General features: G+C 38.5%; 2 protein-coding genes across 4 annotated transcripts; one reads left to right on the top strand and one right to left on the bottom strand.

Moving 5' to 3' along the window:
• Positions 1-37,414: 37,414 nt before the first annotated feature.
• Positions 37,415-53,575, top strand: RNF32 (ring finger protein 32). The gene is made up of 9 exons (XM_049798546.1): positions 37,415-37,507; positions 38,340-38,401; positions 38,930-39,200; positions 43,888-44,030; positions 45,756-45,788; positions 46,238-46,362; positions 46,586-46,694; positions 52,794-52,958; positions 53,336-53,575. The coding sequence occupies exons 2-9, from the start codon at positions 38,378-38,380 to the stop codon at positions 53,573-53,575; spliced, it is 1,110 nt and encodes a 369-aa protein (XP_049654503.1). The 5' UTR covers positions 37,415-37,507; positions 38,340-38,377.
• Positions 53,576-57,188: 3,613 nt separating this feature from the next.
• Positions 57,189-133,748, bottom strand: LMBR1 (limb development membrane protein 1). 3 transcript variants are annotated; one of them, XM_049798271.1, is made up of 17 exons: positions 133,414-133,748; positions 119,330-119,402; positions 116,793-116,832; positions 114,195-114,334; positions 107,847-107,950; positions 86,799-86,925; positions 86,296-86,364; positions 83,754-83,818; positions 82,549-82,621; positions 76,716-76,796; positions 75,617-75,693; positions 75,299-75,376; positions 74,305-74,378; positions 73,981-74,071; positions 72,418-72,484; positions 68,225-68,386; positions 57,189-64,940 (listed from the first exon to the last, which is right to left on the bottom strand). In XM_049798271.1, the coding sequence occupies exons 1-17, from the start codon at positions 133,474-133,476 to the stop codon at positions 64,858-64,860; spliced, it is 1,467 nt and encodes a 488-aa protein (XP_049654228.1). In that variant the 5' UTR covers positions 133,477-133,748; the 3' UTR covers positions 57,189-64,857. The 3 variants fall into 3 exon arrangements, with proteins under 3 accessions (XP_049654228.1, XP_049654230.1, XP_049654229.1); XM_049798273.1 differs by lacking the exon at positions 114,195-114,334 and having other exon boundaries at positions 133,414-133,456; XM_049798272.1 differs by lacking the exons at positions 114,195-114,334; positions 116,793-116,832.
• Between the last annotated feature and the right edge of the window lie 10,431 nt (positions 133,749-144,179).

The raw sequence follows: 144,179 nt of genomic DNA, 5'->3' as shown, positions 1-144,179 counted from the left end.
AATTTATACTATAATGTTTTATTTAATTTCTTTCTGTTCCTTCTTATATATCCAGCTAGGTTATCTTTTTACCACCATTCAATATATCCTTTCTCTGATAAAACATGAGCTCTCACTTTCATTCTTAATCATTGCAAACTCTCCATTCTTTGGCATAATGGAGGAGGTCTTTATTAGTTCAGAATTTACATCATGGGCCAAGAAGAAAATAGGGTAGCTTTCTGTTGAGAGGATATGAGCAAGAAAGGAGAAGGAAAAAGCAGATGAAAACAGCTGATTATCTGCAGACTGACAACCTAGCTTCTGACACTTGGGTATTTAAATCTGGTATCTAGAGAAAGGTACTGTGAACAGCATGTAGACTGGGCAGGGAACAATGCTAAAAGCAATGACAACACTCATAACAATGGCACTACCATGGCCTTGCATGTAGTCCAGTATAGAAAGATGTGCAAGTGATAAACTGACCTCCCATTGTAAGAAACTTCAATTTGTGTTATTGTTTTCCAAGGAGCTGATGCATAATAACGGCTTTTCTCTCAGAATGAGACTATTTGCAAAACAGCCATCTTCATCAAGATTAGTAGATTAAAAATATTGTGGGGAAGCAGACCTAGTATTGCAAGTTCCCTTTTCCAGCAGATGCCATTACTAGTTGCCTGCTGTTTAGCTGGAAACCTCAAATCCAAGGAAGCCAAAGATCTTGGCAAAAGAATCTCAGAAACTGAGTTCTTGTCCTCTCTTACTAACCTTGCAGCTTTTATACACCCTCCCTTGCCCTTTAATCTTCCCTCCCAATTATTTTAAATCATCTTTTATCTAGATCTAGCAATATTAACCTGTGGAGGTTGGTTTTTAAGTCAAAATCTAATTATTCAAAATAATTATTGTTTTATTTTATTTTGCATCATTTGAAGCCTCACTTCAATTCCAGGGAATGTGACGGAGCAAATAATCCTTTGTGCTGGTTTTGGCTGGGATAGAGTCAATTTTCTTCATAGTAGCTAGTATAGGGCTATGTTTTGGATTTGTGCTGAAAACAGCATTAATAACACAAGGATGTTTTTGTTACTGCTTAGCAGTGCTTACACAGAGTCAAGGCCTTTTCTGTTTTCCACACTACCACACCAGCGACTAGGCTGGGGGGCACAAGAAACTGTGAGGAGACACAGCTGGGACAGCTGACCCCAACTGACCAAAGGGATATCCTAGACCATATGACATCATACTCAGCATATAAAGCTGGGGGGGGAAGGAGGAAGCAGAGGGACATTCAGAGTGATGGTGTTTGTCTTCCCAAGTCACCATTAGGTGTGATGCAGCCCTGCTTTCCTGGAGATGGCTGAACACCTGCCTGCTCATGGGAAGTAGTGAATGAATTCCTGGTTTTCTTTGCTTGCACATGTGGCTTTTGCTTTACCCATTAAACTGTCTTTATCTCAGCCCACGAGTTTTCTCGCTTTTACCCTTCTAATTCTCTTCCCCATCCCACTGTGAGGGAGGTGAGTGAGTGGCTGTGTGATGCTTAGTTGTGAACTGGTGTTAAACCACGTCATACTGGAAACCATTTCCGCACATCTGAAGGTTAAGAAAGTGATTGGGATTAGTCAGCATGCATTTATGAAGAAGAAATGCCTGACCAACCTGATAGCCTTCTATCATGAGATGACTGGCTTGGTGGGTGAAAGGACAGCAGTGGAGGAGAGCAGTGGATGATGTTCATTCATCCTGACTCTAATAGGGCTTTCAGTGGCGTCTCGCACAACATTCTCACAGAGAAGCTGATGAAGTACAGGCTAGGTAAGTAAACTGTGAGATTAACTGAAAACTTGCTGAATTCCTGGGCTCAAATGGTTGTGATCACTGGCATAAAGTCCAGCTGGAGGCCAATCACCAGTGGTGTACCCCAGGGATGGATGCTGGGGCCAATACTGTTTATCATCTTCATTAATTAACTGGAAGATGAGACACAGTGCACCCTCAGCAAGCTTACAGATAATACAAAACTGGTAGGAGCGTTTAATAGACCAGATGGTTGTGCTGTCATTTAGAGGGACCTCCACATGCTGGAGAAATGGGCAAAGAGGACTTTCATGGAGTTCAACAGATGGAAGCACAAAGTACTGTCCCTTGGGAGGAACAACCTCATTACAACCTGGCTGACCAGCTGGAAAGCAGCAGAAAAGGACCTGGGGGGTCCTGGTTGACACCAGGTTTAACATAATCCAGCAATGCACCCTTGCAGCAAAGGCCAACAGCATCCTAAATTACACTAGGAAGAGCACAGCTAGCACCTGAGGGAGGTGATTCTTCCCCTCTACTCAGCACTGGTGAGGGCAGATCTGGAGTGCTAGCTGTAGTGCTGGGCTCCCCACTATGAGACATGGACACACTGGAGCAAGTCCAGCAAAGGGCCACAAACATGATTAAGATATTGGACCATCTGTCACACAAAGAGAACTGGGATTGTTCAGCCTGGCAAAAAAGAAGGCTCAGGGAGATCTTATCAATGTATATAAATACCTGATGAGATGGTGTATGCAAGACAGAGCCAGACTCTTTTCAGTGGTATCCAGGGAAAGGACAAAAGACAATGAGCACAAACTGAAATACAAGGAATTCCATTTAAACATAAGAAAAAACTTTATACTGTAAGGGTGACTGAATACTGGAACAGGTTGCCCAGAGAGGTTGTGGAGTCTCCATCCTTGGATATATTCGAAACCCAAATGGACATGGCCCCGAGTAACTTGCTCTAGCTGACCCTGCTTTGAGCAGGAGGGGTTGGACTAGACAAACTCCAGAGGTGCCTTCCAACCTCAATCGTTCTGTGAGTCTGTGACTCCGGAAAGTAAATTGAAAGCTAAACAAGACTCAACTTTTGACCAAATTCTGCTAAACAATAAAAATCTTTAAAAGTTCCTTCAACTAATGAAATTCCTACTTCTCAAAAGTCTGCATCTCCCACTTCCTCCATACTGACAAGCCCCTCTTTAGAAGGATCAAGTCCCTCTGGTTTCTTACATGCCCCTTTATTCGTATCTCACAGATTCTTTTAAATGCAGATCTTGAAGACTATTATATGTAACTGAAGAATTTGACACACCTCACTGCTGAGCTGTGATTAGCTCTCACTATCAGCTTGGAGGTGACCCATCCTCAGTGAATCCCTGCTGGCTGCCAGAGCTGTTCGCTCCTTCCCTGCATAACCCATCCAGTATTGCCAGTGTACGTAGTGTTTGATCAAGGTCACCTTTCCTTGACAGGAAGCATTTCGTTTCCTTCTCTTCCACCAATAAGACTAGAGGTCCCAGTCTAAAACCCACTAGAGTAGACTCCAGATGAATTAAATGGACCCTTAGGTCTCTCACTGGTTGCAATAAAGAAAAGAGACAATTAACACACATAGGAAATAACAAATTTGGGATTCACCTCTTCTAATTTCAGATGAGGCATCTAGTACAAGCTAGGTCTCTAGGCTCCATCTATAGTAAATGGGGCAAAGCAGCACCTTCACAAGAGGATGCAATTCATCTCTAAGACAGGAGGCACAAGTTGCTATCTGAAGAAGCCTCCCCTTCCCCCTTCACTCTATTACTCCTAAACAAGAATTTCAGGCAGCAAGTCAGGTGAACTGAACCCCATGCCATTTCCTATGTTACCTTTGTCCATTTCCACACTGATATTATTGCTCTTCCCCTTTCCTCAGCCAAATGCAAGTCCATTTGAATTTGCTTCCACTATGTCTCCTGACTTAGTAAATCAAATCCATTGTAAGGCACAAAAGCAAAGGCTTTCTTCAAATCCAAATAAATTATGTTCAATGTCTCAGGATTGCCTCCCAATCTGCTAGTGTATATAATGCATTTAAATGAAACGTATGCATATGAATGGTGATTGCTCCTTATTGAAACGCACATCTCTAAACACCCTGTAATCTTGTTCCTTACCAGTGTCTCCCAGAAATTATTCCAGCATAAAAGGCTTTCTTCTTCATCCTCAAACCAGTTTTAAAGCCATACAACACAAACTGTTACTCAGGCTCTTATATTGTCATTGTATTTATTATTTATTCCCTTTGCTCACACACACAGTTTTAAGTGTTTTCCAAATGTATAAAGGAAATTCTTGAGACTGGAATTTGGTCACAGATTAGGAGAACAAGCAATTTATAAAAGACAGAAAAGAAAGAGTCTCCCAAAATTCCTGTCAAAAAAAGAGCAATTATTTAGAGGCCTCATCTGATGCTTATTGCCAAGAGTAGGAGACTTTTTCTTTTTGCAATGATTTTTTTGCATCCTGAATTCTTTTCCCATCAGGCAGGCCCCCAGAACCATCTGATCTCCTAAATGAGCAAAGTAAATGAGTTGCCCTTTCTCTGCCTATGTCTTATGCGTTCTGATGCTGTATCCACTGATTAAAACCCTGATTGACTCAGAGAGGCATTAAATCAGGACACATTGTCTCTGAAAAAATATATAAAGGCTTTCCTAGAAGATTTTGATCATACCTAGGGATATATTTTTACTGAGTCTCAACTGCTGCCAAATCGCAGTTCTTCCAATTTGCCTACTAATATTGTGACTAGAAGTAAATTTCACAAACCTATCAAAATTACTTAAAAACCTAAGCTGTATTTCCCAGTTGAATTAGATACTTTAGACTCAAATCACACTGAAAACCTTCTACCTGCCTAAATCCCTTTGGAAAATTGACTACTTCATAGCCCTTTCCCAAAGAAATCTACACTCTCACTGTTAAGTTACAGGTCTATTTATTTCCTTTCGAGTAAGAAGGTGAAATTTCTTTCAGAAAACAGAGATTTCATCACCAGAAAAAAAAAAACTTCTTGAATGATGACATTTAAAATATGCTAGTTGCAGTATGAATCTTGCATGAATGAGTGATGAAAGAAATGCATTTCTTTCTGCCAAAACTAACAGCTGTATTATTAAAAATATTGATAGGATTGTGCAAAAATCCAGTCAGATTACTATTGTGAAAAAATACCTCATCTGCTGTTTCTTTTTAATACAGTAGCAAATATACTGCCTGGTTTGGCTTCATGCCAAGATTAATTTTAAATTGGACCTCATGAAATATTTATGAGGTCCAATTTAATGGGATTGCTTTCCCTGGTATTAAGCCTGTGTGGATAGCATCTTAAACACCGATGGTTTTAACAGAACCTCAAGACACACACACACAAAAATCCTTGGGTATTAATAGGCTTATTAATAAATTGTTTAACACTATGACAGTATATTTTAGAAGTATTTTGACAGGCCCTTTGTAGTGAATCTTTACTTGCTTTTCTCTAAGCCTGCACTTTGCACCCTGTCAAACAAATGCTGCTTAGCATTTAGCAAAATGGTAAATCATCATTAGTTAGAAACAAGGTGAAGTAAGCATGAGTAAAGAGCTAATCACCCTTAGATAGACTTTGTGAGGAACTGACAGTGCTCAGGAGGCTACAGACACCACTCAGCTCCTCCATGGCTTTTTTGACTCACTGAGACACCATTTACCTTTGGTTTCTAATTACATTTAATAGTTCAATAAAAACACTATACTGAGACACGTATACTTACAAAAAACCTCAGTGTTTTGTACAAAGAAAACATCTTGAATAATTGATAAATCATTTTCCTTCCCTTTTTCAATTAAGAGCATGGGCCTAATCTCTAGAGCCAATTATTTCAACTGCATTTGAACCCATTTCTAAGTAGCTGCTTCACTGCTTCTCCTCCATCAGTGCTCACAGTGGACCTTCAGCAACCAAAAATCACAACTGGAGTATAAGAGTAAAGTCAGTACAGACCACAGCCAAATTTGATCTCAGTCTGTTACTACTAGACACCACCATTGATGTGTGACCCCTGTTAAGTATGAAAACAATACTGCAGATATCAAATGCCACCTAACTTTATGGACCAGCTCTGCAAGTTGCAAAAAGATTGCTTGAGTTCAGAACAGAGTACAGAACCCATCTTTCTCCTACAGACAGCTTCAGGAGGCCTGGCCAAACAGAGATTTGTCTGGAGTGGAGGGCAATCGTATTCTGCACCACCAAATAGAAAATATATTCCTATGTGTTGCCCAGCATGATCCCTTTAGAAAGGCCACAGATAGCTCACATGCCTTTGGAAAAAGCAACTGGTATGAGAGGAGCAGCAAAAAGAGATTGCCCATCTGACCTGCTTGGTACAACAAACCTTTGCAAAAAAAGGATGCCTGCCAGAAGGGTAGAAAGTATCAGGCAAGCAGGAGTACGTAGCATGCAATTCAAAAATGAAAGACTGGGGGGGGGAAATCATGTCAAATGATATGTTTAGATAACTGGAAGAAAATAGCAAAAAGATACACTTTTCCATATGTGTGTCATCTGATTCTAGTACAGCAAATGGCAGTCACAGAGTGTGACGTCACATTGTAAAACATGCCTCAGTTGCTTTTTACTGGAGCTAGAAGTATTCCCACTTAAATCGCATATCTGTATCATTGATACTACATTCAAAGAGGCAGAAAGTTGGCTTCACCATTTGCCTTCTGATGAACCAACATGCGCAATAGTGAAAGCTCTTTAACACAAATAAAGCCACGCTAAGAGTTTGGAACAAAATATAAAGAGCTAATGATCTAAATAATGAGACTACAAGGGAGTTTTAGGAAGGCAGATTGTAATTAGCCAACTGGAATTTAGCCAGGACACCACAGCTAACACCTCTGTGACCTTCAATCAACACTCCTTTAATATGCATGAAGTTGAGTTTCTTTATCATTAACAAACTGAATGAAAATCCAATTGGAGCAAATACTCTGTTGGTTGATTTTCATCATCACAGAGCTGCTGGAATGATGAAATTCATGGGGGAAAAAGTTGTGAATACTCAGTCTTAAATGCTTAGCTAGCTAACAGTCTGTCCCCCTTCTAATATTTCTGATGCTGACAGCTGTTGGATGTGCATAGAAAATGTTTTCACACTCATAGCTAGGATGTATAAGCAATGTGTTCACCCCAGATCTCTTCCTGCCAGAAACCAAACCACCTGAATTCCCACTGTAGTCAGTCGGATGGAAGAAGAATCCACAGAACGACACCTTGAATTCACTTCCACACTCCTACAAGGCCACCTTAGCTCTTGCTATCTTTTCTGAATTGCATGCTGCACCCACCCACTTTATTAAGGCATAAAAGTGCCAGGTCAGAACAGCACAAAGCCTGCTCATTTTGTTGTTCCCACACAGATCAACACCCCCAGCATTAAAGAAAAGCTAAGCACAGGAAAGCCATGATTCACAGGCAGCCATTTCAAATGAAGGAATCCCACCCCACACAAAGCAGCTCTATGGAATAAAACTTTGAACTAGCTACCCCTGTTTAGGAGTGTTGATAGCAAGATTAATTATCCTTCTGTTGAGAGGCAGAAGCTGCCACAATGATGTGTCACCAGCACTTACCAAGCAAGGATGTATTCATCACAAGTGACAAGACTGCAGAGAAGTGAAATTCTTGTTTAATATTTGTCTGTATGCTAATGCAGTTTGAAAAAAAAGTTCTGTAAAGCTGGATGAGAAGAAAAAAGAGAAGAAAAAAGAAAAGGAAGAACAAAAATGCTTTAGCCAAAGTAAACGATGGGAAGAAGTAAAAGATGGGAAGAAGACCTTTTGAGATTTAATCTGCACAGCCATTAGGGATTTAAAGAGGACTGATGTTTAACTTGTTTGCCCATTTGACTTAAGACAAATCCATCTGACAACAACAAAGCACTTTCTTTGTCTTCACCACTACTTAATTTAAAGGGGACATGTTTACTAACAGCTTAATCTGTTTAATACAAATAGTCTTTTACATTCTTTAATCCTGTCCAAAAAAAAACCAAAAAACAACCCTCCAGAAAACATTTGGTCCCTTCCAAAGCCCAAAGCCGGACTTTGGAGCAACCTGATATCAATAAAATATCTTAGCTGTACAAACACACTGCACTGAAGAATTTACATCTTTATAAAAGCAGAAAAAATATGTTATTGCTAAAGTGTCTGTTGAACACTACACTTTTTTGTAACAAAAGCTGTCAATCTGCGGGAATTCTATGGCAAATGCACATATTTATTTCATATAGCAGCACACACAAAATTTCAGTTAGCATTAGTGAGGATTAACGTCAAAGAACATAACCACCACATCATCTCTCAATGTCACACTAGTACTAAAAACTTTACCCTTCTCAGGAGAGTTCAATGGCCTTTATTCAATGCACATATAGCCTTGACTCATGCATGGAATGCCCTTAACTGCATTTTTTTCTCATAGTATATTCTCTTCCATGACCATCAGTGTCTCTTGGTTGTTTAATGCTAATGAAGATGGAAAATGTCGTATTCTGTAAAAGCGTTAACCACCTGCTGGTCAGGTTTACTCTTTTCTAATGATTGCATTTTCTCACCTCTGCTGTTGATGTTATCCATGATCTAGGAAAAGAGTGGAGTAGTGAGAATCAACAGATTCCAATAGTCTTAATGCTGGAACTGTCTGCTGTATGACCTTAAACAAGCAATTCAGCCTCAGAACAGCATAACATGTGAGCATATGCTTAATTTTAAGTTAAAGAACAATCATTCATAATAAAGATGTGCTTTAGTATCTTATTGCATTGGAGCCTCACGTTTCCTCTGTATTTCAATTTCTGAATCTGCAAAATGCACTACTAAGACCTATTCCAGTGAAAGGCATTGTTACTACAAAGTAGTATTCTTGTCACTTTCCCTGAGGACTTTGTTCAGGTAGTGCCAAACTATCCTGTAGGGTGTCCAAGGATAAATTTTTTGTTCTGCAGTTTAAAATGAGTAGTCCACAGGCTTCAGAGCCTTGCAGAGCACTGTTTGTAGATGCACCAACTGTGTTACCATCAGCTCTTTTTGTATTTCAAAAATTCTAGTAACATACATATTTCCCCTTCTTTAAATATGATGGAGAAAATATATGTCTGTAAAATACATTCAGGTCTTAGTATTTGTAATGGAAGACACTATAAAAATTGTGTGTTGCTTTACTTAATATGTCAGTATTGCTTCAAGAATTAGACAGTTATTAAAATGAAGCCTTTTATCTTAAGATTCAAAAAGAAATGGAACTTAAAGACACCTCTGACAAAATACTCATAGTGAATACATTCATGAGTAAACTCAGCCATACAAAAGCTAAGTGATTATTAGTCCCTGGTTAAACAAGGAGCTAGTGGAAGAAATGGGAACAAGCCAATACTAAGCATTTACATAGGCCTTTTCACACAAGAATTTAAAACATTTTACAATGAAAACAATAACTAAAAAAGCAGCACTTGATTCCTGAAACTCAGTCTTCTGCTGTATCTACTACACATCAATCTTCCCCAGAAAATGCTGGCTCTAACATTTACTTTGTTACACATATTTTCAGCCCACCTCTGTACCAGGTATATTGAGTAAACTAAAATTTAACACTGACACACACGCTTTTGAATTCAGGTAAATATTTGAACTTCACTATAGAGGCTTCTATAAAACCCAATTACACCCAATCCTGTAAAATCAAGCCAATCTTTAGCTGCAACAATAAAAATCATATTATAATAATGATATTTTCAAGTTAATGGCACAATAAAGACCTGCTAAAAGACAGTCTTTATCAGCCGAATAACTATACTATTTCTAAAACAGACCATGGCCATAGAATTGGTTAGACTTTCAGAGGTTTATCTGAAAATTTGCCCCTTAAGAGAATATTTAAGATTTTAAATTCTTTTGGAGGGAGGCTATTTATTTCATGTTTGTATAGCAACTGAAGGAAAGAAGACCTCATCCTACATGTCAACATTGTGGGAATGTACGAATCATAGGAATAAAACTAGTAATATTTCCATTAGTATTGTATTAATTCATTGATGAAAATACCTAGCTTGGTCTCAGAAATCTTACAGTTTTAATGAGATACATCTTTCCCCCAAAAAATCCATGCTGCCCCATGGCCTTTGCAAGAGCAAGACTGGGGGACCCGCTTGACTGTACGTGTAAAAAGTGCACCCCAGTTACAGACCTCTTTTGAAAGCCTCGCTGGGCTATTTTTGAAAGCATTGAGATAGTAACTGAGAGGCTGTCTTTTCCTTCAGTTGCAAAGATATGCATGGGGGGTAATTAAATTGCAATTAACTTCTAACCACCTTGTCTCTCAACAAAGTGATTCTCTCTTGTGGGAAAGGAGAAAGCAAATGGGATTTGGAGGTGTGGTGTACTTCCCTCCCTGCTTTCCCAGAGCTGAGGAATGCCTGCTCCAGCTGGAAAAATATCAACAGTTCCAATGAATCACAGAAGTTTGGACATCTTGCTTGGTTACTTAATGCCAGATACCCGATAATGCAGGCCCTCACTAATCCCCCACGTACCTGGAGTTTTTGGAGTAAGACAGAGTATGTATAGTTGGTTAGTGAAGACAGGGACTTTAATTAGCCTTACTTTGTAGGGATTTACAATTTTAGACTATGCAAGTGGTGGCATTTAAATTTTCTGCCTGATCTCTCTTCACATTTTCATGTATATAAACTTAAGAAAAACCTTGAGTGTTCTCCTTTCTCAGCCGAAGGCCAAAAAAAATTCCTTGGAGTCAGCCTCAGTGAAGGAAAATAGAAATGGTAATATAAAGAAAAATACCATGTTAAACTTCAAGAATTCTACAGTACATAACCATCCCAAAGGCATGGGAGCAACTGGGCATTTTCTAAGCACGACCACTGCCAGTGAAGTGCTGAATGTCATGCTGAGAAATAGGACAACCTGAAGAGGAGATATATGTTTTATTGCTTTTTAATTAATAATGATGACTTCAGCTGTGCAGGCAAAAGGATATACCATAGAAGTAAAGGCAGGTGAAAGAAAACAGCTTTTTACTACAAATTTTCTAGTGCAAGGATCTGCTGTGTCTATGCTATCACTGTAATGTCTCACCTTACTTAAAGGCAGTTGAAACTGGGCAGGCCACTGCACTGCAGGGGATGTCACTGTAGGGAAAATCCCTCTTATCAACCAAGATGCCCCAAATCTGTGTTGCATTTTGCTGTATGCTGCTTCAGTTTCATCTGTTGTTTCACATGGGCACCAGTGATACAGCCAGGAGCAGTCTGAGGAGTATCAAGGATTACAGAGCCCTGGAAACGGCAGTAAGGGACTCTGGAGCACAGGTAGTTTTTTCATCAGTCCTGCTGGTCAAAGGGAAGGGGTTTGAAAGGGCCAGTCGAACCTGGCAAATCAAGAGGTGCTTACAGGACTGAAGCCACAGCCAGGGGTTCAGCTAGTTAGACCATGGGACTTACTTTGAGAAACCTGGTCTAGTGGGGGCTGATGGGGTCCATCTGTCAGAGAACAGGCAGAGCATCTTCAGTCATAGGCTTGCCAAGCTGGTGAAGAGGGCTTTAAACTAAAGTTGCTGGGGGAGGGGAACCTCAATCCATCCCACTCCTACCAGTTTGATGCCAGTGCCAGCAATAGATGCCTGGAGAGGGATCACAGGTCAGCAGGAGAGCACCTGAAGAGCAGCACAAAGGAATTCCAGCCACTCCAGCAAGTAAGTCAGCTTCATTGGGGCCCAAATTAAATCCTTCTATGCAAACACACATATAAACAAGAGAAGTTAGAGATGTGCGCACACCTGCAGGGCTATGATCTTACTGGCATCACGGAGACGTGGTGGGATGGCTCCTATGACTGGAGTGTTGCCATGGAAGGATACAGGCTCTTTAGGAAGGACAGGCAGGGCAGACAGAGGAGGGGGTGTTGCCCTCTAAGTCAATGACCAGCTGAAGTGCATGGAGCTCTGCTCTGGGGCTGGACAAGGAGCCAACTGAGAGCTTATGGGCCAGGATTAAAGGGAAGGCAGGGACAGGTGACATTATAGTGGGGGTCTGCTACAGACCACCCAACCAGGAAGACTTGAGAGGATAAGGCCCTCTGTAGACAGATAGGAGCAGCATCATGTTCACAAGCCCTGGTCCTCAGGGGGGACTTCAACCACCCTGGTATCTGTTGGAAGGACAACACAGCATGGCATAAGCAATCCAGGAGGCTCCTGGAATGTGTTGATGACAACTTCCTTCTTCAAGTGATAGAGAAGCCAAGGAGGAGACGTGCTATGCTAGACCTTGTTCTCACCAACAAGGAGGGGCTGGTGGGGAATGTGAAGCTCAAGGTTAGCCTTGGCTGCAGTGACCATGAAATGGTGGAGTTCAAGATCCTTAGGGCAGTGAGGAGAATGCACAGCAAGCTCACTACCCTGGACTTCAGGAGAGCAGACTTTGGCCTTTTCAGGGATCTGCTTGGTAGAGTACCATGGGATAAAGCCTTGGAGGGAAGAGGGGCCCAAGAAAGCTGGTTAATATTCAAGGATCACCTCCTCCAAGCTCAGGAGTGATGCATCCCAACAAAGAGGAAGTCAAGCAAAAATACCAGGAGGCCTGCATGGATAAATAAGGAACTCCTGGACACTCTCAAAGACAAAAAGGAAGCCTACAGAGGGTGGAAGCAAGGACAGGTAGCCTGGGAGCAATACAGAGAAATTGTCCGAACAGCCAGGGATCAGGTTAGGAAAGCTAAGGCCCTGATACAATTAAATCTGGCCAGGGACATCAAGGGCAACAAGAAACACTTCCATAGGTACATCGGTGATAAAAGGAAGACTAGGGAAAATGTGGGCCCTCTCCAGAAGGAAACCGGAGACCCGATTACCCAGAACATGGAGAAGACTGAGGTATTCAGTGACTTTTTTGCCTCAGTCTTCACCGACAAGTGCTCCAGTCACACACCGCCCAAGACGCAGAAGGCAAAGGCAGGGAGTGGAAGAATGAAGAACTGCCCACCACAGGAGATCAGGTTCAAGACCGCCTAAGGAACCTGAAGGTGCACAAGTCCATGGGACCTGAGATGCATCCACATGTCCTGAGGGAACTGGTGGATGAAGTGGCTAAGCTACTATTCATCATATCTGAGAAGTCGTGGCAGTCCAGGGAAGTTCCCACTGGCTGGAAAAGGGGAAACCTAACCACCATTTTTAAAAAGGGGAAAAAAGGAACACCCAGGAACTACAGGCCAGTCTCACCTCTGTGCCCAGCAAGATCATGAAGCAGATCCTCCTGGAGACTATGCTAAGGCACATGGAAAATAAGGAGGTGATTGGTGACAGTGAACATGGCTTCACTAAGGGCAAATCATGCCTGACAAATTTGGTGGGCTTCTATGAGGGGTTTAGAGCACTGCTGGATAAGGTAAGAGCAACTGACGTTATCTACCTAGACTTGTGCAAAGCATTTGACACTGTCCTGCATGACATCCTTGTCTCTAAATTGGAGAGACATGGATTTGATGGATGGACCACTTGGTAGATAAGGAATTGGCTGGATGGTCTCACTCGAAGAGTTGTGGTCAACTCGATGTCTGAGTGAAGACCAGTGATGAGAGTCATTCCTCAGGGGTCAGTATTGGGACTGGCGCTGTTTAACATCTTTGTCAGTAACATGGACAGCAGGATGGACAGCAGGATTGAGTGCACCCTCAGCAAGTTTGCCAGTGACACCAAGCTGTGTGGTGTGGTCGACACACTGGAGGGAAGGGATGCCATCCAGAGGGACCTGGACAGGCTTGAGAGGTGGGCCAGTGCAAACCTCATGAAGTTCAACAGGGCCAAGTGCAAGGTCCTGCACATGGGTCAGGGCAATCCCAAGCACCAATACAGGCTGGGCCATGAGTGGATTGAGAGCAGCCCTGCAGAGAAGGACTTGGGGGTGTTGGCTGGCGAGAAGCTCAACATGACTCTGCAATGTGCGTCTGCAGCCCAGAAAGCCAACCGTATCCTGGGCTGCATCAAGAGAAGCATAACTAGCAGGTCAAGGGAGGTGATTCTGCCCCTCTACCCCGCTCTCACGAGACCTCATCTGGAGTACTGCTTTCAGCTCTGGGGCCCCCAACAGAAGAAGGACATGAACCTGTTGGACCGAGTCCAGAGGAAGGCCACGAAGATGATCAGAAGGCTGGAGCACCTCTCCTATAAAGACAGGCTGAGAGAGTTGGGGTTGTTCAGCCTGAAGACGAGAAGGCCCTGGGGTGACCTTATAGCAGCCTTCCAGTACCTAAAGGGGGCCTAATAAGAAAGCTGGGGAGGGACTTTTTACAAGGGCATGTAGTGATAGAACAAGGGGTAATGGCTTTAAACTGAAAGAGAGTAGATTTAGATTAGATGTAAGGAAGAAGTTCTTCACTGTGAGAGGGTGGTGAGGCACTGGAAGAGGTTGCCCAGAGAGGTTGTGGATGCCCCATCCCTGGCAGTGTTCAAGGCCAGGTTGGATGGGGCTTTGAGCAACCTGGTCTAGTAGAAGGTGTCCCTGCCCATGGCGGTGGGGGTTGGAACTAGATGATCTTCAAGGTCCCTTCCAACACAAACCATTCTATGATTCTATGAAACGGTACACCTGCAAGATGACCAGCAAATCTGTCGTGGGAATGAAAAATGCTGCTTCTCTGGAAAGACCCCCACTTCTTTAATTGTTATAGTGCCTAAAAGTTTTATTGATATATTTTTGGTTGCCTTTGGGCTTTATATTCTTTCTTCATTTAACAGTGAGAGTGAATATGGGCATTTTATAGATCAAAGACTCTTAAGTTGCTCTCTAATATGCCACTGTCAAAAAAAAAAAAACAAAACATGACTCAAACCCTGTGACATGTAATAGAGAATTAGGCATTTGGTGGGATAGTATGGGTCAGAATTTCAAATTTTCCACTTTCAGTGTGCACCTTCTTGTGTCAGAATTCCTTTCATATTGAAAATATCCACACAAAATGTGTCTCACAAATTATTCCTATTTTTAAGCAGCTTTCAATTGCTTTCAAGACCATTGTCAGTACAGTCAGAAACTAGATCAGAATCAAGAGAACACTGATAAGAATTAGAGGAAAGATTATTCATTTATTCATACCCATCGCATCAAGAACCAGGTATCCTCTACAAGGCAAATGCTGTATGTTTAATTTACAACAACTGACCTGAGCATCACACTACAACGAAGCAACGTAAGGTATATTAGAACAAAGTTTCCTCACTGAAAAACAATCGTAAGTCAACAGTACAGCTTGTTATTACAGCAAATAAAAACCAAATCACTCAAGGCTTTTCCTCGTATACTTCTTTTTGCTAAAGAAGTTTGTCAGGACATAGGAAGTGCATTTGCAAGTGCAGTGAACAAAGACCATAAAAATGGATGAGAAAGATAATAAGCTTTGAAGATATCAGGGCTCTCAATCAGACATTCACTGTGAACCTGAGTGTACAAGCCCAGAACAACAGTCACAAAGGTGCTGAGGCCTTTCAGCTCCTGATGATTGTGTCTCTAAAGGAATACTTTGTTCAGGGTGTTGCCTGCAGGAGCACATTTCAATTAATTGTGCTCACTGCAACTATTTATTGATACCAGAAGAAAACTCTACTTTCACATGCTTATTGAAAAATATTATGCCAAGGCATCCAGAATAAGGCATGGAACCCTTTTACAATTTTATAAGTAATTACACACTGATTCCTGGCAGGTCTTGTTTAATTGCAGGAAAAACTGAGAAGATATTGCAGAAAATGTAAATTATTCGTATGAGTTCCTGGGTTTAATACAAAAAAGCAGAAAAGCTCCTGTAAAATCTAGCTATGCAGAATTTTATTTTAATATCTAATTATCTTTTATTCAGGTGAGGAGCTAATCCAATTTTGATGCAAGTGTGTAAATGTGGCACAGTAAAAAACTGGTCTTGGTTGCCATTTTTACCCTCTATTTCACAGCTCAACTTCTCCAACCAGCCTTCAGCTCTCACGATGCACCAACATGGCTCAGTTTTACCTCACTCTTGACAATTCATGGTTCAGGGAAGATAAAGAACAACTGAAGAGTTTGTCTCATTGAGGAAACTGGGAGGAGGAAGTGCAAAAACTAAAACCATTAAAGCCTGCATAAACATCTATTTAATTTTAAAAAGTAAATTTTACAAAGCAAATTCTCTCCTTGTAGCAGAGGAGATAATTTTTAATAGGTTATAATAGTGACAAAATGAATATTTGATAAAATGTAAAAGTAAAATGTGAAGGGTATAATACAAAAGGCATTTCTTTCTCAAATGTGTATAGGATAACTGTCAGCAGCTAACATCAGTAGCCAGCTAAACTCAACCATGTGATTAAGCTAGGTTATATCACTCAAAGTTTAGGGTCAAATAATATTGTAAAGTATGAGAGGTGATGAAGAGATGGACACAGATGAAAAGACACAAACGGTAGGATGTCAGGTACAAGAAATGGAAGGTGCATGAAATTCTAACATGAGACAAAGAGATCAGATGAATGCTGAAAAGAGGCACAGATATTAGGGATATGAAAATACACCACTGGCCTGATTCTCATTTGTGTTATAGAGCCTTTACTCCTTTCTGTTTGTTTAAAGTGGCTTTGAATGAAGAAAAAAAGCAGGTTCCAAGAGTTTTTAAGTGAAACACAGTCAAACCATAACCCCACTGGAATTACTGGCATGACTTCACCTGGTTCAGTGCTGAAAAGAATTTAAATCTTGTTCTTCAATAAAACTAAATTATTTAACCCTAGACCTGGTTAAGTACAGAAAAAAAAAGTATTCATATTGCAAAAACTGTTCAGACTAACTAGGTTTCTAATTTCTTTATTCATCATTCATGCATATTCACCTGAACTCATTTCCATTTGCATGAATGAAGAATGTTTCAAAGATTCATACTTGATGTGAACACCTTGGGGTCTGGGTTGCATTAACAGCTCTATGTAATCTATTCAGAAAGCAAAACCATTATCATGAGTACTAGGTAACCAACCCCAAAATATAGAGTGAAAAACAAAGATACAGCAGTGAATTAGTGCAGAAGAAGCCATAAAATGAAATGAAATTGCCATGAATGATTTGATGAATACTTATGAAAAAGAAATACTTTCACAGAAACTGGAATCAATCTGCCAAATGATTTACAAAGGGAAAAAAAGATTGATTTAATTGGATAATGTTATTGCTACCAATATAATCAACTTCTCTTTAGGAAGGTTTAGTCTGGGTTTTAGTTTGAGCTGCTTGAAACTGGAGTGCTTTAAAACTGCACACAGACAATTGCATCGGTTTTGTCACAAGAATAGGTGTGTTTCAAAGTTGCTTTTAAAAACTAAACCCAAGTGAAAGAATAAACATGTCACTTAATTGAAAATATTAGGTGCAAACAAAGAAATGGTACAAAAAGAATAGAAGGCCTCTCTTCCATACTCATATCTTGCAGTGGTAAATCTGAATACCAGATGTGTTAATACACAAGTCAGTAAGTAGAAATTTGCTGCAGTCATACTACCCTAACCAAAACTCTCTTATAAAGGAGGGAAATGGAAAACTGTTTTCATCCTGACTTCCTCATATGAATCTCACTGTCAACTGAGTATCAACTGCTAATGAAAGGTTCCTTCAGACTCCCTTGTACTTTACTCTGAATCAAAGTATCATGACTGCTTTCACCTGCTCCTACCAGGATAATCATCTGAAAGTTGATCAAACATATCTGAACCAGTACAAGAGCAATAACTGATGGAGACGGATGCTGTCAGCTAGGAAGACGTCTTCACGCGCTATTTGTTCAGCACTTGTCACCTTTGGATCACAGTACCTCTGTGTGCACCTTTCTTTTTTATTATGACAACACTGCAGTCCAGTAGCTTTCATTCCTGAAAGCTTGATGAAAATACGTGATGATTTTTTGAAATATGAGAAGCTGCTGCTTATCTTTGGAAAGATGTTTTCTTTGATGCTGGTGTAAAAATGCATGGAATGCATCTAAACTCAATTAAGGAATATTTGCAGTATCACTTAACCTCTTACAAATGCTTCCTGGCCAATTGTAAAGAGAGCTGACATTTTCTTTGAACAGAAGAAAAAAAGCAGCAGGGAGATCCATATTAAAACATACTCCTTGTGGGAATATAGTCTGGGAAATTTCTTCCCAGAAGAGAAAAGTTTTAGGGCGGCCAATAACATATAACATTATGTAACATCATGTCATTGCTTAAGGGTTGGACGTAGGACACCATTCATTACCCAAGCCAAATCCATCTGAAGGTACTGGACAGATTGCAAAGACATCAAAAATATTTAGGTATTTTATTTAAGAACGTTACTACCTAGAAACACTGTTCCTTAGCTCACTTGTACTGAACAAATTTTCCCACTTCCCAATGAAAACATAACAAAGCATCTTCCCACTCTTGGAGTCTCAGAGTTGGATACTCAAGAAAATTTGCTATGTTTTTCAGAGGTGGCTTCCAATGAATTTAATTCATTTAAGAGTTTCATTATGGCAGATAAACAGGAACATAGTGGCAAAGATCTGAGAAAGAACAGACTATGTTAATAACACATACCTCTAGGATCCCCAAGTCTGAAGGAATACAGACCTTGTCACTTCTAAGCTGGCTATTCCAATCTAAAGTAAGTCACAAGATGCTGCAAGGTACTGTTACTATCTTACTATTCTAGTATTTTACATCCCTAACACCATTAACAAAAAACAGCTCCCTTCCCCTCTGATGACTCACATCAATATCTCTAGGAAACACACTGGTGGTCATACTTCTCAATCAACAGAAACCATCAAATAAGTGATTAGGCTGTGTGAATCATGGATCTCCAGGGTTGCTGGTTTTAACACACAGTCTTGGAGGAAGAGGGAAGGGATAGTACAGTGTAACCCATAGAGTTTGCTTCCCCTGCCTTGTGCCAATATTACTCATTCAGCTGAGACTGAATAACAGACACCAATCTCCAGGAAAGTAATTCTCAAGGGTTCTCCAAGCATTAAATAAAAAGGTAACAGAAGCTGAATTGTTTTGGTTTTTTTAAATGCAGCAGAACAAGGAAAAGTGAACATCAAGATACTCCATGCTTCTGAACTTCAAATCTCAGCTATGTTCTTTCGCTTATATGGATGATACAAATGTGACATCAACAGGCTCTTTAAAGAATGATAGTGGGTAACTACAGACAGAAAAACTCAAATATAAGAAAATCTTCTGACTGTTCTAAAAATGCTTACAAAGGAAGGGTGTACATTTATTCAGCCAGCACTAGGATAAGGTTGAAGGTGACAGATCAGGAATTAAGCAGCAACCTCATAACATCAGCATTATGAAATACTATTCACAATGACAAAGTGTCAGCTGTCAGTGATTAATATTCAAGAATAGTAATGGAATTGCTAGTGTACTGTGGACAATTTTCTCCACCACACTTTTCCACATCAGAGAAAAGTGGTCAGTAATTAAATGAGCAGAGTTTATGCTGGCAAACATGTACTCAAACTTTATGTGCATTGGCACATTATCTACACCACTGTCACTGCCACGCACAAAGCCATACACAAGCTACCCTCAATGAAGTTAGCTCAAATACTCATGCTCAATACCCAAGTATTTGCCAGACTTCCTGGGAGGGGCTTACAACTCATACTCCCAGGACAATATTGTTAGTACTGGCCATTATCTACTTTTTGTACAAAGGGTACAAGCTGTTGACCAAAGACTATTGTATCATGAGATAAATGACTTCCTGGAATTCCCAGGATAAAGGCACTGGGAGATAATGCAATACATAATGACCTCAGGTGGCCTTTAGACTAAGCCTAAGCTTCCAGAAGCAGGAAAAACTGGAATTTCCTACACTGTTTATTGAATAGGGGCATATTTTGGTAGTTCCCAATCAGTCTGCCTTTAGCATCAAGGAAACAGCAGATCAGTGGGATTTGGAATTTTAAGTCCCAGTTCCTTATAAGGCTTTATTGCAAAATAAGTAAGAATCACACTAGCATATGTCTAGCATATACATGCAACGAGTCCTCTTTTGCCTGGTTGCTCCTGACAGAAGCTGGCAAGGTAACTAGTGAACACACTAAACTGTATGAAGAAAAACCTTACAAATGTTTCACCAATTTGTTTTTTCCAATTTGTTTTGTTTCATTTGCAAAGTGTTTATTCATAAAGATTTATCAGATGGTGAGAACACACTTTTCCATTTTCCCAAATGACGCTGTGTTCTGCCCTCTGAACATCCAGGACGCTTGATTTTGTTGTGTTATCTAAGTGACTCAGACTGGAAAGATCTCTCCCCTGCATGTTTTGGATCATCATGCACAAAATATTCTAGGTCACTTTGGTGTTCAAGCCAAAATTCAAATGCATTGATACCTAATAAATACTTCACAGGTATACTTTAGATTTTGTACACTGCCCTGGAAAAAGGATATTACATTGCATTTATACTGTAATGAGGAACAAATAGATTCCTTCCACATGGAGCTCTGACTTCATAAAGTCTGACAGATAAACCATATCTGTGTGGTAGGTCAATAACTAGACTTCTCTGCTTTTTCTTTTCTTCTTTCATTCTTCCAGTTCCTTCATCCATGTAAGTTATTCCTTCTGTAGTGCCTCCTTTTCCCATCCTTCCTGGAAAGAATGTTCAAATGCTTTCAACACAAGAATACACCATAAAAATCTTGAAAATTGGGGATCTTATTTACTGGTAGGCTGAAAAAGAAACAAAATCAGTGGGATGCTATCAGAAATAATTGAGAAACAGAATGGGAAAAACATGACTTGAGCCAGTGTGGATATGATAAACGCTGATATTAAACAGATTTGGATATAATTTCCTGAGATTTAAGAAGGCCTTTTTATACCCTAATCTAAAAGTTAAACATCCCCAGCACTGGGAAGGAGCTGTTTATTGGACTGGGGGGATATCAAAGAAAGAAGGCGCTTGTGAATGGAAAAGTGTAGGGCAAAGGGAAGTGATTAGCAGGTCACCACAAGGATCAATATGAGGACAGTTTCTGTTCGCACTGGATATAACATAAAATAAGAACACATAAAGTGGCAGAAGAGCTTAGCAATAATTAAAGAAAAGGATGGAGCAGTATTAAGTTTGGTGCCAATAATTTTGCAAGTGATCTGAACAAACTAGGAAAGCATATGAGAAAATTGTTGGCTTCCTTATTGCAACCTGCAGAAATGCAGGTTAAAGAGACTTTTACAACAGTAAAATTAATAAAACAAAAAAATTTTCTATGCTACAGAACTTTGCAAGAAAGCTCCTCCTGATGAGTAAGTACAGTTTTATCATAGAATCATAAAATCATTTAGGTTGGAAAAGACCTTCAAGATCATCGAGTCCAACCATCATCCATGCCCACTAAACCATGTTCTGGAGTACCTTGTTTATGCACTTTTTGAATAACTCCAGGAATGGTGACTCAACCACTTCCCTGGGCAGCCTGTTCCAATACCTGACAAACCTGTCAGTAAAGAAATTTTTCCTAATATCCAATCTAAACCTCCCCTGCTGCAACTTGAGGCCATTTCCTCTCATCCTATCTCCAGCCACCTGACAGAAAAGACCAGCACCCACCTCACTACAACCCCCTTTCAGGTAGTTATAGAGAGCAATAAGGTCTCCCCTCAGCCTCCTTTCCTCCAGGCTAAATAATCCCAGTTCCCTCAGCTGCTCCTCAGAAGACTTGTGCTCCAGGCCCCTCACCAACTCAGTTGCCCTTCTCTGGACACGCTGCAACACCTTAATGTCTTTCCTGTAGTCGGGGGGCCAACAACTTAACACAGTACTCAAGGTGTGGCCTCACCAGTGCCAAACACAGGGGAACAATCACCTCCCTGCTCCTGCTGGCCACACTGTTTCTGATGCAGGCCAGGACACCGTTGGCCTTCTTGGCCACCTGGGCATCCTGCTGGCTCATATCCAGCCGGCTGTCAACCAGCACCCCCAGGTCTTTCTCTGCTGGGCAGCTTTCCAGCCGCTCTTCCCCAAGCCTGTAGCACTGCATGGGGTTGTTGTGACCCAAGTGCAGAACCCGGCACTTGGCCTTGTTGTACCTCATATAGCCTCCGCCCATCGATCCAGCCTGTCCAGATCCCTCTGTAGAGCCTTCCTACCCTCAAGCAGATCAACACTCCCTCCCAACTTGGTGTCATCTGCAAACTTGCTGAGGGTGCACTCGATCCCCTTGTCTAGATCATTGATAAAGATATTAAACAGAACCAGCCCCAATACTGAGCCCTGGGGAACACCACTTGTGACCCACCACCAACTGGATTTAACTCCATTCACCACAACCCTCTAGGCTCATCCATCCAGCAAAGAGGCAGTTTATTTTCTCCTGATTGCTTCTGTTTCAGTGCTCAGCAACTCTTAAGGAGAATTATAGCAGTAGTAAAAACACATACATCCTGATATTTACATGCAATGAAGAGTCTTCATCTTCACTTAACCTTCTCAATGGGTATAAGAAAATTGGTCTACAAAATGGTGTTGGTATACAAAAGCAACTTACATGATAACATTGCCTTCACTGGTGCAGGGTCCAGTCCTTTATTTGCAAAAAATTTCATGGGCCATATTAACAAAAAGTTATCACATACCTGAAAATATATAGCTATAGATAACACTTCCTCTTAGACCTACTAACTTAAAAATGGTTTGAGAAGCTAAGGTTTCATTCAGAGGCTTTGGAAACAGAAAAACATATACAATATTTGAATAATAAAATCATTTGGGATGCCTACAAGCTTCAGCTGGGTCATCTCTAAAGATATTACACTGAATAAACTGTCACAGCCCACCATTGAAAGCTCCTAGCAAAGACTATGCAAGCAATATACCTCAGACACTGACCTCCCTAACTCACTCTCATTGCAGGTAACCTGTCATGATGCCACAGGGTCAAATCTGGAAGTGGATCTTGCCTACATTCAGATGTTTAAGTATACGTCAAATGAACAGGCTGGCTCACAGGCTAGAAGTTAAGCACATGCTCAAGCATTTTTTCAGACAAGGTCCTGAGTGACAATGCACTCATTATGTAGGAAATGTCAGTTTTAAGCAAACTAAAATCACAGGCCAGGCCCTAAGAAAGGAAGAGTTTTAGCATAACTAAATCTGGCCACCCTCTCTTCCACAATTGAAGTATAGATACAGACATGATTTGAACTGCTTTGTTTTCCAACTCAAATGATGATGGGCTTGGTCACTGACTGTGTTTTACTAGTCCCTTCAGGATTAACGATCTAATGGGGTAAAAGTAAGAGATTTGCTAGGAAATCTAAGGTTCAATTCTTTCACTTAGTTTTTCTGCATCTGTTTTGTTCTAGTACAGCTCAATCACCACTTAAAGTCCTCTTCCAATTCACTGAATATAAGCAAATAAACAAGAAGTCAAATCTTTTCCTTTAGCACTAGTTTTGAGAAGAGTATTATATCACTTTTCCTATATACCTTCCTAAATACAGAAATTCTTCATTTCTATACTTAAAAGCCATGTCACAGTAATATTATCCTTAACAATAACATCCTTATTCCTTAGTAGCTGGAAAGGAAGACCATCTTCAACAGACCAGTAAGCAAGAATTACATTAACTTGACCTACAAGAAAATTCTATTATTAGAAGCACTAAGAATACAACTGTGAAAATGAGCAATAAGCAAAACTTCCAGTTAAATACATTTGGAAGTGAAGCACACTGATTACAGCGTCAAACAAAAAAGATGGATAGTCTTCAATTTAGAAAGCCAACATTTTTTTATATTATTACAAGCATTTTGGGGGAACTCATCATCTTACACCTGTTCTAGAAGTAGCCTCAAACAATACAGAAGTCACCTTTGGGTTTCAAACTGCTATTTAAAAAAACCCCAAACATAAAAAGGCTTTTGATGATGCCAGAGGAAACCAAATTTGCATGTGGAGCGGAACTAACAAGGACTGGAGTAAATCAAAATATGTATTCCTAAGGGGGTTAGGAGGCACTACAAAAGTAATGAACAAAACATTCTCATCACCAGAAGATTACAGCTTACAGTAGAAAATGCACTGTCTGCAGAGGGCAGTGCTCTTAAATAAGGCTACCTCAGACTTCCCATTAGACAACCATCTTTCCAGGAGTTCCCAGCTTCCTCAAACTGTAATGGTTTGAGCTGAAAGTTTTGAAAATAGCTCTGACTAAGGCTGAAGTTTTTGAGAAATGTTGACCTAAAACAATTCTGCTCTTTCTCGGGGATTAGAAGATGAATACATTGCTTCCCCCATTCCCCCTGACCCCCCCCTCCTGCTTTTTTTTTTTAAAAAACATCTTTTACAGCTGTTTGACAGACATGTTACAGCTCTCTCCATGACAGATCAGGATTTGGAAACATGGCAGTTGCCATGGTGCCAATATTCTGTTGTTATTGGGAAAATGTCCACAAATTCAGCCAAGTTATGAGCTTCTACAAATCTGCCCACACAGACTGAGAGGAAATTTTGATTGTATAGAAGGTAATAAGCAAGCTCCACCCACTTAAAGCTGTTGGGCCAGCTGGAGCATGTGTACCACATCCTCCCAAATTGCAGGTCCATCCCCTGGCAGAGGTTTGCCTGTGTGCAGCCACCAGGCCCACTGCCTAGGAATGAAAGCAGTAAATTTTCTCCCTCCTGCACTTTTCATTGCCTCCGTCTGTTATCCTTCCCCTCCTTGGTCATGTTAGAAAGGAATATTGCAAATTATCACAGTGGAATGAGAATCACGCAGAAAAGTTTGGGGATGATTCAATAAAGCAGCTTGATTACAAAGTGCACAGCAGAAGCTGGGCCACATAACAAAGAAAAACAAATGGCCCCAGACTGTCTAGCGCATCCAAGGATTTTGGCCTTGCCAGTGTCTCAGGCAATCAGTGTGTTTCTAGGTGCAGCTTTACAACCACCTTCCCAACAATCTTGAAGTTTTCTTCCCTTCCAAAGGATGATATTATAAATATTAAAGCTGGGGGGAGACGGGGGGACGGGACACACCAGAAACCCAGCACTCTGGAATCCCACCATAACTTCACTTCAGCACCTCTGTAGTTTTTAACTATTAGATGTTCATCCACGTGAAGCCATTTCATTCACTGTACCAAGAGGCCAATAGTGTGGGAACCTATCACAGCTATGCAGGAAATGAGACTGCCACCTTTAAGCTCCTCTCTCATTTACAGCAGGAGTTGAAAGACAGGTAGTGCAGGAGGAAAGGAAAAAACATGGTCTTAAGGTTAAAAAATGTCATCCTCAAGTATTGGAGTCTGCTCAGCTTTGACCACTGCCTCTATGATGCTGAAAAGATCACCCTGAACTTTTCACTGCTGAACTCTGGCTGTCTGGCCCTTACTTTCTGAAAATCCAGATTTTCTGGGATCACAGAATCTGATTTATGAAAGGGCTGAGAATTCAGAACTGCAGGACCAGTCAGCTACACATCTGCTTTCGCTACAAGAAGTTCAAAGTATTCTGAAATGTATCAGGTTTAAAGCATCTCAAATTGGATTGATAAAATTAGTGACCACTTTTACCTTGCATTTCACCATTTTTTATGTCCCTGTACGTTAAATAGCAAAAATACATTAAACAGTGATTAATCAAAGGATTAATAAACTACCGCCTTATGGTAGCACTATAGAAAGGTACTTGAGGAAGTCGATAATCATGCATTCAATGCTGGACAGAATGGTGTGCAGCAAATAACTCGGTGGCATACACTGAGCAATTCAGATAAAAAGAAACATTTCATAAAGCTCCTATTCAGTGGTGTCTATTGTATATGTTAAAGGCGCAGACGTCTCATAGAAAAAAGTAGCTATGCAATCATGTAATTTAATATCCCTGTCAGGATGTGGATGAACAATTGGAAAAATTACCAGAATTAAGATTGCCTATGTATTTTGTTTTCCCTACACTTGACTTTACAACCTTAACACTGTTGTAACAAAGCATGGCTTACCAAAAAACATTTTTGCGCTTTTGAGTATTTCCATGTCAGGGATTTGTAAACATCTTTTTGTATTAAAGTCCTACTAATACTAAAAAAAAAAAAAAAAAAAAAAAAAAAACAAAACAGGAACTTTAAAAAGTCACTGAACTTTTTATTCAAAAATATTAGTTTATTATACATTTCCAGTAACTTGGAATACTGAACCTGCCTTTCAAAAGTACATGAAAATGCTATCATTTATCACGTAAGGGTCTAAGACCATTTTTAGTGACCTGTTTAGGAGAGTATAGGGGTAGAGGCCAGGAATCTGAAACTATCCTCTTTAAAATGTCTCCCTTCTTTAACTTGAATCAATTAAGGAAATGGTTTGCCATTAAACTATGGCTCTCCCACACACCATTTAAATACACACTTGACTCCCATTGAAATGGTCAGTTCAACTTAAATTAGATTGAACTGTGCATAAACAAAAGGCTACTGGAGAGCACAAAACTCCCATAGCACCCTCTACTGATAAAGAGGGAATGGGATTAACATTCATACAGAGCAATTCCACAGAACAGGCAAAGTAACAGAGAAAAGTGAAAATGGGTTTTCATTGCAGTTCAGAATTTAAGCTGCTGCTTTATAAAGGGACCCTTTCAAGACATTTACACTCAAAGGCCCAATCCTGTAGTCCTTACTCTGGCAAAATTCCAGCTGAAGTCAATGGGAATATTGCCTGTGTAAGGACTATTCAAAATTAGTCAAACTGTCTGAATATCATTCAATCAGCTCTAATCACTGCATTGAGAATAAAGGCCGTAATTTTGGCATTTTTTGTCACTTTAAATTCTTCAACAAATACTTGCATTATTCTCTGTAAATCATCTTGCCAAGCAGTATTTGTCAAATAATTGGACAATTTTTTTCCATCAACCATTGAATAAATTATGAATAACAAGCACTGATTTAACCATGTGACTCCCATCAGTCAATTCTTAAGTTTCCTATGAAGGGCTTAACTGGGGTTTTATTGGTGGCTTAAACATTAGGGAAAATCTCATTCAACAAGAACTGCTCAGCTACCTTTCCACCAGTATTGAGAGTGTAAAAGCTAAACCTAAATTGTGATTTACTTTTTAATTGTATGGACTACCATAAACGTTAGCATATTTTTCTGACAGAATGTCTGATTTTGTTCATTCTTCCAAATCTGAAGTATAACCTTTAGAAAAAAAAAATATGCAAAGCTCTACTTAGGAGAGATGATATATGTAAAGAGACTTAATAATGTTTGTTAGATTAAGAGATATACTTGGAATAAATATTTATTTTTCTCTCAGGCACATAAGCCTCACACAGGCACAATAGCTACAACACTACCACATTATTAGCAACAGCATTTGTGTCTCCTATACAACAAATCTTTTACTGGTTCTTCCACCTTTGAGATAAACTCTAATTAGAAATATCAGGGTCATTAGGAAATTTTAAAGGGAGGATAAAGATGCAGCTTTACTATCTTTTAACTCTCTTTTAATAAGAAATTAAAATATAAATTAAATAGACATTTAATAGGCATTTAAAATAGAAATTTAAAATTTCTATTAAAAATTAATAGGGAGAAAAATTAATTTAAAATTAGAAATACTAGGGCATCAGAGTCCAACAACCGCCCAGCAACCAGTCTCTAAAATATTAAGTGAATTCTAGTTTAGAAGAAGAAAAAAATCCATTAAAAAGATCTATTATTGTGCAATACAGTGCTAAGAGAAAAATCTTGGTTTTATCTGAACTTGTATAGCAGCCATAGTTACTATTACAATCAACAATCATTTTGGATACTAACAATCTCATCTGAAACTGTTCTCCAGGAATACCTGTCCCCCCAAAATAGGATATACTCTGTCAAGCTGGATATGCACACAGGGCGATGATAGCCATAAACAATGCCAAGCAAATGCATAGCCAGGGTCTTAAGGTATACCTCTCCTTCTCTACTCTCTGAGATGAGCACACCGAGTCCTTGAACAACTTCCCACTCAGGCCAAAACAAAAAGAAAAAAAATAATGTGAGGAGGCAAGGGCAAACGAGAAGATGAGCAAGAAAGACTGTATGAGAGTTTATAAAGCAATCGTGATTGGTAAAACAAATTGAAATCTTACAGGGAAAAAAATATTTATAGAAGGAATTACTACTCTGTGCAGTAGCTTGCCCTACAGAAGCAACGTGGAATCCCTCTCTCTCTCCCCCGTGTGGATGTATCTATATGCATGTTTTCTTGCATCTTATTAGCTCATTAACTTTGTGTTTCCCTCTCATTAATTCACCTTTTATTTCAGGTAGTATCAGGAAGTGCAATTAGCTGCATCAAGCACATCTTCACTATGCAAATTATTTAGCTGGTAACTATGTTTATAATTAAGTGGTTTAACAACACTTTATTACATCTTTTCAGTTGCTTATAACCTTGCCAAACTTCAATTGTTTTCCATGCCAGGTTTCTGTCTCAGGAAGAAAATTTTCTGGAAAGTTTCTGTAAAAACCTTCTATGTGAGTGGAAAAACTGTTTTGTCTACATTCAAAAGCCTGTGCCTTTCACTGATACTGTTGGTGTGACAGTTGCAGAAAAGATAAAATTCGGGTATGTCCTTCTACATATGTCAAAGGAGTCTTGTCAGAGTTGGCAGATTTAAAGCCTCTGTCTACTGCTAACATGCTAACATGTTCCATCCTCCCAGAGCTCTGAAAATAAACCCACATAAGCCATATTTTAACCCCAGCAGTTGACCATTCTCTGTTCTTCTCCTAAAAGTCTACACAGGACTTCTTCTGCAACCAGGGGATACCAGCGTAAGAAGCAGAGGGACTGAGATCAGAAAAGCTATGACTTTTAGTCTTACGCTGCAGCCTAAGATCTGGATACACGTGGATACACGTCTGGGCATTACAACCCAGGCCGTTTAACAACACAACCAAGTCTGCATTAAGCTCAGTGTGAGCCAACCACATAAGTGTTAACTGAGTTTTCCAGAAAGATTTTACAGCTCCTACTAAGCTGTATGTTGCAGAGACTTAGAGGAAGGAGGCGAGTTCCCCACCATAAAGCTAATTTGGGTGTAACGGCAGACGAGCAGGCACATCTTGACAGCAGTGTGGGCATTCAAGCTGCCTTCTGCGCTCTCACTGCTCCCCTTTTTGCTCTTTGGTACCTAGGCAGAATAGTTAAAAAAACCTTGATGCCAGTGGAGTATAAAATAGGAACTGGGAGAAGGTAGGAGAAAGGGCTAGACTGGAACAGACTGGGATAAGACAGGAGAAATCTGTATTCTACAGCAAAAAATAGGAAACAACTTTGCATTGACTGTAAAAACTGATCCTAACCAACACTCAAAAAAGAACACATCTCTGAAGACACACATGGTGTCAATTCTGGCACTCCCTAATCTTTGCGGCCTTCCTTTTGTAATTACGTTGGTCTTTTACTGTAGGTCTCTGGTATAATGGCCCTGGTTTTTCATATTAAAAAGACATTGGGGTAGATTCTCTGCCGGTGTAAACTGGCACAGTGCCACTGATTCTAGTGGAACCATGCCAATTTTCATCAGCTGCAAATCTGGACCATTCTTGTTAATTTACGTGTAAAGAAGCTCCCCACATGCCTCTAATCATTTCTATTTTCCCCCTTGACCCTTCCTGTGTTTGACGTTGGGTTTTTATCTTAGAAACGTAGTGATAAAATGCTTTATTTTGTTTCATCAGCAAATTGGGATGTCATTAGTCACCACTTCTAGCCTCTCCTCCAAACACAGATTCACAATAGGGTGCAGCACAAAAAGCTCTGCAACAGTGCTATCCCAGGCTGCTATACCGCCATGGTTTGGCATGGAGCAGGAAGGGAACACATAGTGCAGCTTGCACAGCATCTCAGGTAGTAAGACCTGCTGCGTCAGAACAAGAGGTGGCACATGCTTTGTCTCGATGGCAATTTAAACACATCCACAATGATCCTTAGACATTCCACTGACTGATTTATTTTTTTGATGAAATACTTTGCTTTCTATCACCAACCTGGTTTTTCCCCACATTGGCTTTATTTGCATCACCTTAACTATCAGGTTCTTTTTTTATGATTAGCTGTGTCACTAGCTACTGTCTAAAAACCTTGTCTAGTAATTTTTGTGGAACTTGCATCTTTTTTGATAAAACTATAGATGTACTTGTATTGCCAACCTTCTCCATGAAATTGTTAACCTTTAAAATATACTATAAAGCTGGAGCAGCAAGATACACTGTTGCAACCGCCATGTTATTTTTCCTTAGAATTATACTCCATCCAGGTTCTTTAGTTATTTGGGGTTTTTTTATCTTTAACAATTTTATCAATTAAGTTTCCTGACACCAAAGAAAGGTTCACCATTCTAATTCCTGGAATCATTCTCAGAACCATTTCCCCCAAAACAGTTTTGTAGGTAAATGGCTACCTTCAGTTTTCCTCCATTGTACCACATTTTGCTGATTAATTACCTAAGTTTTAATAGGAATTCAGTTAGCGATTTGTTAGCTCCTTCAGATTCCTTGGATGAATGCCACATGTTCTGACTTTCACTGTCATTTAATTCCATGGGTTGTTGCAAACCCTGTATATACATCACTGCTTTTGGCAACATTTGCTGTTTGTAAATAGCAAGTGATAAGGCAGGCAGTTTTTTATGATCTGCTCTGCTGAAGTTCTAAGCAACCAAAATACTTTGTTTCTGCATAAGCTCTTTGTCTCTTCAGTTTGCTCCCTTTGTGCCCTGGTGACTCCTCATGCATTTCCAGCACATTATCACTGTAACACTAAACATTCTTCAGATTTCCTCTAACTTATTTGAGATTAATCACACTTGTATTACAGGGATGTGGCTTTGAAATAATAATAAAAACCTATTATTTAAAATACACACCAAAAGTCACATTCCAAGTTTGAGATCTGTTACATACCTTAGGCTTATAAGGTGTTTAAATTGTGTTGTATACCACATTTTGACATAACATCGAATGGTGTCATCTACCTCTATTCACACTCTCTTTAAAATCCCATTGGAGAAGAAAACAGTCTTTGCTTTGGGCTCTTTATTGTCATACTTAACCTATTCAAGGCAGTATTTAGCCCAGATATTCTCTCATGGTCCCATATACTCTTCATTTTTCTTGCCTGAAAAAAACCTATGGGCCTTATAGAACAGCCTCCCACTTCCACATCCTGATCTGTCTTTCCTAGACAGTATACAGAAATGAATTATTGTACCTCATTGATTTTTTTCATAAGCACCATATTTCACAAGTGATAAATTATACCTACATTATCTTGATGGCAACCATTAAGCCCTACCTAGAGTTTCCTTTAAGCTCCTTATATTAGTATTTGCAAGTTTTATTATTTTATTGAAATGTTCCTCTTTAGAGGTGTCTTTTCACCTTTGCTGCACCACAGCTGCAGTTGCTTACCATATCGCCTATTCCTGGGTATATTTTGCAAAGATGAGATGTCTGAGCAGCACATAAGAAACGGGAAATTTTCATCTGAAAATAGCAAGAGGAGAAAAGCAAAATTAGGGAAAAATGCTCTTTCTTGTGAAGAATGTTTTTTTGTTGCATACACTTTTGTTCCATAAGGAAACGTATAGTACTAAGCAAGAATAAGAGATATTTTTGCTTTGTATAAGTTGTTGATGAAACAGAATACGATATTGTTCAGGTGTCTTAATTTTTTTAAGTTGAAAATTTGTATAATGCACAGGATGGAAAAAAGACAGGAAAATATTCTAGGCCTAGGCAAATGTCTCAAGAGTGGTCTGACAAACCCAATCTATTCAGATTAGCAACAAAAAATTGAGGAATGACTTGATGACATTGTTAATGTATCTTTTCAAGGAGAAAATACCAGTTAATAAAGAGCTCTTCAGCCTAGCTGAGAAAGGCATAAAAAGAGCAAATGGCTAGAAGCTGATGCCAGACAAATTCAAATGAGATATACTAAAGAGTAACAGTCATGATAATTAACCACTTGAACAAACAACCTTCCTAAGTAATAAGATTTTTAGATGAAAACTGAATGGCTTTCTGAAAGATATGATTTAAACAAATGGTTTAAGTTTTAAACTTTGCTAACTGCATAAAATTCCTTGCACAATCTTAGAAGGTCAGACTGGATGATCAAATTGTGCCTCAAACCTGAAAGTTTTAACATGTGGCAAGACATAACTTTCAGAATCACACAACCATTCAGAACAACTGCTTGTTTCTTATAATTGTCTTTTTTGCATTCTCTTAAAACAGTAATTTTGTGAAAGGGTTTTCTAACCCTCTGTCTCTCTACACAAAAGGTTAAGTTCCATACAGACAGATCAGGTAAAAAGCAGGTAAACGTTGCATTTTAAAAAAAACATCGCTGTTTCAAATAGCATTTAACATAAAGAGAGAGAGAGGGAGAAAGACACAAAAATGCCAGCACTGGAAGTATTAAAAGCATGCTCTGAAAACCTCTGTGATGACAGTTTGAAGAAAGCAGCTTTTATATGCTACTGAGCCCACCTCTACAATGTCTTTTAAACGCAACTGTTTACCTAGAAAATATAAGCAAGGGCCAGAATCTGGACTAGAAGAGGCACCTTTTGATTGCAGACACTGAACTGAATCCTTAACTAATAAATTGTTCCACACCTTTGTCTGAAATAAGAAAAGCAAAGGTCTGCATTTTCTCACAAGAATGCACAAGCCCCCTCAAAAGCAATATGGTTTTCTACATCTAAGTCTTAGTATTTGTTGACTTAAAGAGTTTGTATGAATGACAATGCACATCACTGGTTTGTTACTTCTGTCATCTGTGCTACTGAGTGTACCTTGACTCAGATCAAAGTTGAAAGCTTCTTAAAAGATACACAAACCACAATGTGACAAATAGCATGCTTTGTTTGACACAGCAAACAAGAAATTACTTTCATCAACCCAGGAAAAGAATCCTGTGTTTTCAGTGCTAATTCTGAAGACCACAGTGATGGAACCAGAGCTTTACTTCATCTTCAAGGAATGAAGACCTCTCCAAAGACAAACAGAGAGGAAGAAACAAATATCAGTGCATTAAATGCTGACAATGGTATGAATTTGAGGCTTGTACTCTACAGTACACATTTGTAGAAAATTCACCCTTTACATAATTAAACGGATTCCCCACAAAGTGGAAAATGTCTCCTCCATTAAGCAAATATTCATCTAACCGGAAATTACAGATCAGAACATACACAGCACTTCACAAATACATCCAAAACTAAACATTCATACCTCTACAGCATTACACAACCTAGTACCATACACACTTAATACACAGGCATCAGAAATATTGAAAACCAGATGTTTTGTTCTTTTTTACAGTAACACTACCTAAGTAATTTCCAGTGCATTCTTATAAAATATTTGAAAGTTTTTACAAACATGAAGCACTTCAGATATATAAATCCTTACTAGTATGTTTATTATTGGAGTGAAAAAATTTTCACTCACATATGCTCAATAAAAATCAATGGTCACGCATGAAATCACATTGGCTTGGAATCTAATTTGTTCTAAAAATGTACACACACAGATTTCCCCTTAAATTAAGCTTTTTCTCCCTGAGAAGGAAATAATATTTACTTAACAGAACAGATTTTTAATCCAACTATAAACCAGTGACAGCTTTTTCAATGACTTGAAGGGGCTTTAAATGGGACCTAATAACACCTCTACTACCCTTACAAACTAAAACTATGCAGCTTTCCTACCGAGTTGGAAGCACATGCCTGAAAGTTAGCAGAAACTGACAGAAAATGCAAACAGTAAACAAATAGCACAACAATGAAAAATACATAGTATGTGTGCATGCATATAGGTATAAACAAATATATATATTTAAGATATATATGAACAAATAGTAAACGAGGTAAAACACTTTCAAACTTCTGAGAAGAAAGAGCAGACACTGTATTTTTATAATTAAGGATGTCTGACTCAGTTCTCTTAAAAAAAAAACTTTAACTGGGCAACTACAAAGCTCTGTGACAGTGTTCCTTGCTGAGTCAAAGGCATGGCTCACATGTGCAGATTTGCCAAAACCTGCCTTCCTCAGCCAGCAGAAGTATTTCAAGGTGGAATTCCTTGTTAATGCATTCAGACTCAGCTCTCATCATTTATGACAGCAGTGCATTTGATTCTTAGAAGAAGCAGTGGCTTGTACACTTTCAGCAGCACAAATGTCCTTATTTCCAGTGGCAGGGTGGGGAAGGGGGGGTGTGGGGGAAAAACTGTATCTCCACACATGCAAAGGTCATTACCCATCCTATTCACTGTCCACACCCTGGAGCTTGGTTTGGAGGCAATAACACAGCCCAACATCACCGTAACAAGAGATAAGCTTACAAAAGGTACAAAACTCACCATTCTTGCCATTTACAACACAGGCTACACTTACTGTGTCAATATACATTTTTAAAACATGTTCTTTTAAAGCCACCATTCAAATGTTGATCAATTTGAAGTAACCTCCGTAAAAGTACTACATTCCTTCCAAACATATTAATATTTGTATTACACTCCTCTAACATGGCGAAGTGTAAAAACATATTACAGACAATATCATGGTATAAAGACCCAGTTTCAGTGAAACCCATTGCAGTTGCTATACTAGAAAGTTTACTTCAAACCTTTGCCCTAGCATTGCTGTTTCTCTGTCAAATTTATTCAGCCCACGCAATTTATTAGCTCTTCCTGAAAAGTTACTCTCTTGCCATTGATAGCAGCAGGCCACCTGCCTCTGCTAATTAGCAGTGCCATGCTCAGTTGCAGCTCTACAAGAAAATGGATTGGCTCTTCAGCTAGTGCATTTTGTTCTAGAAGACCAGAAGCTGCTGAATCTGTGTCTTACTCCTTCAAAAAGGTTTTAAAACTTACTACACTGCATGGTACCTCAGATGAGTGCTGCTAACCTGTGGCTAAAATTCTCATTTTTCCTAAATCTTCTTAAAAAGAATTCTGTAAACCTCAACCATTCTAGACAGATCCATGATTTCAGGATTATTTAAACACACAATTAACATTTTAAAATTATACACATAGATAAAAACAGGTATCATTAGTCACTTATTAGTCACCTTCAAAACAGGCAGCATGTTCATTATGTTAATGTCATTGAAGTGTTTAAAGCAACCTTTTGCATTTGAAGTGGAGGCTCTTGGTAAAAGGTGGCACTTAATAAGAAATGGCAATTACTGACGCATGTTACTCTCCAGAAGACTGCAGTATGAATTTTAATTTCTTCCTGACCATGTATCAGCTAAGGCTAATACAGCCATTTTAGTTTAGAAGCAGTAGGAAGTACAGTAAAAGTGAAAACCAAAATAAGAGACAACACTAATCTCTGAGTTTCAATTAAGGCCCAGCACCTCTGGATTAAAGGCTTATTTTAATGAAACGCCTTAATTAAGCATACATGTGTACAGGATCACCTTAATGAGGTATGACAGAAATAGACGAGACAACAAACATTATTTTAAAAGAAGCTTATTAGCAACATTAAGAAACTCAGTCAAGGATTCCTAAAGAAAAAAAAAGTAATGTAATACTGAAAAGACACAAGAAAGCTCGACCAAGTTCAAGCATAAAACAGTGAAACCAAAATAGGTATGAGAGGTATTTTTCAGTATCTTTGTATTCAAATTAATACATAATGGGTTTATTTTTGCAAATATTACAGCATTTACACTTTCATTTAAGTTTTAGACAGCAGAAAAACAAGTTTTCTACTTTATTTGCAGATTAAAAATCTTTAAAAGTTTATATTGTAAAATATCCCTTTATGGTATTACTGAGTCAGGTCAACTTGAAAGTTCACTTTAAAAACAATTATTTTATCTTTTTATTCCTGTCTGTAGAAACAATCAGTGATTTAATGTAATTTTAAAGATAGCCACTTCAGTTGCTTTTTACATCTTCCCCTACAGTACACAGAGGTATTCTCATTTGCAGATTTGACTTTAAAGTAATTACTTATAATTACAGAGAAGTGCATGCAGTGGATTAATCATTCCATTTATACGCTGCTCGAAGGATTACTCTCAGGACAGCCTCACTGCTTTTGCTTGGAAAATGTCAGTTCCACAAGAAAACAAATCTCTCAAGTCAGGAGCAGCTGAGAAGGGCTCTGACAACTATTTAAACCCAAAAGATTAAAGAAATGGCACACCTGGACTTGAGGCAGCATCTGTACCTGTCCTCCTCTTGGGAAATACAGGGTCTCCAAGTGAGAATAACCAGTAAAATGGCCAGAGGAAGCCTACACTCCTACTAGGGGCTAGAAGCACCTTTGCACAGTTCTGGATCTGAAAGAAACACATCAGTGCTTATTAAAAACAAGGGCAGTGCTTCTGTCTCAGGAAGCCATGCTCTGAAGCCTGGGAATTCCCTGAAGGAGCTGCTACTGTACACTAAACCCGGTCTTACAGTCTCCCCAAGCCATCTGCTTTTTGCCATGGACAAAGGTGGGACACTAGCTGACAAAGATCTTTGGTTTGATCCATATGGATACCGCTCATCTGTTCTCTTCACACAGAACTATTTTTTTAAATGGTGACTCTACAGAGTTGCCAAAAACACAGGTCACCCAGAATGGCAGTGACGTAGCTTCCCTTAAAATTTAAGGTCACTAGTGTGTAACTTAAAATGGGCCACCCTGACTTTGCTAAATGGAGGGGAAAATGTAAACCCCCACCCCACCCAGCCATGCTTAGGAAGAGGTGCAGTCACGACTACCAATATAATCACCTTAAAGGTGTTTTTCACACCAGAGCCACCCATGACTGAACTGATCCCCACTGGATCATAGATCAACAGCCAACTGGCACTAATGCAGCACATATAGTGACTCAGTGTTCACCACTAATCAGGGAGGCTACTGGCAGAAACGGCCGAAGACTGTGCACCCTTGCCACCATCGCTGGCAAGTTTGAGAAGCTGCAGAGCTCTGCTAAAAGGCCACTGCTGAAGGAAGTCCTTCCACATATGATAATTGCAGGGCCTCCCTCTCATCTTACTACCTGCCAGGTTAAAAACAGCCCTGAAATTAAAAATACATATTAAAAATTCAAAAATGCAAAGAAGAGTATTCGGGTCAAAACACGGGGGGGGGGGGGGGGGGGGGGGGGCTCCCCTTAATGCGCACTACCAAACCTCTGCGTTACAACACAGACGCAGGAGCTAAAGGGGAAAACACTAACCAGTGAGGACAAGATACAGGAAAACACGCAGCTTCGGCGTCGGGGTAAAATCAGCAACGAGCTACTCGCAAGAGGGTCCCTACGAGCGGCCATTGAGGCGGGGCCAGGAGAGGCGACAGCCCCCTGAGGCGAGGAAGAGGAAAGGAGAGGAGATGGCCGCCTTCCACACAGCGCCTTCCCGCGCGCCCACCGCGCCTGCGCAGCAGCATCGGCCGCCGCCGCCGCCGCCACGGCGGGGAGCGGCGTTGCCTGGCAACGCGGCCCTCGCCGCGGGAGGCGCGGCGGTGGCAGCGCCCGCGGCCGAGACGGTGGTCAGAGGTCTGTGAGGTAAAAAAACGTGCGAGAGGTAAAAAAGAGCAACAAGGCCACGGGTAGGGGGCCGGAGGAAGGCCAGGAGCAGGGTCGGCCGTGCCGTGAGGTGGCCCGGCCGCGTGGCCCGGCTGGCTGGGCGCGACGCCCTCATCCCACCCGGGGATGGCGGTGCTCCGTGTGAGGGGCGGTGGCGGCGACAGCGGTGCCGCTCCGGGCACCCAGAGGTGGAAGGCAGTCTCCAGCCGTAGCTCGGGGAGCCCACGGTTGGCTGCGGTAGCGGGAGGAACACGCTGAAAGAGAAGGGTGTTGTGTTGTGAGCGGTGGCTCCCGTTTGCCACAGCCAGCGTTAAAGGGTGTCACCTCACCCTCTGCCAGCCGCCTCGCCACCACATGCCGCAGGTGTTGCTGCTGTAGCAGTGAGGATGTCGAGGTGGCAGCGGAGCAGCTTCAGCCCCCCGAGGAGCTGCTAACGTCATCCTTGCTCTATGTATCACAGGCTTCCTCGTCGACAGTAAACTAATCTGGCAGAACAGTTCAGTGGGGTCTATTGCTACGGCTGTATTTTCTCCTCGGTTCAGCTTGAAATCTGTGATTACTGCCATTCATTTTGAAGGTATTCTTTGTACATTATGGGCAGTCCAACAGGCATGAGATGAGGCTGACAGGAGAGGGGCACAGTTGATGGTTTATGGATGGAGAGTTAACTTCCATGCCTGGAATACATGTTCAGCTGTCTCCTGTGGTAGGCCTGGGAGAAAACAAGTGAAACTAGGTTTCTCTTCCACTATTGATGAGGCTGGTTCTGCTTAGAAATATTATTCAAGTTATTGTATGTGTCCGTTTGTAGAGCCACACGTCTGTTGTAAAATCAGCTAAAGATTATCAATGGAGCATCGTGATTTTCGCAAGGTACGATTTCACATCTTTTAAAATAAGGCAGAAGGGTGGGGAGAAATGGAGGAATAGGTAGATAAACCCATTCTCTGTATAAAAATAATATGTTCTTGTTTATATTCAGTGTTCTGGAAGGCAAGGTTAGCCTTTGGGATTGGTTTTAATGATATTGAAGTAAAAATGTGTTTGGGCATGCCAAACTTTTATACTCCATAATGAGTTTATTGCATATAATAATTATGGGCTCAGTAATTAAAACTTTAAAATTACTGCTATTTTATTTAATATAAATGATAAATCAAAGATTTCATTTGGCTTTTTATAAGTTAAAACCCGGATGTGTCAGAAACATCAATCTTAAATTTCATATTATGGTAATTGTATGTTAGGTTTCACGTATGGGAGTTGTATGTCTATAAAAGCCTTTGACAAGTCAAAAACATTGGCTAAGAGCAGAATTTCTTTTAATTTAGTATAATATATAAATGTTTTTAAATAATTTATAACAGTAATTATTCAAGGGTGGGTTTTTTTTCTTTTTAGGGCCGCTCCTCCAAACGAGACACCATAGCAGTTTCTGCAGTTGCTTTACAGGATCATATAATACACAGTCATCAGCTCCAGGATCTTTCATTAGCAGATCCTTTTAAGTCAAGGACAAGGAATACCAAGAACATTTACAAACCCGTGAACAAAGAAATGGTCAGAGCAGTAGTAGATACTGGACTAAGAAAAAAGAGCACTCACCACAAAAACAAGGAAGATGCAGAAAAGGAGTATGTTCTTGATCCCAGTCCTCCACAGCTAACATTAGGTAAACCATTATATTCTGATTTGTGAATTTTTGTTTTTATTTAAAATAAACTGAGGAAGCTAAGCTTCCTGTTGTAAGATAATTTTAATTCTAAACAGCATAAAATCTTGTTTTAACAATTGACAGAATTCAGCAGTTTGGGCCATCAGGTAAACAATGGAATTGCCATCAGTGGCTTGAATGTGTCTTTTCATATCTGAAATGTATTAAAAAATACTATTCTTTTGACAATGAAGGTAAAAAATGAAGAAGCTAGTGCATCTTGATGAAGAAGAATTTTTCATTAAGAGGTGGAAAGTCTTCTATACTTTAATATGTTTTGTATATTGACTGTCACCTTTCTTTACCTTATATTCTCAAGCAAACATCAGTGATTTTGATATTGTATTTATTTGGGGAAATGTTTTAGTATTAAGATTATTTTTGTTTAACTCTGTTTGAAATGGTTTGTCTTATTCCTTATTCACTAAAAAGACATTTACTAGTGCTGCATAAAATGTATTCTTTGATAATATATACCCACGTTTACTCAAAGTTAAAAAGGTTTATTTTTACAATGGTCCTGGGGCTAAACCCGGGAAGAATTAACACCTGTAGTTAAATACCTTTTTCAAATTTAGAAGCAAACATGCAACAAGATAAAAGTCACAGATGTGAGGGCTTGGAATGATGCCTGGTGAGAAAACTCACTTTTAAATAATATTATAATAATACAGTTGTACAGCAGTGACAGACAATATTGCTTAAAAAAAACAAAGCCAGGGAGCATCTTAATAGACCAGGAGTCCAAATGTGCTTCCCACCTATCAGTTTCAGTCTTGTATTTCCCTTTTCTAAAGGTTTCTACAGTATTCTTGCCATGAACATCTTCTCATCTCCATCCTTCCAGTTGTCTTGATTAGGTATTTCTTAAAGGATCTTCTGGCTCCACAATTTGCAGTTTTAAGCATAATAAACTTTCATCTTCATTAATAATTGTTTTATTTATTCTTTTTCATAAAAATGCCCTTAGGCCTCTCTGAAGATCATGTTGCCTTTGCTGTAGTAACTGTCACAGTAGTCCCAGCTCTAAAGAGAACCATGTAAATCAATGAGGCTCCGTACAAGCACAGGCATCTGCCTTTTGGAATCAGCTGAAGGTTAAGAGGGTAACTTAAGATAATACACAACAAGTGTGTGTAACAAGTGATAGGACAAAGGTAGCAAGACATGGTGATTATTACTATGTTTACATGGTTATAGTTCTAAAGATGGGAGGGTTTTTTCTTTGGTTCGTTTTGAAGAGGAATTTGAAAGAAGAGAGGATAGTGGGGGGAAGAAACAGCAGAGGGGTACGGGGGTTAACGCAAATATAAATAATGAATGATTATGGAAGCTAAAGGTTGTGGTGAAAAAATGCAGCCCAAGTGTGAGCATGTTCTCTGCAATTATAAGAAAGGCGAAGTATTTTCTCTTTAAATCACAGCATTGACTGAAATGTCCCATATGAATGCATGTGCAAGTGATTTGAAAGAATGTGCTGAAAGATTTTTAAAAATTGCAATTGTTTCTGGGTTTTGCTTATTAGTATTTTCACCTGTAGACTCGCATTATTTTAAAATGCTTCTGTCAAGCTTTCTCCTCCTAACAAGAATTGTGTGGTTTAAACCTTACAGCTGTGAAACAAGTTTGAAAATGTAATTTAACGCAACTTTTTCTTCTTGAGTTTGTGGGTAATCAAACAAAATCTCACAGGCCTCTGTCATTAAATTTTTCTCAGTAGGGACTTGACTCCTAAAATCAAATAATAATAGTTTAAATGTTAATGTATGTAATCACTTTGCGAACGTGCATTTTAGGATAAATAACTCACTTGGTTGTAAGTGGGTGTGTCACTAAATGGGTTGGGCTTGTAAACTTGATGCATCAGCATGAAAACTCTTGGATGTCTTGAGCTGTGATAAATGTAGCCTTTCATTGCTTGTATTTATTCAAAGTGCTGCTTTGAGAATCTCTTCATACAGCCTTTTGCTTCAACCACATATCCCTTCTTGTGTGTCCTGCTGCCAGTTTTCCTTCATCAACTATGTTGTATGAAAGCTTTCCTACTAAACACCTGTATAACCTGTCCCTCACAAATACCCCATCTGGTTTATATTATTTAGAAGTTAGGTTTTGCCGCCAATCTCTTCCTATTTGGCAGCTTTAATCATCCATTTGTGAAAGTTTTAAATAAGCATTTTTTCTTACCCCGGGGGTATATAAAAGGCTTTCCACAAAGCCATCTCATTGTCTTTCTTAAAACAGTCTCTGACCGCAATGCTTGGAAGAAAATCAAGGGTAGGCATTTTTTATGTTGTGATACTGTCTTTCATGCTGCAACTGGTTTGCTATCTTGTTCACTGCCTGTGTATCCTGATTTTCTCATCATAAAGACCATCACTTGTGTATATTGGACTATCAAAATGGGATCTTGTTTCCTTACTCATTCACTGATACTCTTACATATTACTGTCAGATGAAACTTTATATGTTTTTGCTGAAACTTTTATTGTGCATTTTATAATTTGATTCTTCTTTTGTAGCAGAAAGACTGATCTGTGCAATATATGCTCTTCAAGAGTTGAATGGTCAAGAGGGAAAGCACTCCTGGTTAGGAAAACCTCCTTGTCACTCAGCTACCAATTTCAGCAAATCATGCGTAAGCTTTAAGCAAAATACACGTTCTGAACTAGTTTTTAGACTCTAAAAAGTTTGCAGGATCCTTCATATTTCTCTTAAAGCTCGTACTATTTTTCACCATCAGGAGCACCAGATAAAAGCATTTTGCTGCACCAAAATTGATAGACAAGGCTATTTTATGTTAATACAGTGTATATTTTACATTCTGAAATTACGATGCTGTAAATACATACGTATGCACTTTGCTGCTTGACACGGAGTGTTTTGAATTCTAGCCCATAGCCTGCAGGCAGAGCTGTGAGCTCCTGCACGCATGGAGGTGCTGTATTTGTGTCTGGGTGTCGAGTTGTCCGGGAACTGAAACAGCGTGCCTCTAAGACAATTCATACATGACCACTGATGTAATCTACAGCATTCATTGATTCAAATTATCTTTTGATACTTAGGTTTACATGCATTGCTTACCTTTGACTTGATACCTTTACTAGGGTAACAAAAGTGACAGTGGGGTCTCTGCAAACCAAACCATGTGTAGAGAAAGCACTTTCCACGTTGTTCCAAAAGCAAAAAACTGACCCAGCTTGAAATCTCAAAGCCATCTAAGATATGGAATCAAACTGATTTATGTTTGAAGGATGTCATGACCTCACGAGGAAGTAGGTTAGGCAGATAGTTCAACTAAAGGGAAGAAAGTATTCCTTATAATTCTTTTAGTACCTCACAAAAGTTCTTTAAAAAGATCAAAGACAGTTTTGTGCAAATTTTAAATGATTAATGATATACATCTGTAGATGGATGAGCTCAGGAGCAGAATTTTTGTCTCAAAAATTAACAAATCCTATCCTAGAATAAGGAGATACTCAAGCAAGTGGATCACCAAAACCCTATTCTTTGGTTTGTTAGGATTCCTTTTCTCGTCACAACTAACTGCTATGATGGGTTTGGATACACAAGCTGTCTGATGGGGTTTTGAAAGCTTATACAGAACAAGTAGGGGCTGCTTATCATTGTCTGGTTTATGCAGAGATTTTGGTATGAATGAAAGAGTTGAGCTTTTCCTTCCCATTTAGAACTAAAACTATCATCTAGGTGTCATCAGCTTGCATTCTATTGCGTGTCCCTCTTCCATTACTGTTTTAGCAAATACCATTGAGGCCTCATCATGGACTCGTGTTACTGGCTTATTAAACATACCTTGGACATTCCTGCATTGACTTCAGTCAGTCCACACAAGCTGCTTCCTCTGGTCTTCAAAGATGACAAAGATCTATTCTTTGCCATACCTACTAGCATCTTTCTTTACTACTGAGATACTGACACTGGACTTTTATCTGCCATTTGTGGGGGCATATTATAAGTATTTTCACTGATTCCTTGTTTGAGAAGGCAGAGATTTCACATGGACATAGCAGCAAGGCACCTCACAGCTATCATTTGAGATCAAGAAGCTAAGGTATCACAGTGACACTATCACTGGTAACTTGTGACCATCTCTTTGTTTCTTTATGCTCTTTATTTCTCTTGCATCCGTCACAGTCTTACACTTTAGTATTTTGCACCAGCAACAGTTTTTCATTATATGACCTCATTAATTTTTATTTTTATTTCAAGAATACAAAAATGCAATGTAAAGAAACCTTCACAAATTAATTCTTAGCAGAGATTGTCTTTATGCTGATGATTTGAAATGACACTGTTGTACATTGTTATATTGTCTAGTCAATAATCCCCATGTTACTGGCTGTGAAAAAGTATCAAATTACTTGGCAAATAAAAGTTTACATTTAAAAAAATTTCCTGTATAAATCCTGTATGCAAAAGAGGTTCTGACAATTACTGAATAACTAATTAATAGTAAGAAGTATGCTGCCTGCCAGTGGTTTGTCTGATGATAGATTAATATGAAGTAGCTGCATAAAGAATTTTTAAGTAAGCTTATTATCGATGAATTTCATATGAAGAAAATCCATTGTCTGCATCTGCCAGTGGGTTTTATTCAGTGATTTGTTGTTGTTATTGTCTACAGCTCAGAAATTAGGCCTAGTTGAGCCTCCTTCCTTGCCACTAACTCCTGAAGAATGGGTAAAAATAAAGCAGAGATCCATACAGCATGGAGACTCCGTACAGCCTTGTGCAATATGCAGGGAAGAATTTGCACTTCAACCTCAGGTACATGTGTAACTGTATAATTGTGTGGACTACACAACTGCATTTAAAAAAAATTTTCCGAAGTTACTGTTAAAAATGATTAGCTGGAGGAAGAAAGGGAAGAAAGATTCTACTGTAAGACACCATTTAGCATTTAATAGCTGGACCCAGCTGTCAGTGGCCAACTCTGAAAGTATTTTGGACGTGATGTGGTAGAGAAAGGTTTGTAGTGTTTGTTAGTTCTGAAGTTATGACAGTAGAAGAGAAGGTAATCGGCCTTTGTATCTGTTCCTGCAAAGCAGGTATTGGCTATTTTCTGTTTCATTTAAACTCCTGTTAGATATGATCCTAGCCTTCATTCATCAGAATGGCAAATATTCACAAATTATACAATTTAAGATATATTTTGTTTTCTCACAAGTTTTGTTAATTGCAGTTTACTTCAATTGTTACTTCTATTTGGAAAATGGAAGTAGGTGTACTCTTAATACCAGTTAGTCGCTTCCTTAGGTTATCTGAAGAAATGCTTGCATTTTACCTTGATGACTTTATTCAATGCATGTGTGTAGCATAAGCATAAATACATCATGCTTTATTAGATTCTGTCATCTATCATCTTGAAAATATTAAGCAAAAGGGACAAGTGACTGATTGAAGAGGAGTGCTGCTTCAGAGAGGTGATGATGGTAATTGGAAGAATTATTCCAACTACTTGCAAGTTTCTTTCCACAGTGCATTTTAAGATGGTTTTTTTCCTGCCTGTTTTCCCTTTTAATTTTTCTTGAAGACTTTTTACAGCCAAGTCTGTGATGTGAATCAAGGTCTTTTGATAACCTTAGATACAGAGCTTTGCTTCCTTTTACATCAACATGAACTGGAGGTGTACAATTGTCCACAGGCAGGTGGGATGGATCTGGCAAAAGACCATTCTGCCAATTTCTGGCTACTCTGAAAGTCTAAAGCTTGACAAGAGGGAGCAAAAGACAGCACTCATTAAAAAGGTTACTTTAGATTTGGCACAAAAAGGGAAATGCCTCTGGAATTCTTTTTGTCCTCAGTGTTTCGTTAGCTTTCCTCCCTCAAGGGAAAAAAAGCCACTGTATCTGAAAGCTTTCCCTTCAGCTGGCTGCTAGCCATTAATCCTTTTGTGTTTGCCAGCTCAATAGTGCACACTACTTGTTCTGGTTTTCACTCCTTTCCCAGTTTTTCCTACCCTAAGAGCCAACTGCTTTTTTTGTCCAACTCTGTATCTTTTGTCAGGATGAAGATCACAGCATTTGGTGGGAATTTAGGTCAGATAAAGGTGAAGTTTTCTTGTAGCCTGTGAACATGCTTTCTCTTTTGTTTTTTTTTTTTTTGTATGTGTGAAATGCTGCATTTGATGTATATCACTTCTTGAAATTTAACGTCTCTGTGGGGAAAAGGGAAAAAAATTAATCAGCTTTCATTTTAAGTACTTGTTTTATAATCTTTTCCTCCGGTCAGTAGCAGTTGGCATTTCTTGCTTTCTGCCACTCCATGTGTTGTTAACACAAAGTTCACACATTGGCTTAAGATGTAATATATTAAGTAATTTGTATAGAAGACTAATTTTATTTTTGCTGGAAAGACTGCAGTAGTAACAGAAAGAAACCGATGACCTTTCAGGCAGTCAGAATTTTTCTTGTCAACATTTTTTACTTTTCAGCTTTTAGAATGGTTTAAAGTCAGGTTTGGTTGATGGGGCTTTTTTCCTTTGAAAAACAGGTGCTGCTTTCATGTTCCCATGTATTCCATAAAGTGAGTACATTTTTATATAACTATTCAGGCACATAATACATGAGTATTTTAATTCAACTACTTAAGTGAATATCTTAATGAATTAAATGTAATCATCTTGAGAAGTAATTTTGATTCCAGATTTTTATGATAGGAAATATAATTTAAAACTATTTTATGATGAAGCACTTTATTTAATTTTATTACCTTTTTTAAAACCGTATGGGAAGATATAGTTTGTAACTGAGCTATACATTTGTATACTAAGCAGGAATAGTTTAATTCATGAAATTTCATGTGAATATATGGAGATCTACAAAATTGTCTTAACATTTTAATTATAAAAATGTGCTTCCTGTAGAGTATTCATGGATTGATGAATAAACTGTTTTTACATTTTGTAATCTATCCTGTTTCATCTGTTCCAATGATACGAAATATATTGTAAGTAATTGCAATTATTTTTTCAGGCATGCCTGAAAGCCTTTGAAAAATTTACAGGTAAAAAGTCTTGTCCTATGTGTAGAAAAGAGCAGTATCAGACCAGAGTAATACATGATGGGGCACGCTTGTTTAAGATAAAGTGCGCTATTAGGTAAGCCTTACTTATGCTACAGGTGTTGTCACTGGACAATATTTATCTCTAAATAATGCTCCAAATGTGTTAAAACTTTAATATAAGAAGAAACTAGACAGAATGAGTGAATGCACTACAAAAGTTAAAGTTTTTAAAAAATGCATAAAATTATTTTTTCATGTAAATAGTAAAATTATATAAATTCAAGTTTCCTCTTCTTGAGCAAAATTGTGTCTTGCAGAATTCAGGCTTCCTGGAGGGGATATATTGTTAGAAAATGGTATAAAAATTTGAGAAAAACAGTGCCTCCTAAGGATAGCAAATTAAGAAAGCAATTCTTTGAGAAAAAGGTATGTTGCATTTGCGTCTTTGGTCTGATTCAGCTTCCTTAAATCAAAACTCCTGAATATCAGATCTCTACCTTTTCATTTATTCTTTCTTATTCATATCAAACAGGCAGCACTGGAGGCGCTTGGTTGTTCTGTTAGTCTGTTCATTCCATCCTCTTTACAATGTAGAAGTAAGGAAAATTATTTAAATACTTAATTTTAAGGCCTGCCTTTTGCTTAGGCCAACAATAGCGGGCTTTTTGTGAGGCTCTGTACTTCACTTCTCTTTTTGATAAATCACAGTAATCTGTTTTCCTGTAGAATTATATGAAGGGGGTATAGTAAGGGGAGAAACAAATAAATCCATAAACAATCATAACTTCTTTTCACTGTCTTTGTTCTCTCACTGGGCACTGAAGTGGGTAGTTCCATTTCGTAGCTTTGCCCTTCTCTACCTTCTGCTCAGATGCAAGTCAGACTGTAATAAATTAGGGTCCTAACCCCATACAAATGAGGCCAAATCAGGTGCAAGCATTTTGCAATGACCCTGCTTGCCTTTAAGCACACAGCTGCTGCCGAGGCCCTGTGCAATCCTCAAGTCCTCTTTTGCCAACTTCCAGTCTCCCCCCAGTTTAGTAACAGCCAGCCCAGCTCAGCTTTTCAGGAGCAAAAACTGCTCTGGCACATCCTCAGCAATTACCAAACCGTCCCTCAGGGAGCGAGAGAAGCCATCTTCGGCTCCAGATTACCAAACAGCCTGGTTAATAGAGATTAACAAAGCCATACAAGACAGCCGTTTAAATGTAGCCAGTGCGTGCTGCTAGGAAAATACTCTTACCCAAGTTGCAAGCTAAATCAGTGGCAAGTTTAAACCAATACTTAAATTGGCGGTTTGGGTGGTTTTTTTAAATCACTGCTTTAGTTAAACAGAAGAGTGCTTGCAGAAAAAGGCTTGTTACTGTCACTATTTCTCACGCTTAGTTGGTTGTATCCAGTTCAAGGACAGCTTTGGAGGCAAAGACCCTCCCTTGCTATATTACGCATTTATGTATGATAGTGAGATTGGTACCTTGGAGGTGATCTGGCAGACTCTTGCAACAAAACTGGTACCGCTGTTTTGCTTGTGTGGTAACAGTGGCAGGGGAGAGAGGAAATACTGTTCTCAGCCTTAACACCCAGACAGCTTGCTGGTTGCTATGCTACCTTTGTAATCAATGCAAAGTCCTTCCCTGAAACAGAGAAAATGAATATGGAGATAACTGAAGAAAGCTAATGTTACACTTGAAAGTGCTTAAACACTTAAGTTTGGAAGAAGTGAACCCTTCAGTGGATTGTGACTGTCCTCAAGTAGAACGATGAGAACAGACAACAGAAACACAGATTTTTCTGCATGGAAGACTGGGGAAAAAGTTGTATGCTTCTTTCCCGATACGGCTGTCAATTTTCTGTGGGATCAAGACACCATGCTTAGCTATAAACAGGGTCTCAGTGAAGGAAAGTTGAAGAAAGCTTCTGAATATGCTGAAAGTTGCAGCTGAGTGTCATTTGTTAAAATTTCTCTCACCAAACTTCAGATGGCAGTCTACCAAGCTACCTATAATGGGTTAGCTTTTAGGGTCCCTATCTTAAATACCTGGTTTAGGGAGAAACAGCCTGATAAGACTGCCCACATTTCATCACATGATTATAAGCTATGGGGAGGTCTTCATTTAACATAGTTTCTATATATAGCCCACAGCATTAGGAAATCATTCTCATGTGTAACACTGCAGGATTTTGCAGGCAACAAAATGGGCACTGCTTTTTCACCTTCTATTAAGAATAAATTTTTAAAGTCTCCTCATATGGATTAGCCAGGTTTAAATGAATTTGGTACCAATTGTGATTAAAGGATATATACTTATTTTTCTTAGCGGCTTTCAAGTGGGAATTGTAGATGAGTTTTCCTGCTGTTCATTCTTATACTTTTAAGTGTTGGTTAATGAAAACACTAATATTTTACACAAGGAGCTATCCATTTCCAGATGCTAAAAAGCCTTTCTGAACTAAATTTTGCCTCTCAAACTTGTGCTGTGCTTTTAAAATGTCACTCCCTAAATATTAGCATAATCAAGTGGCATCACAACTGGGGAAAAAAAAATAATCTAATTTTTAATAACCCTACTTCCTCTGGAAGGATCACAAAGGTTAAACATCAAGTTTCATACACTTAAATAAATATCACAGAATAAAAACCAAGGTCTGAAATATTAGTACAAGGAAGGACACATATTGCTTGTTTCAGGGTGCTACAGTAGCCCTAATTACATCTATTATTAAAAATTTTTCTAATCTAGATCAAAGGAGATAAGAAAGGTCACCGAAACCAAAGTAGGCTACTTTTTAGCACTACTATACACAGAAAGCAGGGTGTTGCTTCAGCATGTTAGGTAGTGAATTTCTTTGATCCTACCTATAAATGTCACTTCTGTATGTCATTTAATTGTGGTATAGTCTTTTATTGGTGCAATTAAATCTTTTCAAATGCATTACATTATCTCCATCTTTGCTAAAAATCTTGCCATTGTTTAAGAAGCAAGGTAAGTCATTGTGAAATGATGTAGTTGAGTTTAGTTTCTCCCTACCCCTTCCACATGATTTCTCCCAACGATTTTAATTTAAATCTCACCAAACAGTATAATGGTCCTGGAATTTGTTTAGTCGTTTGACTTCCTTTATCACACGGAGATGGTAAACATTCTGTTGCTAACTTGAAGTGGCTCCAAGCAGCAAAACTAGGAGGATATTAAACCAGTAAAAGCTTATCAACTGATTCATTGATATGCTGTAAATTCCAGCCTTTTCATTTTACTTTTGAGGGTTGCCATAAGTCAACACATTAGTAAGCAATTTGCTGACATTGGATCACTTAAAAAGGCTTCCCTGTGGACAAAGTTCACCTCGGTGCTTTGTTTCATCGTTTTATTTTATCATAGTCTTGTGCTGCTGTACAGATGACTGATGTAGTTTTGCATACCGATAGAGTATTTCAGATATTCAGTTTATGCCATTCTATTCAAGTTTTAAGAAGTCACAGACATAAAATATAGAGGTATGGTGTTTTCAGACATAAATTAATCAGTTTCAGTTGTTCTAGGGAAAAAAGGTTATTCAGTATTATGCACTAAAACACAGCAGGATTTAATATTTAAATCCTAGAACACGTTAACACTAACAAATTATACAAAATGCCTGTTTCCTTTCTGTTCACGTTGATAGTTTGTGCTGATTTGCCAGTTATCAAAAATTGGGGGTTACATTTCAGCTTTTTTTTTTTTCTTCTCAAGCTTAGACTTTATTTGCTGATTGATGGATATGGGTTGGGTCAGGTCATACTGCAGAAAATACAGGAGTAGCTCAAAGCAGATAGTATCTTAGCAGCAGGGGAACTTAATAGATCACTGTCTCAGCCAGGAGAAGAGTTTTCCTTTCTTTATTTTTACAGTTTCTGCTCAAAGAGGCTCATGAGAGGACTTTCAAGATCACTTACTGAAATGGGGAAGAGAAACACAAGTGCAAGCTTGGAGAAGAAATGGAGGGCTTCTCCCTGCAGGGGGAAAAAGGAACAAGCTGCACGGGCACACTGCTTGCTTAATGCAGCCCCCACCCCTCTCCACCCCCTCCTTGCAGCTCTCCTCCTTGGTTAGTTTGCCTCAGCAGCTTGTCTAGTCAGAGTACGGCTCACAAAGGCGGGCCAAGTCCTGCAACTGACCCCATATTGTCTGTGTTGCTCTCACATTCACAGAAATAGATGCTGGGTAAGGGCAGAGTTAAAATGTCGTTGCTTTTTCTCAAATTTTGGGTCCTGAGAAGCTATTAGAAAGTGTCACTCGTGGCTGCTCTAGCTGTCTATTACATCCCCCTAGCTTTCTTATGAAAACAGTTCAGGTCTGTTCAAGTTTGATACCAATATAAATGAAGACCAAGCATAAATCAGGACCAAAAGTGTTTTCAGATGGATCAGCCTCTACTTGATGTTGAACAGAAGCCATGAATTATATAAGGTTCAGGTGTAATCTTACCCTGTTCATCCTGAAGTCAGATTTTGAAATGAAATTAATAAAAGCAGTTAAAATTAAAGTGTGGAGTAGATTCAGGTCTAGAACCTAGGTCACAACAGTTCAGATAAAGGTCGCTAGGACTGTTACTGCTTAATTAAATACATAATCACAGTAAAATATTAAAGACATCACCTGATTAAAGTGTTATGCATTAGTATTTCATGTCTCATTCACAAAGCTCACACTGTCATCGTTTGGGATTGTTTGGAGACCACAAAGTGTAAATATTGAAGGAGGTCTGTGGTGGGATTCTGGGGGTTTTGTTTTTTGTTTCACACATACCACTGAAGGTCAGTGTGCACGTTCGCATGGGATAGAATCAGATTTTTTTCTTTCTTGTCGGTGAACAGTCATGAGGGAAGCACAAGATTACCCATCTGCTCGTTGCTAGACCTAGAATTCTCTCACAGAGTACAGAAGGGGATGCTGCTTCTCCTGTCACATTGTGATGTAAATACATACACTATACAAGGTGTCCGAGAGGATTATTTTTTCTTCCTTTTTTTTTTTTTAAGTTCTGTTGATCCATCAGTATTAACTAACAAGCTAACTAAATCCAATTTGTACAGACAAATGTTGTTGGTACTCACAAATGGATACATCCTTTGAAAATACTGTTGTGTTAGGGATCATTTGGAAATACACTAAGTCAGAATAGGTCTCAGTTAGTAGTGAATCAGACCATAAAATAAAAAGAATATACAGAATCAAATCTAATGTTAAGAAGCTAACAACTTGCCTTATGTGATGGATTTCACCATTTCCCTTACCTGGATGCTTCTAATGTTTGTCTCAAGTCTTTATTGAGAAACATTATGGGTTTTACTGGAGGACACTTTCATACTTGTACATTATATGGACATAATTTTAAAAACATTAACTGATGAGGTTTTTTTCATTGTTTTAGGAGGAAATTTAGGAAATTCAAAGTTTAAGTGAAATCTTAGAATGTTAAGTGAGCTTTTCAGATAGTTTTTCTGGGGTTTTTGTGGGATTTGGGCTCTTGATTCATTTGGGTCTAGAAAAGCTCCTGTTGAGTATTTTGATACACACTATGAAGGGTCACTTTAGCAGTTGTAAGGGAGTACATGTCCTGGTAGAGAAAAGCTACCAAAAAGTGAAGTGAAACAATAGGAAAGTTTCAGGTACCATCAGACTGTCTGACCTTGACAACAACCCTTCTCCCATTTCCCATCCCATCCTCCCTGAAAAGATGGCTCCCTGTTTTCCTGTCAAGTTTTCACTCGCAGGAAATGCATGGCGAGAAAGGCTCACATTGCATGGTCATGGTACAGGTGTTGAAATGTTCCTTAACACTGCTGAAAGCATTTACGAGCAGAGTCACAAAAGACAAGTCTAAGACTTGTGTGACTCCCTACAGAACTTTCAGATATTGTGGGAGCAATGAGAGAAAGTGGCCACAGTGAATTGGGACTGACTAAAGGAGATGATGAAGTTTAAGAAAAGCATTCGTTGCTTTTCGGTATTTATTTTGCTAAGCACTGATGGGAGCATCTTCAGATATGATGACTAGATTGCTTAGGCCTATGTGCAATATGCAGAAACATATTTAAGGCAGTAGGTCATAAAAGTCTGTATCAAGGACACTACCTAAGATGCATCTTCTCGCATTGGTTATCATGCCTTTTACTAACCCCGCAGCAGATGCACTGGTTTCCCATCAAATAACCAATGCTCAGCTAAGTTCTATACTTCTTTCCCTCACACAGCTGTACCCTCTGTGCTGCACCCATATGGGTTAAGAATAGTACATCTGTCTTCGGAAAGTTCAGTGATGAAAATCCTGTGTTTTCTCTGAAGAATAATGGTCCATCAGTGGAGTCTGGGGACCTGATGCTTTTAATCTCTAAATCGGCACTGGACACCAGCTGCAAACTGGAACAAAATTCCATAGATCATGCAGCTAATCAGGCCCGCTTGTCCAATCACTCACAATTCATCCACGTATGAACTACCTATGAGTAACTCCAAGTCTAACAGCAGCCCATTTTCTTTTCAGGTTCAACAGATCAGCAATCGACTGTTGAGTTCTTATAACATCAACCTAGATGATTTTTTTTCTGAGATAGATTCCTCTATAGCAGCAAGTCGAGATGTGTTTCAGCAGTTGGAAGGAAAAGAAATATTAATAAGTGAAACTGACTGGGAGAAGATCCAGATGCAGGTTGATTGGTGCTTTTTTCCTTTTTTTTTTTTTCTTTTTTTTTTTTGTTTTTAAAGTAGTTTTCCATTTTTAAGCTCTTTTATGCTCTTTTGCATGGCAGTCTTTTCAGCACAATTGAGTGTTTTCTGTTTTCTTAAATTTTGGTCCATCTGTTCCAAATCAAAAATATTAACAAGTTTTTACTGTTAAGACATTTACCTCAGCAGCATCTCTCTTCTTCTCAGTTAAAAAGCCCAAAGAGTCTGTAGACAAAATTGAGAACCAAAATGTTAATAGTTTCTCAAAATACATTACAGTCATAAAATTTGAACATTTGAATTAGTGTATTGCTGATATATTTCCATTGTTTCACTACAGGTTGGTTTGTTTTTACTCAGGCATTTCGGCAAGAGATATTTGACTGTCCTATCTGTATCATGCCACTCAGTCCGACCGTTCATCCTGCCTGTCTGTTCTCTGATAACAGCAATCAGTTTTCACAACAGACTGTTCTGCTTTCTTGTTCACATGTGTTTCATCGTACCTGTCTTCAAGCATTTGAAGAGTTTTCCTTGGGAGAGCGATATATTTGTCCTTTATGTCGCTCATGTTATCAAAAGAAAATCCTCAGATGTTGATACAGCTCATAATGAACTACCTCGTAGATCACAGCTGACAACACATGTACTTCTAACTGTGGAGCCTTTTCAGAGCCAGATCTTCCAAGAACAAATGATTTTGTATGGACAGTGGTATTTGCCTTGTATTTAGAGAAATAAAAGTTAGAAGGGTACTGCTGCTTCCCTTTTCTACTTAGTTTCACCTTTGGTCTTCCAGCATTTTTGTTCTTCCTCTGTCACTCCCACCTTCCTCCATTTTCATTTCCCTTCCCCAAAGACAAGCCACAGTTGCTTCAGGCATTGTGTTCATTCAGCAATACCCTGCTATTACCCTCACCTGGTGGTTTTTGTTTTTTTTTTTTTTTTACACCTGATTTGTTGCAGCACAGGTTCCTACTCACATGGACTACCACTACTGCAACTGGTAGTTGTAGCAAGAAACAGGTTTTTTTTTTCCTTTTTCTTCAGCCACATTTACTAACTAGAACCCTGGCTGCAGCTTCTGCTTGAATGACTCTGACCAACTCCGAAGAGCTGCAGGCAGAAAAAAGTGGCCCTCAAAGATGCAGGATCATTTCAGAACTTTAGAGAGCCTGGAACCACAGTAAGTCCTGACCCCTTTCAAGAGAAATAAAAACATGATTATGACGTTTCAGCTTGTCCTGGTTTCAGCTGGAATAAAGTTAATTTTCTTCTTAGTAGCTGGTATAGTGCTGTGTTTTGGATTTAGGATGAGAAGAATGTTGATAACACACTGATGTCACAGTTGTTGCTAAGCAGTGTTTATACCAAGTAAAGGACTTTCCAGCTTTTCATACTGCCCAGCCAGCAGAGGCTGGGCATGCACAAGAAACTGGGAGAGGACACGCCAGGACAGCTGACCTGAATGAGCTAAAGGGGTATTCCATACCATGGGACGTCATGCCCAGTATATAAACTGGGAGGAGTTGGCTGGGGGGCACCGCAGCTCAGGGATTGGCTGGGCATCGGTCAGCAAGTGGTGAGTGATTGTATTGTGCATCACTTGTTTTGTTTTGTATATTCTCTCATTATTATTTTCCCTTCATTTTCTGTCCTATTAAACTGTCTATCTCAACCCATGAGTTTTACTTTTTTTTTTTTCTGCCCAGATTCTCTCCCCCGTCCCACTGCAGGGGGGGGGCAGGGGGGGAGGGAGTGAGCGAGTGGCTGCGCGGTGCTTAATTGCCAGCCAGGGTTAAACCACAACACAGCTACGCATTGCTGAAACTAGAGTCAAGTCATCACAGATAATTTATAAGAGAAGTATGAGCACATAAAGACAAAAGTCAGAAGCTAAAACAAAATGAAATAGCAACATATCAAGGTAACAAGGAAATTCATTTTCATAAAAAGGCAATAACTGATCAGCTACAGAAATGATAGACAGCTTCTGGATAAAACTGACATGATCAAATTGTGATCAAATGCATTAAGTGAGGTGGTCACCACCATACCAGGTGTAGGGGTTTACAGTCTGAAGCTGGGAGTGGGGAAGGCTGTATTAGAGCATCATTCGATAACAAGTGTTTTACAGGTTGGTTGCTGATTGACTCTGCTTCTGGGCAGCCAGAAAGCTGTCTACAGGGCTGTCGGAGACCGTTGTCTCCAAGAACTCGTGGAGAATGTGTGACACTCCGAAGGACTAGGAATTGATAAACCTATCTTGAAACTGGGGAGGAGGGAAGAAATCCTGGGGAAATGCAGATATTACTTTCACTTCATTTCCCAGAAAAAACACTGGTACAAACTACTTAAAAAGAACTAGTATTTGACATGGGATTTGCCAAGAAGAGAATCATATCAAGCCAGTTCAGTTTATTTCTGTAACAGGATACAGTCCTGCAGATGAAGCAGAAAACATAGTGTCATAAAACATTAGAGTGCAAAATATACACTTATGCAGGAATAACCCCATGTATGAGGTGACTCGCATCTGTTATATATATATGTAGCAATGTAGAGACTTTCTGTAGAAAGACATCCAGAAATACAATTGAGGACACAAGTTCACAATGAATGAATGATGTTGCAAAAAAAGACCACCAAAAAAAAACCCCAAACCCAAACAAAAAAGTACTGAAGACATGATGTAGTGTAAGGGCTCAAGCTTGGAGGTTTCTCTGTCCAGTTCTGAGCTCTGCATTTCTAGAAACACACGAGGGTCCCCACTGGCAGCAAAAAAGATGAGGAGAGGCCCAGGTAGAACAGTTGAGGGAATCGGGGGTCACTTCTGTCGTGGTTTAACCCCAGGCGGCAGCTCAGCCTCACACAGCCGCTCGCTCGCTCCCCCGCAGTGCGGGAGAGAATCGGCAAGGTAAAAGCGAGAAAACTCGTGGGCTGAGATAAAGGCAGTTTAACAGGTAAAGCAAAAGCTGCGCACGCAAGCAAGGCAAAACAAGGACTTCACTCACCACTTCCCACGGGCAGGCAGGTGTTCAGCCATCTCCAGGACAGCAGGGCTCCAGCACGCCTGACGGGGACTTGGGAAGACAAACGCCGTCACTCCCAACGTCCCTCCTTCGTCCTTCTTCCCCCAGCTTTATATGCCGAGCATGACACCATATGGTCTGGGGTATCCCTTGGGTCAGTTGGGGTCAGCTGTCCCGGCCGTGTCCCCTCCCAACTCCTTGTGCCCCCCCAGCCTCCTCGCTGGTGGGGTGGGGTGAGAAGCAGAAAAGGCCTTGGCTCTGGGGTAAGCACTGCTCAGCAGTGATGAAAACATCCCTGTGGTATCAAGACTGCTGTCAGCACAGATTCAAAACACAGTCCCATACTAGCTGCTTTGGAGAAAGTTAATTCTACCCCAGCCAAAACCAGCACAACTTCTTATACAGAAGATAAAGGGAAATGTAACCTTCCAGGTGTGGAAAAAGCTGGTGCAAGCAGGAAGACCTGTCTTACTATGGACGTTTGAGAACCAAATTAAAGCTTAAAGGGTGGCAAGGGCCGTTCACATTTGACATTTAGGAAACCTTGGACAATTAAACACTGGACTGTACTGCCTAGAGACAGCACAGAAATCACATCGCAGATAGTCCCTGCCAGGCTGGTTAAATACCAGGAATAACGTAGGTATGTTCGATCCTGTGCACCTGAACGCATCAGACATCCCCAGGTCCCCTCCAGCCACATGATTCCTGAACTTTAAAAACAGCCTAAAATCTCCTGTGAAACAGAAAGGAACATCTGAAGCTCTTTACAATAGTTTAGGAAACATGGTGGTCAGGTTTTTAATATATAAAAATTGCCCTTCAGTCAAACAATTAAGCTATTGAAAATGACTTATGCATGCCATAATCAGCATACTCTTCCATAAACAAACCCCACTCGCCTAAAGTAGAGGGTGCAAATTAATTGTGTGCCTGTCAAACACAGGGCTGTAATGCCTCTGAATATACAGGAATCCCCATCACATACCATACATCACATATTTTAAAAACCTGACTATTTGAGAATCTCAAAAGCATGTTAAATTACGGGGATGAAGGAAGAAAAGAGAGGAATGCAAATATTCACACCAACTACTGACAGGATAATTTAGAATGCCACAGAGATTCTTTTTCTTTTTTTTTTTCATTGCTTAAAACAAAATAAAAAAGCAAAACTCCACTATGAATCACACTTTAACTTTATTGAAAACACAGTAAGAAAAAAAATCATCCTACAAAACATTCAGTGTAACATTTCAAACAAAGGAAAAAAACACATTACCACTGCTTTTCACAAAAAAATTCAACCTGGCTAAGGCGGCAAGTATTTTCATTTAGTTTTGTAACACAGCAAAGTATCCACAACTGAGAACATAATAAAACCTATTTCTGGATGACCTAAAATAATCCAGGAAGGGTTCGGTGGGGAGAAGGTTATGTACACAGAAAATTTTTCCGATTAAAGTAACACTAAAAGCATAATTTTTCAGCTGTATTTTACCTTGGTCCCAGATACATCCACGCGAAAGGAACATCAGTTGCTCAAGACTGCAGAGTTTACAAAGCCCTAAGCTCAAACTGGACAACGAGGGGACCGCTGATTCCATTCAACATCTCTCAGCCTCACATAGTTAAGATTGTGCATAATTTTTTTTTTTTTTAAACTGAAACACTGCAGTGAAAACCTGAAAGTGCATGACAGAAGATACCTGCTGCCATTGTACAGCGCCAGCAGTAGCAACATCCATAGAAACGCTAGTCCAGAACTGTATTTTTATGACTTGTGTCACCCAAGTCCACATGAAGCTGATCCCGTGTGACGAGATGGCCAGCAGCACTCTGAGAATATTCTCAGTCTCCTCAGTAGGAATTGTCCAGACAGAGCTTCGTGAAGACAAGAGCAACGCGTGTTTTCTATTTAGGTAACGCAGGGTTGGGTTCCTAACCCCACAAGAAAGTAAAGGAAATCTAGCCATATTTTTTGTGTACAACACACTTCAAGATTTCAAATCCGTGACCCACATGTATCTTCATTTTCTATCCGTTCGTTTTGAAAGCAATAGAAGTCAGGCCAAATAAGACAAAAATACTTTGAAACCTACCTTTAAAAAATGAAAAGTGGCTCAACTTTGTTTTGTTATATAAAGCCAGGGAGGAGAAAGTTACTCACACGGGTTTTGTGAATCTAAGTATTTTCGCCCAGACTGGGAAAACTTATGGTTAAGAGGAAAACAGAAGTCACGCACCAGTTAATTTTCTCCTTAAGCATTTAAACACATCCATCGTATTCACAATACCGGTACCGCCATCGCGCTGCTTTTCTGAATTATCATTTTACATGGAGAGAGAAGGTCCAAAACACGTTCGTACGCACGAAATGCAAACGGTACAGAAAACACATGAGGAGTCTTACCTTGCCACCGTGCAAAGTTTGACTTTGATCAAAACATGAAAGAGTTACACACTGCCGACGCACCGGAACGACGCGTCTTGATCTCCAATCGATTAAGGCAGCAAGGCACATCAAGAGCTGTAGTCTTACTCTACAAATTACAAGAAGGTAACTGAAGAGCTGTTCCACAGAACATCAGCTACTCCGGAGTAACTGCCCTCAGCACGGGCTCAAATCGGCTGTACCGGCACGTTGCTCGCTCACTGAGAAGTGGGCCGGTTGCCTCACACTACTGAAAGCTAAAAGCATATGTACATGTGCAATGACTAAACCATTTTCATCTCGCTCCTAATTCAAACTCATGTGAGCTCCTGGTAGTTTGTCAGAGGACCCACTCTAATGACAGGATTCTTCTAATGGAATCTAGTGGTAAAAAACAGATCCAAGTACAAATGAATGAATAAATACTAACATTTTCAATAATGGAAGAACAGTTCCAACTAGGGAACGTCTCCAGATAGACAATGTGGGAAAAGAAATGTATCAAAATCAAAGCAAGTGCCATGATACTTCAATAGCTGGAAAGGAGCTTCACCCAGTGATGCCGACTACAAAACTTCATGTAATGGGGTTGGGAGGGTGTAAGCAATAGCAACACTTGAGTTTAGTATACAACAAATATTCAGAAGCAATTTAGAAGCAGTATCCCAAAGTGCTCATGTAGGTACAAATGAATAGTCGGGTACCTAAAGCCTTTAAGAATTGGGATTTCCTAATTTCTATGTTTATGTGAGGCCTTCATACAGATACAGCTTTTAAATAGCTTGGAATTAGATATGTCAGGATTATCAACATTTACAGGATACTTCTGACACGATCCCTTTGACTGTTCGGAGTCACCTTCTATATTTGTTAAAACATTTAATGCTATCTATATAAAAAAGATAAATCTATGAACAATAAATGAAACTGGAAAAGTTACTTAGAAAAATATGGTAATTAATACAGAACTAGCAAGCATCCTCAGGTTTTCTGTTGCCAAGACAGAGCTATCTTCAAAAGTTCACAGGCTTCTATAAATTTAAAGTCAAGGATACTGTTGCACTGTGAATCACAAAACAGATTTTAAGAATTTATGAAGTTCTGTTCAGTGTTAGTGAATTACTGGCATATTTAGGGAACATACAATTAACTTTCATATACTAACGATACATGTGTTTCTTCTTTCTCTTTGAAAGAAGAGGTTTAGGTGCTTCAATTGTGAAACATTTCAAAAACACCTTCCCATTTAAGTTTCCTTCTGTTATGTATTCTTACAGATCATATGATCTATGCAGATTCTTCTCGTTCTGTTATTTCATGTTTTGTCTACATCGAGGAGAGTGTCTGTTCTTAACACCAATGCCACCAAATCAGATACTGAAAGACTTTTTATTAAAAAAAGAAAAGGAAGCCAAGATGTTATATGTCTCCAAGAATTAAGGCCAGATTTAGAAAAAGTTTCATCAGCCCCTGAATTTCATGAACTTAAGGATTTTAAATATATTTTTAGTAATATGGTATTTTAAAGATCGACTAGAAAAAGAATGGAAAACAGACTGCATGCACCAGTGAGCTCCATGTCATTCCCGCCCACCTCCCAATTACTGGGCACGGCGGGGATTCTGGAAGTCACATGTAGTGTTAATTCCCCACAAGACGTGTTCTCCTTCCTCAGATTCTGGCCGATATTTTCGGGCTTTAATTGTTAAATGAAACTTGTAGGACATCCTCTCTGGCTGTGGTCTGGGGGGAGGACACGGTTCTATTCAGAAGCACGCAGCATTCTTGAGACAGCAAGAAGCCGTTCAAGCACGGAACGGCCCACGCAGAAACGTACAACCAGAAAATCCTGAATGACTTCTTGGCCCCAACAAAACAGAGCCGCAAGTGAAAAGCACAAGACCACGCACAGCTATCACCTGGAAACCCCGAGAGTCTGCAATCCCAATCAAGAATAACCCCGTTCAGCAACTAGAACTGCGTCTGGCAGACGGACAAACCACAGGCTGATCTCCTCACGCCTTGACCAGAAAAGGAGCGTCGCGACTTCTTACGACAGTGTCAGAGACCGTTCGCCTGAGGTAAGGGCACTGGGCAAGGTAGAAAAAAGGCGGCAGAGGTTATCACCATCGGGGTGACGGCTGTTGGCTTAGATTGCTCTCCCTGAACGGGACGAATTCAAAAGCAGCGTTTTTGTAAAGTTCAAATCCTGTTAATGCGCCTGAAATAACTTGCCAGTTTACCAAGGCTGAATTCAATACTCAGGAGCTCAAGATTTCAGCTCCTGAAATATACAGGATGGGGAGGGAAGTTAGTGTACATGTGATATTGTCTCAAGTCAGCACTAAAATAGCAACAAAAATATTAATGCTAGGGGGTAAGGGATCTTCTTTCCTTAAAGCATTGAAAGATTCACAGTTCACATCAACACTTTTTTAAAGAAAACTAAACACATTTCTTTAAAAAGAGGTTATTAACATGGCCTTAGTGTGCTGTCTGTGCTTAAATGACTTCACATAGAATTTAAAAATTACTGTTTTAAAAATGAGAGTATATGTAAACCAACAGGATTTAGCTGTCTTCCTGTGTTTGGTATTTCAAAACTGTAGATGCTAGTTCACTAAGCGTAAGGCTCAGCTGCTGTACATACACCACCTGAGCCCATCCCGCTCTGGAAGAGGAGGAAAAGAAAGACAAAGGAAAATAACCTAGAACATTCTTACAAAATTCAAGGAAAGCCACATGCATGAAGAAGCCAACTGCCCCTTGTTTCTACCTTATTCCTTTCTAATTTAGATTGTAAATTACTTAAGAAAAGGGCCATCTTGTCTTCACTACACAGCAGTGGGCACACGTGAGCACCCAAAGTAGCATCAGCGGCTGCAGAGACGTACGGGCGAGCAGGAGAGACCTGGTGGGACAGACGAGGGCCGCAGCCCCCTTCGCGCTCGTCACTCCCGCTGGAATGCTGGAGAAAGCGGCACCCGGCAGCACCCACTCACGTGTCCATCCCACTAAGCACACGGCTGCACCAGCTCCGGCTGGGCAGGCTCGACTGCAGCGCACAGCCGTGCCTCTCTGGTACTTGAGGTGGTACTTCGGAACCAGACAAGGAAAACAACTTGTCAAATCCTTTAATTTCTATGATGCTAAAACAGTCAACGGGGTAAAAGGTACTGGAGGAACAGGGCCACAGATAAACATCACATGACAGACAGTAAACAAAGCTTCCTATGAATGCAAAACCTGTTACTTGTACAGTAACCATTACTATTATTTTTTTAGCTTAAAGTAACAAGTATGTGTGCTTTACGCTTAGAAATCCCACAATATTACGGTTCTGCCACTGCATTTAATATTGTGCTACCAACACAGACTAAAGCCAAGAAACGGCTAACTTAAAACACTTGCTTTACATCTACTTTTTGGTCTTGTGTGGTATTCAGTTGCAGATGGAAGCATTTATGTGCTTTTTGCCTCGTAAGAAGTGAGGCAGATGTTAATGTTACTAAGATCAGCTGTATATACCTTGAAGGTATAGACCACCTGACTCTACATGAGTCAAAATACTAGGAATGTATTGTCAATATCCATTAATGAATTACCAGTTGCTTGTATTTAAGTGACCATATGCTTCTGTGAAAAGTATATCGTGACCTGTATCTTACACGTAGTATATTTGTAGCATTGTATCTGTAAAGAAGTTTTGCATAAGCATGTCATTTTCAAGGTCAAAGGCGTACTTTAATGTGTACAGCATCACAATATAAACAGCTGATTTTAAAACAAAACGGTGTCAGTAGTTGCACAGGGTAGTTCTGAATTTCTCAACCACACAGCATCTTAACCATCCTCCGTATTTCAGTGTAAAATCTTCACTAACGTGGCCTTAACCTGTACATCTCTCTGACTGCAGAATCCAGCAGAAGGGGTGGCAACAAGAAAGGCTGTAACATTTGAGAGTTTTAAAGTCTTGCCCGAAACTTGTGTGCTTATCACCAGGAACTAGCGTTGCTCAGTTTAAGTAATGGCCCAACTCACTTTCAGAAACCACACACACATTATAATCCCATCTTCTTCTGTGTTCTTGGGTCACTGATGCCAGGACAAACATCTCTCCAAAAGCATGAAGAGCAAGACCTACGCTGGTTCGCACTCCCTAGATTTATTCCTTAAATTCATTCCTTCAGTTTCAGAGTGTATTTAAATTAACTGTCTTAAAGTTGTAATAGAAATACTTTAATAAACTAACTAGCCTCACACGCAACAATTCACCAGCCCCATTAAGACATGAGAACAATTTTGGTCATACACTCACTTGCATGGACAAGTGGATACCTTTCAGTTATTTTTAACTATAATGCTAATACATAAGGCTACAAGCTCTGAGAATACCTGAATGATGCCCCTAATAATAAATCTCCCAATATTTTAAATGTAAACACATTTTAAAACAACTTCTAATTACAGCTCCCTGTTCTTGGTTGCAGAACTTTGACTCAGATAAAGATTTCTCACTAAAATGTCAGCATTCAACTCAAACAACAGAAAAGATGCTTGTAAACCTTAGTGAAATTAAGTGATTTTACTTTGTCTTCCACGACTCAGTACAACACATCAATAGTCAGCTTAACAAGCCTTGAATTTGTACTCATGACACATAAAAAAAGTAACTCTCTAGCATCACATTTACTACAGCAATATTTATATTATGCCCCAGTTCAAGACAGAAAAGGCAGCTACAAAAATAACTGAGAAATCCTCATGTATACTGGAGCTTGATTTTTGAAGTGCTCTAGGGGGGCGCGGGGGGAAGACACCAAAACAACTCACATTCACACACACACACAGCACTAAGGTCTACAGCCCAGAGCAGTCATCTCAGGAGAACAGCCAAACTGTTCCTGACACAAGGTTTATCTTGTTTCGGAACCACACTGGAGCGCTAGTTGTCACCGCCTGATCACATAAGACCTCAAACGACAGACAGACGTACTTGTTTTACAAAATGGGAAATAAACAGGAACATTATCTGACTCGCTACATAACAGGCACACACTGAAGTTGTCCCTGTTCCAATCTGAAGATTACTTGTGGCAGAGCAGGACAAAAGTGCAACAGATTTTGCATACTTACTTGGGGTTTGGTTCATGGGTTTTTTTCTTTACTATAAACTGCTTAAAGGATTCCTAAGGCTGCAGTAATGCTAAGAAAAAGGACGTTACCACCCACCAATGCCATCCTGAATCTAAGGCCTCTGAGCAGTTAAACTGTAACACTGCAGAAATTCATACTACCAAGATTGAACACACAAGTTTCATTTACCAAGCCACCTACGTCACCTCTATAAGCTTAGAATTTAATTTACGATATCTACACATATAGGCCTATATACATCTTCATGTATACATTAAAAAACAGGCTAGTGAAAGATACTGAGTTATGCCACTGAACAGAAATCCTGGTAACTATCGTATAAATTCAGAGAAATAATTTACTTCAAATTAAAGAAGATTGTAAAAAACTGCAATTGCAGCCTCCTAGGCCTGTGCTACTTGCATTGATTACAAGTACTGCTTATACACAGTAGTTCATAAAGAATTTTACAGGGATGTACTTGGTAGGGTAAGTGACCTCCATGGCACAATAGCTTACAGAACTGTAAGAGCTGTGACAGGGGGTCTACACAGCTTTTTACAAAGCATACTAGGCTCAGATTTAACACTGAAGTTAATCTTCATCTTGTACTTCACTCTATTCAGTAAGACATTGTCTGACTACCAGTAAAGCAACCTGGCATTTATAGCTAAGAACAGAAAGCTGAAAACGCTGGCCTTCCAAGAACGCTTCGTGACATTAGGCCATGAGCAGCCTGCTGTATCCGGCGTGAAAGGAACCAAGATCTCTACCAGTTACCATCATTTTTAACATGTTCTTAGTGGAACTGTTTGTCTACTGTCAAGGATACCTACTCCAGGTAGTTTACATTGCCAGTAAGGGTCATAATGGGCTTCAAGTGTATCTTTTTTTCTTCTTTTTAACCAAATCCCAAAGTTATTCTTTATAGCTGTGTCTGTTTAACACAGGAGGTACTGTGCATTCAAATGGTAGCAGGTTTATATCTAAAGATGGGAGACCATCAACAAATAAAAAGGAATGCATTATCCTCTTCAGCTTCCAGTCTTCAAGGCACCTCCTGCATTAACTTACTGGGAAATAAACAAGCAGACCAAAAGTTCACTGGAAAGAGAAGAATCTGATATACCTAACTTCCTCAGAAGCACACAGCATCAAAACATGAGACAAGGTTGGACCCAAATTATCAACAAATAAAAGCAATATAAAAATGCTGATGAGATGACAGGAATGCCATGAGGTTGATGTTTTCAGCTCTGTCGATTGCAGGTGATTGTTAATCACAGTGTTTTCTGATGCCCATTTGCAGACGGCTTGGTCTCCGAGTCTCTAGGATTGTTTGACAGATGAAGTTTATCTAATCCTGCAAAACATTACACAATAAGGAAAAACTGAGAATCTCCCATGTTTCATGCATACAGGTAGTCAACAGAATATATACAAACCAAATTCTACTTTGTGATTAAGGACTTCACATTTGCTTAAGTCCAGAACTGACATTCTAGCTCAGGTAAGAATTACTTCTGGGAAACTCCCTCAGCTGTGTGTTAAGTGAGAAAAGTCCATTACAATAGACAAGCATGGAAGTGAGACAAGCCTACCTTCACATTGTTTAAATCACAGACTTAGGTGTTAAGAACCAAGAAAGACTTGCAATCCTTTACTCTGTCAGCCTATGAAGACCGAAATAATTACCCAAAATATTTCTTTTAAACTATAGCATCTTTCTGAAAAGCATCCATTGCTGAGCTTAAGATCATGGGTGATGACCACATCACCTCTCTAAACTGTTTATATGCCTAATAATATTTTTAGGCCTATGTTACTACTAATTTCTTTATCTCCATTTCCAGCCATTTGTTCTTACTGCATAGCTCTCTACTATGAGTGCTAATTAAAGTCTCCCATCCTTCCTCAGGCAAGTAGTTAAACTACTCTTTACTGGGGGGAGGTGGGGAAAGATAGTAAACATAACTGTATTTTATTCATAAGAGGCATGGTGTCAGTCCTTCCTTGCTTGCTACAGTTTCTCTGCAAAGTCTCCTATCAAGTCCCTAAAATTAAGGATCAAAAATGGAAAGAGCTTCTTATTCATTTAGTGTAGGCTATACTGAATGTTTTACTGAAGTGCCATGATGTACCAAGTTAAATTTCTTGCATCATTGGAATTCCAAAATTGATTGCACTACATGTCGTGGTTTCGGCTGGGACAGAGTTAATTTTCTTTCTAGTAACTGGGACAGCATTATGTTTTGGATTTATCAGGACAATAATGTTGATAACACACTGATGTTTTCAGTTGTTGCTAAGTAATGTTTGTACAAAGTCAAGGATTTTTCAGCTTCTCATTCCCAGCCAGCAAGAAGGCTGGAGGGGCACAAGAAGCTGAGAGGGGACACAGCCAGGGCAGCTGACCCAAACTGGGTATTCCAGACCATATGATGTCATGCCCAGTATATAAACTGGGGGGAGTTGGCCTGGGGGGAATCGCTTCTCAGGAACTAACTGGGCATCAGTCAGTGAGTGGCAAGCAATTGCATTGTGCATCACTTGTTTTGTATATTCCAATCCTATTATTTATTATTATTATTATTGTCATTTTATTATTGTTGTTATTATCATTATTAGTTTCTTCCTTTCTGTTCTATTAAACTATTCTTATCTCAACCCACGAGTTTTACCTTTTTCCTTCCGATTTTCTCCCCATCCCAGTGGGTGGAGGGGAATGAGTGAGTGGCTGCGTAGTGCTTATTTGCTGGCTGGGGTTAAACCACAACAACTACTAAAAAAATAAAGTCTACTCAATATTGTATTATTTGCAAGTCCCAGTACTGCATGAATTATTTTGGTCACAGGCCTACAGCAGGAATTTACTTTCCACTAATTACCTATAATGCTCCACCAACCTCTAGTCCTCAGCATCACAGTTTTCAGCATAGGGGAGAAATGAGGACACCAATTTTGGATCTCGTTCTTTGAATTCCATGTGACAGCTTTTAACAGACACTGTTTGTTATGCATAGCGTTGAAACCAAACCCAGTTTGTGTCAGGAACCTGTGCCTTTCAGGATTTATAGCTCCCTGCTTGTGTCAAATGCAAGCCCTTTACTAGTTACTTTGCTCCTCCATTTTGATCACAATATTTACATAAAATCACACAATATGTGATAGCAAGAGGCCAAAAAAATCCCTAAAAAATCCACTAGAATGATGCCATCCAGTGACCACTATCCTGCCACGCCTGCATTTTTGAGTTTCTTAATCTGCTTTCCACATATATAATTCTTTATTAAACACTAAATATTTAATAAAGTGCCATGAATTATCAAGATAACTCTTTTACATCATTTGCTTTAAGACAGAAACTTTAAAGTTTTACCAGACTTGTTGCTATAAGCCCATGATGACTGATGTTAATTTATTGCCTTCAGAGCTCTGCAACATTATACAAAGTAATCCCTTTACGGTCAAAACAGTTGCACAAAATAAATAGGATTATGCAAGTCAACTGAAAGAGATGAATCAAGGTCTTCTCATAAAATGACTTTAACTATAAGCTGGGGGATGATGTCAAATACATCATAATCTCATCATATATCTGTCTTAATCAATAATGGAACTTCTCTGAAAATATTTTCAGCATAAAAATCAATGGACAGATTTACAGATCCCTGGCCCACTATTCCGTTCCCCTGGAGCTTCAAAACTCAACATCAAAAGCCACAGAATGGCTTGTTTTAATCCTACACTATCAGTCACTTTGTATTTCCCTATTTAGTAGGTCTGATTTAAACTTAATTGTCACCAGTAGAGGTGCACTCAGGGAAGTGCTTGGATTTTGTTTACCAGGGTCACAACTCTGGAATGCAGTAATCGGTGAAAACTAACTTAATTACCTTTTAGACACTACAAACAATCCGCAGTTATAAATATACACTGAAGTTTCACCGTTAGTCCTCTCAATTTAAGCAAATACTACTCTAGGGTTCTAATTAGTAGTAATTTATTAATTAGTAAAGATGTATTAATTAGTAAAGATGTATTAACAACACAATTACTAAATATGTACATTTTATCCTCTTAGTATCAGATATGATTCAAGCCTTTCCTCTGTGGCCAAGAAACATGAATGCACAATTTGATCAAAATTTTGATTATATCAAGCACAGGTTTCACTCAGCCAGTTACTAAGATTCTGTATACTCTGTACAAAGATTTTCTGAACATGCAGTGCTCTAAAAAAAGCATCACAACAAAGCAGCTAAGACTTCCACTAAGCTATTTTAAGGAATTAACAACTTGCTTTAAACAAAAAAAAAAAAGCCAACCCACACACAAGTTGAAGTTTTATTTTGGAATAATTGTTCAGTAGCAATGAGAATGTTTCTGTGCTCCCCAAAGGCTGAAAATCTAACTGCAGATCAATAAGTAGACAGACATATCATTAAGATCAACATCGTACCTTAGCTCTCAGCTTTTCAAAAAATAACACAAAGCTATGCATTCTCATTTTAACTCATAGAAACTTCCACTGAAAAAAATAGCCTTCTGTGAGCTGCAACAGAACTTTAACAGTAGCACATCAAACTATCAATGCTGGAGAAAGGAAACATTCAAGTACAAACTCAATTTTCAGTGCTGTATTACCTAATGCCTTCAGGAGCTCTTCTCGCACAGCAGAAGTGAACTTTCTGACGAGACATAATGTTGTCATGATAGCAAAGAGCAAGTTGTAAGATAATACAATATAGAAGTTCCCCAGCCAGTTAAATCTTCCAAAGTCTCCAAGCAGATCAAATCTGGTGATTCCTGTTAAAATTGCATTTAAGATTTATATCAAAATCTTGATTACGTTTTTTAAGAAACACAAAAATTTCACTCTATTACTTTTTACATATGGAAGCAAAATTCTTTCAGACAACATGCTATAAGACACATGGTTAAACACACAAGACAATGTTTTCAAGGTCATTTTCCACTTCACTGACCACTGTAAAACTGTAAGACACACTTCTCAAAACGCTTCTTAAGTGTCCTGCTAAAATGCTTGAATAATATGAGTTGAAGTAAATTGTCTATTCCAGATAGGAATCCTGCTTTTAGAATTTCAGTAGAATATAACTAGGAAAAAATCAGTATTACTATGAAAACTGCTTGAAATCTCAGATTGTATGAAATCCTTATCCCAGAAAAAGATGAAATGCACCATGGGCTTTCTTATTAAAAAATACAGGTAGCAAAAAGCCTTTTCACAAGAGCCACAACATCTTACAGTAAACACTAAGCCTTTGTAAATGTTTTTTCAGAGCCACTGCTTTTAAAACCAAAGTTTAAAGACATCTCTCCAACTGCAGTTTTTCTCCTAGGTCTACCCACCACTATAGCCATAGAGCATTTACACAGAAGGAAAAGAGTTTGGCTGAAAGATAGTGCTGACTGTTGTTCTTCACCTCGTAACACGGACACTTGGGCTTTGTGCTGATGAAAGGCTAGTCGATCGCTAAAGCTAAGTGAGCAAAATTTTTCCAAAACATGGAAGTGTCTACAGGCTATAGGGTGCATCCCAGAAAGCAGAAGAGAAAGAACCATAGATTGATCCTTTGCCAGGTCTACATCAAGGACTGCACTGAATAAAGGGCGGAATAGTGAGATGAAACCCAAATAACAGTTGTCTAGGATTGCTGAGCCGTTATATTCCCAAAAATCTTTTGGCACGGATGCTGTCACAGTGATGTGCGGTCTCACAGTTGAAACCAACAGCGTGAAGGAAGGAAGCTTACCTCGCCCCAGAACTAAAATGGCAGCAGAAAACTAGGCAATCAGAAACTAGCCCTAGCTCTTAAGTTCCTGGAAGCGAGTTCTCTATCATCTTATTTTGAAAGGGTTTGGGGGGCCTTAAGAACTGTGACTTCAGCAGTGATAATAAACGAAGAGAGACAAAATAAAGGGTTGGTTACCTTCCTGTCAGGGGTAAACCTGGCACTTACCAAAATCTCATCGTACCTTAATACCCAAGACTTAATAGCCAGCTATCACAATGTTAAGAGATATGCACGCTTCTTGTAGTCTGCATCAGTCATTTAAATAAAAAATATGGGAATCAAATTTGGCATCTAAGGAAAACATGCCAAAATGAAGAAAATTAAAAGGAGAAGTTTCAAAGGATAAATCAAAGAAATCACTGAAGCTGACCAAAATAACAAGAGAGGCAGGGAGAAATATCAAAAAAGCACAGAAAGTCTAAGCACAAAAAGAAGACTGGCTGACTGAATTAACTGCTAAACAGACGAAGGACAATAAACACATAGTTGCTTTCACACTTGAAGGCAAACAATGTCCTTAACATTTTCAAAGCAGCAGAGTGTTTTAGCCAGAACCTAGAGCTACAAGAAAATTGAGAAAGTCAGGTTTGAACGCATAGGCTTCCAGGTCTTTAAAGGAAAAGAAACAAAACAGGTAGAGCACTGCATAGAGTTCTCAGGAAAAGAAATAATACTCCTTGACACAAAGAGGTTCAGAAGAACAGCTAGCAATAGAGCAGGCATTACAAGGACAAACAAAAATGAAGCCTGACACTTCTGTTAGAGCAGGTGGGAAAAATATTGTCCGTAAATTACATTCATTTTCCTCTTACAAATTAAAAAAAAAGACACTGCTCATCAGAAAAGATCTGACACAGCATCATTTTGTAAATTTGTGGGAGCAAGGGTTAAAAAGCTTTTGATGACTTTCTTACAGAAGTATCTACTCAGCCCACAGAGAAAAAAAACCTCCCAAGACTGCAATTTGAAAAACTACTCAGTAACTGAACAGAAAGCTACATCTCTAGGGGACATAAATATATATCCAAGAAAGTTGGTGACAATTTACTGAATAAACTATTAAAGATTTATTCAGGTTAAAAAAAAAAACCAAACCCCTATGGTTTTAGACTGTACATACCAGTGAGTTTCAAAACATTATTTACTTAAACCATAATGCTCAAGAAGAGAGTTCTAGAAAAACTTTTGTATATTAGAAAATTCAATTTTGTTTGCAATTCTTAGTTTCTGTATTCTTGACTATTAACTGCCCTGTTCCCAATTTGTTTCTCACTGGTTAGCAATATGGTGCTGGTGGGAAACATTTTTGAAGAAGGACTACTAAAAGGCTGAAAAGTTCTGGAAAAAATGAGTTAACTTATTTTAGTAAAATAACTTATTTTAGCAAAAACTTCCTGGAGTTCTAAAAGAATGACAGATTAGAGACATCCACCACCTACATATCTAATGAGAATGCTACAAAACATGTAAAAAATTCTCTTATTTCCATCTTTAAAATTTCAAAAGATCAGTACATGTATTGGATAACTTTTGCTTTTTTACCTTTCCCATAATGATAAAGTCTAGTCTTTTCTGCATAGTCTAGAAACTCGCTTTTTTAATAAAGTGAAAAAGACTATGAATCTGCTTAACATATTTATTTCTTTTCATCTATTCGGTGCCACAGGGCAGTAGCATGTAGTGCAACACATGTTGATATTTCTGCAAAGCACCACATGACTCACTGTACTCTAATACACTCTATTAATCCTGTTTGGACAGCTGTGACTGTGCATTTGTTAGCTGTGTGTTAATTGTTCCATCTTTTTTCTTCTTTTATTTATCTCTATGGCAAACTATTCAGGAATTTCATTTGTTAGTCCTTTTTTTTTTTTTCAAGTGAGTTTTACCATTAATCTGTTTCCTATGAGACAACAATGCACCCAGCATGTATACTTACTTCCACAGAATCCATTTATTATCAGCTGTTAATCTCATAGATCATTAACAATGATTTTTTATTATTTTTTAAACAAGTGATGAATGCAGTAACTTAGTGGATACAATACTAATGTTAAAATTCTGTTCTAAAACACTGATTTTTCAACAAAACATCTTGCTCTAAGTACTGGAACTGTTTTACTTAGATCTTTATCATACTGGCTATATTTTAAAACTGTACTACTTTAAAAACTTGAATTATTCTTTTGCACTTTTGTGACGTTTTACTACAGATTTTTAAAACATGAGCTCTAGAACGTGTATTTTAACATTCAACCCTCCAAAATGCATTACAGGTTGGGTTGTTGGTTACACAAACCATCTAGTAAATCTAAAAAAACTCATCATCTGTAGATATATACAGCATAAAAATATACAGTACAGTTTAGCAGAAAATATTATCTACTCTTGATTTGACAGTATTCTGGCTGAAAAGAAAAACAGCTACAGAACCATTGGGTACACATTACTGGTCTGTGGGCCCGAGCTTAAACTCCTGAACTTGCACTTGAGACTCGTACAGCCCAAGGTATCTAGTATCATTGCTGATAAAAAACTTAACAAATGAAGAGTCATTAACTGTCTTTAAATGACATTTGTACTCAATGTTATCTAGAAGGTTATACCCGAAATCCCCAAATGTAATTTTTCACAAAAACTGAGCACTGTAATCTCACAGTGAACATGAAACTAGCATATATTGCCCTGAACAAGCAGTCTCTGTATCTATTCTTCTCACCATCTCCTGTTTTAAGAAGTTTAAAATTTGACCTACCTTTTAAAAAGAATATATTCTCTAGAAAATGCTTAGTATCTTTTTTTTAGAACGTATGCAGTTCCTGTATGTAGAACTTGTGTTCAACAGCTCATGTTGATGTAGAAAAGAAGGCCACACATACATGCTCTTTCTATTGAAAGTGGTGGCAAACTAAATACATACTATGAAAGTAGTAGCTACAGGCTGTTCTTTTTTCGTGATTTTTTTAAACTCAATTAAACACCCTGTATTACAATGTTTTATACTTCTATTTCACTTACCCAGTGTCCTTGACATCACTGGCAAAGCAGAGCTCAGCACCAAGATTGAGACACAGTTTCCAATGATCTGTTTGAAAATGAAAAAAAGCATTTAAATTATAAATGGGATTGCTAAACAAAACAAACAAACAAAAAAATAAAACCAGTGGTCAAGATGAAAAAGAATTCCCGAAAGTTACGTTCTTCAAACTGAATCTAAAGCAATTTACAATATCACATTGTTAGTCTTGCTTCTGTCACACTCCTCCATATGGTGTTACACAAGATGATGATGATCCAAGAGACAAGTTTAAAAAAAAAAGTAATCATTTGCTTTTAATCAAAGTGTTATGTATGCTTAGATTCAAAATAATGCAAAGCTACCATGTTGCAAAGCATCAACTGTTTACTTAATTCCTGCAAACTTTTATAAAAGAACCATTCCATGGGTTTAGAATAGATGACTGATATATCAGCTTAGGCTTTGTATGTAACTGCTTGCAGGATTAGCATTATTTAAAAAATTACAACAAAGAGCTTCCTTTCAATTGAATGCCTGTTGACTACTTTAAATAGTACGAAAAAATTCACAGCTGTTAGATTTTACTCTAGTTTTTGTGAAGCCTTTATAAAGAGTAATTGAAACTTTCTCTCACAAGGAATCACTTTCTTCAGCTCTAATTCTATCAGAATCCAAAAGAAAACACCAGAAAACTTCTTGAAAGTAGGTAGACATTTGTGCATTCACTATTTATTTCTACACTATTCCTGGTGTACTGTAAATAATCAATAGAAAACATATAGAACATTCCAACTCCCTACTACCTATCTACTATAAACATTCTGTGTTATTATCTACTTTCTCACTTCCAAAAATTTATGGTAAAAATGTCTTTATCTATTACTTTAAAAAAAAAAACAAAAAACAACAAAACCCCCAACCAAACAAACAGCAAACAATGAAGCACATTGAAAAAAATAATTAAATTCAACATCTGTTCCTTGGTTACTGATCACCTCCCCTTGTCAGCTGTGGGAATATTTTGCCAAAAAACCTAAGCATGTTCCTCCGCATTAGGTAACAGCATTTGTTATTCTGAAGCCAGTGCTAAATTGTAGAAAGTCAAATTAGCCTCAGACTGCAAAATATTGCTGAATAGACCTCCTCAGTCTTAGTTTAATTATTCAAATTTGAATTACTTTGTCTATTACTTCTAGCAACCAAGTTCTTCAGATTTCAAACAAGCTCCCTGAAGTACAGTTAGCACAATCAAAGTTACTCATTAGCAATACGTTTCCTTTGAAAAAAGTTCTTTCACTAGCTTTTCTATAGCTAGTTAACAAGCTCTGCTATTCCCAGCTTTTTACAAGTGAATGGATGCCATCCAAACTAAACAGAGCACATCCTTTTTCCCACTCATTCAGCATTTTGAAAATCTTCCAGTTTGTGTTTACGCAGCTTACAAACAAATACTGATCACTGCAAATGAGCCATTCAGGGCAATTACTAACTAAAAGAGTCAGTTTGTCTTGGGTGGCAAGAAAAAGAGGAGGGGACCATCACCATGACAGACTTTACCTTACCTTTGTCATAGTTGTGTCATCCTTCCTGGGAGTGAAATTTTCAAAAAAACGAAGACTGTAGAAGCCGACGACAGAGGATACCATAAGATAGCTGTGAGAATCAAGGAAAAAGGAACCTCCAAGGAATGCAAGTTTCACTCAAGTTCTCAGCAGTCTCCTAAAAGTCTTAAGAACCAAAGAAAAAAAACAAAAACACTTCGAGTGCTTGAGAAGGACTGACCTATCTCTTTCTTCTTTCCAGGCAAGTGTCTTAGTAAATTACCAGTGTCCCAGAAAACTAGACAGAATACTTGTTAACAGACAGAATTCTTAAAGAAAGGATACAAAATCAAAATGATCTCAAGTGCTGCTCCCACAAAACCAAAGGTGGACAGGGAGGCATTTCCTATTCCAGGCCCCTACAAGGAGAAAAATACTTGGCATAATTTAATAAGATACACACAACTGTTCATAAAGTTAACTTCTACCAGGACCAAAAAAACTAACATCTTACATGAAATACAGCCTTTTCTCAATTCAGTATTTAAGGGGCATTCCGATGTTCTAACCTGCAAGTCTCCCATCCTATGCAATTGCATCAGCTAGCTTTCAAACTTGAGTGAAATGTATTTCTAAGACACAAGGTGTAATAATTCACATTTTATGCACACTACATCTACCCACCATTCTGCATTTTTATCCATACTCCATTACTTTAGAAATTAAAATAAGAGGTCTCAAAAGAAGACACTTCTAGTTGTTTGCAATACCACAGAGCGGCCATTACCACTAAACACCTTATATTGCTCTGCAAGCTCATATACAGCTCTACGCAGGGGAAAGCATTCCCAAGTTAATAAAAAACCCCTCATGAATACAGATACTACTACTCAATGTGCTGTTCTTTACCTCCTTGAAGTATTTTTATAATAAAGGAGGAAAAAACGTCATGTTTTCTTAAGAGGAACACAAACCAAGACAGGCTTTTCATATTGGTTTTTAACATAGTTTCTTAAATTAACATTGTTTCTTAAATTGAACATTCCTAGTCTGTATAAAAGTAGGAGACATGAGCAAAATGCAAACTCTAGATTACTGACTGACTTTAGTGAATCACTGTATCTTCATAAAGATTCTGGACTAGTTTTATTAAGAACTCACTATAAAACGTGACACATAATAAATGTTTATGTGTGCACAGGACCAAAACCTAGAAGCAAAGTCAAGGTTGAGGCTCATTAGCTTCAAAGTTATTAAAGCAGAAATTCTCACTTGCACTTTTGTGAGGGCTCCAAAGCTTTATTAAAGTTATAAAAATTGTAAGAGAAGTTTACTTTACCCCTGATCCCTTTGGCATTGCAGTCTCATCAACCAACAGGTAAAGAATGTTGAGAGCAACTAAGAGGACTGAGATGGACTATAAAGAAGTAGAAACAGTCTTGTTATTTAGAAGTATTACACATTTTTAAAATGTATACCTTCATCCTCACCAGATTTCATAATGTTCTTTTAAAATGGTCAAGAAAAGAATATCAAGTTTGTTGCTTAAACACACATCACTCAAAAATTTTAAAACTATTCCCCCAAATGACTAAAGAATTCTTCATACTTTTTGTTGGGGATGAGTGGGACAGGGGGAAAGAGCAAAAATTCTTACTGTCTCAATTAACAGCAATATCATAACAGCTGGATAGACTAAATTCCTTTCCCAAGCAGAAGCTTTCTTCCGGCGCTCTGTTCAGAACAGAAAAACAGAACCTTAATACTGTAGATCACCTTAGAGTAAAACAAGTGAAAATCATTCAGCTATCTATAAGCTCTTGTCATAACTATAGGTAACAAAAGTAATCTTATCTTGAACTGACACCAACCAGTTCATAAAAATATCCACACTGAAGAGCTGTACAAAGCGATGCCAAAAATACAAAGCCTCTTTAAAGAAAGGCTGGGAAGATGGAGAGAAGCAGATTTTTCTTTCTTGTCTACAGACATATTTCACCATAACATTTTTTTCCCTGGCACACAGCAGTTCTGCAAAGTTTAAAATATACTGAATTTAAAAATATGTTGTTTACATGTGTATTTTAGTATGAACTAAAGGGACAGAAAAGAATTTCAAATATTTAAACAGTATTTTCCTCTTATAACATAAGGCAAGAAAGGAAAGACTAACTCACTGGACATCACTAGTACGTCTGTAAAGAAAACCCAACAACTCTTTCTTACCACAGTCTTAGTTTTGCACATAACACACTGATAAATGCAAAATCCTGCAAGCCTTTGAATAAGGAGATTCCTGTTGCAAGGCTGCCATAACCAGAAGTATCGCTTTTCAGTTTTAAAAGACACAAACTCACTTAAGAATTATTTTACTGTTCTTAAACACAATTTGACTTCTGTAGAAATAATTCAAAAACAGAGAGGAAAGTAATGTCTTAGATTATCCCAAATAATCATCAGCATATCATTATATGAACTCCATGCAAGGAAGTCAAGAGCATTACAATTTCTCTAAAATTACGTTAAAAATAAGATCCAAATCAGACTCCCTACTTAAATTTGTTTGTTAGAGGGCTGTAGTAATTCCATATAATGTATTTGTAGAAACTATGAAAATTTGAAAGGACTGCAAATGCACAAATTTGGGTAAGAACAAACTGGAATCAATCAAGTGACTGCTACAAACTAAACACAGCATCTTAAGGTCATTTATTAAACTGCAATCCACATGAAACGGTAGGAAAAAAGTTTATTACCTAGATTCGTTTTCTTGCTTTTTACTTTTTCAAGCTCCCGTTCCAACTCTACTGTCTGGTATTCCACTGTGGAAGATATACCTTTTAAAACAGAAGAAAGTATTTTCTTTTGGATGAGACTAACTATAGTACTGTAAGACACACTATGACAATTCAGATTTAGGAAGCATCACATTAACACTTGTGCCTTTAAATTGCAGGTGTTTCTTTGAGACTCTTCAACTACTTTTCAAAAAACAGAGGCTTAGTCAAGAACCATCTAATTCTGTCTAACCAGAAGAGTTCAACACATCAGAGGTTTCACAGTGCGACCTTCTGTCATAAACCAGTTATGGTTGGGCAGCCTGATGCAGGATGGCTCAGATGCCTCCTTCTTGTATCTCTATATGATTCATATATCAAGATGCAAAGAATCTCTGGATGCCCTTCAAGGGCATTATTATTTAGCAACTTGAAGACAAAGTGGACCTTTGCCTCCAAACTAAGTAAGCTGTTGGCTGAGCCTCCAGCTTCAGCTTCTGCCCCTCTCTCCCTTTCCCCAATCCCTTGTACTCAGCAAACTCAGTTTCCATACTGCTGACCTGCTTGTTGACCTATCTTCTGCTCTTATCAGTTTGCCTGATTTGGTCAGTCTTTTGCTGCAAAGCTCCCTCTGACAACCACAATCAGATCTACCTCACAACCACCCATGAGACCACATTCTTTCTTTCCTTTTTACAGTTTACAGCATATGCATGTCACTTGTGCAACTCCTCAAACTCCCTCCTCTACACCAGCTGAAAACTGACAACTGGAATATTAATTCCTCTCTCCCTTCCTAATTTTGCCTAAAAGTTGCTCAGCAAGTCTTCCTCCTATCCCTACAGGGGCTCTAGGAAACCCAGCCCATTTTCCCTCTCCACCCTTTTTCCCTTCAACCTCCCATTCTCTTCCAGCCACCCAGCTTTTCCAGTGCAAGCACACTGTGGTTTCTCTCCTTGATTCCAGTTCCTCTACAAACAACTGCACCATGTTCAAGCAATGACAGCTCTGAAATGCAGACTAGAGATCTGCTGTTTCAGTCCCAATCTCATAATTTCTACTTTAGCTTTTATTCTTTGCAATCACAAACTGGAAATATTCTTCCCAGGTTAAGTTAGAGACAGTCTCCACTCATCTTTGCCCCACTTTCATCCCTTTTATTTCTGAATGATTGCACTTGAAAATAAGTTAAGAGGGCTTATATTTTCCCTGTCTATTCCAGGCCAATCTCACTCTGCGAAAACACTCTGTGGCAGTGACCATTCAAGGTCTTAATAAACCCTAAATCCTCTCCGGTATCTGCTTTCTTGATTTACATTGACACCCTTCGCCTGTTGGCCATTCCCTACCCTCAGCCTCACCTTTGATTGCAGGCTAACCTGTAATAGCACCATGCTCCAGATACTTTTTTTTAAACACTCTCCAATAAATTTCTATGAGATTAATAGTCTTATCCAGGCTTTTATCTCATATCTTGATCATTTGCCTACAAAAACTAAATAGCACTTAGGTTGCTGGCACACTAACACTACTTTATAGTCCAGTCTCATTATTTCCTTATTTTCTGTTGTCTGCTCATCCATCCAGAAATCTCAGTACAAGATGAGAAGGTGAATTTGTCATCCCATCAGCCCCCACATTCCAGCACAGTGAGGTCCTACCTGAAAACCAAGATATATAAGAGTATTTCTTGGGCTTTTGTTTTAAACTTTTACTATTTTTTATTTCAGAATATTAATACTGATTTTTTCAATGCAGTCAAATTACCAATGAGGCATCCAACTGTTTCGAAAATTAAGTTTTACATGTTTAATCGCATGCTTCTTTCACACACATTTTTGCAAATAACACATAACCTCTGTGCTATGCCTAAACATTTCTCTTTGATATCAGTGACATAATCCATATGCGGTAATACTTACAGGGCTTCAAATATATACATATCTCAAATCCCATGACTAACCAGCAAGACCGACAAATGCTGTTTTGTAACAACTTCTACTCACTTGAAGTACCTGCAGTATGAATGTCAGTTTAATTTCTCAGTGTTTTTAAAATAAGTAATCATAATATGGACGGGTTTAGAAAAAGTTGGTGGGGTGTTTTTTTTACATAAAAACCTTATTATCATCATAAAAATAAGCTTTTGTGCTGATGCGTTCTCTCAAAATAAACCCTCTAAAACATCTGTTTTATGGAATGACTTATCACTATGAGTTAAGAAAAAGGATAACTATAGAGCTCAGTGGAAAAAGTCTCAAGAACTTTAATGGATGCAGTTGAAAAAGTAAGAGAACTCAAGTTAGCATCTGACACTTTCTTCTTCTCCATAATTGATTTAGGGATCTCCGAGGAATAGCTTTATTCAAGATATATGTTGTTCCCCGCCTTCAATATAAAAATCCAGAGCTCAAAACACTGATATTCACAGGACTCTTTCCAACAAAGTCAGCGTGATTGCATTAGGTCCGTAAAAGACACTTCAGTAGAAATTCTGAATCATATTTAAGTGCTGTTGTAGTTCCTCCTTAAAAATAGTATCAAACAACAGGTTGCTGTACAAAAGGATATTTTATGAGAGGGGAAGGCAAAGTTTCAGATCAGTCAAAAGAGTATTTGAAAAGGATGCAGCTAAATTCTTAAAAGCTCTATAACATTAGCTTTATTTCAAACATGCACAAAGTTCAATGTCAGCGCTGTCTAGCCAATAAATCAAATTGGTAGACAAGACTTGTTTGGACTAGCAATGAAAAGTTAGAAGGGATTCTCCAAGAAAGCCACAAAGCAGCTCATTTAAGGTCAATTTAACGGTATTATTCTGTTTTTCTTCCAGCCCCGACATAAGATTTCAGTACCTCAAAGGAAATTGTAAGAGTATCTATTTGCATTCCCCCTAGGTGATTGGCAGTTCAACACCAATTAGTTCAAAATTACACTGTTACTAGCGTGCAATAAAAACAACACCTTTCATCTTTCTTACATAGGTAAGGATACCTTCAGAGCCAATAACTTTGATCAAGTAAGTATTTTTGATCCTACCCCACCCGTCTCTTTGGATTCAGGAAAACTAATAGCTGAAGGCAACTTTTTTCTTTTAATATAAAAAAGTCCCAGCTTTATTCTTCGACTGTAGGAGTGATGTGGGTACTGAAATATAATACACTGGAAACAAACATTTTCCCAAAGCCCAGTATCTCTTCAATAGATAAAAATACTAGGGTAGATAACACAATCAAACTTTCCCCTCCCTCCTCCTCCAATTTTCAGTTATACACTGTAGACATCTGAGAAGGAAGAAAATTAGTTTCCGCAAAGAAGATATGCAGTTTCACAGTTAGATTTGTTTTCAAATATAAAAAGCTTTACAGAATACTCTGTCAATTGCATCACCACCAAGACAGTTGCATCTATATGAATCAAGAATTTGTTTTCAAATATAAAAAGCTTTACAGAATACTCTGTCAATTGCATCACCACCAAGATAGTTGCATCTATATGAATCAAGAATTGCACCAGCTCACACAGCTGAACTTTTTTCCTTCTCTGAAAACACATGCTTTACCCAGCCTATTCAGCAGGAACGGTGATTCATGTTATCCTCTTCCTATGTCCAGACATTGTCTAAGAAATCATTAATTAGGACAGGGCAAATTAGTGCTAGGAGTGTGGTAGCAATTATTCTATCAAAAAAAAACAAAAAAAAAATCAGCACTGACAATCATCAAGTATCACTTAAGCCTGTGCTCTTGTCCTCTCCAGTCTTAATAAAAATTCAACTCTTTGGTTATACGTATAAATGGAGTATATCTTTTAGAACACTTCACTGCAAAACTGTCCAGCAGGGTTACTTAAGCACATGTATGTATTTCCATTACCACAGCTGTGGAAGAGCTGCAACAGCCATGGCACGGGAAGTGCGTAGCCTGATATATCTGCTCCGATACAACAAAAACACTTGCACAATCTGTGTGTTAAGTCACAGATTATGGCGTCTAACATCACAGCACTACATTTACTGATGTAATTAGCACCACACCTGCTTTTGTACACATTTTTTAAACATGCAATATACACGATAAGCACGAGTCTTCATAGTTCTGGCAAAAAAGGTATCTATTTTTCTGGCGTAATTCATACGTATTAGAAAGACTTCTGGCAGAGAAGATGAAGCTTTCCATGCGGCCACATAAATGAGAACCATACTTAAAATTAGCTAAATAATTACTCACAAAAATCTTGCAGAGTGTCTTCTTGTGCATATACCACACTGCCCTCCACCCACATGCTATATCTCAGCTTAGATTTTTATTTACTTTTCGGCTTAAGCCCATTAATTTTCCTCTGTACACCAAACTATGGGGTTTCAAGCATTCCTTCAGACGGTGGTGTCAATACCATTCCCTCAGCATGTGAAACAGGAGAATTCAGTTCCCTCTCCTGTCAAAGGACATTTAAGCCCCACATCTTTCACCTCTCACGAGTAGGCTGGTGAGAGCTCTGTGGAACATGGGTGGGTTGCAGTTCCACTTTACATTGAATACTACCCGATTCACTGAAAGAGAAGCAGTAGCCGAAAGACTGCATTAGGGGAGCCACCTGCACATGTCCCAAATCCAGATCCGATTAGTAGATGCCTACAAACAGACTAGGTCCACCTCAGGACTGACATTACTAAATTCCAATATTAACAATGTTGCATAGACTTCTATGCAGAAAAACAGCAGACAATCCTCACCTAAATAATCTCATTCTCCACTTGAATAGTGGAAACCAACCGCTCTGTCTGCACTACTTCTAATAGATAACTGAATAACTACTGGGTCATTTTTCTGTATCGCTTTTCTTGTACATAAGCACAATCACCATGACAACATCAAATAGTCAGTAACAAATATTTTACAGTTGCTAGCTAACATCAAACACACAGAACAATTATAATTACCCCATAACAGCTTCAAAGACATTCACTGCATGCACCTTTTTGCGTGTCTGTATGTAAATATGTACATATATATATGCACATCAGTATAAAAACCTAAGCTTCCGAAACAGCAAAGGTGAACATTACTTTTAAACTGAAACAATGGCTGATTTTAGCACAAATAAGTCACGACTCCTCCACAAATGTTAAACACTGGAAAAAAGACGAACACCATGATCTACTGTTATCAAAGGTACTTTCCCTGACCAAGCAACTTCGAAAGGAGACTTACTGAGACTTGAAAGAAGAAAAGATTGAGATATATGACAGAAGACTGAAGAATAAGAGAGAAAGGCAGGAAATTAAGAAAATTAAGGCTACAATAAGTCGTAAGACAACACAACAACGGATGTGTCATGACATGAATATTCTCTGGTTTTCCAACCTAAAGCAATTTTATAAATTGTGGATGGATGGCTTATTCATGCAGTTAAAAGCAATTCAGAAGAGAATTGGTACAACATGATTTCCAGGTTTATAGAATCAATACATTTTCCGTAATTGGTGCCTGCCATGCTGCAATACTCCTTCTCGTAGAAGCCAAAGCTTCATACTGTTTTTGACATACTTCAAAACAGAAACACCTTATGAAGAAGTGCAAAATTGTAATACTAAATACAAGAAGTTAAAAACAAAGCAAATCCCACACAAAAGCCAATCTTGAACAACACAGTGAGCAATGAAATGTAAGCCTATAATGTTTGTTACGTACTAAGATGCTGAAATTTTCTATTTTGAGAGAAACAGCTATGTAACAGTGAGATCAATACTCCTGACCAGAACCACTCTACTCTAAATACTGAATTTGAAGCAGTATCAGAACAAGCATACCATTAAGCCTCCTCTGAATTGCTTCTTCCTCTAAAGTGATGATATACATCTGCTCATCTAGGTCTTCAAGGATCTGTATTTGGAAACAGAAACATGAACTGACTCAGTATCAGAGTCACTTGTTTTTCTGACTGCACTAATCTAGTCAGGTTCATTTTGTTCTAGTAACCTATATTTTAAATATATAGTCTACAACTTTACAATACTGATACAAATAGTAACTCCACAGAAGATTATTCTGTTACAGATCTATTTCTTTACTGTAAGCAAACTTTCTGTTAAGTTTTCATTTCAGGTTAAAGCTCTTATGTTCAGTTTCAATCTAAAGAGACTTAGGGAACAGGGGAAGGGACAGTACCTCTGACCTACATTCAAATCATATCAGCCTATCAACCTTCACACTCAGCTTGATTTAAACAAAAGTAACTGCAGATTTTGCAAAAGTATATTAAAAAGTGACTTTTCACATAAGCCAGTATTTCAAGCAAATATACATTGCTGTTGGAAGCTAAAACCACATAAATGAAGCCTGTCTGCCTTACTATCAGGTGCTTTGAGTTTGAAGCTTACAGATAGCAAAACAGTATATATTTTCTTTGTCTTTTCAAGGTTGAACTGACTAATGAAAAGGAAAGCAAGACCTAAGTACACCCAAATTTTAGTAAATACAAACTAGGAGACATGACAGCAAAGTCACTAGAGCACCTGTACATGGAACAAACTTCTCCCTTCCCTCGCAGCACTAAGTACAAAAACAGTATTTATGTATAAGAAGTTCTTACAGATGCCAACTACCTACATTTCACCCATCTAAGTATACCCCCAGGTACCCTTCTTGTTAACCAGCCTTAATTTGGTCTTGTATCGTTTGCTCCTGAACTCAGAACAGGCCCACACCTTTCAGGCATTTGCAAAACAGACATAGTAGGCAATACTGGCAATAAATATTAATGCTAGTAGCTGTTATATAAATTGGAAAATCAGAGGAAGTCTACACAGTTAAAAAAAACTTTTTTCTGTGGAAAAAAAACAGGCTTTTGTGCTATATGAAAAAGTTTAAGCAAGTACACAAATATTGACTATAGAAACTCTCATGAACTGAAGAGAGAATTATGTAGAAGTGCAAGCATTCTAAAAGAAAGTACCCTAATGCAATTCTACCTTATAATAGACAGCACATGAGGACAGATTTGTGTAACACTTACTGTTGGCTTCACGAGCAACTGACCCATTACTGTAAACATCCGTGAAAGTCCCACTGGTGTGCATACTGCAAAGGAAGAAAGATTATGCAAAACAGTGATTTGTAAGTCAAAGAACAATTTTTATTTGGATGTGCAATGTGCTATTCCACATATAACCAAGCATGGTTTTGAAGAGAACTGCAAAGAGCTTCAAACTCCAATATGAATTTTAAAACACATTGCTATCATATGAGTTTTGAAGATGATAAGCACCTCTCCCCTCCCAGAGCACAACTGTGAATTTTTTGTCAACGAGGAACACCATATAATCAGATACCTTAAACTTGCTCAAGTAATTATTATTCAAAGCATGTGGCACCAGAGGCTATGTCTACACTAGCAAATTCAGCAGTGCCAGGATACATTTCTGGGCATTAAGACTTCATTGCCTACACCAGTAAATTGCTAGAACTATCCCTGGCGTGATTTGCCCTGGGCTAGTTAGCACTTTCCCAAACAATCCTCAGGTGCAGTTCTGGAGTTATACAGTCCAGGAACCATTATCATGAGGCAATACATACACAGCCACCTTCCGCAAACTGCAATATCATGGATCGAACGACACTAATTCACCATAGCACTGGAGAACATCTCAGGCACATTTTATCTATTAGCACGGGTGTAGCTGTAAGGTCAAGAAATCAGATGCTTTCCTCTGAAAGTTATGCTGCAACTTCAGTTGATAGTAGGCTCAGCTACCAGATTTTAAGCTACTTTTCTATGAAATAACAATTGGCCCTTTTTGATCATAGCCTGTTATGGTTTCCAGGTATGATACATATAGGCTTGTTGGGAGAAAGGCTCAAACCATGATAATAGAAAATTATTAGTAAAAATCAACAGTTTAGGGAGAACAGCCTTCAAGTACTGAATTGCGTAGGAAATGGAAGGGATTTGTAACAGCATGTATGAGGATATATATTTATAGTTTCCATTACAATAAAAGAATGTTGCCAAAAAAAGGAGAAGCACACAAGATTTTATAGTAAGGATTACATTTATTTTTATTAACTAGTGTTTCGCTATGACTACTATGTATTACAGGAAAAATACAAGAGTATTCAAAAAGGCTAACTTAAGTTAGTCTTCCTTTACTACAGAGGAAGTCTGCAGGAAAAGGAGAACAGGGAAAGGAAGCAATGCTCCAAATCGCCACCATAGTAAGCCTTACTCATACATTGCCTCAGCAATTACACCAGCTGAAGCTCTAAAGAAGCTCTACCCCAGCATCTACCACTTTCCCATTGCTGTATGCTGCCCTTTCAGCTACACAGATATAACAGCTTAGAGGGCCTTAACTCACTTCAGTGATTTGCTTGTGTAAGTTACAAATAACTTCCAAAAACTGGCATTTAATTCCAGTTATTTTGGTGAACTAGTTTACCATAGCCCCAGAACATACACTGTTTTTTCAGCTCTGCTGAAACAAAGTGCAAGGCAGATGCAGGAAGTTTGTAAGCCAACTTCCCCATTAAAACATTCAGTAACTGTTGTGAATCAGACTCTTGAACAGCCTACATGAAACATTCAGAACCACTTTTTTTTTTTTACTTCTCCCCCTCCCTCCATTAAAGTGACTTTTAAGAATCTCCACATACAGAGAACCTAAGGAGACTCACCAAGGTCTCAGTGAGAAAATACCTTTCATAGGTAGATTTGCTTAGTTTTAAGAATATTTCAAACTATCCTTCCCCACCCTTTCTCCACAGTAACAGCCCTGTAAAGTGTTAACTGTAAACGTATAAAGCCTGGAGAAGAGGTGAAACCATGATCATCTAGAAAGAGAGATGTTCTGTACCCCTCTCAGCAATTTTCTAGAAATTATTGGGGGGGGGGAGGGGGGGGGCAGCGCTGAAATTGTAAGTGGGATTTGGAGCCTTCCATCATCTTTCTTATTCCCCTTAACATGGATCACTGAACTCTGACTAGGACCAGTTGGTATAAGATTGGAGTTTTTTACTACATTTGTTTTATATGCAATCATGTAACAGACCTCCAGACTGGCCAGATATCAGTTTTGTGATTATGAAGGCTAATTGCTCTGTGTTCCAACTTCTGTCTATACAGGAACATTTTCAATTAAAAAAGGTAGAAGGATAGCTTACTGAATATAGGACAAACTAAGTGTTCCAACATAACTTTCTCTTCTTCATACTACTGACCTCCTGCAGACATTTCATTTAAAAGCTGTGCTTTTCTTTGCAGAATGGAGTCCCTATTTTTCAAATACCTGCTTTAAAAAGTTAAAAGTTGAAATGATTTGGGGCGAGGTGTGAAGTTCCTCAAAACCTCAAAATGCAACGTAGCATTTGTTCAAACTTCGGAACCCAAACCTAACAAATTTACATGTAAATTTAAACTTAATAATGAAGAAAAAAGAATTCACACTCTTAAATTTCACAATCTTCATTTTCACAATGAAAAAGTTTCCTTTAATCTTAAAAAAAAAAAAAAAAAAAAGGTAAAGTCATTCATCTTTTAGAATAATCAGGAAAATACTTACACAGAAGTAACAAGCATCCCATCAGTGATATACAGGAATATAAATATGGGAGGTAGAATTCCCAGAGGTCTGTAAAGAAAATATGGAGCACAGCCTTAGCTTATTACAAATCCGCTACTTATGTCACAAACACAACTGAATTAACTTCTTAAGCATTCAGGATTGAACAATTGTATTTTCAAGAATAAATTAAGAATTACTCAGTTAATAATCCTGCAGGCAACTAAATTCCCAAGTACTTTAGCTTGAAAAATATCTTCAGCTTTTACTTCCATTCCACTTAAGTCACTTGTTTTTAGCATACATCATGTTCACATGAGCATGAGACTTCTCAGCATGCTAAAAACGGATTTAACAGAAAAAAATGGTATTGACTAAATTAATACAGCTTCTTCACAACCTGTGCAATACTCACATAGCATTTACTAGAAGTACATTTAATTGAGAACATCCATCTCCATAATTAAAATCAAACTAGTGTGGTGGTTTTTTTAATTCCATACCATATAAAGATTCCATACTGGCAGCATCATTGTCTATGAGTGCTGAAGCCACCCATACGATTCCAAGGATAAGCAGTGCAAGAAGAATAAGCATGACAAGGGTTTCCAAAATGCGTGCTCTGATGCCCTGTGGGCAGAAGAGGGGAGAGGAAGAAAAGAACACAGCCAAGAACTTTGAATCAGTTATTTTCAAACATAAGAAAAATACAAATAAATAGCAGTTACTTCTTCCTAAATATATACTCACATTTTATCAGGTAGACAAAAGCATAACATGTAATGCACATTTAAAAGGCAGTGCATAAAAAAAGGAAGTAATTACAGCTTTATAGTGCCCAGACTGCATTTTTCCCCTTAAAACCATAGAAAAATGTTTTAAATTGCATATGCCTTACAGTTCTCATTAATCTCATTATTCTGTAAAGTATTTTTTATACCATATGATTTTGCTCGAGCATTTTTAAAAGATGGATTACTTTTCTAATACTTTCAGCAAAGAAAGTGGATTAGCAAATTTTTATCTATGATTCCAATCAAGGGAATGGAAAGCCAATTATGGCAAGTAGCCAAATGGCCCAGCAAGCATTAAACACTGCGCAAGTACAATGCGCCAATTTAGTTAAAATACATTCTTCAACTGCAATTGCTTCCGCACCATTCCTCACAGTCTTCGGAGCCCTCAAGTGTACAGTCGGAGTACTGCTCACTCCTCGGCTGCCCACACACCGCTGCTGCTGCTGCAGCCGCATCCATCACCTCCCATCTTCGCATGCTCTGCGCTGAATGGAACGTGTACTTCTCCCTCCCAACACACACAAATCACAGCTCTACAAGGTTATATATCATAGCATTTGCTCTTGAGTCTAACAGTGTAACAACGCTCTAATAATCAAGTGTTAGATTTGCAAATATAAATATACAAAATACGTAAAATCATATTTACTTTTTTTTTTACTGGTGTTTTTAACACTAATTTTACTAATTTCAAGCAACAGAGCTATTAGGACACTTTCTTCAACTATCCTTGCCATTAAGTGACCGTCAGATTGCTGCTCATATAACAATTTTACTTTTCTTTTTTCTCCATTTGCCAGTATACACCTCCACAAACAAACCCAATCTCTTGCTTCTCACACAGGTTCACTCCAGCTTGGGCATATTTCACTGAAAAGTCTACTTTAAAGTTAAAAGCAGAAAGTTTGGTTTACTTTATTGTTTATCTACTTTTATCACCTCTTCCCTCACTGCTTAGCACAAGAGAGTTATCTGTACATGACATTTACCCTGAAAATTATGCTCTCTACATAACCACTGCATCCAACCATGAACGAGAACCTCAAACATCCTAACCATGAGCATCGATCTCTTCTAGCACACCAATTCCTCTCTGCCATCAGTCCTCTGCAAAAAGCTACGGCAGGCACAAAGGAAAAACAGACAAAAAAAAGACCTTCACAAAATTGCCCTTAAGGCTTAAGCGGGCAGATTAAGTCCAAATTTTAAATCAAAGGTAGTAGAGGTAGGATATGGATTTACTCCTAGAATGCAGTCTGTGTACAATAAAAGTGGATTTGAGGTTGTTAAAAGCTATCAAAATGTTATTTTTGCAGTGCTCAGAAACTAGCTTTCAGTCTTCCAGGAGTTATTTCAAAGGTGAGCATCTAAGCCAAATACATGTATTTGAAGATTAAATAACCATATGTTGAATATTCAAGTTTTGAACTTGAGCAATAAGTTACAAGGACAAACAGATTAAGGTTTAAGTACCGAGCACTGATACAGAGCCTTCGCCTTATAGAAGAAAGTTACAGGATTAGAAGACCCAAAACATTCAAGGATGCATGCCCAGAGATCTGCTTCAAGCTTTCCAAAAACCTTGCCTCTCCTAGACATAGGAAAATATAAAGCTACCTCCTGGGTTTCTGAAAGCCTTAGCCACAGAAAGTGGATTCCTTACTCCCCCACTATGAGACACACATGCACAAATCTCAGCCTCTCTGGCTTCAAGTTTCACAGCAACAGATTCTTCTGGACAAACCTGGAAAATACTTCGTTTTACATGGCAACCCGAACACCAAATCCTCCTTCCTTGGATAGAGTAGCACAATTGTCAAAACAGATAAACAAGAAATATGCTGTGATGGAGAGAGTCAACTGTAAATAATGTTTTTTCATATTTACTACAAGTGCTCTCTGAAGACAGGTAAGATTAGGATAATACATATAACACTCTCAAAAAAAATAGATGACCACAGCAAGTACCCAGAGGTAACCACTGCTTTTGGCCAAAAGTACCGTTGGCACAAACTCTAGAAAAAGCCAGTGAGCTGCCTAATGAGCCTTCCCCATTTTTTGGTTTCCATGCTCATTTGAATAATCTTTGGTTCTCAGAAAACTGGATCAATCTTCTGTTCTCACTAGCGACACCTGTCTCCGCACCTATGTGATATAGCAACAATACTGCAGTCTCACGTATGTATTGAAAAGCATAGGCACTAATGAATACCTGGTAACAGTCCAGGATTTAGGGGGGGGGAAAAAAAAAAAAAAAAAAAAGATTAAGATGCTTAAAGCATATAGGTAAATAGTTAATCTCAATTAGGCACCCATAAGACTGTGCCCTATTAAAACATTAGTGTTCCAGGCACATTAGTTCATATTTACACACATTAATGTACCTGTCAAATAGCTGCTATTTGCAAGAAATGAAAGGTACAGAATTTCCCCCCATGTGCACACACAGGGGGAAAACTTCTGGAGAACCACAGAATGGCTGAGGTTGGCAGGGACTTCTGGAGGTCATCTGGTCCAACCCCCTCCTCAAGCAGGACTACCCAGAGCCAGCTGCCAGGACTCTGTCCAGGCGGCTTTTGAGCACCTCCAAAGATGGAGATTCCACAACCTGCCTGGGCAACGTGTGCCAGTGCTCAGGGGACCCTCACAGTAAGATAAAGAAGTGAGACATGAGCCTTAGACACCCTTACCATTTCTTATTTTTGCTGAAGGTAGTTTTGTTTGTTCAGGTGAAAAATTTAAAGCTTGAACATTATCATTAGTAACAGCACTAATTTTAGAGCTGGCAAAAATCTATACTCCTGACTTTGAGAACAGAGAGAAGAGACAGGTAAAAACAAGCAACATTCAGTTTTATTTGAGTGAAAGCAAAACTATGCAAATAAACCTTGAAATTCAATGCTGAATATTTTTTTTTCTGAGCAAAAACCTCTTCACTGACATTTTGGTTTTGGCTTAATCTTTGAGTCATTTCACTTCTCTCCCACAGCCCCATTATATTACCCAGATTTCTTAGATGAACCAAATGTCACGGCATACCTTCATGGCACAGAAGATATTGCCACTTCCATTTCACAAAATACTTGTTGCACTTTTTTTAATCCATTTACTCTTCACAGTTTTTTGTGTGAAAGGGAGCAGAGTCTGCCATCTTCAAAAATAGCAACAATCCCATTAAAACTGGAGATTTCCAATCAGCTTGTAAGAGTACATTTATTGTTCATGTTCAGTCTACACCCTCATATCTTCTTGAATACAGAGTTAACAAATGAGTACAATATGAAAAAACATGTCATGTAGGTATGTAGGACTACTTCAAATTAGCATTCTAACAAAGCAAGGAAAAAAAGTCGTACAGCACTAAATCTTAGTGTCAAAAAAAGTGACTGCATCTGAATCAATTGGAAGAGTTCTTTAACTCCTCCTCATCGGTGTGCAACTGGAAACAAAGGCAACCTTTACCATACACATGAAAGAGGTGGCCCATGCAGCAAGTTAACTGTGTGTGTGCACATGCATACATATGTCGATGTAGAAGTGCAGGTAAGGGAAGAAGGGGGGAATAGTCACCTTTTAAATCAGAGTTTTCCAATTGAAGTGTTTAACTAGGAGAAATTGCCTCATGAGCTCCTATGATCACTGCTTAACAGTCCCACAGAAATTAAACTGACTATAAGAAAGAGGACTGGGAAAATACTTTGTATTTTTAGCTTGCTTTATTGTATTTGAGAAGGAAAATTAAGTTGTCCAAGTCTTCATCTAGTCGTCTTTTCCTACTGGCTCTGACAGGTAAGAACAAGTAAAGTAAGCACTATACCACCAACCAGGTCGCATCAGGTTTTTCAGAAAATTGTTCTGGATCTCAACTTTCAAACCTGCATTTGTGTCCTGGTTTCAGCTGGGATAGGGTTAGTTTTCTTCTTAGTAGCTGGAATAGTATTTGGGATTTAGTGTGAGAATAATGTTGATAACACACTGATGTTTTAGTTGTTGCTAAGTAGCACTTATCCCGAGTCAAGGATTTTTCAGTTTCCCATACTCTGCCAGCAAGCAGGTGCACGAGAAGCTGGAAGGGAACATGGCCAGGACAGCTGACCCCAACTAGCCAAAGGGATATTCCGTACTGGAGAACGTCAGGCTCAGTAGATAAGCTGGGGGGGAGTGGGCCAGGACAGGCTGATTGCTGCTCAGGCATCGGTCAGCAGGTGGTGAGTAATTGCATTGTGCATCACTTGCCTTTTCTTGGACTTGTTTTTTTTTTTTATTATTATATTCCTTTTCATTACTATTATTATATTTTTATTGTTAGTATATTTTATTTTACTTTAGTTATTAAATTGTTCTTACCTCAATCCATGAGTTTTATACTCCTCCCTATCCCACTCAGGGGGGGAGTGGAGCAAGTGGCTGCATGGTGCCTCGCTGCCAGCTGGGCTTAAACCACAACAATTTGATAACACAACTACTACTTCATGCTTAAGGTGTCCTTCATTACGAACAGAAAGCATATACCACAATTAATTCACTGTCTTATGAATTATTTTAATGCAATTCTACTTGCAGCTTAACCTGTTTTAAAGGAAGAGGGATTTATTTATTCCCAAACCAAGCTTGGATTGCACAGTAAAGCACCAGAAGGCTATCTCTAGGATATTGACACAGTTAAGGAAAAAAGATTGGTTTGCATCTATCCTGTGTTCTAGTATTTACAGAAGAATTCAAATGTAAGATGCAGACTGAAACAAATTATAAATGCCTATACAGCTTATTAAGTGGGGGTATAAGGCGAACAACCTTGACACCACTATCAATTAAAATATCAAGCTCAGATTTCAGTACACTATTAACTACACAGCCCTAAATAACAGTCCCATGCTGTAGAGCTACAAGATGAACACAGCCATAGCCTTTAGAAATAATTAAAAGTGTTCCCCTCCACCTCAGGCTAAATTGTGTTGTTTTATAAATACAGTAATAAGAAAATTCTAAATGAGAAGACTGAGCTTAGGCAATATACTTGCTTTATTTTCAGTAAGACAAGCTGACCCCTGCAGTACTTCTATTACCATGTCAATTTTAAGGAGGTCATATCCCTTACTTTCTCTTGGCCAATTACTGCTGGTGAAGTTGGAAAGGTAAAAAAAACCAAAACAAAAGAAAACACACACACAAACCACAGCAAGATTTTGGAAAACTTTTCACAGTGCTACAAATACCAGATATCAAAAAGGAAAAAAAAAAAATATCACAAACTACACAAAATGTAATTGAGCTTGAAGTTATAAAATTAAATGGGGAATGGAAATAGATGTTAAGGCGGTAGGTTTTCACACTTTCACTGCTATATACTAAGAACATTGGCAGTCACTTCAGCTTACATTTGTGTGCATGAGGAGAGAGAAGTGGAAAAGAAATAAAGGAAGTTGTAGGAGGACCTAGAAAAAAATATATTCCTTTTAAAAAAACTTGTCTAGAATAAAGCCTGGGATTAGAAAAATTATTTGCCAGTCAGGAAGAATAGAAAAATCTGAATCTGTAACCAGCACATAATCCTCAAAGGAAATGGATGAAGCAATGTAGACCATAGTTACTTCTTCAGACACTCCCTGAAGATCTCAAAACACAAGCAAGACATGAAGAGATTTTTATTTTTTTTTATTATAGAGAAGGGGATCCGAAAGCATCCTCACTTTTGCAGGTGTTGATATTGCTCCTACCACCCAGGGATATGCAGAAAAGAGAGAAGGCTATAGAACACTAAGAAGGAGAAAGAGATGAACTGGAAATGAAACAGAGCAAAAAGGTGGGACAGCAATAACATGAGCTAAAAGAAAGGCAAATCTTGAGAAGGACCTGATCTTTGATCTTCAGTTTGTACACAAATTTCTCTGTAGGTCCAAAAATGGGAGGAATGTTGTTCCCAGGATGGACTCAGTTAGGCCACCCTTTGGGAAGAATGAACCACAGTTTGAAGGAAGGTGGCACTTCTCTTGCTGGACAGTGATTTTAGTTTTAGTAGCCCAATTTTAAAGTCTTCTTCCATGAAGGTATCTAGAACAAAATATCAACTGTCATTGCTTCCAGCACTACAAGCACATAATATGATCTCTGGTAACTGCTAAACAGGAAAACAAAACACATCCAACAGCTTGCAATGCCTTGAAGTGAGTTTCAGATTATCCATAAGGCAAAATGGACTTCTGAAAGTGAATTACCTGCATGGTTCCCTATTGTCAGGGAAGCAGAAGCTTGGCATCCTACAGGCCAACTTGACACATAAAAGGAGTCTCTTGTGGCAGATGAAAAAAAAAGTATGGTCAACAAAAACTTTTGGAAGCTAATTACTATAATTTGATAGAAATTACAATTAACCTGTTTATCAAGAATATCAGGGGAAAAAGAGTGGCAGATTATACCCCCTAACCACCCCCCTCCCCCATTTTAAAAAACAAAACAAAACAAACTAAAAACTTCCAAGTTTCACAGTTTAGACTCAACAGCTCACCTACATTTTTACTCACAGTACATTTTCAAAATCCACCCAGTTCTTTAACATGAGCACTTAAGCAAGTAAAATATTTTTTTGAAGGAAAGATGTTTAACGCACCAATCCCAGCAGCCTGGAACTTGCCAGAAGCCTACTAATATATATCTGTCATCTTCTCTGTACACTAATAAGGCGGGGCGGGGTGGGACAACAACAAAAATAGAAGAGGAACAAAAAGAACACTTGAAGCTCTCAAGGCACGCTTACAAATAAAAGCTGTCCTACAAACACATTCTATGGATCTTGTGGTTTGTACAGCCTTGTAGAATTCTAAGAGTCAGATACCTCTTTCTTTAAAATTCAACTGCTGAGATATTCAGAAGTTTTTATATTGTTTAATCCTGAGCTACTTACGTTGCCTGGAGCATCAAGCCTAAGGGTTCATGTTTCCAGAAAAGCCTAATTTTAGCAAGAAAGGTTTTCATTATTCTAAAAGTGTTCTGACAAACTTTTAGTTGCTACTCTGGAAGATATCATCAAAATCTTAACATGTTTCTTTCCTATTATGATTAAGACAGATAAGTCATCCTGGATGATAAATATCCAAAATGTATTACAAACCAGCACATGGCCAAAAAAGGTAATTCTTAGCTGAAAAGCCCAGTGAAGTACAAATGGCAACAGTCCCGAAGGGATGACGGATGTCATACAAGGAAGTCAAAAAGTATAATTACTACAGAAACCATTTCTCCTCCCCAGTACATTTGTGTTAAGCAGGATGACTATTATGCCAATTGCAACACATTAAGACTTGTCCCACTATGTGTGTTCACACATAACACCTAGAGGCTGGTTGCTACTTTCTCAGAGAACATGTGTTTGTCGACACATTTCTTACAGCTTTTCAGTAAGGAAAAGGGAGATTTCCTGATAACGGAGACATAAGAGGTGTTGGGGTTTTTTTCCTCATTTGAAATTCTATAACTATTGTGAATTATAGATATAACAATACAAAATGCTTTGTTGTTAAGCTAGGATAGGTAACAAGTGGAGACCTTACTCTGCACACTGGTTGTCCACAAGGTTTCGGGTATCTTGTGTAACTAGCACTTAGCACAGGGATCTTTCCTAACTCCAGTGACTCACAAGGACAGTGCATAGGCAAGAAACCTGCTGACTGCTCCTCTCTCCATTAAGAGTCACATGCAAAATCTGGAAAGGCTTTTGCCATTCTTGCAAAGCTGCCATTCTTGCAAAGCTAAGGTAAAACATGCACCTTATATCCACGAAACACACCATGGGAGATACAGTTATCTTCCAAGCAGTGACACACCCCTGGCAGAAGCTCAAAAGTTGTACTTTTTGGGAAAGAATGTTACATAAATGAAAGCAATCGAGCCATTTTTTGCCAATTTTTGTTCTACTAGTTGTGATTAGGAACACAAGTATTATTTTCCAGCAATTCAGGCATAATTTTTAATGCTTTCTAATACTATAAGGATTTCAACATATACATACAGATAGTATTTACCAAGAGTTCTTGTGTTTTAACACAGATGGAGTAGGAAAACTTGCAACATTTTTTTTTTCCCCTTTCCATAAGAAGCAAAACTGATGGTAAAACCAAAGAACTACAGCCCCATCCTTACTTCAATAAAAAGCATTTCTTTGCTGGAACATTACCTGGCTATAGTGACTTTGATGAACACATTATTAGTGCCTATAAGATGGACATTTTTTGGAACTATATCACCAATGTACGACATGGTATGGCTTTTGTTAATTCTAATTAATTCTACATTTTAATTTGGTTGCAAATTGTGCAGAAAAAAGAATAAATCAAAAACTATTATCAATGAAGTAAAAATTACAGCATGTTACACACAAAAACAGAGAGTCCTAACAAAGTTTCTATGGTGCTGAGTATTTGAACACGGTTCTGCTTGGACATCTTGACCTCTTCTTGCAAGGTAGGTAAACATTACTTTTTACACCATGCCCTGACCCATGGGGAAAGCCTGGGAAACATTTCTGCAATCATGGCACATTTAAAGTACACATGAAGCCCATTGTTTTCATGTGACAAAAAGGAGTCTTAGTAACCTTAAGATTTGTTCAGTGAGAGGCTGACTGCAACAAACATGCATGCTAACATCTGCAGAAAATAAATGGAGGCACCAAAAAAGAATGAGAACTACAGCAGGTATGAGGTTGGGGATGTTATATATTAACATCAATTACACTTTTAGCATGCGATATCCCCTCTTCCTCAATTTGTGAGCACCAGTGAAGAGACCAGCTTTAAGCATTCTAACCATTTCTATGGTTAGAAACCACACTTTGAGCAATCTTTGTTCTGACCTATTAAAGGCAGTGCAGAAACAATTTTTTTAATGAGTAAAAGGAGACCCATTTTCCATCAGGTAAAATGGAAACACGTACTCCATTTAGCACACTGATACTTAGTCAAGGGGTCATCACCTTGAGACTACCACAACTTACTGAGTCAAAAACAGAAGCTGTAGTTTTAGGAAAACTCAGCTCATTTAAAAAATGTAGAAGCCAATGACTCGGAACCCTCACAGAGCAAGCTAAAAAATTTTAATCAAGAAATAATATATTCAGGCATCAGATTCAAGCAATCAGAAGAAAAGTTTCCTTGCCCATGCAAGAACCAATTCAGACTGTAACCAGTGCTGACTGTGTCTTCTCTCACACCACCTCTTCCCTCACAGAATCTTTCCAGCCTGTGGGGATTTTAAGATTAAAATGAACACTTCTCATAACAACATTAATGAATATATTTTAAAGTTTATATTTATTTTCCACGCAATACAAATCTTAAAAATTCATAGTCACAAAATGTTCCCAGCAACTTTCAGCTGATTTTTGTGTTAGTACCTTTCTCCAAATGATTTCATGCTGGTTACCATTCAGTCAACGGAGCAAGAGGAGGCAGCTGAAATCATTTAACTGTATAGAATTTAATAGTTATACAGTATAAGTAACAAAATCCAGACATTTCGGAGAGAAACTAGGAACTGAAGAGAGAAAAACAAAATGAAGTTAAAGGAACTTGATGGAAAAAAAAACACGATGAATTCTTTGGGTATTGGCTAAAGACGTGTACTGATTTCCTAAAACGAGGAAAAGCTAGACAGAGTATCAGAGAAAATGCAAACACCTACTAGCTGGAATAAAATAATTACAGCCTACAGCTTTCAGATATATGCGACTACCCTGCTACAGCCTGCCCTTCCCTCCTTTGCAGAAAGAAACTATTGAAAAGAAAAAAAAAAACAACAAAAAAACCCAAACCCAAACAACAAAAAAAAAACGCCACACACCAAAAACCCAGGCTTATGTCTAATCTCTTATTAAAAAGGACAAATGCAGATCTATTGACCCTATAGCAAAAGCATACAACCCAAACCTTTTTGGGAGAAAAGAAGAAATTAAAGGATACACATAGTAAATTGCTGACTGTCCCAATACTACCCCTTTCCCCCATAAGTTTCCTCTGTTGTTCCATTCACTAGGCCAGCCCTCACTAATTAGCTCTTAGATGCTCCATTCCCTCCACCTACCAAGTTTCCCAGACTTTCCAAAGACACCTGCAACAACAACATGGGAGCTGTGGGATTTCTGACACTACGAGTCTCCATCTAATCATCTACTTTTGGATGAGAAAGAAACTTTCCTGCTAGACTGGAGTGATAGGAAGATAAATAGATATTTTCCAACTTCTTTTTAGCTTGGCAGAGGATTAAGATACGTAATGCAAAAGTATAAAGAAATAGTTGGAATTTGTGATTGTGTTTCTGGCAGAAAGAAACAATGAAGACAGTTCCCAAAAGCAAATGACACATAGAAGCACACAGGTCACTACTGAAGTTCTAAAATAAAGAGAAACCTGAAGTTTTTTCTGTATCAAGGTCTATTACTAACCCCCTGCAAGGGTGAATAAAGAAAGAAGAAAGCACACTTCTAGGAACTGGCCAAAGCACCAGACTGCTGGAAGTTCCTTTTAATAAGCTGGGATATCCTTCAAAAAGCTACACCAAAAAAAGTAAAAAAAAAAGAATTTAAATTATAAAAAAAAAAAGAAAGAAAGAAAATGGCCAGGGATAGGAGACAAACTCACTGGTGCTCCTTCCTCCCCCCCATTGTAAATAAAGTTGTTGACTGCCTTATAAAACCTAACTACAGATGCATTAGCTCCTGCCTTACATTGTCCATTTAGAATAAGTAATTCTTAATATAGAGCAATCCTTCATGTGGAGTATGTCTAGTAATACAGACTAAAGGTCTAAATATCACATTGCTGGTTATCAGTATTAACAAAAAAACCCATTGTTTTTAGAGAGGGAATCAGAAGTGGTATTTGCCTAGTAAAGCCTCATTTAATAAAAGGAAGCCTATTAGAAAATTGTTTCATGCCTTTTTATGATTAAGATATTTATATTAAAACTTGCCACTATCAATATAAAATTATCTGGCAATTTTCCTTTCTGTGAATTAAAAGGACATTTCTATTAAATCTGTAAAGTCTTTTTTAAATTTTCTATAAAGCAACAAAAGCCCACAAAGAGACTTAAAATAGATACAATGTATTTGCTTGTCCTGAAAGGTCACTATTTGATGTCAATGAAGACTCAAATGAAGACAAAGACTAATGTGAAAGTATTCAAATATTAATAAAATATTCCTCATGCACAAACCAGCCATTTGTATAAAATAAATCACCATGCTCAAATAAAAACAGCAGCAGATTAATGTTTCTTACCATTTAATAAAAGAAAACCAAATACTGAGATGGAGAGGTGTTCACATTGCCTTCTTGAAGTCCCTAACTCAGACATGACAAATTCTTAGAGGCATCTGCATTTTTCCATTGACTAAAGAGGGGGCTTCTAGATGCCCTGAATCACAGCCATTGTGGGGATCCTGCATGTGTGAATACTCACTTCCTTCCCAAAGGATGGCAAAATTTTCTAGTTTAAATGAAATCGTTATATGAATTTTATTATAAACTGACAATAAAAAAAACCCAAAGAAATACATCTCAGGGTTTTTAGATATACAGCTATCATCTACCACAAACAGAAGGGTCTATAGAGGGCATTAAGAATGTTCCATCCAAACAAAATTTGAAAAGTACTCATTTCTGCCAAAAAAAAAAAAAAGGCATTGGGGGGGGGGGAAGTATTTTAGAACCCAGTGCTTCAGTTTACATCAATGATAAATGAAGAGATTCAAGCTTAGTATTGGTAGCTGTACCATCTGTACACTTTACAAGCAGTACAAGTATTTAGCATGTCTATTTTTACTCATGCAGAACTCTGTAAGTTATCCTAAAAACAAATAAAAATGGTAACACAAAAAAACCCACTCAATTTATTCACTAAGAGAGCAGCAGAGAAAAATATTCACATCTTATTCCATTTGAGGCTTCCAGCTACATATTAAAGCTTTTAGCAAAGAACTATGGAAATTACACAAAACATAAGCACGCTAAATACAGCAGAAATGTATAATTTCAGAACGTAGGAGTGGGGAAAGCACAAAAGTTCAGCAATGCATTTTGCTCCTGGCTCAGATAAGGTGGAATAACTAATGCTCCAGTGCTAGCTTCTAAAATGAATTAGTTTTACAGATGACTACCTACTCATAATGCATCACTCATCTAATACAGTTTCTCACAGCATGCTAGAGAAGTAATGGTCAGAAAACCACAGTTTGAAATAACACTATGCCTGTTTGGGATTTTCTTTGCACAATATTTTTACCCCAATATTACTAACAATCCTTGTTTCACCTTGTTACTCTACTAATTCCCATAGCTCAAAGACATGAAAATATTGCAAGAACACAGACTAACCTGACACATTTTGCTTTTCTATCTATGTTAAAGAATTGGTCAAAAAAAGTAATTATAATCTCAATCCCATAAACTACTGCAGAAAAGCTCAATCATTGCTCAGCTAATGAAGTCGCAGTGAGGCAGGTAGTGCAGAAAAGCTATGCCAAAAACTATACCATTAGCTTATCTCCTGTTAACCTATATTTTTGTAACTTACACTGAGGCCTCTTTAAAAGAGGTACATTCTAATTTATGGAAGCAACCAACTGACATTTAACTACTTCAATGAAACGGAGCACAGATCACATCTCATCACATCTTGATCCAATGTGTGCAACAACCAACATCCACTTAGTTACCCCTCAGCTGTCCCCAGATACAAAACTGTTACATATATTCAACAAACCATAGATCTCCTTATGGTAAAATAAAAAGGACAGATTTTGCATATAATGTCCCCAACTGACTTAAGACATCTTACAAAACCTTACAAAATGTTTTATATATCTACAAAAACAAATTCACATTAAGCCATTATTCCTCGACAGTCACAAGTTTCTCTCTCCTAGCCACTGAGTCTTCAATTTCTTTTTATCTTGCTCTCATTGAAACATGACATGGCCCTAAGTGGAAGAATGCATGCATGTTATTTACCTGTCCCGCACAGCCTTTGATCCTAAATGTCTAAATACAGACAGAAAAAAAAAAAAAAAAAAAAAAGAAAAAAGCACACTGAAATCTAGGCTTTGTAATACAAAAATTAATACAAGCAACATTTCCAACCTCTTCTTGACCTACCTGTAGTAATTTTCATGTTCTTACTGTCTTTAACTTAACTTTGTCTTACAGTCATTGTGAAAGGACAGAAACACAGACATCCCTGCAATACCTTTACAGACAAAGGTATTTTCATCTCATACTAATCTACAGTCTAGTTACATATTCAAGTCACAGGTCCTCAAAAGCAGGCCATACACTCACATAACTCTTTTCAGACTAATTTGCTGAAATATACCTGTAAAATAACAATATTTTTTCCCCTCTGCAGAACTGCAAATAAAGGACCTGGTAGTGTAAAGCTATAATTTTAACATGTTTTCAGAGTTTAGTGTATACACTTGTCAACATGACATGCTAACAAGTATGCTAAATGTTGTCATCTTCCATTTCCTGCCATTTTATAAGCTCTTCTCAAATTAATATTAGATGTGCCTGTCCTCTACATTACAAATTACAAGCACACTATATATTTAGCTGTGTACACACCATTTCTGAGACTTCAGTGGAAGCACGTGAAGTCACAATATGCACCATTCTTAAGGCAAGATTTACCGTTAAATATAGTCCTTAACTATTCACCCTACATCTTACAGATTATGTTATGGGTTTGTATAACTGTCAGTTAAGTATGCTTTTATTTTAACAGGGAGGTGGAAAAACCCTGGTCAAGCTGCTTGCCAAATCAGAATCCCAGAATAATCAGGATCTGCTTCTAAACAACAACAACAAAAGTCTAATAAATTTTAAGTAGTGTCATTTTAAATTACTCCAGTTTAAAGAACTGGACTTCATATCTGAACTTAAGATGTTAGCTTATGTCAAAAATACAAAACCAAACAGCTGCCTTTGATGTGACTGATTAAACAACTTTTGTCTCTGGTATTACTAATGGAATGAGTAAATGGGTTGTAATATAATGTAGAATAATTCAGTTACATACTAGTAAACATTTCATGGAGATCAGAGCACTAAAGTCTCAGTTCATGCTGAATGATTTTATAGACAAATAAATATGAGCTTAAATGCCAAATAAACATACACTGTTAAGAGGGTACCTCAAGACTATTTGGTGAGCCATTACACACAGTGGCCCGTGGGTATTACAGTCAGAGGTACATGCAAGCATAAAACACAAAGTCAGATGCTGTTTCCAAACAAGGTTCAAGGCTCTTGCACTCTCTAAATCACTTTCCCAGAAAAATAAAGACAAATTTAGAAAATTGACTGGTTTTAATTAGAGATAATCTCATATTGAAAAGGATTTCCAAGCTGCTTCCCCCAGTATTTTTTATTATAGGAGCAACTGCTTTGCACAGAATACTGCTTGAGATTAGAAAAAAGTTTCTAAAAGTAAACACTTCAAAACTAACTTTGAACACACTTCCTAGATTAGCTTCATCACATACTGAAAATATATTTTATAGTGCTCTACACCTATAGTTGTACCAGAGTTTTAATGGCACCCACAGCAAAACTGGGGAGTACTAGTTTCTGTATTTTTCCATGTCGAAAAACTGAATTTCCATACCCACCATGAAAGGAAAAAGCAGCAGGTTTACTTTTCACTTATGTTTATAACTACATTTAGTTACCTAGAGTTCACAAATACAACACACTGCAAGATAACACATTAGAAACTTAAGCTTAGTCCAGTTTTATTATACAGTAACATGACTAGGAAAAGTTATTGCTGTTGATAGAGTGTATCAAATCAACTCAAATATTGAAGAGATGGAAGACACACTGTAGCTGCTCAGCTTATCTTTACAGCAAAAAAAAAAAGCAGTTTCAAAAATGCTAGTAAACTGCATTTTTGCAAAGCTTCAACATTTCACTCCCTCCCCAAATCAGTAATTTTATTTAGAAAACACATTTTAAAAAGCCATGCTCCAATGAAAGAGGGGAAAGGAAGAAATCTGCCCTTAACAGCAGAAACCACTGTATTTCACTATTTGGAAGGGAACCTACACACCACATTTTACTTGCATGGGCTAAGCTGCAGCTGCTAACACAAGCAGGACTTTGCAGTCACACCAGCCAAATGAAATCTTTATACAGTAGCAAGCACTATGCAATAAACTGTTCTGAACACTGGCCCATCTCACCTGCCTTAAGTGTATGAATAAACTGCTACATTTTTAAGTGGTGTTTTTATTAAAAAAACTCAATGAGAATTTGGGAAGAGATATCAAGGAAAGGCAAGCAGATGGAGAGACTAGCTGACACATAACAATAGCTGGTGAAATATTACTCTTATTTTCTGTAATAAACACCAAGATCAAAACATTATGCAAGTTAAATTTCCTTGAAAGGTTCCCAGCAGGAGTTTTCCTTTTTGTTTGTGCAGTACGCGATTTCCTCTCACCCACAAAAAACATACCAAGAATGTGCATGTGCCACTAACACTAAGCAGCACTTCCTTAATCACTCATTTCCAACAATTTATGGATGATCAGTGGCAAAAACGAGCAAAAATAATGAAAGCGTGCAATGAAAGCTCATTGAGACAAACCGGCTTGGACTTCCTACTCATTTCTGTGTCTCTTTAAGATGGGGGTCTGATACAAATTAGCCACTGGGAAAAAAGTCATCTGGTCATAAAATACAGTACAGGGTCACTTTTATGTAAGTTTGCCAAAAGGGACATAAACCAGGACAATTTCAAACTGTGACACAGGATAGAAGTATATTAAAAAAATCTTTGTTCCTCCTCCATTGTGCTGTCATGTTGCTCAGCTTTATAGACATTCTGAGCACCAGCTCTGGCCTCTTCGCTTCCACCTGGTCTACCTAATTAATTAAGCAAGGAAGTTACCTCAAATTTTTGTACTATTTGTTTTTATTATCATGCACTTCTTTTGATGTTCCAGGAGTTAACCTCTTAATCCACAGACTCTGTGTGTTGTGTTCCGAACATTTTGGGATGTCTGGATAATTTGGATAATTGGTCAGGATGTTGCTGTCGCTCATGTTAAACTTTATGCCATGACTTCAAGTTCAAAGATCAGTATTAAGGCAAAATACTTCATAAAGCCTTTTTAAAACTCTACTCGTGATTATGCAATACCTAGTTATTCCAGTTTCTCACGGCGGTAAATTGCACTATTTGTATTTTCTTACAAGGAAATTACTCCTAAACATCTCTATCTTTGTCAACTTCAAACAAATACAAATTTCAGTTGAAGTTACATCAAGAGAAAGCATATTTTAAAGGTCAAGAAAAGGTATAGCAATTATCTCCTCAAAAACGCTTGCCTCCTTGACACAGCAGCACACATGTAATTTTCTGTGCAGTCTGTTATCACACATGGAAACATCAGCACTGTGAACTACAGATGCACAACTGCAAATACCACAATTTTCCTTTTTTGGCGAGAATGATAAAGAATTAGGTTAATTCTGACATTAAGAAACATGGTTGACACCTTTGTTTCATAACTGTACTACAGAATTTGGGAAGGCCAGTGACAAAGAACTGAAAGAGTATCTAAACAAAAAATATAACTTTATGCACAGACTCTATAAAGGAAGACAAGAAGAATATAGAAAGATATGAAAAAGTTTAATACCTATGCAGAAGATTAAGGTTACTTCAGGTACTCCAATAGCACTGGCTAAGGTATAATATATCACAATGACCTCCAACTACGTCAATAGTCTTGAAAAACGTAATTCACACATGTGCATGAAATTACATGTGTGCATAAACGCACACATGGCATGTACACATATATACACAAAGATACACATATATTATACACCTCCAATATTGCTTTCATAATTATTTTCCTGATAACAGAAGTCTGCCACTAAATGGAAATAAACTATAGCAAAGAAGAGCACTTAAGCTCTTTAAAAGGGCACGGCCAACCCCCTTAGGCCCAAAATGCCCTTTCTGAATCAACATAGTGGCTTTAATTAAAAACTAGGCAAAGAATCAGTTTGATTTTCAGTACAACACTGCATCCGTCCATGGTGAGTGCCTAATTTCCGTATCTCTCTCCTCTGCATAATATGCAAGTCCTTGGTTGTTTTAAACTGTTGCCCTGGGGAATCGAAAAGAGTCTATAAGAGGGGCCATGTGCCATTTAGAAAGTATACTAGCAACCAAGAAAAAAAAGCAATAGTAAATTGGAAGATGGTTAATCAAATCCATTCTGATTCATGAAACTTTACCAGTTAAGGGGGCAATACTTCCTTACAAGAACATAGAAAGAAAAGCTATACAAAGCTCGTAATAGTAACCTACGAGCTACCTGAAATACCATGGCTTGCAAAAAGTTCACACTACCATGAATACATAAAATCAACTTGTATAGCATAATCTATAATAAACACTCAAACAGATGGCTAAAAACTTCGGGGGTTAGGCCCATATGTGATAATGACTAACATTACTGTTGCAATTTAAGCTGAACAAAGAAATCCATTAAAAAATGAAAAAAATCCATTCAATTTCAGAACTGAACCTCTTTTAATCATTCATTTTCAGAACTTCTATTAAAATCCAGCAAGTAATTCTTACATGCACACCTTCAAACAGACATCTTGACTGTGCACATCTAAATCTCAAGTGACCTGTTTATTCATTATCTAGAAACAACTACTTTCCCTACTCCTCGTATCCAACTCCCAGCTGAAAGATTAAAGATTACATATCCTGTGCCAAACCTCCTTATTGAATGCCTTCACATTTACAGTAGATCGCTCTTCTCTTAAATGCTACAAGTTTTGCCAGATGTATGAAATGTTAATTTAAATTGAAATCACTAAAATCTGATTTTGCCAGTTAACAGTAATAGCATTTGAATGATGTTTTAGCTCTGGCCCATTAGTCTGATGTGATGAATGACAAAATATGACTTTTTTAAAAAAAAACTTGCACAAGTATAATCAAACCCAAAATTTGTTAAAGTACCAGAATTCAACAAAGTAATCAAGGTCTCAAAATATTCTCTGAGAAGAGGCGAGATAAGCAATATGCAAAAATCTAGGGAAAGTAAAAGAGATGGGAAGTACCCTTTACAGATTCTAGAACTGAAAAGCTTACATGTAATCCTGAGCTCAATTAACCATAATTTTTCCCAGATTTTAATCACTCTATTATGTGACATAATTCTTTTAAAAAGTATATACAGTACTTATTGCAAGGAAAACTATGTATCTGCCGGAGAATTTGGACAGAACAGCACAGTCGATTTTAACTATCCACTTAGTCGAGAACTGACATTTGCCACTTACTTTCCAAGAAAAGTGATCAAAGACAAGGTATGTTCATATTAAAATGGACTACAATTCCCACATATTGACCAATAGCTTCAGGGCTCACTCAAAGCTGGTAAAACAATTCAGTATGTCTGCATCCATTTTGGATACTTTTAAATAGAGCAGCTGGGTAGAACAGACATTGGACAAAGGCCTTGAGTACCTGTACTAGAATCATACTTGGCTTTTGGGATGTACCAAAAACATTCAGAAGGAGTCAAAGTAACAAAAAAAATCCCCAAATTGGGTTTCCCCCCCAATAGGTGGGGTTTGATATTAAAATCTGATCTCATTTACCCCATGAAGAAGCAAAACTACTCTAAAGCACCAACAATTGTCTTTTTCCTTACATCTGCATACAGATTATGGTTCTATCTCACCTGGAGTTACAAATGCTTCCAAGTGTAAACATGTATAATAATCCTATTTATCTTGAATGGGATTTATTGATAGCCAGCATCATAAGTTTAAAAGTTACACTATAACTATTAAAGTATTATGTAAAATGCAAGTTTTAAACAGCTGCGATACATAATGCATCTTTTGGAGCCAACAGAAATCTACAAGTCAAGGGGACACACCAGCAGTACCACACATGGTATGCTGATGGAGAGAATTCTTGGTTTTGGTTGGACTGCAGGAGACGCAAACCCCACTAAAATCAGTTAACTTATTTCATTTTTAGAAGGAAAGATACATTAGCTGTGGCTAGATATTTAGAGCCAAAAGGAAAAAGGAGTAGCCTCCACATGAAACCTGGAAGGACAAAAGGAGTTGCTAAAAGTTTCCTTAGCCTTCTGGATATCTGAAGTGAAGGAAGAAGAGAGGAGAGTGTTTTCTAGCCAAGTTGGATATGTAGAGTTAAACATAATAGCCCATCACCAAACTCCTTTGAAGTTGAACTCATTAGCTTGGTCACCATAACTTTTAAGTAACTTGGATACATCTACAGTTCAGTCAATACAAACTAACACTGCAGTAGCATCAAGGAGCACAGAACAAGCTATACCAAACGAGTATTTACACACCATCTGGATTGGGTCCTGCAGGTCCTTTCTGACACAGCTATATTGCTCAAGTTGATGTAATCTCCCAGTAACTTCAGCTTTTGAATAAAATCTTCAGTTTAGTCTCTCCATTAAAATTTCCCCTCAAGCTGTACTTTTAAGTATCTTTTTTTTTTTTTTTGCTGTCCTGTTTTCTCTCTTAAGCATCTACATGAATCCTAAAATCCCAAACTGAATGCAGTACTTCAGCTGAGTTTTCCCCAATTCCACCAAGAATAAAAATGGCAACTTCGTTGCCTCTATGCCAATTCCTGTTGATGCAACCAGGAATTACATTTTCCCTTCCCACCACAATCATCCCCTCATTGATTTATATTACGTGCAATCCACCAATGACTCAGTCTTTTGCATCCATCTTTAATGCGTTTCATTTTCCTGATTTCAGACCACTTTTCAAGATCCTTTGCTTTCAAATAATTGTTATCCAAAGGGCACAGAATTCCCTCAAGTGTAGTATCATTAAAAACAAAAGTGTAACCATTTGGATGACAAAGATTAATGAAAATGTGCTACAGTTGGTCCCCAGATAGTCATTCCAGTTTCATTTATTTGATATTTATGATTTGAAATTCATTTTGCTGTGCCTCCCATTAAAGTAATTTTTCATTATATTTCTTTAGTTCACATATTAATATAATCGTTATCATCTTATCATTCAGAAATTGCTTTGCCAAATTCCATGCTTCACTGAAATACTCAGCCCTCTCAACTTGAGCATATTCCATTAAGTTGAATATTTTTAGTTATTCTCCACCCATTTAAGACACTTTTCTTAACATATTATCATTAATACTAACCGCACTTGAACCTTTTTTGGGATGTTTGTAATCTTTAAAATTCACAAATCAAGCTTGTTTTCTCTGGGTCATCCATTACTTAATCAACCTTCCCATTAGTAAGCAGCCTGTACTTCTTTCCCTTGTTACTTCATTTCTAGTGTATTTATTGAACCTTCCCTCCTTTTAGCAACCCAACAAAATCATTTTCCAAAAATAAAATATTGATTAAAACATTATTATTAAAAAACAGACAAGTTAAGTAATTATCTTCATTTCAGTATGCATGGCTTTTCAAGGACTTGGTTTTTTCCCCTCCTTAAGCTTACTCACAGCCACACACCATACAGCTTCACCTGCTTGCGCAAAAGTGCGCATCTGTATATACACGTTCACATAAGCATACACATGCCACCACCAAACCTTCCCAAATTTCTAATTTCAGTTTCATCAGAAAGAAGGGCTGAAAACGGAATATATGCTGTAAAGCCTCTGTATTTAACGGTATTTTCGTACCTTTTTTAAGCCAGCAAATCCTTCCGATTCCAGGAAGAAAAAGGCAAAGGGCATCAACACAAACAAACATAAATTCGAAAAAAGAGAAGCAAGATTCCATAAACCTGCAACAAACAAGAAAAAAGTTTACATTATGAGTTTCTCAGCATTAAAAGTTAAAGACACTACATTATATATAACAATAATACGCATACAAGTGCTAAGAGAAGCCAGGTTTTTACGGATATAGTTATTTACAGGCTGAAAAATACCCATTTCTCTGCAGAATCATCTTCAAACAAAAACTGGATACCAACTTAAACAGCAACAAATGTCTTAAGTCTTGGAAGACAGACTGCAAACTCAGATGGACTACTTCCACAATATCCCACTGAAGGCTCTTCAGAAAACCACCCTGAAAGTTTTCAGGACAAGAGTATTTTACCACTATCAGTGAATCTCACAAAATTAAGTTCTGTGTACTCACTTCCTTCCATATTTTTTCTTCAAGAGAAACTTAGACAATTCATGGATTTTAACACGAACAATACACAATTGCCATCATCACCTCCAAATTAGAAGAAGGTATCATGGTAACAGCAACAGCAGCCTTCCATGATGAGATGACTGGCTCAGTGGGCAAGAGGAGAGCAATGGATATTGTTTATCTCAACTTTAGTAAGGCTTTCAACATCATCTCCCATAAATCTCCTCATAGTCTAAGTAATGAAGTATGAGCTCGGTAAGTAGACTCTGAGGTAGACTGAAAATTGGCTAAGCTTCTGGGCTCAAAAGGTTGTGACCAGCACTACAAAGTCAGGCTGGAAGCCAGTCACCAGTGGTAGAGCCCTGGTGATATTGGTTTTAACATCTTCATTAATGATGTGGACGACGGGAGAGAGCGCAACCTCAACAAGTTTGCTGAAGGTACAAGGTGGGGAGGAACAGTGGCTTACCACTCAGATGAACCTCACAAGGCTGGACAAATGGGGCAGAGCACACACTGGGGACCGATCATCCCAAAACCAGCTTTGTAGAAAAGGCCTTAGAGGTTCTGTTGCACATCAAGCTGAACGTGAGCCAGCAATGTGCCCTTGCAGCAAAGGCAGCCAACAGCATCCCGGGCTGCATTAGAAGTGTTGCCAGCAGGACAAGGGAGAAGATCCTTCCTCTCTCATCAGCACTGGCAGCACACATTTGGAGCACCACATCCAGTTGTGGGCTCCTCCATACAAGACGGACATGGCCATACTGGAGCGAGTCCAGCAAAGGACTACAAAGATGATTAAAGGACTGGAGCATCCGTCATACAAAGAGAGGCTATGAAAGCTGGAATTGTTTAGCCTTGAGAAGAGAGGACTTGGGGAGATTTTATCATTGTATACAAATATCTGATGAGGGAAGGGGAGAGGAAAACAGTGGGACTATTCACAGTGGTATCCAGTGAATGGAGAAGAGGCAATGAGCATGAATTGAAAAACTGGAAAACCTATTTGAACATTAAGAGGGAGAAAAAAAAACAAAAACAAACACACGACACTTTCCACTGTGAGTGTAATAAAACACTGCAACAGGTTGCCCACAGAGGTTTTGTGATCTCCATCCTTCAACATATTCAAAACACGAGCGGGCACTACCTTCAGCAGTCTGCTTTGAGCAGGGGGTCAGACTAGACTACTTAGAGAGGTCCCTTCCAACCTCATCCATTCTGTGATCGAGGTGAAAAATCAACAACTGACTAACACTAGAACATCTGTGAGACACATGTGACATCTGCAGGAAGGGAAAAGATTTAGAAAACAACCTGAAGTGATAACTGATCTCCATTAAGGGTATCTGTTCTAGTAAGATTTTCTTAAACTGAACACTTTCTTAACAGCCAGTTTCTGGTGCCTAAACACGAACCCATCATCATCCTATCACTGTACAGGATGCAGTGTTTCTTCTTTATGAAAGCAGCAGCTCACCTACAATTTAGTAGCTAACAGGTTTAACAAGTGTCACATGTTCTGCATCCTGAAAACACAGCTTTTACTTTGTGGTTGAGAAAAACAAGCTTAGTCCCCTACCTTCCCCAAAATTCTGCAGGACTATATCATATCACCTGAAATCCAAAAAAGAACATTCCTCATGATAAGAAAATTTGAACTAACAGCTCTATTTATTTTTTTCTTCTCATGTACAGGCTTGTTCATTTTCTTTGAAATTGTCCATTTTGAAAGAATAGGGAAGGAAAGAGACATTTACTGGATGTCTGGGAAATTCACTATCGAGAGAAATTCCTGTATTTAGTTCCAAATGTAAAAGAGTTAGCAGTTATCTTCACCTACACAGCTTTAAAAAAATGCTTTCACCATAAATACTTTTTTCCTTAAATGAAATTATTTAAGTTTCAAGGAAAAATAAAAACAAAGGAGGAGGGAGGCAGGGAGCCAAGAAATCTACTTCTCCAGCAATGGATAGCACCAGGACACCAGGAACCAAACTTAGCCAAATAAGCTACAGAAAACAAAACAAGAAAATTCCAAGAGATGCGTGAAATATAATACTCAATTGCTAAAGAAAACAAACTGCCTAAAGGTGGCTAAACTCCAGTTAACAAAGAGGGGGATTTTTCCTTTTGAATTTGCTTAGCCAGGAAGCTCCTGTTACCATCCAAGAAACATTCACACATAGCAACATCAGCAAGAATGTCATTAACAGCCCTTACTAGGGGTACATTAACTCAAGCACTCTGCATACTTCCCCCACACACACACTTTTTTTCAGAAAATTAAGATACCAGTGTTAGAGTAGAAATACTATTAGATGGGGCTGGGGGTCTTATTTCAGCAGTTTTCTCTAACTGAAGACAATGCATTCAGTTACTGAATTTACACATTTACACATTAGTAGCTGACAGGAACCACATTTACAGAATATTAACCTACAGAGCTATGATATGCATGTAAAGTTATGAGAGGTAAGGACAGTGCTGTACTGCTGCTGACATACATATACACTTTCCTCAAAGTAAGGAACATACACGGCCCTCTTCCTCTACTGTATTTCTTATCTGAATTTGATAGTTCAGGAATCAATTTAAAATAGACCCAAAAAAATAATTATTTTCTATTACGTTGACTGCACCATAAAATTGCATGAGAAACACTTCCAGGTATCAAGATATATAAAAACTTTAAGCAGTCTATTGGAAATATTTTATTTTTTTTGCATTCCTAGTGACCTAAGAATATCCTCCATTAAAAAGTTAATGAAACATAAAAATTAAAAATCTCTCAGTCTTTGGCAGACAGATTAGACCCTTAGCAATTTTTTGTCTTGCTTATTCATGGCAGTTTCATTAACTTTTACCCCCACCTGGTGGCTGTATCCAACAACAGCACAAATGAACATCCAGCTGTCAGAAGTACTTCTGGGTTTAGTTCAACATGCATTAGATAAGAGTGTTTATACTGGATCCAGGTAAGGGCTTTCTGCCTAGTTTCAAAAATTCCAGGCATATATTTTCGCTTTTTCTATATGTCACAACTAATGCAACAGTGTACAGTATAAAAACCCTTAATGTCATTTTCAAGTACCTCAGACTATATCTGTAATTGATACATCTAGCAAAACTGAAGTGTTTTAAAGCAATACAAACTTTCCCATTTGGTAACATTTGCAAAGCAGTTAGCAAAGCATACATGAAGGCTATGATAGAGTATTATGGAGATATGAACATTTTCTGAACTCGAGTGCTTGTGATAGCACTGTCAGCTCTCAAAACTTGCAGAGGTATTTCATAACTACAAAAACGTAGCCACTACATGGATTAGGTTTTTACAGAGCAGTGCAATGCTATTGTACAAACCTAGCGAACACCACAAGAGGGAGCCCTTCCCCAAGGTAATGTTTTCAAATAAAGTGCATTCCATTTTTGTCATGTTGCAGTTACAGATGTTTCTGAAGCCTTCACACCAACTGTGGTAAAAGTTGGTTTAGTTCAGTCATGTCTACCCCACCGTAAGCTTTGCAATATACAATCTTGGAAACACCAAGATGCTGAATTTACTTTCTTGATAGCCATTACTACTGGCCTTACATAGATTTTACTGTGCATGCATAAAGTGGTAATTTCAAAAGATTATCACATTAAAAATCAAAACATGGTCACTAGAAAGTTCAAAGGCCTTCCTATGTGACAACTATTTTCTCCAGCAGATTTCTAATTAACTCATGTTTTCTCAAGTACTGTAGCAACTGTGACAGTGAAAATTTCTGAATTGGTTTATCATAATTTTCACTCTGTAATATTTTATTGTAGATTTTTCCAAATTCAATTCAGACACAGAAGGAAGGATTATTTTCCACTAAATATTTTTTTTTCCCATGTTTGGGAGTAAAGAATATAAATCTGTCTGAGCAGCTAAATCTGTGTGAAAAATGAGAATTAGCTAGTAGGAGACATACCAAATTAGCAATCCCCCATGACGTGTGACAAAACGTATCACAGAAGAACTCAACTAGAAAGAACATCTAAAGTCACGTAGTCTGATCTGCTGCTTAAAACTGCTAAACTGCAGATGCAATCAGGTTGCTCAGGGCTTTAGCCAGCTGAGTTTTGGAAAACTTCCATGGATTTACATCTCCCAGTCTCTCTGGACAACCTTTCCCAGTGTTCAACCATCCCCACTGTGAAGAATTGTTGCTTCATGTCCTGCAAACATTGCTTCTTGCCTCTCACTGCATGTTCCAGAGAAGAAGCTGGCTCTACACAAACGCCTCACCAGTTGCAAATCCAGCTGTGCCCTGGCTTTCCTAATTTCACACCAGGATATTAATCCAGGTGATATTTCTACCCCTCTTCTGGGTAGTTCATCCCTACTTCTACCTTCTGTACACTTCCTTTTTGCTTTTGAGCTCAGGAGTTCCCCATTAAGCCAAGTCGACCTCCTATTACACCTGCTCATTTTCTTGCACACTGAGGTGCACATTACAGTGCTTAAAGGTTGGTTATCCTTGAAAGTAAGCATCTCTCCTGGCTTCCTTTGCCTTCAGGGCATTCTCCAGTAAGGTCCCACATACGCATTTCCTGAAGATGACAAAGTCTATTCTCTCAAAATTTAAGGTCTTTATTCTACTGTTTTCCTTCCTCACTCTTCTCGGGTCTTAAACTACTTTGTCACCACCGTCAGGGTCACCATTGACTACCACACCTACAGTCAACTACTCTTTCATGTTTGTTTTTTTAAAAAAAAATTCCTTTACTGTCCAGATAACACAAAAAATACTCAACTAGTTTCAGAAAGATGACAGACAATACACATTATTTCCTGTCTTCACCTATTCATGTTTAATTTGTTGTAAACTACTTTAATCTTAAAAAAAAAAAACATATGCCAAAACAACTTGCAAGTTAGGCACCTGGATATTAATGAATTTGTTATCTGTGAGTTTATAAGACGTTTAGCAAAAAGTGTACGTTTTTCTGAGAAAAATCTTCCAAAGACCAATTACCCTTTCTTCACAAGAACAGAAAAAGGACAGCACAGTTAACTTGTAAATTATGTGTTCTAGATTAAATAATACCTTCACTATGTGAAACAATTTATCTTCTTTCTCCAGCCAAATCTACTAAAGAATGTCCTGTTTCCACCAGTTATTTCCCTTAGACACATAGAAGTGTCCAAATTATTTTCAAATATTAGTATCCATAATACGTGCCCAGTCATAAGCATGTTAACCAATATTGGAAAGCCTAAGAAACTCACTCTGGCAGACATCAAGGCATCATCGCTGCAAGCACAAGTAATATTTTTTCTTGCATCTTTGTTTCCTTGAAATAGCTTATTTTTATTGCACCCCTTTACCACACTTGATACACTTATATTCTATAATTTTCCTTGTTTACAAATCAATCACTAACAGTTGAATTTAACTATCTAATCCCAACTGCTCATAGCTAGCAAGTTTCTTAAATTTCTTATATTTTTGAGAATAAATTTACTTGTATCATCATAAAGAGACAGGCTTATGAATCTTGCATTAACACATGAGGAAGAAGTTTGAACAGTGTGTTTTCAAGTTAGCTTCTAGTAGCTCTGATTCTACATTAATATTCAAACCAAAGCAAATTTGGTTTAATTCCATCAAGTCTGCATAATTCTTTAAAAAAACAAAATAAAAACAACAAAAAAACAACAAACACCAGAACAGTTAAGACCGACTTTTGTGATATATCACACAACAGCAAAACCAACTAGCCAATAACATATTAACAATTCAATTAGCATCTTAAATAAAAATGGAGTTATTTTGAAAATAATAACATATCTGTGCATGTATAATGAAGACATCCATTTTAATTACATTATGCTGAGTACTAACCATGAATTAGTGAGCCATTTAACCACTGAATATAGTAGTTTTGTGGAAAAGAAAGCAGGATCTCATTGCTGATTATTGAGAAAGGTAGAAGCAGGACTGCACCAGCTGAAACTGCTAGAGTGAAGGTGCTCAAGAACAGCCTGAAATTTAAAGAAATGTACCACTGTTACCACCAACATGCTCTGAACAGGGGAGGGAAAAGTAATTAGCCTACCTATTAATCAGTGTCTGAAGGCAACACATTCTTACATTGTAAAGGGGCAGGAGAAACTGTGATTTCCACAATATTTCACTTCCAAAATGCAAATTTCAAATACCAAGTAAGTTACAGAATCCAGTAGAAATAGCTCATTTTTACCAACTACCACAATTATTCTCTTGGAACTTGTATGCATTCAATTCCAATGTCATACACAGGTTAAATTACTGGAGTTCATGGAATGTCTCTTCATAAGTCTCCTATTTTAGTTTTCATTTCCCACATACACACTCAGAATGAAAAAAATTCTATTTCTATATTCTTACTACAATTTTTAAAAGCAGAGCTTTTTAATGCCTAAAAAAGTGAGTACAATTACATATAAACAGATATTTTAACACCAAACCGAAAAAAAACCCAAACATTGCTTTTCCTTCACAATGTAGTTACTCGAGTATCATCTCATAGCTTGGGGTTTTCTGATAGCTGTAAAGTCAATACAGAGAAATTGTCATAATTATTTAGAATATTTACGCTTATTCTTTTTAGATCCCAAGTACAACTTATATCAAATGCCATCTTGTGCACTAAAAAACAACTGTGTTCTTCAAAACAAATAACACCAACAAAAGTGTTCTGACAGAACTAACTCAATGCTAGAATAAAATTAGAAATAATTCTGAAAGTTGCATGACAAAAAAGGTAAACTTAAATAGGTCATTCCTACAACACAAATGTCAGTAAGTTGTTCACGGAGATCTTACTTTTCCTTAACAGTCTACAAATCTATTTTTCAATCACACAATACTTAACTTAGAGAAGAAAGTCTGGGTGACTAATTTTATTTTTTTAAAAAAAAAAATATATATATATGTATGTGTTTTTATTGGTGGTTTCTGAGGTATTTTTTTCTCTTATTTAAGGTTAAGTATTCTAAGCCAGAATTGTGAAACCTAACAGACTACAGCCTTTCAAGGTGCTACAGCAGTTTGGCTTTGTTTTCTCCTCCCACCCACCTCTTAAGTCCTGACAATTATGCTATGCAAAGAAATATCAATCTGCATATGTTTGACAGTTATTGCTTTTTGGAAAATAACATACACACTTAAGGAACAAGAAAGCTTAGGCTGAAAGAACAAGCAGCATTTTATATTTATAACACTACTTTTAATGAAAGGCTATTACACTGATGGAAGCGCTAATCTTGTCTTACATGGTTTTTGCAAAAAGAACACAGTATTTACAATTGATACTTGTTGTGTTTTAAAGTTAAACTAGAAAATAGATGCAGGGGGTATAACAGTTAACAAGACAAATTTTACTCTCCGAATATTGAAAAATTCAGAACCAGGCTAAGACCACAGCTGCTATGAAAATCATTCTATCTAGAAGGGCCTTCACTGTAGTCTTAAAAGCACAGGAGATGCTTCTCTACTTGAGAGGGAAGAGCTTCATAGCATTTAGAAGTACGTATTTTTCTATAGATCTGAAATAGACCTTGTGGCAAATAAGTTCAAATTCATTAAAAAATTCTGGTACCAGACACTACTGTGAGAAGCATGCCTAAGATTTACATCACCTTTGTACATCTTTCAAGCTTGCCACAAATGCACAACTGAAAGCAAACAGCTTGCAATGTACTCGGCACTTTCCCAGGGAACAAGACAAATCAATAAAATACTCATGAGCTCTCCTTCCAAGAGGATGACAGTACCACCATGGAAGAGCTAAGAACATTGTAATAAGCAAGTAGCAAGCCCACAGTTTAGTAAATCAAGTAACAGAGGGCAGCAACAGTTCACAGATGTTCTGCAAATCTTCAGACATATTTAAATAGAAGAGATTAATATCTAGCTTTACAAAGGAACAGGAAGAGAAGAGAGATTTGCTGGCAGACCAGCAAGTCTGGCAAGTGCTCGTCTTCCATTTGTTATTCTTTAAGTTTTTTTTAAGTTGATCAAATATAGATGTCTACTTCAGGGTGAGCTAACTTTCTTTCCAGGATCCATTGCCTCCCTTGATAGGGCATCCATTGACTGCAGTGGGAACTTAAAACACCTACCTCCCATATAAACACCTACATTTTAGAGACCTAAATTTAGGTTGAGGTCTTGCACTGAATTCCACGTCTTGCATCAAGTCCTCATGCAATATTCTGGCCAACTTTATACCTACCAGGAAAACCATAGGTAAAAAAAGCCCTAGACCAAACTGCCTTGCCTCTTGTCATGCCTTTCATAATACTAGGTGTCACTTGATCAAATCTTTTTCCTCTGCCCTCTAGCAAATTATTTGCTGTCATACTTGAAATGGACTGTTATTTATTTGGAAGCATACAAGATTCATATCATAATAATATACCAAGAAACAAAAGTTCTGCAAAAATGAGCTATACATACGATATTCTGTTAACAATGGCATCTTCATCCTCTTGCTCATCTGAAAATTAAATTACAGCAGATTATATTCAATACTTGGTCATCTTTCCTCAGGCTAAAATGTATATACATAGGAATAATTAATTCACAATTAAAATCTAGAATTACTAAAACAATTTATCAGCATCAATATTTTAAGAATATTCCTAACAAAAATGAATTATATTTTTTTTTGCTTGCTTTAAACTCTTTTCAATCAATGTAACTACAAAGTTATTCCACTTTATTTAAATATACAGATCAAAGTTTCTTGGAAGCATCTTCCAGAAGGCTCTGCAGTTAACAAGCTTTCAGACTACTATCAGCATGGCTGCTGCTAGGAACTGTCCTTTGGGGACCTCTGAAACCACAGAGAGTACACAAGCTACAGGGAAGTCTTAGGGTCCATACTAACTACTGCTATAAAATGCTAAATAGATATTTCATTTTCAGTATAAATGTATTTTTAAAAGAAGAAAGTATACCCAGAACAGTACTGACCACCACTCAGTTGCTTCCCCTTACTCATCCCTCCTCCCTGCTCCTGGGGATTTGGGGGAGGCAGGGAAGGAGAGTAGTTGTTGTTGTTTGTTTTGGATTTAAGATGCCATGGCTTCCCTTCTGGTATTTCACATTTTAGACCATTTTTGTTCACTTATTCTTCAATTAATATTCCAATTTTTTGAAATATTATCAATATTTAACTCAGAGGTCAATCACTAATACATCCTTCATTTATTCTTTACATCCTTCTCTACACACATCTATACACAAATGTATGCATTTCTACATTTGAAATAATTCTAAAGTCAGCTTTCTTCTTTTAAGTCTCCCAAGTTTTCCGTGAGAAGTAACTCCAATTTATTTTAAAATCTAAGAATAAAGCCAGGTGTTTCAAGTTTAAGTCATGCACACACTTGAAATAAACATGTAGCCACTAACATCATGCTATTTTGAAATTCTTCTGTGAAAGTACATTGGGTTACTGTTTCTCTCTTTTTTTTTTTTTTTTTTTTAATGAGAATCTCATGGTGTTTTGAGATACTAAGTCAAGGTCTCTTATGAATCATTTTGGCTAAAGAGCTTGTTGTAGAAACAGCAAACAATTTGTCCTGAAAGAATTCCAGATGGGTTAACTCTTCAAACGTGTCTCATCAGGAAAAGCCTAGCAGGCTACAAAGTTTGCCTAACTAAATGCTCACAAAGCTTTCAAAGTCAGGAGAGCTGCAGAGCAGTTCCTCTCAGTAGCTGATGAGATCAGCTGCCAAAAAAGTTAGTAAACATGTCTTTACATTCAATAGTGTTTGCCAAACCAGTTTCCCTTCCCTGTTCTTCTCTATCTCCAGATGGTTTGTAGTCTCCAAAATACATATCAGGATCAGAAGACAGTAACCACCTTACTCACTTTTTAAACTATTTCCTATGTTTACAGAGGTGCACTTTTTTTTTTAAAGGTATTACATTTCTTGAAGAGTTTACTTTTTTAAACACAAACCCATCTATGAAAGCAGCTCTGTAACAACACAGGTCACTATAGCTCAATAAACAGTTTCCATCAAAGTTCAAAGTGCCAAGATCATCACGCATAAGAATGCTTCTCCAGCATGACTGACTGAGCATTACCAAGCACCAAGGTCCCAGCTGAACTGTCAGGAGTCAAAGATTCTGCCATTTTATACAGATCTTTATGCTACTGTCTTTAGAAGAAATATAGAAGAAAATTACAGGGGCTCCTACAGACTAGTTTCAGACAGACCATGTTTCTGAAGGGACAAAAAAAAATATCTCAAGGAATAAGACTTCAGTGGTGAGGTCATAAGGAACTGGTTAAGAACACTGAAATAACTCCACCTGAGCAAAGCAGGATTTTTTGAAGAAACCCGCTCCTTCCCTTCTGTATTACTGGCAACCTTTTCACTTTACCAGCTAAAGCTCTGAACTTGATTTTGGTGCTAGAACACAGCCTGCAGATACTTATTCTGGAAAAGATGACGTGAAAGGAGAACAACAGGATCTAAAGGCAAGAGAGGCAGAAGAGTCTACTTGACATTCTCCCCTTTCTTCCCTCTCAAAACAGCTAAAAATTTAGGCTGCCACAGAGCCACAACAGAACAAGTGATTGTGGCCATCCACACCACCTTGAAAACAGCCACCCATTCTCACTCAATTTACACAGTGCCAGCTACAGTACTCACTGATCTTTCTCTAAGATGCTTCAGTGCACTCCCTCCCTTGGTTAGTGATATTAGAAGGCATGTTAAAGGGTCTGAGAAGTGCCAGAGCAGGCACAAGGGAGGTGATGGAAACATGCGTGGCTCAGGGACAAAGGGAGCAGACAGAGGGCAAGACAGCAGCATATACAATTAGATCAGTCCAGGCTGCCATAGACCAGCAGCCTGAGAAACACTTTTGGTCAGAGATCTAGTTCTTCTGCTTTCTTTGTGAAGGCAGAGAGAAAAAGAATCACCTATTCATTTGAAAAGCAAAATTATTTTTTAATACATTAAGTCTATGCTTACCTGCTTTCCTTTTGTATCTTGTGATTATGAAGTAGGAAACTATGTAGAGAACAGCAAACAGGAGAAAACAGATCTGGAAGAAAAAACATTGTATTTATTAGGTTATGAAGAAATGCCTGGATTATAAGAATAATAAACAGAAAATCCAGTATCAACAACTTAAAATTGAATTCAGGTCAACAAAAATGTATTCGATCTAAATGTCATCAATGTTTTGGTTTATAGCTTATTAATAGAAAGTTAAGCCAGTAAGAACAGTTTAATTACAATAACAGGTATTGGATCAATTTTATGGCCAGCAAGTTTTACTCTAAAATTAAGAATAAAGCCTTATTTACAGTGCAATTTTTTGTTTGAGGGACGGCTGGGTGGGGTGGGTTGTTTTTTTGAAGTTTGAATCCATTTGAGTTGTAAAAACTGTCACACATTGTATCCCCTTCACATGTAACCTAGGGGTAACTGTATTTTATACGATGGGCTCTTGAAGACCAGTTTTGGAGTAAGCTATCGGCATATGTGGAAAGAAGAAAGCAGTACATTTACTATTTCCAAGACGTCTTGAATCAAACAAATTCCAGGCGGCAACACACATGAGAGAGACTCACTGGCCTACAGTGGATGTCCAAGCATGAGCTGGTCTAACATGATGTTTCCCTTAGAAGCCAAGGGCACAATTTCCCTCCTCATAAGGTAGGTAGCTTATTTAGGTCAGAGGTACCTTGAGCCCACCATGACTCGCATCAAGTTGTTTCTAAGATTTAGCACTAAAACGTCAATACAACAAGGTAAGACCACAACACCTACAAATATGTTGGAAATCTTGGAGGAAAGGAATCGAACAACAAGACAGTTTTAACCCTCCAAGCCTTTGTGGGAAAGAAGAAGAAAAGAGAAAAACAACACTTCATTTGCTCCTGAATGAGGCATCACTGGCTCAATGCTGCTTCCTTAATCTTGTTTGTTGATACCCATTAAAAACATGATTCAGTCAGAAATTAAACAAGAACGAAGCATGCCATTCCATGATGCTGTATCCCTTAGCCTTCCCTAGCGCCTGAGCAGTCACAGTGAACAGTGCGATATACCAGCAGAGTATTCTGCTTCATGTCAGCTTGCAGGAAACAGAATACCTGCACACCACAGGCTGAGAAGCTACCTGAAGCAGCCCAAACTGTTAAGCTTCTTTTCCTTGTGCACAATACTAATAGCCACCTCATAAGTCTTAACACAAAGCAGTTAACCAACTCAATCAGGCAAAACTGTTGTAGCAGTTGCTACTATTAAAGCGAGTTTGCCCTATTACCTGTACAAGGGTTGTTTGTTGGGGGTTTTTTTGGGTTTGTTTTGTTGGGTTTTGTTGTGTTTTGGTTTTTTTAATTGGCCCTGCAATTCATATTAACAACCTAAGTGTGTTCTACTTCAATCTGAGCTTTAATCTCCTTTGTGATCTGAAATTGCAAAATTACTTCACTGGGCAGCAGCTGATCTATTTCTTTAATCAATCATTTAAAGATTTGCTGCCTTTAAGAACTCACTGTCTTAAAATCAGGGGCAGAAAAGCTACTTTAAGTGAAAGGAAAAAGTGAAAGCGAACATAGGGATCATAGCCCTTAAAAATTTACATCTAAATAAGCACATTACATCCAAATCAGCAGAATCAGAGGGGGAAAGAATGTATCACTCAATCAGGGAAGACAGACGTTTTAAGAAACACTAATAAAAAGAAACTGGGAGAGTTATTTCTTTTGTGTAGTCAGACATTTTGGATTAAAAAAAAAAACAAAGCATAGCCAAGTGTCTGAGCCTCCCATTTGGGTGCCTGCAACTGCCCTGCACGTCTCCCAGAAGTATTATGGTCCCATAGGTCTAAAAGCAGCAACTGAGCTCATTCTCTGTGCTGGCAATACACAGCAGTGATACCTGAAATACAGATGCTGAAAATTAGATTTCCTAACTAGATCTCTGAATTCAAATATCTAACATGAATGAGTTCACCAACTTTCCAGAGGATGCTTCAGAGAAGAAGAGGCTTTGATAAAGAATTTAATTATTTAAATAAATAATTTTATTAATAAAGAATTTTATTAAGATTTAATAAAAATGCTTGTATGTTGTTGAATCAGGAAGAAAAAAAGAAACTGAGATGACCCTTGGGTTTTCAGAGTACTCTGACACAGCTTGTCCTGTCAGTATTGGAAAACACAATGCCAGTGCTGAAAGAGTCCTTCTCTAAGTTTCCAGTTCCTCTGAAAACTAGACCAAGGCTACGGATTAGAGACATCTAATTTTAGGCATCCACTTTTGAAAATCAGGTATCACATATACAAGGTCAGTAAAATTCTTCAAAAATCTGTCAGACCCAAATAACACTGTCCCTGTGTAAGATAAAGATATAGTTAAGCTCATTTTTGGTTTCATTTTAATTAAGAATAAAAATGACTGCAATCTTGTTTGTATCTTCAAATAAAACAGATGACCTTTATTCGATCTGTGATAGCAAGGTTACAATGAAAATGTAGGTCTGTACTTAAAAGGTTCCACTGAGATAACTGAGGTATTCTGAGGGCACAGCAGATGAAAGCTGTCCAGTAACACGAACTGTCAAATGTTGTATTTCTAGTTTTAGATGACAGCTACTTTGCAACTCAGCAATAAGGTGTAACTATATATCTTGGTATAATTGCCCCTCTACTTCTCTCAGAATTGAGAACAACAAATATTTACAAAGTTGTTTATTACTGAAAAAGCACATAATCTTAAAATGATCAGTAAGAAAAGAAATAAGTAAATTCTAATCAGTGAAAGCTTTAACATCTTAACAGAAGAGAGTTCACAAATTAAAAGTCCTTCATAGTGACTAAAACAACTCAATAAGCAAACTCAGAAATATTACTTCAGTCTCAATTTATACTTAGTGAAATCTATGATCCTGAAGTGTTTCTAATCATGCATTCTGAATAGCTTTCCAAAGGGAGTAGCAAAAGCCAGCATCCTAACTATTTTTAGAGTGGAACTCAGTTAAGTTGGGGAAAAGGAATGTGTTGCCCATGATAGCGAAGAATAGATTCCACTGTCCTGTCACACTGCAGTCCTGGGTTCTTACTCCTCATACTGCTCTTTGTTTGAGGATATTTTTGTACTAAAAAAAAAATACAGCCCTTTTTTTGTACTTGTTCTAGCTTTGGTTCATGCTTCTCAATTAGGAATGACTGGGCTTGTATGCAGTACTCCAGGTACTAACAGCATTAAGCCTTTCTTTCTGTACTGAAAATACTTCACCACCTTCACCTGAGAATCACACTAGTAACTTAGCATTATCCTCCAATTGCTGAATCCATCCACACCGTCCTCCTCAATTACTTCCAGCAGAGCAGCTCTCAAGTTACAGTAGAAACTTGTTTTCAGGGTTCAAGTTCATCACTATGTCTTTTTTTTTTTTTCCTTTTAAAACCACACCTTAATTTCATACTACAGCTATTATTTTGGGATAATCGAGTCCTTTCTCCACCAAGTTCTAACCCTCCTTTGTATTGACTACATCTCCTAAAGAATTGGTTTTGTACTAACAACATAATGTTTTACTTCATTTTGATCTAAGTTGAGCAAGACTACTCTTAATACCGATAGCTGAGGAAACTGAGTAGCAGTTTCCCCCCCGCAAATGCAACACCTACTGTCATGTACACTACAGCCATTCTTATTCACTTTACACTACTAAGACGCGCTGACCCTAGTTCAAGAAATACCTTCCAATGCATGTACTGAACACAGCCCTTGGCAAACGCAAAAGGAACACTCTACCAATAGTTATGTGGCTTCAGAAAACACAGTTCTTGACAGCTCCTAATTTGACTTTCTTAAAAAACCCACAACTTAGAAGAGGGAAAATCCACATATACATATGTTCATAGTACCCTAAATCATCTGTCAACTTTCATTTCTAATCACTTATTAAAAAGCATAGGAGTCTGAAAATTTTATATGGTTATAGCCAAACAGTCAAGCAAAGCAATTCTTAATAATTTGTAATGTCTTTTTTTGTGTTCCCCCCTCCACACCACTCAGTAACTGAAGACGCATGGATTCTATGCTACATCTAAGGGCTCCCTTTTAATAGGTGGCACATTAAGAAATCTTCAAATCTCAAGCATATAATTCATTCACATTGCTTTGCATGGGCTAAATACAACCTCTGGTAGGACAAGCAAAAGAAGCCTGTCTTCCCCTGGAGTTCTTAATCTTCATTTGTGAAAGGAAGTGCTGGGCTGGGCTCCTGACAGTGGTGCACGGTGGGAGGATAAGACTGGAGGTAAGGAGAAATCCCCTCCATGAGGACAGCCAAGCAGTGGAATCAGTTGTCCAGCAAGGTTGTATGTACAGTCTCCATCCCTGGAGGTTTCGAAGCCCAAAGTAACCTAGTCTGACATCATAGCTGACCCTCCTTTAAGCAGGAGGCTGGAGACCAGTCAGCCTTCTTTTCTACCATCCTGAATAAATTAGCACCGTGAGAAACTTCGTCATGTCATAAGTTACACCCTTCTCCAGGTCACTTAGTAATACATTTGAAAGCATTAGTGTAAGCACAGGCCCCTGTAGGGCTGTGTCAGGGATATCCTCCCACTGTGAAAAAGCTGGACATCTTGCAGAACAACAACTTTTAGCAGTAAGGAACCACCACAGAACTCCTTTGCAAAAAGAAGTCAGAGACCTTAGTAATGTTCTTTGATTTAACACACTTCCAAGCATGAAACAAAGGTTCAAGATTTCCACTTAAAAGCATCAAAGCAGACAAGTGATCATTTCCTCCCACTTGACTGCATACTACCTTTTAGAATAGGGACTAAAACAGACAAGAAGTAAACAGCATTTTACTATGCTATGTATGAAATGAAAGATGAAGCTGCCCCAAAAAACTAAGGAATAAGGGAAGGAAGGAAGGAAGGAAGGAAATAACTTCATTTTAAAGTGGCCGCATCAGTATTAAAACAAAAAAAGTTACTGCTATTACATCTACCAGCATTTCTATGCAAAAGATATGCAAAAAAAGACCAGCTACAGACATAATGAAGAGTATCTCCCCTTCTTGCTGTTACTTTACAGAACGTGTCCTTTCCCCTAAATAGAAAAAACAGCATAGAGAAAAGAGGAGGCAGAGATCACTCTGGGAAACACCACCCTGTAGAATATGTATAAGAACATGTTTAAGAGTTGAAAACAGAACTGTCAGTGTTTTGCTTGACTGTGATTACTACCTACAGAAAAGTACTAGTGTTGCACTTCTGGGTTTTAATTTCTATAACAGAAAACAACTAAGCATAGCATTGTACACCTACCTCTTAGTGCTCTCATGCTGCTGAAATATTTTAATGTGCATTAAAATGCCACATGGCAACTAAAAAGCTTCCTCCTACTGTCCCTCTTGGCAACTATTGTTTACTCCTGGAAAGGATGGCAGGAATAAACAGCAAGAAAATACAGGTGGAGACAAGCACTTCTGCTCAGTCTACTTCTAACAACTCCATTATGCCATTGACATCTAAAAAGCAAACAAGGTGTCCCACCTGTTTTGGATGTGTCAACAGTAAGTTACCCATAGAAAACTATGCACACTAAAGAAAATTTTAGCTATGGTCTCACTTTGACCTTGGCATTCATAATATCATCTGCTTTGGACACCTCATTTTTCTCAAAATGAGGTATTAACTATTTATTCTTAAGAACTCTGTGCTCTGTGGTTAAAGTTCACTTTAATCCAGCCAGCCTTATACACTTAGCATGACACATTAAATTCAAGCTTATGAGAAAATGTCAAACGCATCTTATGACTACAGATTAATTGTACTCATTCACACAGCCCTCCACACCTATGATTTCTCCCACATGCATGGTCTCCTCTCGGGACTCCTCCCTGGCTTAAGACATGTGCAAGAAGTTGACCCACATTCTTTTGTTGGTTCCTACATCATAAAGAAATCATAAGTGGTTCAGAGGCCGAGTGCCTAGACTTGCTCATCTAGGAAAAAATTCCAGGATCTAACAAAGTACAAAACATCCAAAAACATATTCTGTGTGCTAGAAATACTGCTCAGCTGAAGATGAAAAACAGCCTCTATAGCCCTTTAGAAGGCAGCTTCCTCATGCCATTCACTTAAAACTATCTTCACATTAACTTCACCAGCAGCAGAGCCCCACTTCAAAATAATGAAGGAATTCAAATCAATATATGAATTTGTTAGCTTTTACATTCCCTTTTATATACTTAATGGGAATGTATTTATGTTGCTGGGTAAAGGGAAAAAAGTGATACCTCCATGACCCTTAGTAATAGGCCCAAGATACCTTTGTTCAGAGTACTGTATTCTATACCCAGTAATACACTCAAAACCCCTCAGAAAATGACTACAAGTCATTTTTCTTTGACCTGTATGGGATACAGCAATGCCATTAAAATCAGATTCAAGAATATTTTTCACCATTAGTGCAAGATTTAAAAACGCCCTCTGGAATTAACACCAATAGCACCAACCTAGATCATGCTAACAATCTGCCACTGAATAAAGGTATTATTCAATATTTTACAGCCAGGCTATTAATAATCTGTTATATTAAAACTTCACAAAGTTATTCTATTAAAAATTCCTTTCTGAAAAATACCTCAAAAGTCTCATTAATACAAACTCAGTAAATAATTTATTTAATACAGCTTCTTTGGCTAATACTAATTTCCAGGGCAAGATGCTTAACTAAGATGACAGAGCTAATGAATTTTCTCCTCCTAACCCATAAAAATCCTCCTCCTTGTCTTCTCACACATACTTAGTGCAGAATTTTTAAGTAGCACATCTTTTTTTTCACCCCCATTCCCAAAACACAAACATATTTAACTGCAATACTTGGATGCTTTCATAATTCTCACCTATTATGCAGACTCTCTACTGGACATAAGTTATCACAGTCTTAAACTCAGCAAATATTTTAGACACGTTGCTATTGTCACATTCAACACAAACTCATCAGCATCAATTCTTACCGTCAGCTAAATACGTTAAAAATAGAAAGTATAGTTAGGTAATGGAAAAAAACCAGGATACTCAAGGCATAAACAGGCACCTAAAATCAACAGTAAAACTGTGAAGCACCACATTTTGCTGCCAATTGTGAAGCCTAACACTGGAAACCACACCACTGTAAACCAAGAAGGTGGGGGGGGGGGTTAATCACACACATATAGTGCTTCTAGCCTCTGTATATTAAACTCAACCACACACAGACTGCAATGCCATCTATACTGTGCTGTGTAGAGCACGCATGATATGGAAAGAGGAACTGAAAGTTCTGTAGAATATTTTCCAGTTAATCAAAATTTTAAAAGCCAAGTTATTATCAAAGTGCTCAAATATTCAAACAGTACAAAGTACTGGGCTCTTTCTTGGAACCATGTTGATGGTAGTTAGAAACAACTTTTAATATATTCAGTTAATCAAGAAACTAGAAACCTCTGTGTGGGAAGCAGTTCAGCAACACTACAATACATATTCAACACCAAGCTGATGAAACGTCAACATGAGTTTTGTCACCATCTTCATGAGAGTAAATTGAGCCTCAAAGAGCAACAGATGAAAGCTGCTGAAAGTATGAAGCAGTTTCACTTGTCACATGAATGACTAATAAGGGGCTTACAGCAGTAACTTATTCCAGGTCATCTCTACCTAGCTGTATACCTACCTCTTCAAGTCATGCAGCAACCCAGGCTGTTAATTATTATATGCATAAAAACTTAAACTACAATCATGACTTTCAAAGTCTCTCCTGTTCTTGCATCATAAGTTATGTAAGTTCTTGCACATTCATGTTACCAAGAAGTCAGTGTCCCTATGTCATTTGACAGTACATGTTTACAGGAAAGCTTCAGCGGTTTTCAAGGTAAGGGGGAGGGCATGAAAGGAGTAGAGAGTATCGTAGAAGTTAAGACTTCCTCAACAAGAGTTATCACTGCTCTCCTAAATAAGGATAAATACCAAATTAAAGAGGGGAGGGTGAACGACAGTAAAGGAGAAAGCACTGCAATTTAAAAAACAACAACAAAATCACTTACTTAACCTTCAGATAAAAGCAGTAAGCTTATACTGAATGAAACATTGTTTTCTTTGGATAGTCTTCCTTAACCCAAATTTCCATCTGTGTCACCAGAACTGAAGTCTCACTTTCTTACAACTTCACTGGCAACATGCTTCAGATTCTCTCTTTGCTCTGACATTAACACCATCCCCTCTGCTGCTTTGCCCTCCACTTCACCCACCCCTCAACATATCTGAAAACACTTCTTTCTGGAGGGTCTCATGCTTATAAATTCAATCACACCCAGCAACCCTACATCACAGCAAAGATTGAGACATTCACTACAACCCTATGATCTCCCTGTTACATCCTGACACCTCATCCAGTCCCTCTACTACATGACCAGCTATCCAAACAAAACCCAAGATGGATGTGCTTGTCTGTGGTCTTGTAATCAACAGCTGGTTTTGTTTGCTGTCAGTTCTTTCACTTTCCATTAGACTTTCTCAAATCTAATTTACACCTTAATCTAAATTTTCTTAAACAGGTGTCTGTACCTTCCATGAAGTGTGTCGCCCTTCTGGTCAACTGCTACCACAAAGAAATACACTGGTATTCAAAAGGAATTATTTTGAACTGTAACTAATAGCAACCTTTTACACTTCAGCCTTTCATGCTTATTTTATGTAAACAGAGAGAGTGGAACTCTCCAAAAGCTGTTCCTGTTTTGGGAATAAGCATCTCTCTATTCACTTGTCTATGCCAAGTGTTTAGAGATGCCTATTCATTCCAGATGGATCCACCAGCGCTGATCCTCAGGACCAGCAGCCAGAAGATGATTCATCACTTCTTAAAAGTTCCGTAGAACACCCATGTTTACAAGTAAAGGTGTATTTTTAAGGTGACAGGAAGATGCCAACATTTTGTATATGTAATTATGGTAAATGTGCACCAAACTTTCAGCCTTATATCTCATGCCACTACCACAAATACTCCTTTATTCAGTTAAAATTCTTTTCCAAAACATTAAAAAAAATAAAAAGCAGCAATACTGAGAAGCCTAGACAAAGCTATTTTTGACATACAAGAAGCCATTTAAGATATAAATTACTCCTCAAGTTTTCAGAATATGGATAAAAAATTGAAAGGTGCTAATTCTACTCAGTAAAAGATGAACTTGCATAAACATTCAAACAAAAACACTTCAGTATTTGTAGTAAGTTTGTTCTTAAAAATCACCCATGCTTCTATTCAGCATTTTCTTCCTGGCCCACTATCAGAATATCATCACTTCTGGCATAAAATAGGGTCTGTGAAGATTACAATTTTTGTCTGGGGCATAAATTTAAGGAAGAAAAACTTGTGAAAGGAACAAGAGCACACTACCAACAGGAGTACAGTGCTCAAATCAGCTTTCTCATTTTACAGCCCTATAGGGGACAAATGCCAGCAGTAACCACAGTGCACTAGTTCATATAGAAGAATCCTGAACACCCCTCTGCCTGAAAAGAAGACAAGAGGACAAAAGGTACAAAAAGAAACCAGAGAAGAAAACAAAGCCAGTGGTATTAGTGTGATGTTGCAAACAAAAATCAAAGACATGGCACAGTTGCAACTACCTAAAAAGACCTTTCTAAACTGCTGGAAATTATTTTTAGATTCAGATTTACACACACATACACTCTAAGTAACCATCATATCACCTGTAACAAAAAAAACCACACCTCCACACCTTAATATTTAAAAGTGGTATGACAGCCTTATTGTAGAGGGAATAGTATTAAGTAGTAGAAAAACTAAGTTTCTCCGAATATCTAGCATCTGAAGCCTACACCCCTGAAAACATTTAGTCCTTCAAATGGAAGCATCTGACATCAATCATAAACCTACATATTACACCAGTTTCAGTGTCTGCCTGGACTTGCATGAAGCAATTAAAGTTATAATAGCAGTTTTGTATTTGAACTTATTCTACCAGAACTGATTTTTTTCATAAACATATTAAATATAATTAAGTCATTTCCAAATTTACTGTTTGTTCTTAAGCTTTCTAAGCAATAATTCTATGGTTACCAAATTGTTTTCTTCCGCAGCTTTCCCCACACTACAAATGCAAGCACAGTGTATTTATTTTGCCAAGGAAACATCATAACCTAGTGTATGTGTGTATTTGTACAAACTCAAAATAATATATTTTGTAAATGGAAAAATAATATCAAAGTAGATCTAAATTTTAAAAATACAAACTAATATTGCAGAATAGAAGACTCAAACTGGAAAAAAAAAGGAGTGTAAGAATATTCTAAGAAGTAAACCCAGGGGAACACAGAGATTGAATCATTGCACTTGCTTCAATTGTGTTTGAAATAGACAGTTCACAACAATACTAGCAGAAAACCCAACACTTTATAATTATGTTGTATAAACAGACATAATAACAGGACACAAGGGAAAAGCAGTTCCCTAAAAGCTTAAATATCCTCCACGGACATGCAATATTTCAGCAAACTATAAATTAATCTAAAGAATAGAGAAAGGCAAGCTAATTAAGTATACAGAAATAACAGATAGGATCAGACCAGCACAGAACATTGTCTGGCCTTTACAACTCTTTCATACGAATGCTGATCAAGTACAGAACACAGATGCTCTTCTATATTTTGTAACCAACTACAGCTGCTTTTCAGAGAGCTGCCCCTTTTAGTTAGAACCGAGTATGACTCTGGCTTTATTGAAGTCAAGGCTCTCATTGACTTAGAGCAAACTCATGGCTGTGCCATGTCTCTTATACTGGGTCATCAGTCCCCAATCTCCATGCTTACTTTACCAAATCTGAATTTTAAAGTTTGTACAAGTTTTAAAGAGTCTGGGTGTTTTCAATAACTGTTCCAAACAACAGATCTTCAACAGAGCAGATTCCCATTTGAAGAGCCACGCCAAAACTAGACTAGGGAGTTAACCTCCTATTAGCAAAAGATCATCCTCATGAAGCAACAAAATACAAGGCAGATTATTTTCTTGAAAAAAACAGGTGCCATACAGACACTCCAAACGAGGTCAAGAGTGAAAGGGCCTGAGTTAAATTAAGTATTAAATCAGAGACAGTCACCTCAAAAGCAGATAAAGGATTTATTTTAAAAAATAATCTTTTACTACCCTTGCTCAATCTATAAGTGTGTCAGAAACATTAGTCTTTTCAAGGCAGAATTAGTAGAAGTTGGCACCTACAGAAAGAGACAGGCACCACCAGCAGAAGGATAACAAGCCTTTAATTTTTGTTACGTAACACAACTTTATGAAAAACTTTGTAGCTTGCCAGTTCAGAGAATAAATGAAACAGAAATGAAGCATTACACTGAAGTTAAGCTTAGTGTGCCCTTAGGACTCTACCAGAAAGCACAATCCAGAAATTCTCTATCTATTCAAAGAAAATGAAAAAAACTGAAAAGGATTTTCTTTTCAACTACATCAACTTACTTTGATTTCTCTTCTCTCCTCTCATGAATGTATCATTTTAGCTTCCAGTAAAGATTGTGCCACACAAGTAGGTCTCCAAAGACAATACTACCAGATTCCATAAATTTGACTTAGTTCTTACAGGCATATAGAGGTCTCCTCCACTGTAACATAACACAACAAATATCAAATCCTTCTGTTAACTGCTCCACTACCCCCAGCCCACCTGCAGCTGGAATGAAAGTCTCATGCATGTGTCAAAAAGTGGAATATGTTCCCTCCTCCAGCTGAGGGGCTGATGATTATACCCACTACCCACACAACAACTATTTGCATATTTAAGAAATTGTATTCACCATGTAACTTTATGACCAGCAAGGGCAGGAATGATTAGGAGGGGATGTTAACATAATGGTACATGTAAGCAACATACCCTGTATACTTTGTTATGCTTAAACTAACCACAAGTGTAAACATACTTGCAATATGCTGCTACAGCTATGCAAGAGCCACAAGAAGGTTGTATACTCAGCTGTGGATGGCAGCAGTTTATGCACTCAAGAAGCCCTGTGGTCTTAAAACATAAATTAAAGACAAGATCACAACTGTACCAATGCATGATTTAAAAGGCAAAATTGTTATTATTATCCCTACTGATCAAACCATAACATAGACGGCCTGTCATCAATATTGAATATGAAAGTACAGTTTCAAGAGCAAGAATATTCTGCCTCCGCTGTCCAAATAAAGCAACACTGCACCTCTAAAATATGAGTTATTGTCTTATGTGATTTCTTATGTGACTACACCAATAGGAAGAGTTACCAATTGCTCTACAGGGGCTGAAAAAGCTTTAGAGAGGTAGCTGCAGTATAGAGGAGTTAGTTCTTTAAGATTTAATAGACCTTCACTATTTGCAACAGTTCCTGGAGAGACTGCACAAAGCCATTCCTTCGGACTCAAAATTTGTGCATCCGACTAAGTTCAAAAGCACAATATGTAGCACACGATGTATCAGAACAAGACTCTGGTGGATTTAAGTAGAAGATGATTAGCAAACAATGAAATACAAACAGAAAAAGGGTCACTGGGGAAAAGATGGATGCTAGCATCCAGGAGAGATGCATGGTTTGTGCATACACTTGTGTTTTCATAGCACAAGCGAGATTAAGGTAATGCTTAAAGACCTCTTTACGAAAACATAGTTTTCTTTTCATGCTCCTCCACTGGTCATGGCTCTCATGACATACACAATATCCACTCACAGAAAAGAGACGGTCCAGAAAATCTTCTCAAGTAACAGTTCTCTTCATACAGACTTGTTCTGCGCTCTTCAGAAAAAAATATCCCAGAAACATAACACTTCACCAGAAAAAAGAAGGTCTTAACATATGGATTCATAAAAAAATAGAAAAGAAATTAACACACTAGGGATCCAAGCAAGTCTCTGTTATCAAATAACCTAACCATAGGCCTACATAAATCAGTTAACAGTGGTATTTAATACTGTCTCCCAATACAGCTGAAAAATATTCAAAGGTAAATTCTGAAATCATATTTTAACTCAAGAAATCCATTCTTACACAGCAGTAACCACAAAGACAATGCAAATGCCGAGCTGAGATAGGATAGCACGTACACAGAAGACAACACTGCGTGTCTCCTATGCGCAGCATGTTTTTCCTTCCTTGAACTGAAGCAGAAGAGAAACAAGCCCCATCAAAACAACTCTATCAGCTTTGAATAGTCCTGAAAACAATTACGAGGCAGTCAGAGAGGAAACCACAACAGCTCTCTCCATCTGCACGTAAGGTATAGTGTTGCGCTTGGCTACAGAAGGTTGAGGAAGATGGGACAGCACAGGCACTGCTTATGTGCTCTGTGCGGCTCCACTCGGAGAGCACGGGGCACGCAGCAGCGCCGAGAACGACACGAGGGGCTGGGGAAAACACGAAGGTTACACACACCCGTTGCAAACAGCGCAGCAAAAGACAGGAGGGTCTTAGTATCACAAGAGATAACGCAAAATCCCATCCATGCCTTACAGTAAGAAGGCTGCACTGGAGGGCTGAGGTGTTGAAGACGGCCGACAGGACCGCGTTCAGAAGCACACCTATGTCCTGCACACTGTACTTCCCCTTTTCGCTGAAGGCACAGGGAAGCCCTCAACCGGGTAAGAGCTGGGATCCTCACCAGCCGGCCCTCACGCCCCCTCACACCCAGCCCGGAGGGAGGAGGGATGCACGCACGGCTATGCCCACACGGGACACGCCACCCGAGTCAGCCTGGACACGGAGCGGGGGGGGGGGGGGCGGGGGCGAGGGGCAAAGCAGCGAAGGGCGGGCAACGGCCGAGGGAAGGAGCGGGACAACCCCGCGGCTGCCCGGCGACGGGGGCTTTGGGGGGAGGGGGACGGCAGGGAGCGGGGGCGGGGTGGGGGGCGTCCCACGGCAGCGCGGCCTCCGCGGCACCGCAATGACAGGTCAGGGAGGAAGGCGGGAGGGGGGGGGGGGACCGCGCAGCCGGGGACCCGCGACGGCAGGCGGCCGCGGGAGGCCGGCGGCGCCTACCGTGTACTCCCGCACTTGGCTGTGGAAGTTCTGCTCGCGGATCGTCACCTCGTCCGCTTCCATCCTTCATAGTCCCGCGGCCCCCGCGCGCAATGGCGGCCGCCGCCGCCGCGCCTGCTCCTGCCCTCCCGGCGGCAGGCGGGCCACCATGGCCAGCGGCAGCGCCGGCTGCTCCCCCGGGCCCTGGCGGCGGCTGAGGGGGCCTGGCGGCGGCGCTGGCGGCTGGCTCCGCCGCTCTGTCACCGTCCGGCTGGGGCGCGGAGGAGGAGGAGGAGGAGGAGGAGGAAGGGCGGGCAGCACCGCCTCAACTCCTCCTGCTGCGTCACCACGCAGCGTCCCCGCGCACGCCACGGCCCCGCCCCCAACCCCCCGAGGGGGGAGAGGCGGGGCTAACGGGTAGGAGGCGTGGTCAAGCCGCCCCAGGGCGGTGGAGGGACGAAGGGCGGGGCTTAACTTTAAGCGCGGGGAGGGCGACCCAATGCCCGGGGCTGTGGCTGAAAGGAAGGCGGGAGTTAGGCTGGGAGGGGCGGGGAGAGGGCGGAGCCAGGGGAGTGGCCGGGGGCGAAAGGGGCGGGGTTGCTGGTTTTGCCTGGAAAGGGGGCTTCGCGCCAGTCTGGAGAGTGGGGGGGGGGGGGGGCACGGGACGGGACTGCGAGCGGAGGGGGATGGAAGAGGAGGCACCCGCGCTGCCCTGAGGAGAGGGACAGGAGGCTCCTGAGGCGCTGGCAGGGGAGAGCTTCAGGCGCAGGGCCCGGCGGGCAGCCCCCCGTCCCCTGGGAGAAGTCACCGGAGCGGTCCGGACCCCGGGGGTCGCCTGCGGCGAGGTTCAGGCGGCCCCACCCGGGAAGGCCCCTCAGGAGACGGGTGCGAAGAGGGGTTGCCCTCCCCGCTCGGGGAGCAGGGTGGCCAGGGGCGTCAGTCACCGAACTGGACAACAACGTGAGGGGGTCTGGGGGTGTTCTGGTCGAGCTGATCCTCCTGGGGCTCAGTCTGCCCCGTAAAGGCATCAGAACTTATAGCTCGAAAGACCGTACTTAAGTTAAAACTTGTATTCCGCTTGCCTGGAGCAGCTTTCTGTCTTTGATTTCTGTTGACAAATTGCTGTGTTGGGTTTTGGCCAAGGGCTGCAGTATGAAGGCACGATCTCCCAGTTGTTCTGGATTCAGTTGTCCCATTCCCTCTATACACACAGGCAATTTTCTGTCTGAGTTTGCAAGCAGATCAATTGTCTAAATATACACAGAAAACTATTAATCTAGGGCACGCTATAAATTATAGATGGTGACTTAGAAAATCAAAGAATTATTTCTATCCAAATATGTAACATTATTCCAAGGAAGTTTCAAAAGTAAGGATCATCACTTTCTGCCCGTTTACATCTATTGATGCATTATACATAATATCCATGCCAATTATAATTCAGATAATATTCACTTCCCAGCCCCTGGCCCATTTTCTTGGTTAAAAGCAGATGGTGGGGTGTTTATTAAATTTCAGAGTTAGCAAAAGTAATCTTTGACTATCTAATGTATTTCTTACACTTCTGAATGGATGCAGAACTTCCTTCAGCTTCAGTATGGCCACGGTTTCACCCTTGTTCTTGTGATACTTGTGAAGATACAGACAAGGTATTTGCAGGCAGAGTCATACCATGGGTGTGAGAGGTCAGAAACGTCCCCACTCTCTCTCCTCCTGAAGTCCTCTGCTCACAGAGAGTGACTTTCTAGGTATTCACTGAGGCTGTAGGAACAGGAGAGGACCATTAAAAGCAGACCTGAAGGAGCAGAGAGCACAGCCCTTGAGATGCTTCTTGGGAAAAGCCATCCTACTTTACAGCTATTCCCTGTGCAGCACTAGATTGTGTCTGACAGACAATATTATTACTCATCTGGTTTTTTCTTCAATTACTCCCACTTCAATCATCTTGTCTTCTTCAGATGCTGAAAGTGGTGAAAGCATCCGTAGCTGCCAAGAGGAACTTTATATGAGACTTTGGTTTGTGAGAGCAGCTGGTGCTCTTCCCCTCTCAGGAGCTGGTCCAGAGAGAACAGTATAACTGAAGACAAGGTTTATAGGTAGAAGTAATACATTTTATTATAACAAGAAACACAGCTGGAAAAAGTAGACCACTGTTCAGCGTGCAATAACCTGCCCTTAGAGAAATCAAATTCTCTCAGAGCTGCCTATAGAAATTATGTCAGTGGACTCAAAGACAAACCCTGCTCTTACAAAGTGTCATGCTTAACGTTTGTACAGCACAGATAGGTTCCCAGCTTTCATCATCTTGTATAAAAGACCTACACAGTAAATTTCAATAGTATTATAACCAGGGTGTTAGGAACCTAGCATTTAGGTCCTCACGAGATTTGCGATGAAGACAGAAGTGTTATAGCCAGAATGAACCAGATCTAAGAACTGGGGGGACCAGAAGGTCCAGTCAAATGGGAAAACCGGGAACAATCAGAGATTAGGCCAACAATCAGTATGTTAAAATATACATACTAATACCAAGACAAAGGAGTAGCATCGCTGAGTTCAGGCCACAGTCAAGCAGCAAGTTGATCCAGGCAACAAGGATGACCCATAAAAAGATGGAAGGGTGAAGCAGTTTGGGGAAGAACGGACAGTGAAAGCCACAGTTAGGAGTCAAGAGAAGGAGCTAAGCTTAAGGCCAGGCAATCTAGAGGCTCGTAGGGAATCTCTGCCAGTAAATACCAATACCTACTCCCAGTTAGTTAGGAATCTAGCCCTGAGGTGAGATTTAGTTCCTGAGCTATCTGAGAAATGATTCACCCACTGCTAAGGAACAGCTCATTGAATCTGAAGCTAAGTTTATTTCATTAAGGAGGTCTGAGAGTTTTATCTAGGCGCCAAGGTTTTCATACATTTTTAATTTTACGTACAGACATATTAAACACTGCTCTGAAATAGAAGGTTGTAAGGAAAACAAGCTGTAATTTTGTAGCTGTTAGAGAAATAAAATTAAGTTTAAGATTTAGCAGAACTGAACCTTCCGCTGCCACTTGGGCTGTATGTTTTCTTTTTAATCTATTGAATTTGAAATATATCTGAGGAGAAGATCTTTCTTCCATTTCTAGCAGATGAATCATCAGAAACTTGATACACATTTATATTTGCTAAAAAGATGGGGGGCGGGAATAGCTTCGATCCTTTCTTGGGCAGAAGTTATTGCTCAGTTCCAAGGTGTGTACATCACAAAGAAAGGTCATGGTAGCCACCACAGCAAAATCTATTTATATCGAAGGAAATGCAGTCTAGAGTAGGCAGTTCTTGCAAACTGATGAGAAGGCTGACTGATGAATCCATTGATTTTTGATGGGAGTACAAAAGTTTCTTTTGGTGTGCTTCAAAATACTAAACCCCAAAATTAAGCCTGAGGTACCTTGCACCAGAGGATGGTTAAAAGACCTCTAGATGGTTTTCATCCATACCTCAGACAAAACAAAGACAGTCCTGGAGGGACTGTCCTCAGCAATTCTTAGGACCTCCTCAGTAACCCCAAGGAGCTTGGTCTATGTATAAGCTATACATGATTTAGGTGTAAATAGAACATTTTCTCAAGCTGGTAACGTACAGATATACACACACAAAAAGAGTAATGAAAAACAGACTTCTGTTAAACTTAAATTTAGTGGTGCCTAACCCTCAGCATAAAAGTTGAGAGGATTTAATAGATTTTGCTCAATTTATTCCTTTTCAGCATAGTTTTAAAATAACAGTTTTTCAGCTTCAGCTTAACCCAGTAAGTGTTTGGTATCCTGAATCCCCAAGGAGGGTTTTGTGTGCACTGGGTTAACTCTGAGATTCTCCAGAAAAAACGTTGGGATATTCAAGCTAATAAAATTAGTTGAATTGGCTAAAATGGAAGTTGCTAAAGTAGGAACTGTTTCACTGGAAAAGTTCCCACAGAATTTGTCAATGGATTTTAGATCACTCCCTTTAACTGTAAATGTGAAATTGGCACCAAGCCTTTAAATCTAAATTCATCTAGCAGCATTTGAATAGGTGATGCCTTCTTTTCAAGTCATCATTCAGCCAAATGCAGCTTGGACTAAACAGAAAATAGGAAGTTGTTCTCTCAGTTAATATGACTACTTACATGATTACATTCAAGATATCGCCTAAGAATTAGCCAGATTGAAACCCAATTTAGTATGTTGCTGAGAGTTACCATTGATTTTAAAGAGAATTTAGGGTAAACACGCCACAGATGATACCCAGCACTTCACGTATTCAAAAGCCAGTTATGGAAGACAAAAAGAAAGATTGAAAATTTAAAATAACTTGATTGTGGTATAAATAAATATTATGCTATCATAATTATACACATTAAAATTATTTATTGGGTGATCATTTCATGGGTGATTGTTTGGTAAGCTAAAGCATAGCAAGAATTGCATTATAACTTGAGAAAGCCAGATCATTTGGTCTTGGATCTGGATTCAACTTGAAATATTGCTGAATGGCATTTCATTTCTATTCATACCTTCTTTCTATTTTGTATTTGTCTGCTTTTTTAAATACAAAAGCATGATTTTTTTGTTCCAAATACTTCCAGCCTCTGTCTTTGTTGTGTCAACACAGTAACACTAACTCCCCAGCTAAATGCTACATTATGGCATTATATATATATATATATTTTAATAGCCAACAGAAAGAAATGTAAATTGAGAATGCTGGCACACAAAAATGGATATAAACTAGTTCAGTATAGACTCACATAGGTACATGCTGGATTTTATATATACGTTCAACCCCAAAAATAGAAGAAAAAAAAATGCATCATCAAAGTAATACAGTTTTGAACAAGCTTTTGAAATGAACATTTGACTAAAATATCTCCACTACTTTTAACTTAGAGCTTGGTCCATTTATAAGGAGAGAGTGAGACTGCTTTCAATAACCAAGGAACTGGATTCAGTGATGAATAAACTCCCTTCTAGTCCTTAGGTTTGCTTCACTCATTGGAGTCTAGAGTCAGAAGACCTCTGCAGACTTTATAATCAGAGGCATAAACTCTGCAGCAGTTTGGTTTTCTTAGGTAAAGGAAGCGTAAATCCTGTCATGAAACTAGAACAGTTTCAGTTCCATATATAGGCCACATGAAGTGACTGAAAGCTCATTGTGCTTCCATTCACCTTTACTGTGTCTTTCATGTCTCACTGTGAGGACTCCAAACCCTCCTCAAAGTAAAACCAAAAAAACAACAAAACAAAACAACAACAAAAAATCCCCACCACATTGCAGCTTAAACTTGGCTAGGAATGAGATAAAAGGAGATATTCAAGGATTTGTGGCTGCATATAAAAGTCAAAGTTCACCTGCTATACAGATATGAACAATCCAAGGGACATCTGCTCCATGCTGTCTATCCGTGGCTGATTTGGCTGAATCTTCAAGTAGGTATTTTATTGATAGAACTCCTAAACTCCTACCAGGTCAACTTCGTTACAGAGTTGAAGAATCAAAAAACAAACCAACCAACCAAAGAAAAAACAAACAAACAAACAAAAAAGCCCTTCACTTTCACCAGTCTATGTCTGTTTTGAGCCCAGAAATTAGTGTTTGATTCAATCAGCCTCTGAAAAGTGGTCCACTAGAGTAGATGGATCAAGAGTGAAAACTCTCTACTTCTCTTTATGGTGTGTTCAATATTTAATTACCATCTGTATTAAAAATCATGCCTTATTTCTGATTTGATTTTTAGTGCCTTCAGCTTTTAACTATGGTTCTTATTCTGTCCTTCCCAGCTACAGCTAAGAACTTTAATACTTTGTATTTCCTGCTAACAACAATTCACCTCAAAATCTCCTTTTCAGTCAGTTAAAAAGATTTACTCCAAGTAAATTTACTCTTTAAAGATTTTTATCAACCATGAACTCAATTTTTTTTCCTTTCTTCCCTGAATTCTCTCCAAACTCTTAACATACTTATTAAAAGGCAGGCAAAAGAACTGAAAGCAGTAATCTAGGCATGGTTTCAGCAATTCTATGAACAGATGTAAAATCACCTCCTTATTTTATACTTTCTGTTACAGACCACTTTAATCATTACAGAGGAAAACAGCACACAGCTGCAGAGGTGAAAAACATGATTAATTCCTAGAGGTAAATGGGATGTGCAATTGAAGAAACTTGTATCTACTCCTGTCTTCCTGCTATCAGAAGTCTGGCTGTAGGTAACAGGCTTCCTTGTGGCAGACCTAAAGTAAGATTAACGGCTCTTTATCTTTGTTTTGGGTTGCCATGTCCACTTATTTGCTTATATAGAGTAAAACCAGTTTTAGGGACATTTTAATCCAAATGCTATAGCAATCATTTCCTTGAGGTAGAAAATAGTGGCTACCTCTGAACTTTGCTCATATCAACCAGCAGGAATCCATAATTTCTATTCTAAATCCTTGTTCTCCAGATACAGCCCTGGTTCTGTAGATAGGACCTTGATTCCTTGTTCCTGGTGCATTCACGGACACTTGACTGAATTCAAGCCTCTTGTTTTCTGCTTCCCAAACATTTCAGATTGTTCTGTATGATTAGCTCATCTTTGTAATTTACCACTCTTATTTCCAGTATTTGCCAACTTTTTTGTGTCATCCACCACTAGTATTAGCAGTGATTTGTCAACCAGCATACATCCCGTAAAAAAAAAACAAAAAACCCAACAACAAAAAACATTTCCATCCCTCAAATCAATTTTTCTTACAATTTTCCTCATCTTTGGGAACTTCCTGACATACTAAGTACATATTATAATAGCTGTGAGTGTTATGTTTGCCCATATGGAATATGAGCTTGCCAATATCATGGGTTGGTTCCATGGCAACATCATAACAGAATCCAAAGGAGTTATTTGAGAGTGAAGCCAATATTTTTAGTGTTAGCAAATAAGCATTAGAAGCTTTAATGTTGTTTTACCACTGGTTGAATAAAAGCACCAGCATGTCTCTGAAACCAAAGTCTCACAAATAATTTTTCTGTTCTTACAGAACAGATGCTTTCTTCACTCCTGTGCTTTCTCTTCAGTCTATGTCTAGTTCCCATTCCTGAAGTGCTTACACAGTACCATTTAAAATTATTCCAGCCCCTGCTCCACTTTAGTGTGTTGCGTACATAGCATGATAGCATTACATCTACACAATGTGCTGCACAAGCTGTAAAGTCTCACCCATCACTACATCTGTGCTTCTCTCCAAGTTTTGCAGATTGTTTACCTTTCACTGCTTCTCTGTCCTTTTTGAGTGTTCTCCTTTGATTTGTGGGCCATTCAACATCTTTCATTAGACATCTTAGTCTGCTAATTTACTATTGATTCTAAAACATGTGACCATGCATTAACTGTATTAAAATGATGAAAATGCAAATATCCACCCATATCAGTTCCTGACTACTTAACATGGCTGTACTCATTGTCCTTTTAAAATAAATAAATAAATAAAAATAATTAATCTGCTGGACCATCTGTGCTCATTCTGAACTATCCTCAAGTTATTTTTTGTTAGTTACGCAGTTTTGAGAAATGAAATTTTACAATTTTTGGAGAAGATAGGCTGCACTGCCAAACCCTTAAACAATAAAAAAACACTTTTGGTATTAAATAATTTTATTTTTCTCTCTTAAATTCAGTATCTGACTCATCATGACTAAGATGACTGTACTGTTAAATACCACACGGAAGACATTTCAAAAATCTATCCAGTATTAAACTATAACCGTTTTCCTCTGGTTGACAAAATCACATTGTATAAATTTAGTCTTTGAAAGTAAGCCATGCACCTTTTATGAAGGACTTTTATCCAAAATGCTAGAAATTTTAAAGGAAATAAATCATCTTAATTTCTAAAATTAATAGGTGCAAGATTTATTCTTAAATCATGGATACTCCTTTCTAATTAAATTCAAATGTGTTTAATGCATCTCAAGAGTGTTAAGATAATAAGTAGTCCTTTTCTGGAATATAACATCCTCGATCCCTGTCAATAATTATATTGGGTGACTAATAAAATATGATGCCAGGCATTTTTTTAAATCTTTATCTTCCTCCTCTGTCTCATTAGCAAAATGAATAGGTTTGCTCCACAGGCACCACCTAATCTGGAGAATTCAATGTTGTTCAAGGACATTGCAAATAAATTTCAGCAGGTATTCCTTCATGCAACAGTCATATATAAAATGCAGTTTTATAATATCTGCCAGTTGCCATGCTAAAGTTTCTCTTTGCTGTATAAGCTTATTATTAGCATCAAAGGCTGGAAGGCTAAAAGGGGCCACTACAACTGTCAAGTCTGATCTCTTGACCAGGAGAACTTTATGCAGTTATCCCATCATAGAATGATAGAATCATAGAATGGTTTGGGTTGGAAGGGACCTTAAAGATCATCTAGTTCCAACCCCCCTGCCATGGGCAGGGACACCTTCCACTAGACCAGGTTGCTCAAAGCCCCATCCAGCCTGCCCTTGAACACTGCCAGGGATGGGGCATCCACAACCTCTCTGGGCAACCTCTTCCAGTGCCTCACCACCCTCACAGTGAAGAACTTCTTCCTTACATCTAACCTAAATCTACCCTCTTTCAGTTTAAAGCCATTACCCCTTGTCCTATCACTACATGCCCTTGTAAAAAGTCCCTCCCCAGCTTTCTTGTAGGCCCCTTTAGGTACTGGAAGGCTGCTATAAGGTCATCTCAGAGCCTTCTTGTCTTCAGGCTGAACAACCCCAACTCTCTCAGCCTGTCTTTATAGGAGAGGTGCTCCAGCCTTCTGATCATCTTCGTGGCCTTCCTCTGGACTCGGTCCAACAGGTTCATGTCCTTCTTCTGTTGGGGGCCCCAGAGCTGAAAGCAGTACTCCAGATGAGGTCTCGTGAGAGCGGGGTAGAGGAGCAGAATCACCTCCCTTGACCTGCTAGTTATGCTTCTCTTGATGCAGCCCAGGATACAGTTGGCTTTCTGGGCTGCAGACGCACATTGCAGAGTCATGTTGAGCTTCTCGCCAGCCAACACCCCCAAGTCCTTCTCTGCAGGGCTGCTCTCAATCCACTCATGGCCCAGCCTGTATTGGTGCTTGGGATTGCCCTGACCCATGTGCAGGACCTTGCACTTGGCCCTGTTGAACTTCATGAGGTTTGCACTGGCCCACCTCTCAAGCCTGTCCAGGTCCCTCTGGATGGCATCCCTTCCCTCCAGTATGTCAACCACACCACACAGCTTGGTGTCATTGGCAAACTTGCTGAGGGTCCCGCTGTCCATGTTGCCGACACAGATGGTAAACAGCACCGGTCCCAATAGCAACCCCTGAGGAATGCCACTCATCACTGGTCTCCACTTGGAAGACTACATCGAAGACTACACTCTAAGTAGAGCTCCAATGATCATTATTTGACCCACAGAACATATAGCGCTTATCCATTCCACCAGTGGTCTATCAAAAAATGCTGACATCATGAGAACAGATTATTGTATAACATAAGACAATACTTATTTTCAGAAGCTGGACTCAGATCTAGCAGACCTTTCAACAAAAATCATGCCAGTAATGTGAAATTAGCTAATTTGTTCTTGAGAGTTTTACTTCCTGAGTTTAACTTCCTATCTCAAGTACATATTACATTACAGTAATTACACCTCCAAGTAACAAAAATATGTCAGTATCCTTAACCCCTGACATGATATATAGTCCTCTGGCCCTCATATAAAAGCAAAAGCCATCTCAGGTGACTTTAAACATTTGGGTATGTCTTAAGTATTTGAATGGAGGACTCCAGAGATTTCATACTGTCTTGAAGGTGGAAGGATAGAACAAGGACTAAGTCATGATTCATCCAACTCTTTAAAATATTTTCATCTTCCTAATTTTAGGTCCTGTAAGCCATACATTTGATTCAAATTATACCCACCCTGCCAGCGATTGCAACTGCAGAGACACCCCATGCTGAATGTTCCATATATGTCTATGCTACAAGGCACACATATGATATTTGATCATATTTTACATGTCGTAGGTCACATAAAATCATAGAATATCTTGAGTTGGCAGGGACCCATAAGGATCATCGAGTCCAACTCCCTGCTCCTTGCAGGACTACCTAACACCAAATTAGATGACTAAAAGCATTGTCCAGATGCTCCTTGAACTCTGACAGGCTTGGTGCCGTGACCACTTCCCTGGGGAGCCTGTTCCAGTGGCCCACTACCCTCTCAGTGAAGAACCTTTTCCTAATGTCCAGTCTGAACTTCCCCGTGACGCAGCTTCATACCATTCTGTAAAGCACCCCTTTGAAAGTCACTATCACACTGCGCCTGCTTAGGTTTTTTTTCAATTTTATTGAGCTGTAGCCCTTGGCCTGGGAAAGGTCAATCTATACAACATACAGTAAAGCATGCAGCTGTCCTACAAACGCTCCAAATCCAAGGTTTGTCTAGAGACTACTGTCCACACACTTCTCATCTGTCATCCACTTTCTTCACTCCCACCTATTCTGACTCGCATAGAGGTTGTTGCCAAGGACTGTGCCTCGAATGCCAGGCCACACTTAAAAAGAAGCCTGAAAAAAAACACAAGAGAAAATATCTCATAAAGGTCAGGCCTTCTTCCTGAAGCCAGCTCAAACTAGGCAGGCAGTTATCAGACACTGAAAGACATAGTTCTATCCTCCTGTGTTCCTTGCGACACCTGGAATCTCTCGAAGTACATTCAGACTAAGTACAAGCAGAGACCATACTTAGCCTGTTCCCTGGGGCAGCCTGTCAGG

Source organism: Accipiter gentilis, chromosome 4 (assembly GCF_929443795.1).
Source record: "Accipiter gentilis chromosome 4, bAccGen1.1, whole genome shotgun sequence".
Classification (NCBI taxonomy): Eukaryota; Metazoa; Chordata; class Aves; order Accipitriformes; family Accipitridae; genus Astur; species Astur gentilis.
This window is presented reverse-complemented; position numbering and strand designations above follow the sequence as displayed.

Bases quoted from the DNA above. Each gene is read 5' to 3' on its own strand.
- RNF32 (XM_049798546.1), top strand. From the start codon at position 38,378: ATGGAGCATCGTGATTTTCGCAAG. The intron at 46,363-46,585 runs GTAAGCCTTACT...TGTGTCTTGCAG, and splicing joins AAGATAAAGTGCGCTATTAG to AATTCAGGCTTCCTGGAGGG. The intron at 46,695-52,793 runs GTATGTTGCATT...TTTTCTTTTCAG, and splicing joins AGCAATTCTTTGAGAAAAAG to GTTCAACAGATCAGCAATCG.
- LMBR1 (XM_049798271.1), bottom strand. From the start codon at position 133,476: ATGGAAGCGGACGAGGTGACGATCCGCGAGCAGAACTTCCACAGCCAA. The intron at 83,819-86,295 runs GTAAGTATTTTC...CTTCCTTTGCAG, and splicing joins GGGATGCTTGTTACTTCTGT to TATGCACACCAGTGGGACTT. The intron at 68,387-72,417 runs GTAAGTGAAATA...CAATTTTAACAG, and splicing joins AGTGATGTCAAGGACACTGG to GAATCACCAGATTTGATCTG.